This window comes from Amblyraja radiata, chromosome X, assembly GCF_010909765.2.
Source record: "Amblyraja radiata isolate CabotCenter1 chromosome X, sAmbRad1.1.pri, whole genome shotgun sequence".
NCBI classification, from domain to species: Eukaryota; Metazoa; Chordata; class Chondrichthyes; order Rajiformes; family Rajidae; genus Amblyraja; species Amblyraja radiata.
Window position 1 is genome coordinate 10,629,948 of NC_045999.1, and position 116,284 is coordinate 10,746,231.

Genomic DNA, 116,284 nt, shown 5'->3' on the forward strand with positions numbered 1-116,284 from the left:
TACACTTTTTTCCCCAAGCAGCTTTTTCCCTACTTGCCAATTTTCAAAGTAATTTTTAAAAAGTAGTTCTCTAGTTTCCAATCAAAATTGCCTTATAACCAATTTGGTACCCCTATTCATCTAGTGTTGTATTCAATTCACAGTATGGAAACCCCCTTTATAGCAGAATCACCTCAACCTCCATAAGGTCACCGCTCAGCCTCCTACGCTCCAGGGAAGAAAATCCTAGGCTAAACAGCCTCTCCTTATAATGCAAGTACTGGCAACGTCCTGGTGAATCTTTTCTGCATGCATTCCAGCTTGATGACATCCTTCCTCGAACAGGGCAACCAAAGGGTGTATGAATCTCAGGGTGCAAGGAATCTACCAGGGTTTAGGAATCTCTCAGAGTGCAGGGATCTTGGGGTTCAAGGACTTTGAGGTGCAAGTATCTCAGGGTGCGGTGATCTTGAGGTATCCATACGTTTAAGCCAGTGCAGTTAAGAGAACAGTTCACTCTCCAGAATCCCACAACCCTTTTGTCAGGAGCATTGAAGACAAATAATCACGGGTCGTGTCAGGGATTCGTATGACTGTGTGTAGCACACATATTTAATGTGCCCTTCCCAAAGTGGTCTGATTAAATCTCCCTCCAGTAGGGGTAAGAGTTTCTCTGAGACACGTAAACCTTGTTCAGCACTCCAGTTTTAAACTTTTAAGCTCAAAGGCCGGATAATGCATTTCTCCATCTCTAGAAATCTTCAAATCCTGAGTAAATGATGCAGTTTACAACTTGTTATTGAAGCTCAGCATTCCAGTCACACATCATTAACTGTGGCAGAATCAATCCACGAAGAAGTGTTTTGATATTTGGAACTGGTAAACAATAGTCCTGCAGCAAGTGAGGCTCACGGTTCAAAGTCAGCAGTGTGTCAAAGCCAAGCCTGTTTACAGTCCACACTACAGTTGTCTATTGGCATTACATTTTTGCAATGTTTTTCTGATCAGATTTGAAGATCGTGGGAACTGAACGTTCCTTGTGATGTGCTTGCAATTGGAATGAGGGAGCCAGTGGCTTCATGTATGTCAGCATTGTGTTTTATTTTGGATCTTGGCCACATTGTGTTTGAAGCGCCCGCATGACCAAGAGCCCAGCCCTGTTGTTGACAGGTAAAGTGCACAGAAACCAAGCCTGGGCTTGTGATCAGGCAACATAAAGGCATTGGTCTGGAAACAGATGAAATGGGGCTGAGATCTAACCAAAACTGGGAGAGAAATCCAGCAGGAGCAATTTTCATTCATTCTGGGAACTCACATTCTCAGCCTCCTTAAGTTGTGTGAACAGCTTAGACACACAGCCCCCACCATTAGCCACTGCACTGAGGCGGACAAGGTGTAGAGCTGGAGTGGGAAGAATGAGGCCATGTCGAAGACCAGGAGATGTGGGAAGGGGGGGATGCACCCACTAAGTGCTTCAACTTAAAGCCTCATGAAAAATAGATGCAGTGCCTGAGGAAAACACACAGCCTAGCTACTCTCCCGAACTCTACACCAGCTCCCCACTCAGTTAGAGTCTTAATTATGTCCAGGGGGCTTCTCGCACTGTTATGCCCCTGTCCCACTTAGGAAACCTGAACGGAAACCTCTGGAGACTTTGCGCCCCACCCAAGGTTTCCGTGCGGTTCCCGGAGGTTGCAGGTGGTTGCCGGAGGTTGCAGGTAGTGGAAGCAGGTAGGGAGACTGGCAAAAACCTCCGGGAACCGCACGGAAACCTTGGGTGGGGCGCAAAGTCTCCAGAGGTTTCCGTTCAGGTTTCCTAAGTGGGACAGGGGCACAGGTTTTCATTTTCACTCATTAACTGCCCTCAGTAACCAGATCATGACAACTTATCTCGAAAGCAACCCTGGCCTCACCCTATCCTTCACTTATCAATCCTCTCCCTTCCTTTCTGAGGTTGTTTTCTATCTTTTCCCATATTGAGAAAGAGCCTTAGCTCTGGTTCTCTCCATAGCTGCTGCTTGATTAGCGGAGTGATTCCAGCCTTGTCTGTTTTAAGCCGGGCCTTTGTTGATGCCAGGCTTCTTGGAGGGCCTGGACCACCTGCAAGGGTGTCTGTGGGAGAGAGGTACCAGTGTTGTAAAGAAGGAACCAAGTGGAGCACCAGGCCTTAATCTCAAACACCATTACTGAATTCATCACTTCTGGCTGTCTGCCTTCCACAGCCTCCAACGGTATCATTTCCCTGCCCCGCACAGCCCGTTTTTACCTTCTCCCCCAAATCCACAAACACAACTGCCCTGGCAGACCCAGTGTTTCTGCCTGCTCCTATCCCACGGAAATGATTTCCACGTACCTCGACTGCATCCTATTCTCCCCGGTCCAATCTCTCCCGACCTATGACCAAGATACCTCACATGCCCTTCGTCTCTTTAATGACTTTTGTTTTCCGTGCCCCCACTCCCTCATCTTTACTATCGATGTTCAGTTACTCAACACCTCCATCCCTCACCAGGAAGGCCTTAAAGCCCTCCATTTCTTCCTCGACCACAGAACCATCCAATTTCCCTCTACTAACAGTCTACTCTGCCTAGCAGAGCTGATCCTCCCCTCAATAACTTCTCCATTGACTCCTCCCACTTCCTCCAAGTCCAAGGCGTAGCTATGGGCACCCGCATGGGCCCCAGCTATGCCTGCCTCTTTGTACAGTACGTTGAACAATCCCTGTTCCAGGTGTACACTGGCCGAACAGAGGCGTCCCCGAACTTTATCCCCGTTACCTCCTGCACCCATGCAGAACTCATGGACTTCATCACCAATTTTTATGCTGCACTCAAATTTACTTGGACCATCTCTGACACCTTCCTTCCCTCTCTTGATCTCACAGTCTCCATTACAGGAAAAAGACTATTGACTGACGTCTATTACAAACCCACTGACTCACACAACTATTTCGACTACACTTCTTCCCACCCTGTTTCCTGCAAAGACTCAATCCCCTACTCCCAATTCCTCCATCTACGCCACATCTGCGCCCAAGATGAGGTGTTCCATATGAGAACATCCGTGATGTCCTCATTCTTTAGGGAACGTGGGCTTCCCCTCTCCCATCACAGATGAGGCCCTCACTCGTGTCTCCACGGTACCCCACAGCCTTGCTCTTGCTCCCCCTCCCCCTAGTTGCAACAGAGACAGAGTCCCCCTAGTCCTTACCTTCCACCCCGTCAGCCGTCGCATACAACAAATAATCCTCCGAAATTTCCGCCACCTCCAACGGATCCCACCACGAGTCATATTTTCCCATCTCTACCCCTATCCACCCGCGGAGACCGTTCCCTCCACAACTCCCTGGTTTACTCATCCCTTCCCACCCTTCCCACCCCCTCCCCAGGTACCTATCCCTGCAACCACAGATGATGCAACACCTGTCACTATACCTCCTCTCTCGACTCTGTCCAGGGACCCCGACAGTCCTTTCACGTTAGGCAGAGGTTCACTTGCACCTCCTCCAACCTCATCTACTGTATTCGTTGTTCAAGATGTGGACTCATACATCAGCGAGACCAAACGCAGACTGGGCAATCGTTTCGTGGAACACCTTTGCTCAGCCCGCCTGAACCAACCTGATCTCCCAGTTGCTGGACACTTTAATTCTCCTTCCCATTCCGACACAGACCTTTCTGTCCTCGGACTCCTCCATTGTCATAGTGAGGCTAAACCCAAATTGGTGGAACAGCATCTCATATTTCACTTGGGCAGCTTACAGCCCAGTGGTATGAATATTGATTTATCTCACTTCAGGTAGCCCCGCATTCCTTCTCCCTCTCTCCCTCCCCCACCCAAGTCGCACTAGCTTCTCATTTTCACCCAACAAACAGCTTACATTGGCCTGTTTCCTTTATCATCGTTACTTCTTTGCCTATCTTTCATTCATTGTTCTTTATCTCTCCACATCATCGTCTAAATCTCTTGTTTCCCTTATCCCTAACCAGTCTGAAGAAGGGTCTCGACCCAAAACGTTAACCCTTTCTTCTTTCCAGAGATGCTACCTGTCCCGCTGAGTTACTCCAGCTTTTTGTGTCTATCTTCAGTTCAATGGGATCTGGCTTCAGAATCCGGTCTATGGAAATCCCTCCCTTTCTCCCTTTGCCTGTTCCCATTGACCAGAAGATGTGTTCCACAGAGATGACACTGGGATAGGCTCCAGCTGGAACCCTGGAAACACCTCAGCAAACAACCTGTAAACAGACAATCGGAAATGTTGTTGCTCCATCCCTCTTCTCCTTTATTAGGACCCATGGGCAATTCCTTGTAGAACAATTGGGAGGCAGGAAATTACACAACAAAGAGCCAAGGGACAAATCAACCAACACCTCATCATCAACACACAGTATTCATTTATCTTCTCTTTCCATCAACATCATAGATACATAGCCATTATCCTTTCAAAACATATCTTACCCTCTCGAGGCTGCATCCAATCATCCTCGAGAAAGCGGTGCCAACTTTTATGAACAGCTTACATGACAGGAGTGCTACAGAGATTCCTACAGAGCCTAATTGTCACAGTCACACAGCACAGAAACGGGTCCTTTGGCCCACCAAGTCCCATGCCTAAGATTGAGCACGCTATGAACCCAATGTGCCTAATGATAGATGATCTCATGCCACAGCTAAAGCCCCAGATGGTTTCATTGTTCCTAATATAGAGAATGGAGGCAAAGGCAAAAATGTTGTACACTCTCTCTTAAATAAAGCAGCTTGATAGGTCATTTAAAACCTTATTATTGTATAATTGTTGAGTGGATAAAAAGAAATGGAATTAAAGCAGGTGAACATACGTGAGAAAGACAGGCAGAAACGGGGTACTGATTGGGGATGATCAGCCATGATCACATTGAATGGCGGAGCTGGCTCGAAGGACCAAATGGCCTACTCCTGCACCTATTGTCTATTGTCTAAGACATCGGCCCTGAACTCACCAAATTGTAAACAGGAATGAGGAACCAATTACCCTGCTCCTGATTCTATCTTCCTAATAGCTGATTTGTGTTGCATTTGAATTTAAACAAAGCACTCTGTGCAAGCATTCTTTTATGTATGAATGCAAATGCAAGGCATAGACAAATTTCTCTGCCAGTGGATTCACCACAGGTCATGTTTCAGAGTGGACCAGTGTCAAGTGAGATTGCACTATGCTTGATTTTAATCTTTCTCGATGCGATGGTGCTCTGCATCTCCAACAAACATCCTGATGGAGCGGTGCTAATCCACAGGGTAAGTAGGAAATTGTTCAACTGTAGCAACTCCCCTTCAGAATCACGATCAACCCAACCTCACTGTACCGGCTGTACATGGATGGGGTGTGGCTGAAGGATGGGGTGTAGCTAAAGACCATTCCCATATTTTGTAGCTACCTCTGGGCAAAAAGCAGACATCACCGATCAGAGATACTGAGAAATGTCAGAAATTTCAGTTGCTGAAATTATGAAAATTAGATGTGTATGAACCACTGGGTGTGACCCTCAGAATCAGAATCTGAATAAAACACAAACATTGAGCATGGTGGTTCAATCAAAAGAGTCTTTGGTATGACAAAGAAAGGTGCTGGAATATGACCAATTAACCTGTCTAAAGAATAGAGGGTGGGTGAAAAGGTTAGACTGTTCATTGAGGTGTCTAGCAGATTAACCAGATCAAACAAGAAGGTGCCATTATACCTGATTGATAAAATGGAGGGGTTGTTGTACCAACCTCTGGAGAAGGAAGTTGTTGTGTTCCAAATGGGTTGCAACCTGCCCAATTCCCAGTTCTTCACCTGCACTCAATGGCAGGGAGAATTATTTGATAGTTTCTTGAGAAATATGACTGAGATGTTGCTGGTTTGAAAGACTCACTAGTCAAAGATTGGGTGGTTTGCAAGATCCAGGAACCCAGGTTGGGGCAGGGGTGCTGTTTGAGACAGATGCCATTCCAGGAATGTGCACTCAGACATGCAGAGCTGTGGAACTCTTCAAAGCCAGGTTGGAAATGTTGCTGGTACGTGCGGTAAGGCAAGTGGCAGAACGGACTACAGGCAATGTAGCCTGAATGTAATCCGTATTTGGATAGCAGTTAAGACCTGAGGAAGAAATGCCCCATGTTGGAAAGTTTGGTTTGATGTGGATTGAAAGATCTTCCCTACAAACAGAACACAGTGAAGGAAGTATCAAAAAGTTCACAGAGAGTCTGAGCTGAGCTGTGCGGGACAGTTAGCAGCTCGGGTACAGAACACAACTTGAAGACAATGTACCTGGTACCAATCAAGGTTGACTTTGAGAAAGGAACACCTACTAACAGTAATTTCCACAATTAGTGACATTCCAACCTGATCCAGGAGTAACTCGCTAGAAACCAATGATCCATGTGTTATGGGTACACTAAGAGAGGGTGGGAAATGGTCTGTAAAAGTCGAGAACATCAGGCTTCAAGCGAGCAAGGGCATGGATATCATTGCTGGGACCACAACACATTGACATCATGATCAGATCACCAAGGTTGCTTCAACCCAAGTAATGACCTACCATCCAGCTCAAAGATGAATGTCCATATTATTTATGGAACAGGGAAGTACAAGAAGCAGGAGGGGAGGAGAAGTTGGAATCAGTTGAAGAAAGACAGGCACACCATTGGTTAAGGTTGGGCACTGTCAAACGTTGGAGACAATATGAGATTGAAGCCCAATTCCAACACTGGTATTGGATGGTAGTGAGAAAAGGTGGCGGTAATGTGACACAAAAATGAGTCCGACCTGCTTCCACAAGGGTAAATCTTGGAAATCAGCTAGCCCGGATGGAGTCCCTCTATAGGTTCTGAAATCATGCACCAATCAACTAGCCACAGTCTCCGCTGCATCTTTAACCTCTCATTTCAACAGTCTACTACCCCAATCCACTTGAAAGAAACCTCCATCATTCCAGTCGCCAAGAAAAGTAAAGTGATCTGTTTCAATGACTATCACCTAGTATCTCTAATATTGACCATGATGAAGTGCTTTGAAAAATTAGTACTGGCCCACATCTGCACAAGCCTCTTGGATAATCTAGACAACTTGCAATTTGCGCACAGGAAAAATAGGTCAATGTAGTACGTCATCTCCCTTGCACTACATTGAGCTTTGGATCACCTTGTTAATCTGAAAACCTGTCAGGATGCTATTCATTGAATGTAGCTGAGCCTTCAACAGCATAATATTGAATAAACACATGCCTAAACTTCTGGACCTTATCCTTGGGCATCCATCTGCATCTGGCTTTTTGACTTCCTGACTGATAGATCTCAGTTTGTTAGAATTGGTCATAACATTTCCTCCACTCTGACCCTCACCACTTGTGCACCTCAGTGTCGTGTGCTCAGTCTCCTGCTCACCCATGACTGCATGGCCAAGTGCAGCGCCACCACAAACTTTAAGTTTGCCAATGTTGTCAGCCGGATCAGCATCAATAATGAAACAAAGTACAGGAAAGAGAACGAGAGCCTTGTATCACGGTGTCAGAACAACGACCTAATCACTAACATCAGCAAGTTATAAGATTAGGTTGTTGACCTGAGAGAGTGAGGAGGTGAACACAATCCTGTCATCATCAACAGAGCTGCTGTAAGATTATCAACAGCTTCATGTTTCTAGGCATCCATATCACCAGCAACCTAATCCCATTCCCTCATACTAATGCAGTGATAAAGAAAATGATCAGCACATTTTATTTCTTCGGCATCTGAAAAGAATTGGCATATTCATGGGGATTCTCTCAAACGTCTACTGATGCGCCATAGAATCCGTTTTGATAGGATGCATCTCAGCATGGTATGGCAACTGCTCCACTCCTGAACTCCCAGAAACTACAGAGAGTGGTGAACTCAGCCCAGTCCATCACAAGCTCGGCACTTCCTTCCCTCCAGACCAGATTCACAGTGGATGTATCAGGAAGGTTGGATGTATCGTCAAGGATATCTGCCACCCTGGCCATTCCCTTTTTGTCCGTCTTCTACCTTCTGGGAGAAGATACAGGTGTTTGAATGCTAGGATGCCCAGATTTAAAAACAGCTTCTTCCCTACGGCTATCAGACTCCCTAACCAATCACCTCATTCACATTCCCTTCCCGATGGGGCAACCACGTGTATCAGGTATCTATACACTGTAAATGGCTCGATTGTAATCATGTATTGTCTTTCTGCTGACTGGATAGCACATGACAAAAGCTTTTCAATGTACCTGTGTACACGTGACCCTAAACTTAACTGAAACTACTCTTACTCATAATTCTACCACATATGGATATTCTGTACTTCAGTAATTTTACTTCGGAGTCACGTGAATGACTACATGAAGAAGGGCCGTCCGTCTGCGTGCGCGTCATCACGTCTGAACGCAACGCGCACGACGGACTGGCAGAGGCACTGCGTCCTCCCAGCCGTCGGGATGGGCAGGTAAGGGAAATTGAATTACTTACCTGCGTTCTTTCGGGCATGAAACTTTTTGTAGTTTCAGAGCCCAGATGTCCGCGGGGAAGTCGGCTGCCGAAGATCGCAGCATTCCCAGTAGCGGGCGACGGTCTTGTTCCCGACATTACCGCCGGTAGAACCGGCAGGAGAAGACTTGGTGCAGGAGGAGGAGCTCCGTGGTGGTCCTGCGGGACGTAAAAACCACCCGCAAGTCTGACAAACCCATTGACTCAGATGAGTCCGGGGAAGAGGGATACCCTCCCTCAACGGAAAGCGTCTGAGGAAGACTCTCCCACATGGAGCAACTTATGGAGAAGTTGCTCCAACAATGATCTGCTCCGAAGGAGGGAGCAGTATCAGCACGGGCCTCTACAGCAGGCCGTGCCGGGATACTCACACATGGGGCAGCCCAATGTCTTCCCCATTGGAGGGGGAAGTACATATGGAAGAAACCACTCTGAATCAGAGTACAAAAGCACAGGGGGGGGGGGGAACCTTCCCAGGGACAAGCAGAAGTAAGTAAGTAAATAAGTAAGTAAGTAAGTTTACTTACAGTATATAGCACGGTTTAAGTCAACTCGCATTGACACCAAAGTGCTTTACATAAAATGAATAATAAGCTTCCATACAAACAACGCAATCATCCAGGTTCCACTGGGTGCTTCCCTGGATGGAGATCTAGCTAATTGACAGCCCGGGTATTATGGAGAACCCGCAGGCAGCGGCACCTGTTTCAGGGCTGCACAAATGTCTCCTGCTCTGAGGAGAGGAGCATCCACGGTCAGTTTCAGTCTGACCCAAAGCAAGAACCTCATTTAGGTCCGCTGGAGGGGCCATGTCAGCGCAGGTATCCTCAGGAGCCTGCGGCAGCACCTGTTTTCAGGGCAGCCTACAAATCTCACTCTCAGTGGAGGGGAGTGCGAGTGATCAGTAGGTAACTGATCTCGAATTTAAAGTATGAACATACTGAAGCACATGCATATGGCCTCAAGAGCCAGCAGTTGGCAGAATATCCGCACGCTACAAGTGCCGGCAAGGGAACAGCGCTATCAGGGTGACTTTGGAGAAACCAGCCGCCGAATCCTCTCTTCAGGTAAGACCAGAAGAAGGAAGCAAAAGCTGTCGGACCAATCAAGGTACCAACGACAAGCAAAACTTCATCAGTAGGCGACAACACACCCCACACCTCCATAGGGGGTAAGCGGTTCACTGAAGCCGGTGGTAGCTTGAAAGCTGGGCACGGAAATATGATCAGAGTCGTCTTTCAAGGCAGACTCAGAATTATGGCCAGAATTGTCTTACAAGGTAGGCTCAGTATGATGAGGTTTTTCAGACCAAGACCCAAGCAGAGGTCAGGAGAAACATGGGATCCACACTCCCTACCAGTCCTACTCCCAATCAAGGAGAGAAAAGGAACCCGCGTCAGGGGCCTTTGGGCTTACCACAAGACCACCGGTAGCCATGGAGGTAGGTGGGTCTGGGTTTACCGAAACAAGGGATTGTGGACCAGTTACATGTTGGTAATTTTTACTCTTGTGTTTTTGTTCAAAATGACAATAACATGAATTTCAGATCTGGTTTTAAAAAACAGATAATAACATGTGATTAATTTTACTGCACAACATACATAGGTTCCAAGCAGACTTAGAACTCGGACCGGAGTTGTCTTCGAGGCAGGCCCAGTATTATGGGCAGGATTGTCTTTCAGGACAGGTGACAGATGGAGGATGTCACTTCATCCAGGTTTAACTCATATGTGCAGTACAGACTTTCAGAACAGTAAATTTTTGTTACGGTCTCACAACTGTTTATAGGAGCTTCCTATAAAATGGTCACATGGCGTGCATCGACCTCAAAGATGCATACTATTCGGTGTCTATTCACTAAGAACAGGAGATATTTGAAGTTTAACTGGATGGAAAAATAAATCTGCAGGCCCAGACAACATCAGCCCAGCAGTGCTTCATCGCTGTGCAGCAGAACTGGCCCCTGTATTCACCGGCATCTTCAACTCATCCCTCTGCCAATGTACAGTGCCCCAGTGCTTCAAACAATCCACCATCATCCCTGTGCCCAAGTCCAACACATCATCCTGCCTCAATTACTATAGACCGATTGCCCTTACATCTGTGGCCATGAAGTCATTCGAGCGCATTATTCTTGCTCACCTCAAAACCAGCACTTCTTCCAATTTGGACCCACACCAATTCGCATACAGAGCCAATAGGTCAGTGGAAGACACAGTCAATCTGGCCATTCATCACACTCTGCAACACCTGGAAACCGCCAACACGTACGCCCGCATCCTTTTCATGGACTTCAGTTCGGCATTTAACTCCATCAACCCGGTTAAACTCTTCCATAAATTAACGGACATGAACATCGACCCCTGCATCTGTCACTGGATCTACAGCTTCCTTTGGAACAGACAACAGAGGGTGAAGATACATAACACAATATCTCACCCCCTGCACCTCAGCACAGGAGCCCCTCAGGGCTGCGTCTTGTCCCCCTGGTTATTCTCACTCTACACAAACCAATTCACATCCCAGCATAGTTCAGTTAAAATTTATAAATATGCAGATGACACAACCATCATAGGTCTCATCTCGAACAATAATGAAACAGAATACCGCACTCAAACACACAAAGCAGTCACTTGGTGCACAGATAATAACCTCTCACTCAACACATTAAAAACACACGAACTCATCATTGATTTCAGACGTAAGGCACAACCCAAGACCCCCCTACTCATCTCAGGCGAACCCATATCCACCACTGACTCATACAAATTTCTAGGCACTCACATAAGCAATAACCTCAAATGGAAAATCAATTCAAATCACATCTACAAAAAAGCCAACCAGAGACTCTTCTTCCTCCGCCAGCTCAAGAAGTTTAGAGTAAGGAAACACCTCCTAATCAAATTCTGCACAGCCATCATCCAAAGCATGCTCACTTCATCAATTACAGTCTGGTTCAGCAGTTTAGACACTCACTCCCGTAACAAATTACAACGCATAGTTAACAAAGCATCCAAAATCATCAGCACTCCCCTTCCATCAATAGAATCACTCCATCACAAACGGTCTGTGTCAAGGGTGAAGAAAATCATCTCTGATCCCTCCCACCCAGCTCACCACATCTTCCACCTGCTGCCATCAGGAAGGCGCTACAGCTCACTGTCCGCCAAGACATCTCGATTTAAAAACAGTTTTTACCCACACGCAATCCGAATTCTGAACACACTATGATAACAGCACATATCCTCCCCATGCATGTACTGTATATTGTATGATGTTGTTTTTTATGTTATGTTTGACGGGAATCAGCCTACCTTGTAACATCCTGTACTGAACCTGAATTCCACCAGCTTGACTGTGTGGTCATTAAATAATCTAATCTAATCTAATCTAATGGCAGGGCTCTGCCAAATGGGTTGGCATCAGATCCTAGACTATTGACTAAACTACGGAAACCTATTCTGGGTCTACAAAGGTCTCAGAACCACATAGTAATGGCATATTTGGAGGACATTTTCATTTTGGAGTCACCAAGAATTGGCAGAAGCATCAGTCAAAGCAAACCAAAACCCTGTTTGTAAGACTTGGTTCCCACATCCATCCAGTTAAATCAAAATTGACACCTACAAGGGTAATTGATTACCTAGGATTTACTATCAAACACAGTAAATATGTTGGTGACTTTGCCTAGGGGCAAACAACAAGATTTAAGTAAGCCTGCTATGACCTGATAGTCAAATACTAGCCATCTATCAGGCAAACAGCAAGTGTAATTGGCTAATAGTAGCTGCATTTCCAGCAGTACGTCACGGGCCTTTGCATTACCAGAATTTACAGCGAGCAAACGAACGAACGAACACTCGGATTCCATGCAGGCCAAATTGGCAAAACTATGGATTGCCAGCACAGGCCATTCTTGAATAACTATGGTGGATAACGAACGTGAGACAGCTCAAGGGAAATCTTGCTCGAAAGCCATCGGTGGTTCTTCAGACCTATGCAAGCGCCTAAGGATGGGGAGCCACAAACACAGTCTAGAGCTGTGGGGGCAGATGGAATGAGCAGGAGTCTGTAATTCCCTAACACATGGAATCAATCACCCAGAATTGTTGGGGGCACAATATGGACTCAAGGTTTTCTGTAGCAACATGCAACCTGTGCTTGTTCAAATTCAGATTGATAACACCACTGCGGTGGCATATATCCATTAACAAGGGTGGTGTAAATCTGTATCTTGCGACAGATTGTCGAACCTCATTTGGCACTGGTGTATCGAGAGGAATATTTGGGTTACAGCGGTCTATCTACGAGGTAGATATAACACGGTGACAGATGCTGGATCACGAATGTTTAATAACAACACAGAATGGATGTTGAATCGAGCAGTATTTAACGAAATAACTACACGATTTGGCATACCAGATATTGATCTGTTTGCATCTAGACTAAACCATCAGTTACCCAGATATGTGTCCTGCGAGCTGGATCCAGGAGCAAAGGCAGTGGATGCTTTCTCCCTCAATTGGGGAGGAATGTTTATGTATGCTTTCCGCCAATTTGTCTCACAAACCGATGCTTGACCAAAATCAAGCAAGACTAAGCCACAGGCATATTGGTAGTGCCAGATTGGCTTACTCAAGCCTGGTTCCCAAAAAAATGTTGGGAATTATAGTCCAGCCAGCCAAGAGCAGGGACCTCCTAGTGAACCCAGTTACAGGGAGCAATCATCCACTACATGAACGTATTAACTTGTTGGTCTGCAGATTCTGAGGCCATTTCAAGGCATAGGACTGTCCGAACAAATACAACACAGTTCGGATAACGGATGTCTTGGAGTTCCTATCAACTCTGTACTATAACTATAAACAAAGTTATAGTGCAATCTATAGTGCCAGAGGCGCACTCTCCTCCTATCTGATGCTGGAAGCAGGGCACGGGTCGATAGGATTTACAACAAAATTCATGAAGGGAATTTACAATTTAATACCTCCAAGGCGAAGGTACACGGACACATGGGATGTGAGTATGGTACTAACCCTACTTTGACAGTGGGGACCGCCTATAACTAACCCTGAAGGTGGTATGCTGACAAAGAGTCCAGACACTGCAAAAGCTACGGTTGGACTACATGACCAACAATATGAACAACATAACATTCGTAATCAGGAACCTGATAAAACAGAGCAGGCCAGGAATGCCAGGGATGAAGATCCAGTTCTTGGCATATCCAGAGGACCAACGGTTGTGTGTGTGGTAACATACTAACACCACTATCTGAGAGTTACGGAGAACCTGAGGCTCAGAACAATCGGTCCTCATCAGCCATAAAAAACCACACCAGAATGTGTCAACTCCAACCATCTCCAGATGGTGAAAGGAGGTAATGGCGGTAGCAGGAGTAAACATTTATATCGTTAAATCTCAATCCACGAGGGCTGCATCTACGTCGGCAGCAAGAGCTATGGACGTGCCCCTTGACGACATCCTAGTGTATTGTATTGTATTGTATTGTATTCAAATTTATTGTCATTGTCTCAGTTAGAGACAACGAAATGAATTTCCCTTACAGGCAGTATCATAAAAATAAAAAATAAATAATAATAATAAATAATAAAACATATTAAAAATAAAATAGAATAAAAAAAAAAAAAAAAAGCACAAACACTGAAAGTCCACGACACAACATAACACAGTGGCACCAAGGTGAGGAAGGCACCATAGTCCAGCCAGCCTCCCCTCCGTTCTTCCCAGTTGTTCACTCGTGGTCGAGGCCTTCCTAGCACCCGCAGTCGCCGCCCCGGGTGGCCCGATGTTCAGGCCCTCACGCCGGGCTGGTGGAACGCCGACGCCGAACCCTGATGGTGAACATCCTCCTCAGCGGCCCGGACCTCCTGATCAGCCGCCTCCCGCAGCCGGAGTCCGCAGCTCCCGAGTCCGCAGGCCGAGCCGGGCAGAGTCGCAGGACCCCGCGCTGTCCATCAGCGCCGCCCGCGTTGGGAGCTCCGCAAACCACAGCTCCATGATGTCGGTGCCACAGGTCCAGCACTCCGGGCTCCAGACGGCGACCAGTAAGGCATCGCCAGCCTCGCGATGTTACAGCGCTGTCCCGCCGCTGCTCGAGCTCTGGTCGATCCCGGCAGGAAAGGCCGCGCTAATCCAGTAGGTAGGCCGCTGGGGGGGGGGGGGGGAGGACGCGACTCGAATAATAGTCGCGTCTTCACCAGGAAGCGGCTGAAGGACGGTATCCCCCGCACCGTACCCTCTTCCCCCACATAAAAACACAAAAAACCCACAAAAAAAACACACTTTTACATAACTAAATAAACAAAAAAACAAAAAGATACCGGGCTGTAGGTGGAGGCTGCTGGCACCAGCGCCACCGGAAGTACAACAGTGGCTGCAGGATGGACGAATGAAATAACGGTCCACCGGTTTTATAACAAAACCATAACCGGACTGGGGGTGTTTGCACGTACCATTTTAAGTTCTGTCCCCTAGTTTCCCCCCAAGGTTGGGAGGGATAACAATTTTTTTTTTAACTTTTCTTTCATTTAAAGCATCAGTGTCTTTACTTAACTACATAATGTCTGGATGCTTTAATGATTACACTCATCCATGGTCAATCCATTCAGTGTGTGACGCCTGGATTCGTAACCGGCGTAAAATCACAGAGCTTTGAAATCTTCACGTAGTCACTCACGTGACTCCGAAGTAAAATAGTAAGATTAAACGAAAACTTACCAGTTTGAAGTTTGATCTTGATTTTATGAGGAGTTACGATGACCGATTACGTGCCCACCGCTCCCACCCTCATACTATCAAGGTCATATGGAAGTTCTAGTTTCTTCACAATCTTACTATTCTCAGGTCTTCTTTTTATCTGTGATTTAACACCGCTGCTTTGAAGATTGACGCGCACGCAGACGGACGGCCCTTCTTCACGTAATCGCTCATCGTAACTCCTCATAAAATCAAGATCAAACTTCAAACTGGTAAGTTCTCGTTCAATCTTACTATTTTTTCGCACTACTTCTGATTGCACTACAATCTAAATACCATTCTACAGTTTAGAGATACAACATGGAAACAGGCCCTTCGGCCCATTGGGTCCATGCTGACCAATGATTGCCCGTATACTAGTTCTACCCTACGCACTAGGGACAATGATCAAAAGCCAATTAAGAGCTGGACCCAAAATGTCACCTATACCTTTCTCCAGAGATGCTGCCTGATCCACTGAGTTACTCCAGCATTTGGTGTCTATCTTCGGTGTAAATCAGCATCTGCAGTTCCTTTCTACACATTTAACCTACAAACCTGATCGTCTTTGGTATGTGGGAAGAAGCCGGAGCACCCTGAGAAAACCCACACGGTCACTAGGAGAATATACAAACTCCGTACAGACAGCACCTGTAGTCAGGATTGATCCCGGATCTCTGACACTGTAAGGAGGCAACTCTACCACTGTGCTACTTTTAGTTTAGTTTAGAGATAGAGTGCGGAAACAGACTCTTCGGCCCACCGAGTCCGCACCGACCAGCGATCCCCGGACATTAACACTGTCCTACACACACTAGGGACAATTTACACATACACCAAGCTCATTAACCTACATACCTATACATCTTTGGAGTGTGGGAGGAAACCGAAGTTCTCGGAGAAAACCCACGCGGTCACGGTGAGAACATACAAACATCGTACAGACAGCACCCGTAGTTGGGATCAAAATCAGGTCACTGACGCTGCAAGCACTGTAAGGCAGTAACTACACCACTGTGTCAACGTGGCCGGCCTTTTGCATTTATCCTATTTATAGTTGTATCTGTCTTCACTCTTGTATGCTATTTATCTATGAGCTTAGTGCAAACAAGAAATTTCAATGCTTCCTGCTGTACATGACAATAAACCAATCTGAATCTGAATCATACATGTCACAATGCAGGAATGTGCTTCATGCTGGAAGACCTCGTGAGGAATATTGGGATTAATGTAGGATTAAAGTCAAGACTTGGCACAGTCTTGGTGGGCTGAAGGGCATACTGCTATGCAGTGAGGCGCCATGACCTTTGTGCGAGTATCTGAATGAGTATGCAGAAATGAAGAATAGCTATAAATAGAAAAGGTCAGGAAAAAATTGGCAGGTCTGACAACAACTGTGCAAAGAGAAACAAAGTTAAGGTTTCAGATCAATGATCAGAAAAAAAAGTCATAACTCAATCATCTTTTCAAGTGCAGGGAGGTGTGGAGGGAATGTGTGTGACAGGGTGGAGACCAACAGACACTGAAAAACCTCAGAGGTGGTGGAGCGAGCTGAGATGGCAGATGTTAATCAGCTCGTTCTACTTACATCTCCCTGGGCAGGTCACCTGTGATTTATCCTTCCGATTATTAAAGGCGGAATGTTACATATAATATACAGTAATTGTACAACTTTAAGATTTAAGCAACCAACTGCTCCCAATGCAAATAGTGCAAGAATATTGAGGCAGAAGATTCTGGAAAGTCTGTCTGTAGAGAAAGTTCCAGTCTGCCTGGGTTTAGCATGCACACCCTAATAAATTACTGCTTGTCTTGGTAAGTTATTTTGTTTAATAGAGCACTTTGCTAGTTTAAACCTTGAGTTATCTTCTGAAGAAGGGTCTCGAACCGAAACATCACCCATTCCTTCTATCCAGAGATGCAGCCTGCCCCACTGAGTTACTCCAGCAATTTGTGTCTATCTTCCCCTACTTGAGTTTGGCTTGATTGTATTTTAGTACATATTATCTGATTTGATTGGATAACATGGAAAACAAAGTGTTTCACTGTACCTCAGCTCACGTGAGAATAATGTACCTTAACCTAAACATTTCACCTCTTATTCTGCTTTGATAGCTTACAACCCAATGTTATGAACATTAAATTCTCCAATTTCAGGAAATACCTCCCTATTCCCTCTTTCATTCCTTGCCCCCTTCACCACGTGCGCACCCATTTCTCCCACTGTCTCCAACCTCTGTAGTCACCCTGCTCCTTTGCCCTTCTTTGTAGAATCTTATCCCATCCCCAAGTCTCCCATTTCCCTTTTATCCCTTCACTCTCCTCTTCTCCCCCCATCCTCTGCCACCTATATCCCTTCCTCTGGCTTTAAATTTCCCTCCTCTCCTTATCTCACACCCTTTTGTCACTTCATCCATCTGTAAATCCAACCCCCCCCCCCCCCCCCTCACCTCTATCTCTTGCCATGCTTTGTCCAGTCCCCACCTCTTTTTGTTTTCTCCTCCCTACTACAGTCAGTCTGAAGAAGGCCCCTGACCCAAAACATCACCTGTGCATTCCTTGCCTGATCTGCTTACTTCCTCTGGCACTTTGTGTTTTGCTCAAGATTACAGCAGCTACAATTCCTTGTGTTCCCCTTTTCTCCTGTTCCCACGTGAAAGAGTTGGGGCTGATCTAGATTCTCGGTGTTTTACTCAGTGAAACTCTAGATGAAAATTACGAGCTTCTGTTAGTACTCTTGGTTAAGGAGCGGTAGACCTTATCTAATTTTTGCCCGTGGAATGTCTGGCTGGTTTACTGCTATGAAAACAATCAGCTTGCAAAACTGAGACCAACAGAGAGCTTTGTCTGAAGCAACATCACTCGGCAAACTTTCTGAGAAGCAGCAATATGCCCTTCTTGTAATTATTGTAATCTTACTTGTAGTGCAAAAACTTAAAAATGTATTAACAACCGTCCTGTTGCCAAACTATAGAGATGTCTCCCTTAGCGCCTGATCATGCACACTGATCATGTTGAAGAGTGGTGAGACCGAGAGAGCAGCAGGGCAAGTGGAAATGTTGTGATAGTCGGTATGCCAATACATTGGAGCCCCGAGGCACCCCGCTGGGTGCAGCCATTAACGACTCTGCCAGTGCCAAGGGCTATTGTTAGATGCCTCTAGAGTATCAGGACATGATTGGACGCGGGTGACAATTTGCTTTGTTATCCCTCTCTCCGAGAATAGAGGGATCCCTTGTCCTGAAGAGTTAATTTTGACCGGCTTCAAGGTCTACTCCCTCCATTTTGTTTAATCACCACCCTCAGCAAATCAGGGCTTTATCCCATGGGCAGGGGACGTGCCTGCTAAGAGGGGAGATGGTGAATGGGACAAGGGAATTCTCAAACCCTCACCTTAAGAATATAAGAAACAGGAGCAGGAGTTGGCCTTCCAGTCCGCCGAGCCTGCTCACCCTCCTTCAGGATCATGACTGATCTGCCAATACCCTGCACTGTTCCCATGTTCCTCGATTGTCTTCACATTCAGCCTCCACATCCCACTGGGTTTTACTGTTTTGTACATCTTAGTAGATGACCACACATCTTAGTAGATGTTCCCACCCACTTGGCTTGATCATATTTCCCTAAAACCTCTCTACATCCTCCTATTTGTATCACCAGCAAATATGCTAATATGACTCTTTCACATATGACATTTTGTACCCTCCACCAAATTGTTAATATAGATAATGATCATGCAGTGATTGCCTCCCTACAATCCATATGATCTCAGAGAAGATGTGTTCCTCTCGCTTCCAAAAGATGTTTGGGTTGGTGGGTTAATTGCTCCCAGTGTGTAAATGAATGGTACAATCTGGGGGAGTTGATGGCAATGTGGGAAGAATAAGATGGATAAGGAAGGATCAGTATAAATGGGTACTTAGAGTCATAGAGTGATACAGCATGGAAACAGGCCCCTCGGCCCAACTTGCCCACACCGGCCAACATGTCCCAGCTACACTAGTCCCACCTGCCTGTGTTTGGTGCATATCCCTCCAAACCCGTCCTATCCATGTACCTGTCTGTTTCTTAAACGTTGGAATAGTTCCTGCCGCAACTACCTCCTCTGGCAGCTTATTCCATGCATCAACCACTCTTTAAGTGAAAAACTTAGCCTTTGTGTGAAAAAGATTCCTATTCTTTTTATCCCCCTTCACCTTAAACCAATGTCCTCTGATCCTCGATTCACCTACTTTGGGCAATAGACTCTGTGCATCTACCCGATCTATTCCTCTCATGATTTTATACCCTTGATGGTTGGTAGCTGAAGCGCCTGTTTCTGTGTTGTATTGCTCGGTAGTTTTGGAAATTGGGTTGTTTCATAATTACTTTTATGAAGACTAATTAGTTAACGTGATTCCAAATTTTATTTAATTACTTTAATTTAAATTCCCAGCTGCCATGGTGGGATCTGATCTGGATAAGTTGTACAAATCACTGGCTGCTGAACCTGTGAGTTAATCACCTTGCTACCATATCCTTTCAGGTACAGGACATCTTACTGAATGCTAGAGTAGACTGGAGGACCAAGTGACATTCCCTGCCCCTTTTTTATATTTATTTTTCCAAAGAAACATTTGCAAATACACAATATAGTGCATTGATAAGTTGCCATTCATAAGATCTTGTGCAGCTGTGACAAGTTGGATGTGGAGAGCATGCTTTCTCCTGTGGGAGAATAACTAGGGAGTCAATGTTTAAAAATAAGTGTTCACCAATTTAAAATGGTGATGAGGCAATTTTTTTAACTCTCTTCCCCAAGTGGAAGCAGAGTGTGTGAATATTTTTAAATAGACAAATTCTTGATAGGCAATATGCTAAAAGGTTAGCATGGGTAGATGAGGAAGTGAAGTTAAAGTTGCAGTTCAATCAGTCATGATCTTACCGAATAGCAGAGGAGGGAGTGTGGGGCTGAATGACATATTCCTGCTTCTAATTCAGATAGTTGCATGTTTAAAACCAAAATCTGTTTACAAGATTTACATCACATTAGGATGATAGCAAATTTTCTATCACAATCAATTCCTGAGCATTTAATCTGCGTCCAACCCTTGGAGAAACCATGACCCTTTTTACTTTTTCATGTTTTAATATAATTGGAAATCCAAGGTGATCCAGTTTTAAAGTCAGCTGGCTTGCCAGAGTGAGGATCGACTTGCCCACCACCTCTCAGTCAGAGTGGAAAAAATGGCCAGGGGCCCCCCTCTTCTACTGGTTAACTTAGTTATTGCTAAAGATCACTGTGTGAAGCTGAGCGTGTGTCCAATGAGGAAAGGCACAGGATATCAGGAACCTGAAGCTTGACCACAAATAGGAGATCTATCAATGAAGGGCTCTCAGAAGACACGGAGCATTGTCCTTGCAGGGAGTCTGTGCCAATGGACATGAGGAGAAGAGAGAAGTAGAATCAGAGTTAAATGGTCAATGGTTATAAATACTGTCAGGTGAAACTGTTGGATCCCAGTGAAATATTGGTGCTCAAGGAAGTTGGAGGTATTTGTATCACACCTTGTATACTTTCAGACACTTCAAAATCCTTGAGGTTATGGAATGATGTATTATAAGGTGTAGGAGCAATCTGAAAGTTCAGTAAATAGCAGCCTGTTTGCACAAAGCAACCTAAATGTACTCATGGTCAGAAAGCTTGTTACAGAATTTACTTTCTACTTTTCTTGAGTTAAACCATTGGAACATTTCCATCCCATCTATGCGATTAGTTTAAGTCCCATTGGAGGGCAGGACAGTGCAGCAGGCCCTCGGTGCATAGTTTATGCAAGAGTTAGGTTGTACCTCTGCCATTTGGTTAGTGAGGCAGTAGGCACTTGTACCTTCAAGCATTGAAAGATCAAGCATTGTCCACACTAGTGACAGCTATCAAGAGGAAACTGGAAGCTGTGCCACAAACTTATTGCATGAATGGTGGAATAAACCTTCACTCCAAATTAGTCAAAGATTATGAACCATAAAAGAGGATGGCAAATTTTCCAGTCCTTAATGGGCTGATAATTAAGTGAGTTCCAGAGCAGTGGGTATTCCTGATGGTAGTCTTAGATGGTGAGCAGTTGGTAAAGCAAGAAAAGCAAGAGAAGTAGTCACAAGGCACACATGACTGGTCAGGACTGGAATGGCCACATACTGTATGTGTGATTGCTCAAAATTTGATGTGGAAAGCGAAACAGCCAGTTGCAGAAGTAGGAAGAAATGGTTTGTGTGAAAGTTTAGTTATCGAAAACTGAGACAGAATTAACTTTTTAACAATTACATCAAGGACACGGAAGCTTGTAAAGAGGTTGTGATTTCTGTGGAATGAGTGCCCATTGTTCTTGGCTAAGGAAAGTGAGCTCTTCTACCATTACATCTGACTCAAGAACAGCCCCACAGAGGTCAACCTAGAGTTTTGATGGAGACCAGACAATTAAGAGCCTGTCACGCATACACCTACCCACGAGTCTGGAGAAGGAAATAATGATGCCAGGACTCTAGCTCAAGGGAGGAAGAGGACAAACAAGCAAGTGGGTGGAAAATGAGAATTATTTTATGTTTCATTAAAAAAATGAACATCTTATCAAGGAAGTAATTAAGGTAAAACTGAACCAGTGTATAATTGAGAATGATGTAGCTGCGCTAAAATTAATGCTTCTCTTAAGAAGTTTTAATTAATAAATTTTATTAAATGTTATTAAACTTATAAAAACTGAAATCACACAACAGATGTTAGTGAGACTGCACCTGGAGATTTGCGTGCTGTTCTGGTTGCCGTACTATAGGAAGAATGTGATAAAGCCAAACAGGATGGAGAAAAGATTCCCGAGGATGTTGCCAGGACTGGAGAGCTTCAATTATAAGGAGAGACCAGATACAGTGGAACTGTTTTCCCTGGAGTGAAGGAGTCTGAGGTGTAACTTTATAAAGGTTTATAAAATCATGAGGGGCATAGATAAGACAAATGGTTACAGTCTCTTTTCCACATTAGAGGAGTTTATAACCAGACAGCATAGGTGTAAGGTGAGAGGTTAAAGATTTAAAGAGGATCTTGGAAGGATGTTTTTCACGCAGAGGAAAAGCAGGTATATGGAACAAGCAGCCAGAGGAAATGGTAGAGGTGGGTACAATTATGACATCTAAGAGACATTTGGATAAGAAAGTTTTAGTGAGATATGAGCCAATAGCAGGCATATGAAACCAGCTCTGGAAGACATCTTAGTCAGCATGTTTCCATGCTGTACATAGGAAGATCGTGAAATTCATGTTTGCTCTTGTTCCATCCATGTTTGACATGAACCAAAACTAGAAACTGAAAGACTTATCAAAGCTAGCATCCTTCCTTGACATGCTCGTCCAGCCAAGAGGCATTCTCAGCAGAGCAAAGTGCAAGAGATGAGCCCTGAGTTGGTTGACTGAAACTGAAGCAATCAAGAATCTGCACAAGAAAGCAGCAAGATGGGGGTCAGAAACAAAGGGGATGTCCAACGTGGTACTAGAGAGTGGTCCTGAGCTATCATCTATGTCATTGGAGACCCGCAGACTATCTTTAATCGACCTTTACTGGACTTGCACTAAACCCTATTACCTTTATCGTGCATCTGTTCACTGTGGACGGCTTGATTGTAATCATGTATAGTCTTTCTACTGACTGAATAGCACGCAACAAAAAAGATTTTCACTATACCTCGGTACACGTGATAATAAACTAAACTAGACCTCTCATATGCAAAGGGTGAATTGCCCGATCTTCCTACGTACCTCATTGCAGTCCATGCACTTTTTTATCTGCACTTTCTTTGTATCTGCAACATTATATTCTGCACTCTGTTAATTTTCTCTTTTTACTACCCGATGTACTCACGTAAGATATGATTTACCTGAATAACACATAAAACAAATTTTCATTGTAAATCAGTACACGTGACAATAATAAACCAATATCGATAACCTGTGATCCTCCGCGCCCTCTAAGCAGTGTTGAAGTCTCTCATGCCAGGAATCTTTTTTGGTAAATTCCTTCTGCGTCCTTTAAAAACCTTTCATTTATTTTATACAATCTGGCATCCAGAATGAGATGTTGCTGGACTAGTGTTTTATGAAGATTTATTGTGATTTCTTTGCTGTTGTACATTTTGCTTGCCAAAGGCCTGAGGTTCTATATCCTATCTCAACCTGCCCTGTCATTTTCAAGGACTAGTATACATTTACAAGCAGATGTCTGTTCTTGTACCTTTTTTCAGAATTCTGCTCTCTGGTTTATAATATCTCATTCCCTTATTCCCGCAAAAGTTAACACTTAAAGTTCCCAGCATTAAACTTCATCTGCAATCTATCTGACCCTTCCACGAGTCTCTATAACTCCATGACGTTTATTACTGTATTCATATAGTGCAAGTGGTACTCAAAATGGGTGATGCAGAGCACATAAAGTATTCTTCCAATTATGTACAGCATAATTTTTGTTTACGTGAGCTATTTGCTCACCAACCTTATCTATGTCTGTGTTTTCCCGTTTATCATGTGGCTGTTTTGCAGGTAGTAAAACAGTGACATGCTCTGAGATCCTGGGTCACAACCTGTGGTATTCTCCACCTTCCATTCTCTCTCATTATCCCAGCACCAGACAGCAGCCCGAACAGGAGCTGTCTGATAGGTATGTGAAAAAACTTGTAGTGGGGTAGGGCGGGCTGTGCTCTTGGCTGGATTGTTCATGTATAGAGCTAGCAGGGACCATCCCTCAATTCCGTGCCTGTTCACGAGTTTGTCTAAATACCTCTTAAAAATTACTTTAGTAAGAGGGAGAAGTTAGTATTAGATGCTTCAAAATGGGGCAGTTAACTTCTGCAAGCTGATCTCTCAATTGGGGCCGTTGAGAGTGACTCCCTGCATCCTGTTGAATTTCTCACTGCCCCTGGGATTAGCCACAAGTAGCTAAATCCAGCATCATAAACTCCCTGATCAATGCCGAATGTAATGGGCTTTGGTATGGTGCTCTTTCTACAGGGAATGGTCCTCGGGATACTCTCTTGAATCCCATTTAGTTTGGTATTCCCACTTCAACTCTCACAGTCTTTTAAAGATAGTAATTTCTCGTCAGACTGTCAGATGTGGTGCGAAAAGTCACGCAAGATTCTCCCTGGTGTGAGACGGATGTATATAGTGCTCTGGGGTTTATTCCTGTAGCTTTGTGGTTTGGTGTGGGAGGTGGTTTGAATATTTTCTCTTAACCACACCCTGCCATGGTGCGCTGCTGAACTCGGATCGGATTTCCTTCCATCTTTCTCCAGCTGCCACACCGGTTGGGCTGCGCTGCGCTGCGTGCGGAGGGGAAGGCCGGCGCTCTCGGAGGATGGAATGACTGCTCTTAGAAGTCGAGGCAAGATGAGCAGCCACAGGTGAGTGGCGGCCGCCTGTCCTGTCACCGACTGTCGCCCTGCGGCCGCTCGGCCGGCCGTGCGCCGGGTACATTCGCCCGCTCTCTCCTCATCCCTCCACCGCCGGAGTCCACCACCGAGGCCGCCAACCCGCAGTAAAACCCCGTTGTTGATTAGTTTTCCTTCGAAGGCTTCAGTCGAAACTTTGGCGGCGGGACCCAGGCTGAGGTAAAAGTGCGGGGATCGGTGGCAGCGTTGCTCTGAGGCTGACAGGCCCCCCCACTTCATGTGGTTGCTACGGGCAACGTACCCGGCTACGGCCACGATTAACTCTTTAACTCCTCGAAAACGCTGCGGCGCGACTGTCATCCCGTCATTTGAACTTTAGAATTTAAAAAGAAACCCGCAGATGTTGGGTGTTCCGAGTATGAGGAATAAAAGCCGGCGATGTTCATCTGGCCGGGCAGCGTCTCTGGAGGGAGAGCGACTGAGGTGACGTTGCGGGCCCCTGGAGGGGCGCCCGTGCGACCCCGTTGCCCCGGGACGGAGGGCAGACGGGCCCTGCCCCTTTAAGGGGCTTTTCTGTCGGCAGAACAAGAGCAGCCGCAGAGCACGTGACCACATGTCGACGGGGCTGATGGCGGGCCCCCCCTAGCAACGGGATGGAGAGTGAAGGGAGAGGGCAGGGTGGCTGATAGATTTAACGAGAGATGGAGGACAATGGGGATAGAGACCTGTATCAGCGGTCTGCCGGTAGCTGGGGGCTCCTGAATGAGCGGGGGGGCGGGGGAGGTTTGCCTGCAGTCAGGGCCCCACAGCTGTCTGCCTGTAACCTGGGGCCTCTTTGAAAGTCTTTGGTTGCCATGGGCTCCTGAATCGGCAAGGAATGTCTGCTGTAACCAAGGTCCCACGAAAGGGCAGCTAGAGACTCAGCGGGTCAGGTAGCATCTCTGGAGAAAAGGAATTGGTGACGTTTCGGATCAGAACAGTAGCTAGGAATCTCTGGCTGCCTGTAGTTGGGGCCCTCGAGGATCAGGATGTCTAACTAACTAATGATGTCTGGAGGCCCAGGACCGTTTGCCTGTTATGGTGTGACATGATAGGTGCTGTATCATCGCCTCCAAGAGCAGAGTGAAGTTATACAATAATTTATTTGATGGTTACAACACAGGAGACCATTCATCCCATCTTGCCTATGCCATTACTCTGCCACTTTGTAGTCCACCCCTGGCCGTGTAAATATCTTCCCATTATGTTTTTCCAGTTCCCTCCGAAAAGCCACAATGGAACCTGCCTTTGCAACATATGCAGGCAGATGCCAATCACACCGTGCGTATATATAAAAAGTGATTTATCCTCATGAAACTCTGAATTCTCCTTTCTATACCTGTGACGTCTGGTCTCAGAAGGGTTTATTCTGTCAGCTGATCGTGTTCCTACGAAGGTTAACGGTCGAAAGGTGCGTCACTATGGAAGGTCGCTGTGGGATCTTAGTGCATCATTCAGATGAGACAAAGCCCGAGTGCTTTATGTTGGAACACTGTACGCTAGATAGGATTACTGCTTACGGACAGCCACTTGGTTATATTCTGTTTCTCTCTCCCATCCCCCACAACTCTGTCTCTCTCATTGCGGCAGCAGTTCAATGCATTCCACTCTCGCCTCGGGTTAAGTTGTGGCTTCACGTCTGTCCAATAAGTTTCCATCAAACTGGTATTCCAGTGCAGGAGCTGGAGGAACACCACAATGTTGGAATTGTTCCCTTCATGATCTGATGCCACCCTGAAGGAAGTTATTCTCACAGCAATCATTTGAAAAGAGCAGGGCTGCTCTGGCTATTTCTGTACTACCGTAGATACAAGGAACTACTGTTGCTGGATTGCTAAAAACACACACAGTGCTATAGTAACTCATGGAGCCAGGCAGCATCTTTGGAGGATGTTTTGGATCAGGAACCATCTTCATAGAAGGATCCCGACCCGTTATGTTTTCCAGAAATTCTGCCTGACCCTCTGAGTTACACTAGCACTTTGTGTGTTTTTTTTTAAATCATACTGCTGTTTATGAAATCATTACTTGGTGGCTGTGTTGACAATTGTGGCCATACTTGAGGTGTGGTCCATAGAATCTAGGCCTTTTCTCCCTGCTAGTTGCCAGTGGATGTTTGCCAATCTTTTTGTTTTATACATTGATTGTGGGAGTATTAGGCTTGTTGGTTAATTGCCCCTAGTGTGCAGGGAGTGGATGCGAAAGTGGGCTAACATAGAACTAGTGTGAACGGGTGGTCGACGGTCAGTGTGGATTTGGCGGGACGAAGGGCCTGTTTCCATGCTGTATCTTTTGATCAAACAATCAATTAGCATCACTGGTGAGTTCCTGGTTTATTGCCTTTTTGCAGTGCTCATCTTCAAATGTAGTTTTTATGGATATATTGCTCTTCTAGTTATTTTGTCCTCTCTCCCTCCCTGCTCCTCAAGGTGCTCTCTTCACTTCTTCTCATATCTGCATGAAATTTAGTGTAACATTTTATTTGCAAAATGTCCTGTTGAAACACCTTTGGTCTTGGGTTGTTAAAGGTGTCATAAAATTCAGATCTTCATTCGTATCTTCATATTTTGTTTGGTACAATGTTATTGTGGTTAACCCAAACATGCGTCATTGTGATATATAGTTCACTTATGTAGGGCAGTGTGCGTCCAAAGAAAAACACACATCCTTGATAATGAATCAAGAAAAAGTCTAACCTCAGCACAGGCTGTGAGTGAAGAGTTAGCCTTGCACTTTATCTGTCATTTAGCCACCATTATAACAATGGATGTATCAGTTTATTACTAACGTTAACAGAGAGATAAGAGAAACGGTGCTTTATAACCAGGAAATGCATGCAAATGTAAGATTTATAGAATGATTTATTGGTTTACATAGTGTATTGATGGTTTCATACAAGCAGTTTAGTAGTTCCACAAAATACGGAGAATCAGCACGGGAGATGATTGGGTCCATTGTAGCTGTGTTGGCTTTTTAAGAGACCTGAGACCTAGAGTATTCGTGCCTACTATGTTCTGGTGTGCTAAAGCAAAGCAAGAATTTCATTGTCCTATCAGGGACACATGACAATAAAACTCTCTTGAACTCTTGAACTCTCTCTTAATCAATTTCACTGTTACCTGGTACCTTTGGAAATCTTTTGAAGTATTTACCTCATTCTTTTAGAAAAGGTTTACCGCTGTTGAAAGTTAAAAGTTTACGGAGGGTGCTGCAGGTTGTGCATCTGCCTCGCAACTCCAGTGACTTGGGTTTAACCATGACCTCGGGCGACCACACATTTCACTGTACCAATTGGTACATGTGACAAATAAATGTATCTTGTATCTTGTCTGTGTGGAGTTTGCATGCTCTCAGTGACAATGTGGGATTGCCCTTTCCTGCTGTCTTACGCACACCTCAAGATTGTAACATCTGTGTGCATATAAATAAAACTACTGGCTATTTCTTCCTCTGGCCAACTTACTCTCCTTCCAAAGCACTTAATAATTCTCAACATCTGTCTTAAATCTTCCCTAACCGGCTGTTGAAGTGTGAACACTCGCCCAACAGAATCCCCATATATTTTCACCAGACTAGTAAATCTTTTCAGCATCTCTCCAAGGACCCTATCCTTCCTAAAGCGTGTACTTAGAATCGTACGTATTCTTTGTAGGTGCAAATCGGAGATTATGCCATTTGCGCATAGGTTACTAGATTTCACGAGCTTCAGCACCTTAATGGTTACTAGACCAAGGGGGACCCGTTGGGTCCTGTCCCCTCAACTCGCAGTTGCAGGGGGGGGTGGCTGCGGCGTCACACACACACATTAACCACCCCCCACACCCCGGGGGGGGGGGGGGGGGAGAGGGGGAGGGGCTTCTAATGATAAATAAAGAAACGGTGGAGGAAGAAAGTGCAATAAAAGAGTCTGACGCATTAGAAAACTGGGGGTCTAGCGATAATAAAGAATGCAGTACTGATTGAAACTCATGGGAGAAGAGATGGCAACGTTAAAGCTGATAAATCTCAAGGTCCCAAAGTTCCACCCAAGACTTTTGTAAGAATTGACTTTGGAGGTAGTGAATGCCCTGGTGTCATCTTCCAAACTCTATAACTGCTGGAATTGTCCCTATGAATTAGAGTGTGTTGTGAATGTTAAAGAAAGGAGAGAGGAAGAGAAGATGGAGAAGTGTTGGCCTAATTTCAGTCATAAGAAAACTGCTGAAATTAATAATGAAGGATGTAATAACAGAACAACATGGGAGAGCAGAATCAGCTTGGGCAATTATGCCTGACTTAATCCTCTTTTGAAGGTGTGATAGGTCGAAAAGATAAGGGGGAACAAGCGGACATGTAGCATTTCTGAAAGCTTTCGAAAAGGTCTCACATAGAAGGTTGTTCAGCAAAGTTAGAGTACATGGAATGAGGGATCAATATATTAGCACATTGAGAATTAGTTATTGGAAAGGGAGAAAAATGAATGAAAGAAAGAAAAGATTGGGAATAAAGGACAAAGGGCATTTATTGTCACATACATGAGTTGCCATTGCAGCACACAAATAAAATAAACACAATATTATAGAATTTAACATTAAACATAAAAAACATCCCCCCACAGCGGGATCAACGTTTCCCACTGTGAGGGAAGGCAGCAAAGTTCAGTCCACATCCTCCATGTTCACCCGTGGTCGGGGCCTATTGAGGCCTTCACAGTCGACGCTACGGCGGCCCGATGTTTCAGGCCCTCTCGCCGGGATGCTGGAACTCCGGCGTCAGAAGAACGCTCTCAGCGCCTTGGAGTTTCGAAACTGTCTTTCTCAGGTTGACAAGCAAGATTTAGCTCTTGGGCCCCTGGCTATTCGTGATCCGTTTCAGCAATTTGGCAGAGGGATTTTTCACATGAGATGGTGAGTTGACCTGGCCTGTATTCTCTAGAGTTTAGAATGAGATGTGATCTTGAAGGACTCAACAGGATGGATGCGGGGATGGTGGCTGAAAAGTCTAGAAACCAGAAACACGGTTTGAGAACAAGGGGTAGATCAATTAGGACAGAGATGAGGGCAAATGTCTTCTCTTGGAGATGGTGAACCTGTGGAATTTTCTTCCCTGAGAAGTTGTGGTTAGTCATTGAATTCATTCAAAATGGAGATTCTTAGATCTCTAGATATGTAGGGAATCGAGGGATACAAGATAGTGCGGGGGAAATGACACAGAGATGGAAGATCAATGACGATCTTTATGAAGGGTGAATGGCCTACTCCTGTCCCTAATTATCTTTTAAAGCAGGCAATAATAAGAACTGTAAAAGCTCATATCTAACCAGAGAGCCACTGTATTTGCCGTGAGCCTGTGTTAACAAAGTCCCACACACAAGCAACACAAATCAAATGACAGAGGAGGTTTATTGTCCGAAAAGGCCCTGAAATCTTCACTTCGGGAAGGGTGGAGAATAATACAGTGTGATTCAGCTCAGAGGCGGTGCCATGAGCTCATCCACTGTGCGAAATAACAAGTTATGGTCTTGTTCGAACTGGCTGACAGAATCTGTGGCCAGATAAGCTATGGTGAAGTGTTGCCACACACAACCAACGTGTGGATTTCTAAATACTGTTTTTTTTACATTATATATCAACTGTACTGAAAGGCATTTTAACATGTCTATGTAGAATCAATGACTACTTCATTGACTGATTGTGTAAAGCACGAATTGCAGGAGAAACTTCGGATCAGGCAGCATCTGTGGAGAGAATGGACAGATAAACATTAAGGTCGGACCCTTCCGAAAAAGGCCCCCAACTGAAACGTCATCAATCCATTCTCTCCACAGATATTGCCAGGCGTTCCTCTAGCATTTTGTGTTTTGCTCATGATACCAGCACCAGCAGTTTCTTGTGTCTCTCTTAATTGTCTGTAATGTGTTCATTTGAAAGGTGATACACATGTTCATTCTGACCTCACAATGCTTTCTCCACATTGGAGAAGCCAGACACAGATTCAGTGACTGCTTTGTGGAGCATCCGCACTCAGTCCGCAGAGGTGTCCATGAGCTTTCTGTGACCGGCCACTTTAATTTTCCACCTAGCTCCCATTCTGAACTATTTGTGGTCTCTTGTACTGTTATTATTTCCATGGTAAATGTGAGGAACAACGTCACCGTTTTCAAATTGGAGTTGGAGTCTTCTAGACTCAGTATCAAACTCAACAACTTTAGGTTACTCAAGTTTTTCTGTCTCCATCAGAGTTCTAATCAGACTGAAAAGGTGATATGAAACATCACCTATCCATGTTCTCCAGAGATGCTGCCTGACCTGCTGAGTTACGCCAGTACTTTGTGTCTTTATTTGTAAACCAGCATCTGCAGTTCCTTGTATCTCCAACTTTCTCTGTTGTATGGAAATGCAGGAAGGGTAATCTTTGTTATCCGAGGTTTGAAGCATTACAATATTGGCCTAGGGTGTCTTATAATGTGCAAAATAGGTGAAATCGGGAAACAGACATAAAAGAGCATCTGCAAAAGCATGTGCCTGGCTCAGTCAGTGACCAGTCCACAGTACATGTGTTGTCCTGCAGACCGCACACTTTAAATTATTAAGAAAAGGCTTTATTCTTTGCAAACTTTTCAGAAGTTTAATCCAAGCAAGTGTGAGGCATTACACTTGGGAGGTTGGATGTAATGGGAGGGTATACTGTTAATGACAAGGCCCCCAACAGCATTGATGTGCAAAGGGATCTTGGAGTCCAAGTTCATAGCTCATTGAAGGTGGCAGCACCAGTAGATGGGGTGGTAAAGACGGCATATGGTATGCTAGCCTTCATTACGTATAAGATGTATAAGAGTATCAGAGTCAGGAAGTTATGATGCAGCTCTGTAAGACTTTGGTTAGGTCACATTTGGAGTATTGCATGCAGTTCTGGTCGCTCCATTACAGGAAGGATGTGGAGGTTTGGAGAGGATGCAGAGGTGGTTTACCAGAATGCTGCCTGGATTAGAGAGTTTCAGCTATAAGGGGACAAACTTGGATTTCTTCTCTGAAATATTGCAGGTTGAGGGGGAACCCTAAAGTATATAGAATTATGAGAAGCAATCGGCCTTTGTCGGAAGGTGGAAGTGGCTAGCACTAGAGGGCATAGTTATAAGGTAAGAGGGGCTCAGCGGGTGAGGCAGCATCTATAGTAGTTTACACCCCAGCGGTATGAACATTGACTTCTCCAATTTCAGGTAGTCCTTGCAAGAAAGTCCTTGCAAAGAAAGCAAGGACTACCTGAAACTGGCAAAGTCAATGTTCATACCACTGGGGGTGTAAACTATCCATAGATGCTGCCTGCTGAATTTCTCCAGCATTTTTGTCTACCTTCGATTTTTCCAGCTTTTGCAGTTCCTTCTGAAACATAAGGTAAGAGGGGGGACGTTTAATGCAGATGTACGGGGCAAGTGGTGAGGGCCTGGAACATATTGCCAGGGGGAGTGGTGTAGGCAGATAAAACAGGGACATTTAAGAGGCTTTTAGATAGCTTGGAAATGCAAGGAATAGAGGGATATAGATCATGTACAAGCCTGAGATGAGTTTAACTTGGCATCATAATTAACACAAAATTGTGCGCCGAGGGGCCCATTCCTGTGCTGTACTGTACTTTGTTCTAGAGGCTTGGGTCGTCTATGAGCTGCAATACAGCATTGTGTGATACAACATGAAATTAGATCTTGCAGCCCACTGAGTCCACACCGACCATGGTATGTGGGAGGAAACCAGAGCACCCAGAGGTAACCCATACAATCACAGTGGGAACATGCCATCTCCACACAGACAGCACCCGAGTTCCGGATCGAACCTGGGCCACTGGCGCATTGAGGCAACAGCTCTGTCAGCTGCGATGCATTGTTGTGGGAAACTTAGACGGTAACTCCCGGAACTCCTAAACTTACAGCAAACTCCCAGAAACAACAATGAGGTAAAATCCCCAATCTAGAGTCATACAGTGATACAGTGTGGAAACAGGCCCTTCAGCCCAACTTGCTCACACTGGCCAACATGTCCCAGCTACACTAGTCCCACCTGCCTGCGCTTGGTCCATATCCCTCCAAACCTGTCCTGTCCATGTACCTGTCTAACTGTTTCTTAAACATTGGGATGGTCCCAGTCCAAACTACCTAATCTGGTAGCTTTTTCCATACACCCACCATCTTTTCTGTGAAAAAGCTACCCCTCAGATTCCTATTAAATGTTTACCCTTCACCTTGAACCTATGTCCTCTGGTCCTTGATTCCTCTACTCTGGGCATCTATCTGATCTATTCCTCTCATGATTTTGTACACCTCTATAAGATTACCCCTCACCCTCCTGCGCTCCAAGGAACAGAGACCCAGCCTTCTCAACCTCTCCCTATAGCTCACACCCTCTAGTCCTGGCAACATCCTTGTAAATCATCTCTGAACCCTTTGAAGCTTGACAATATCTTTCCTATAACATGGTGCCCAGAACTGAACACAATATTCTAAATGCGGTCTCACCAACGTCTTATACAACTACAACATGATCTCCCAACTTCTATACCCTGACTGATGAAGGCCAATATGCCAAAAGCATTTTTGACCATCTTATCTACCTGTGACTCGACCTTCAAGGAACCATGCACCTGCACTCCTAGATCCCACCGCTCTACAACACTCCCCAGAGTCCTACCATTCACTGTGTAGGTCCTGCCCTTGTTAGACGTCCCAAAGTGCAACACCTCACACTTCTTTGTATTAAATTCCATCAACCATTCCTCAGCCCAACTGGACAATCGATCCAGATCCATGCATACATCATCTACAGCTCTACCCTCATCGACCTTTTTGGTCATGTCTTCAAAAACAGATTTGTATGTACAAAACCATGCTGATTATCCCTAATCAGCTCTTGCCTGTGCAAATGCCTGTATTTAAGGACGACTCGTAAATTTAGTGATTAACATCACCGAGTTTTTCCCGGTCCCCAAGTTGACACATATCCCAGCACTGTGGGATATGTGTCAACTTGGGGACCGGGATAAACTCCGCCTGGGAATGAAGCAGTCTGACTGGGAGGTGAGACCATTCCCAAACTGTGGGCGAGCCTGTCATTATTGTGCCTAATTGAAGGATGCTTAGAATACAAGTCAACCTCTTACCACTTTGTCCAGACCACACAACCTGGGAAACATTGAAGGCAAAGACACATTCTGCTGGAGGAGGGTGGGGTAGATTCACAAAGCACATCTTGATTTTGAATACCTGCCCATTGTCCGAGAATGAGCATGTATGTAAATTCTGGATATGATGTGGGAATGATCTGGTTTGGGGTGTGACTATTTGCTGTATTTATTAATGCTTTGGATGATCTAGAGGCACATGCTGTACACCATCTTGCAGAAGTGACAGTAACTTGAATTTCCTTCTGGCTTGCTGAAATGATCCATGTTGGTTTTCTTTGACCTCTGCCTCTTCCCCCTATGTATTGGAGCTGTCACCTCATCCATTTCCACATGAATAACCCTGCCAACTTCAGGCCCCACAAACTATCCCACTTTCTGGAACAGTTTCTTCCCACCCTGATATCAGCTTAGTCACTGAAAGTAAGGAATTCTGGCATTGGTACACAAATGTGTCACACTTGGTAGTTGGGAAACAGGGGCGAGAGTGTGTGAGAACATCATGGGGAGGGGCTGGAGCCTGACTAAGAGGTGGATGTTGCCCAAGGCTTGGAGAGAGAGTAAATGAGCAACTGATTCATAGAGTGGAACAGCATGGAAACGGGCTTTACTGCCTATCGAGTCTGTACTGGCCACCAACTACCCATTTACATTATTCCTTTTTATTCCCACATTCTCATTACCTCCCCACATTCTACCACAACCTTGCATGCCAGGGGCAAATGGCATTGGCCGATTAACCTACTAACCCACACATCCCTGGGAGGAAACTTGTCACTCCTGGGAAAACCCCTACAATCATAAGGAGAATGTGCAAACTTCAGACAGCAGCTGAGGTTGGGTCTCTGGCGCTGTGAGACGGCAGCTCTATCTGGTGTTAAGCTGGAGCTGAATTCATTCATGCAAGTGGGGACTATTCCTTCATGCTTCTGGTTTATAAATAGTGGAAAGGTTTTGGCTATCAGAGGCTGGTCATTTACCACAGGATAGCCAGCATCTAACCTGCTCTTGTCACCGTGATATTCATGTGACTGGTCCAGTTTTGTAAGTGGCGTTCCTGCTGTAATGTGGGAAGCAGAGCAACCAGTTTGCAGGCTGTGTAATCTCGTCTGTTTTGGGTGGAGACACAAGGAATTGCAGATGCTGGAACCTTGAGCAAAAAATAATGAACTAGAAGAATTCAGAGGATCTGGTAGCTTCTATGGAGGGAATTATTGCTCAATAGGAATGGATCCTAAAAGTCTGAAGAAATGTCCTGACCCAAAAGATCATCTGTCCATCTCTTTTAGATGTTGACAGAAGGACAAGCACTTGGACAGAGCCTCCCTGTTCTCTGCAGAATAGTCCCACTGGATCATTTATGTCCTTCTGAGAGAGTAGTTGGAGCCTCAAAATAATGCCTCATCCAAAAGATAGCACACCTACCTCACATTGTGGTGTACTCAGCCTCCCACTGAGACATAGCAGATGCTGACTGGTTGACAGTGGGACACTGAAGGCCGTGGGTTCACCCCTGTAGGACAAGAACCAGCTGGGTTGGTATCCCAGGTTTATAGATTTTATTTACTTTCATCTTTACTTTTCATCTATAGCAGGGGTCGGCAACCTTGTTCTGCATATGGGCCAGGACACATGTCTGTGAGCGGATTGCGGGCCACATCTATCACGTGTACACATGGATCCTGCCCCGGATGGCCGGCGTCAAATCACGTGTTCACATAAATCCCGCCCCTTCAAGGACGCCACCAGGAGCACTGGCCCCTAGTTAAGGGTGCTCACGAACATGGCGCACTTACGAACCATTGCCTTGGCTCTGTCCTGAAGGCAGTGGCTCAAATATCACACTCACTCATGCCTGGCCTTTTGACAACCCCGATCCCGACAGTGAAGTCCAGACACAGAAGGTGCGCGGCCGTGTCGGCGGCTTTGCGCAAGATGTGGTACAGCCAGAGCTTGGCGGCGCTCGACGCTCCACCGCGGCCTCGGGCCCGGGAGGAGGAGCCCAGCCTCAGGATTGACAGCAGGATTGAATGCGTCTTTTTCACAGTGTTTCACCCGACCCTCGGTCCGAAATCACCTTCCAGGTATCGGAGATGATGGAAGTCTGCGGGCCGGATGATTACGGGAGAAATAAAAACGCATGCGGACCGGATGATTTTGGGTTACGGGCCGCATTTGGCCTGTGGGCCGTAGGTTGCCGACCCCTGATCTATAGGAAGTGGTGCTATCGGCAAGGCCAGCATTTGTTGCATTTTGCCATTTGCCTCTGGAAGGTGTTGGCAATTTGTCACCTCAAACCAATACAGTTTGTCTGCTGAAGATACTCTTTAAGTTGCTGTGAAGTAGAAAGTACCAAGATTTAGTGTTGTTGGAAGCTGTGCTCACCAAATCAAGCAGGGAATATTCCATCACAGTCCTTGTCTGTTAGTTGTAAATGTTCAGCATCTTGGCACCTACCCTGTCAGGCCCTCTTAGGATCTTGAGCATAATGTTTTGTACAGAAAATGGAGGCTAATGTGAAATGCACCAAAAAAAGGCACAAAGTGCTGGATTAACTCAGCGAGTCAGGCAGGATCTGTGGAGGAAATGGATAGGCAACGTTTTAGGTTCGGATCCATTTTCAATCTGAAAATGGTTCCCGACCCGAAGTGCCGTTATCCATTTCTTCCAACAATGATGCCTCAGCTACTGAATTATTTCAGCACTTTGTGTTTTGCTCACGATTCCAGCATCTGCAATTCCGTGTGTTTCCATTGAGATTGTGTATGCTTCACTAACATCATCACTTATTCTTCTGAACTTCAAAATACACACATCATATATATTTTTATCCATTCTTACTGGTCAACATTTTTATCTCAGGAATTACCTCTGGAATATATCTCTTCCGGACTGCCTCCAATGCTAGTTTTTCCTTTTTTTAATATACTCACCAAAACAGTACACAGTGCCCCAGATGTGGTCTCACCCACACCTTGTTCAATTGTAACAATTTATTTTGAAATTATAAACTCTAGCATTAATAGCTAATGTGGTATTTGTCATCTTAGATACTTGCTGAATTTGTGTCCTAACTACATTGGATGGTCTCGCCTGGACTTTGAGGAAGTCACTTCCATTCATATTGCCATTGAAAAACATTAGGTTTAGGTTTATTATTGCCACGTGTACGGTGGTGCAGTGGAAAGCTTTGTGCTGCATGGTATCCAATTAGATCAGATAGTACTATACATTAGTAAAATCAAGTGAAACTCAAGTACAATAGGTAGAGCAAAGAGCAGGATACAGAGTGTAGAATGTTGTTCTCAGCATTGCAGCGCACCAGTTCCATAGACTAAGTCCAATGTCTGCAATGAGGTAGAAATAAAATGGATATTACCCTAGCTTATGGAAGGACGGTTCAGAAGCTTGATAGCAGGTTATGTGCAGGAGATTATGATGGGGGGGGGGGAAGGGTAAATAAGGTCAATTAGATCATATCCTGTGTTTTTGCTTACACCCATCCACAGGCCTGAGTGTGTAGTGTCGTTGATGGTGCTCCTCCTGCACCTCGAATGGATTCTATTTTCTTACAACTCTCACTTCTGATGGGATACTGATTTATCAGCTGGGGACGGCTGGTATAAGAAATGTAAATGCTGTAAACAGTAGGTCAGGCAGCATCTGCGGAGAAAACAACTGAATAAGCATTTCTGGTTGAGGCAGAAGAGATTAGTTTCACTTACCTTCATATTTGGCACAGACTTCGTGGGCCAAAGGGCTTGTTCCTGTGCTGTGTACTGTTCTACACTGGTGACCTTTCTGTTCTGGATGTGAAACATGAACTATGTTTCTTCCTCCGCAGATGCTGCCTGGGTACTGCCATCATTCCTTTGCAAAGAAGGCTGGCAGATGTAATTTGCAGTGGGTTTTCTTGGCTGTGTTCAATCTGATGCTATGAAAATAATAGGGTTCAAATTCTGACCTGTGACCTACCATTCTGTTGCTGTATCCAGTGAGTCTGTCCTGACAGTGGGCCAGAATATAACTATTCAGTGCGATGATCCTGACCCAAAAGGGTTTTTGTTTCGACAGATGCTGCCTAACTTGCTGGGATTTTTCCAGCATTTTCTGATTTTATTACAGTAGTTTTCATGCTGGGACATTCATTATCAAGGTACTTAGTTGAGTATTATTGGAGTTAGATTATGATCTGATCAGATGTTGATTGAGTTTTGCCAGTTATATGGGCATTGTTGTGTGAAGCCTTGTCTCATCTTGATAAGTCAATGCGATAATATTCAAATTGGAGAAAATGGAATGAATACTGATAATCATTCTCTTTGCATGGATTATCATCTTGATATAATCTTGATCATGGATTCAACCTTGAAAAGTTCAGCACAATCTTTTCTCATTCCCTGATTAAGAGATATCTAACCATAAACTATTATAAACAACTTTCTCCTCTGGTGCAGTGGAAATTTCCACTCCCCTCCCCTTGCAAGGGAGAGTTGTAGACTGTTCCACAGTGCGTACTCTGATTGGAGCCTTCCTTGCAGGCGTGTCTGAGCTCCAGTGAGTACACTGATCCCTTTGTATGTATGAGAGCTCGCTGTCAGCTGTGGTCAATGTCTCCCACCGTTACTCGCGGATACAGCGGAGAAGAAGAAACTTAAATACTTCATTTTGTGTTTCTCAGCTAGTATTTGGTGCTTTAGTGAGGCTATAGTTTAATTATTTTTAAAAATTATAGTTTAATGCTATTTAAAGGAGACCAGCACTTACAGAGAGGTTTGTGTCAGACACTGTGGTATGGTGCTGTGGTTTACGTACAATCTATCTGAATGTGTTTCTTTCATAGAGTCTCAGTCATACAGCACATGGCAGTGCTGCTGATCCTCCCAGTCTGCGCTGACCATGAACCACTCATTTAACACGCATCCCATTTTATTTTCTCCATTTTCCCCATCAACTCCTCCATATTCTACCACTTTGGGGCAGGTTATAGTGGCTAAGTAGTCTAACAACTATCACCTCTCTGAGATGTGGGTCCTCCTATTTGCTGAGTTGCTATGTTAATGTGTGGCATAGAGACGCATTAGACTGCAGATGCCCGAATCTTGAGCATAAAATGGATGCAATAGCAAATAAGCCTGTCAATGCCTCTGCATCAGAAGAATCAGGAGATTTGATGAATGCTCTCTTGAACTTTGATAGGTGTATGGTAGAGAGCATACTGGCTTGTTGCATTAAGGCCTAGTTCAGCAACTCGAACACCCAAAAACGAAGATTACAGAGAGTGGTAAACACGGCCTGAATTTTTGTTTATTACTGTATATATTATCTATGTGTATTGCGTTTCGGGGGAATGTGATCCTGCTGTAAGTAAGAATGTCATTATTCTGTTCTCAGTACATTTGACGGTTAAACACTCTTGACTTTTGAAAAACAAAGTACTAGGGATTGAGAGCAATGTGAAGAAGGGCCCCAATCCAAACCTTGTTTGGCCTCCACAGTAAATCCTCTTCTGGGACAGCACGCAAAGAGTCACCACATTCCGGTGCCATCGTGCAACTCTGAAGCCTCAAGTCTCTCAAATCAAGTCTGATCTTGCCCTAAGGAGGTATGCATTTCCTATTTATGTTCTGAGATCCAGCATAGTCCCCATGGACTGAATTACCACCTTCTATGTCATTAGGAAATGTGAAGTGAGAATAAAGTCCTCCATCCCTGGGAGGTCCTGTACCCGTGATATTCCTGTGACACTAAGCTTGACTTGCTGGAAAGTTCTGTTGAGGATATATAAAAGTTCCCTTGCTATTCCTATTATGCCCAGAGGAAATGGGGTTGGGGCCAGAGGGCTGCTACACTGGGAATAATGGAATGATCCTGTGATTCAGTGTGTCTTATTTTGCATTTGAATCGGAAGTTGTAGTTTCAATCCTCCCCAACATATAGGACAACAGTACTGAGGACTGCACCAGAGATTAAATTGAGACATTCAGTATCTCTCATTTGGCAGATTATCTGTTCTTTACCCAGTACTATTTGTTGGTTCTTGCTTTTTGCAAAGTGGCTGCCAAACTTTCTACATTAAAGCAACAACTGCTGCTCAACTGCAAACCTGTTTGTGAACATTCCGAAGATGTGATGATAAACAGCCTTCCCTTTCGTTCTGCGGCGTTGATCTTAAACAAACGCACGGTCTGGAAGACAGATATACAGGTAGAGCAAAGCACAAGGTCCCTAAACAAAGGTCTGTTATATAAGATTTGCAACACTGTCAGGCCATTCAGCCCTATGTCCATTTACCAACCAATATTGTCTGGTAGACACAGAAAGCTGGAGTAACTCAGCGGGTCAAGCAGTATCTCTGTGAAAGTTGAGTTACTCCAGCTTTTTGAGCCCATCTTTGGTTTAAACCAGCATCTGCAGTTCCTTTCTACACACTATATCTTCTGGTGCTTATGTTCCAAATGAACCTCCACATTCAGTTACGCTTTTGCAAACATGCTCTTTGGATGCCCTGAGGCTGTGAAAGATCTTGACACAATAGTAGCTCTTTGTCTATTTTTAAAATGGCAGAAGATTAGCTCCATTCAACTTGTGACTAACAGGAAGGAAAATGTATATTTTTACTCATTTGCTTCTTAGGATCTGGGCATCCCTGATGAAACCAGCATTTATTGCCCATCCTTATTTGCCATTGTGAAGGAAGTGGTTAAAACAGCTGCAATCCTTTGGTGATTTTTGGGAGGTAGTTACTAGGATTTAGACCCAGCAGTGATGAAGAGCCATGATATAGTTCCTCAACGTGCTGCACAAGGGGAAGAGAAACTTGTAGTTGGTGGTGTTCCCTTGCATCTGTTGCCTTGGCATCGTATATGGCTGCTGCGCCAACAGCCTGTCTTGTCTTTTTCTTCTCTTGTTACTGTGTTACTTGTATGTTTTTAGTGTATCTTTAGTTTATGTATTATGTGAGGGTGGGGGGGAGTTAGGGGAAACCTATTTTTATCTCTTACCTCGACAGAGATGCAACTTTTTCATCGTATCTCTGTCTGCATTGCGGCTTTAACATCGTGGAGCTGGCGGGATTCTTTGTTAGGGATCGACTGCGGGGGTTCCAACCGCAGGAGCTTCGACCACCCCGATCATGGGAGCTCCGATTGATCCAATGCGGGAGCTTTGATCGCCCCGATCATGAGAGCTTCGATTGCCCCCATCATGGGAGAAAAGGAGGAAAGATGGTATGTTATTTGCCTTCCATCACAGTGGGGAATGTGAAATCGCCGAAAAAAACAAGATGGACGTGCTGCCTGCGCTGGTGAGGACTCGGAGAATGTGCCGCGAGTGCAATGATCTCGGTGTTTGCCGGGACATGGCTCCATGAGGACATCCTGGAGTTTAGTGCGAGTGTGGACAGCTTTCTGACTATTTGGGCGGACAGGGATTGCACAGAGAGTGACAGTGGTCGTTACAACTGGTCATATCACGGTGAAGGAGCGTGTGTGTGGCCCGAACATTGAACTGATGGCTGTGGGTCTCCGCTTGTGCTGTGTGCCCTGGGAATTCTAACATGCTGTTGTGGCGGCTGTTTAAGTCTATGTTTAATTTTTATGTGGTTATGTATCTTGTTGTTTTATATGACTGTTGGCAACTCAAATTCCTTGTATGTTTACATACTTGGCTAATAAATTAATTACAATTACAATTTGTCCTTCATAGTGGCAGAGTGGCATGTTAAGGGTATTCTGTCAGAACAGACCTAATGTGATTTTATAGATATTACATACTGTGCCCCAGTGGTAAAGAGAATGAATGTTTGGGGTGTTGGATGGAGTAACAGTCTGGTGGGTTGCTTTATCCTGGTTGGTGTCAAATCTGTTGAATGCTGTTGATGTTTTACTCATCCATTCAAGTTGAGAATATTTACTTGGTTTGTGCATTAGAAATGGTAGGGTTTGGGGTTGTTGGAAGATGAGTCATTCACTCTGAAATACCCAGCCTCTGACTCTGGGATACCCAGCCACAGATGCTGCCTGACCCACTGAGTTCTTCCAGAAGTTTGTTTTTTACTTAATACTCCAGCATCTGCAGTCTTTGGTATTTCCATACTCAAACTTTGTCTGGGTGCTATGCAAGAGGATATTGTTTTGGTGACTGCTTATTTTTGTATGTTGGCTAAAATTATAAGAGTCAAGTCAAGAGTGTTTAATTGTCATAGGTATCAAAAATTGAACGATAAAATTATTACTTGCAGCACCACAATAGGCCTATAAACACAGTATTCATAGGTAACAGAATAAGCAAAAAAAAGTTCAATCATGTAAAAGAAAAAAAACAATATTAGTGCAACAAAAAGCCCAAAGTCCCTCGTGCAACAAAAACAGTTCACAGTTTGTAGTTAATTGCTGTTTGGAGTGTTCCTGATGGTTGTTGGGAAGAAGCTGTTCCTGATCCTGGAGGGCATAGTTTACAGATTTCTTCATTCCTTCTTTCTGTTGGCAGGAGTGAAATGAGCACGAGGCCAGGGTAGTGTGTGTCCTTGATGATTACCATTTTGAGGCAGCACCTCCTTTAAATTCCTTCGACAGTATCCATGACAGACTGGGCAGTGTCCACCACATTTAGTAATCTCCTGAGTTTCTGGGTGTTTGAGTTGCTGAACCAGGCTGTGACAAGTCAAGAGGTTTTTTTGATTTGAGAATTGCAGCAGGATCTCGATTAGTTGGGCAGGGGGTGATTGATGTAGTTTAATGCAGATAAGTGCGATTATGGGATTTTGGGAAGTCAAACGAGGGCAGGACTTTCGCAGTGAAAGGCAGGACCCAGGATAGTATCGTAGAGCACAGTGAAGTAGGAGTGCAAGTACATAGTTCCCTGAAAATGGCGTCACAGGTAGATAGGATGGCCAAGAAGGCTTCTGGTATATTGGCCCTCATCAGTCGGGATATTGAGTATAGAAATGGGAATGTTATATTACAGTTGTACAAGACGTTAGTGAAACTGAGAATTGTGTTCAGTTTTTGGCACCCTGCTAAAGGAAAGATGTCATTAAGTGGAAAGAGTGCAGAGAAGATTTACGAGGATGTTGCCAAGGTTTGAGTGCAGGAGGCTGAGGGGTGATCTTATAGAGGTGTATAAGGTCATGAGGGGAATAGATAGGGCGAATGACAGTCTAGTACCCAGTGTAGGGGAATTAAAAAAGCAGAGGACATAGGTTTAAGCTGAGGGGAAAAGATTTAATAGTAGCCTGAGGGCAACTTTTTCCACACAGAGTGTGGGTATATGGAACGAGCTGCCAGAGGAGGTAATTGAGGCAGGTACAATAACAACATTTAAAAGACATTTGGATAGGTACATGTGTAGGAAAGGTGTGGAAGGATATAGGACAAACGTGGGCAGGTGGGACTAAAGTAGATGGGCGTTCTTGATTGGCATGGGCAAGTTGGCCGAAGGACCTGTTTCCAACTCTAACTGGAAAATAAATAACATGTCAATAAAGAATGCACATCAATGAACTTGTTTTTCATTTGGGTGGAAAATCTTTAAACCTTCCTCGCCTATTTTCCTTTGTGACTTTGTGGATTAAAACCAACTTTGATCAACTGCATTCATGAAGAAAGTTATTTTTGACTTTGCAAATCAATTTCACAAAATGCCCTTCACTGTAACCATCGCCACCATGTGAGCTGCTGACTGATTAAATGAATTAGACAGAGTACAGTGACTTAGCTGAAAGCGCAGAATGGAATTGGACATTCCCAGAAGGATTTAATCTCTTGTCAAATGATTACTGTGTGGTCAAAAATCAAATGAAGCAGTGTAGGCCCAGGAGATTAATTGTGTGTTGTGAAATATTTGCTTGTTATTCCATTAACGTTGCTTTGACAGCCAGAAAAAGGCTGATCCACTGTGAAGCAGAGGGTCCTGAGGTCCTTGCCTCTATGCCCCATTTTGGCAGGGAGCTGGTCACATCATCATTTCTGAGAAATTTGACCAGAGGCTCGTTGTTCAGAGTCGGTAAAGATTTGCTGCTCATTTGGATTCTTCATTGTTTGTCTAGTTTGGATCAAAGAGTCACGCAGCACAGAAACAGACCCTTCGGCCCAACTTGTCTGTGTTGACCAAGATGCCCCATCTATGCTATTCCCATTTCCCCGAATTTAGCCCATATACCTCTAAACCTTTCCTATCCATGTACCTGTCCTAATTATTCTTAAATGTTGTTATTGTACCTGCCTCAGCTACTTCCTCTGGCCTCTGTGTGGAAAAAAATAACTCCTTAGGTTCCTATTAAACCTTTCCCCTCTCTCATTAAACCTATGGCCCCAAGTTCATGATTTTCCTACCCTGAGAAAAAGTGTGCATTCACCCTATCTATTCCCCTCATGATTTGATACACCGTTGTAAGATCACACCTCAATCCCCTGTGCTCCAAGGAATAAAGCCCTAGCCTGCCCAATCTCACCCTATATCTCAGGCCCTTGAGACCAAGTGACATCTTCATAAATCCTCTCTGCACCCTTTCCAGCTTAACAGCATCTTTCATCAGGGTGACCAAACTGAACGCAATACTTCAAGTGCAGCCTCAACAGTGTATTGTACAACTGTAACATAACGTCCCAACTTCTATACTCAATTCATTTAAATGCAATACTTTAGGTTCCTTTTTGTCTTTTAATTTAATCTTACTTGTAAAGTCATTTTAACTGTAAGTTTAAATCTGCTCATAACAATCAAGTGACTGCCATGTTACTGCATTTATCTTATTAACACCTCCATGTTCCTTGATTTTTTATACTCTTGCATCTTGGCCTGGCTCCATTTCTCCGCAACTGCCTTGTCTATTAGCTCTCTTTCCTCCTGCCACCTCTCCTTCCTTCACCCATCTCCCACTCCCGCTCTCTGTTCATTAAATTTTAAGAAGGTTCTGATTTGGTTTATTATTATTGTCATGCGTATTGGGATATAGTGAGAAGGTTCACATTAAATAAAACCATAAAATGATGGAAACACTCAGCAAGTTGGGCAGACACATAATTAATGTTTTGGGTTGAAGACATTTAAAACTTACCTTTTCAGTTAAGCTTTCAGTCATCTTGCCTAGAATCCAAGTGCCAAATGTTTTGGTATAGGAAGGAACTGCAGATTTGGAAGAATCTTTGCAAGAACTGCAGATGCTGGTTTACACTGAGGATAGACACAAAATGCTGGAGTAACTCAGCGGGTCAGGCAGCATCTCTGGAGAAACAGGATGGGTGACATTAAGGGTCGGAACCGTTCTTCAGACCCTTCTTCTTGACTGAAGAAGGGTCCTGACCTGAAACATCACCCACCTTTTTCTCCAGAGATGCTACCTGACCCACTGAGTTACTCCAGCATTTTGTGTCAACTATTTTTGTGTGATTACTCTCTCCCGAAGGACCTTGAAGTTTCCTACATTGGAGGTGCTACATACATACAATTCTTTGTTGGTGTACAAGTAACCCATTGCACATGGACAATTCCAACGCTTTCTTCTGTTATTATAGGCTGAAACCGCCATTGGAAATGGACCCTCTACAGAATGACCGCAGCCCCTCCCCAAACCTGGACGCTATTGAGACCTCCGTGGAAGAAGATAGCTTCGAATCACGTCCGCGTGGAAGGTACAGCTCTTCCTCTGATCTTCGTTGAAATAGAACGTTCAGATTTCATTATGATATTGGGGCTTAGCGGGAAGGTATGTGAACCAGTGGAATAGACTTGGCAATTAAGGAATGGGAGCTCTGGTTGAAGTGTTTTAAATGACAGGATTGAACGTATTTCCCGTGGATGGGACATTTAGAATCCATGATTTAGTTTCGAGATACAGCATGAAAACAGGCCATTCGGCCCACCAGATCCACGCCAATCATAGTACTAGTATGAACAGGTGATCAATGTTATCCCACATTCTCACCAACTTCCTACACACTGGGGGCACTTTACAGAGGCCAATTGACTTACAAATTCACACGTCTTTGGAATGTGGACAGAAACCAGAGCACCTGGAGGAAACCCACATGGTCACAGGGAGAACATGCAAACTCCACGCAGACAGCATCCGAGATCAGGGTCGAACCCAGATCTCTGGCGCTGTGACGCAGCAGCTGTGCGGCCTTCAATGAAGTCATTGAGTCATATAAGCATACAAGGAGACTCTTTGGGTTTTCCAAATCCATCAAGCACATTTACTCCACTTTGCATTTTATGATACTCTTCCTCCACTCCCATCAATTTCCTCAGATGCTATCTCTCACCTACACATTTGAGGCAATTTACCTTGATCTGTTGACGTATCAACCCGTGTGGATTTAGAATGTGGGAGGAGAATGGAGCACCCAGATAAGACCCATGTGCTAACGGCAGAAAGAAGTAAATAGCCACATAGATAGCACCCGGGGTAAGGATTGAACTCTTAAACTAGGCCTAAATGCTGCTCTAAATAATCAGGGTCTTTAAATTAGAACTGGACCATTTCTGGAGTGGAATCCATTTGTTTTTCCCCAAGTGTGAAGAGAAGATTTGGTTGACGTGTACAAAATGGTTCATGTTAGGTCAATAGAGGGGAAGCTTCAGCAGTTGGGTCAGGTATCAGGAGACGCTGGTGACAGGGCGGATGTGGAGATGAAGTTGAGTCCTTTATTTGAGAATCTAGAACTAGGGGTCGCTGTCTAAATCTATGTCCCATTCCCTTTTGATGGTTCTGAGTTTATTCTATCAGATGTTTGAGAGTCTTTGGAACGCTCTTCCTTAAAGGGGTATTGGAAGCAGAATCTTTAAGTACTTTTAACGCAGAGATAGATAGATTCTTGATAGGCAATGGGGCGAGAGGTTACCTGGAAATGTTGAATTGAAGTTACATTTGAATCAGTTATAATCTTATTTAATGGTGAAATAAGACTGGAGGTGCTGACTTTAGCTCCTAATTCATCTGTTTGTATGATTTAAAGTTTTGAACAATAGAAAGAATACATGTGAGGAAAGGCTTATTGAAGCTGTGATATCTGGAACCCATTACTGCAGGACAATGGATTCAAAAAAGAGACTTCAAAATGGACGTTATGGGCCACAAAATATAAGGACTAATAAAGATTTTCCATTAAGCCGGCATAGACTCAATGGACTGAATGGCCTCCTATTATGCTGTAATTCTATGAAATGTTAGTGCAACCTTTTAATTATCTCCCCAAAGATTGTTTAAGGATTTTTATCAACTCTCTCATAGTGAAAAAAGCTGACCCCAGTTAGTTTCTCAAATTGCTTGAGACCACTTTCTTGGTATCTTCCCTTAAGTATTTTGTTTGAACTACTTCCATTGTTTCTATAGCCATGTGTAACACAGCACCTGAGTGTTACTGGTGAAATCAGTATTTGATGCCTCTCCTAACTTGACCTTCCCAGCCAGCTCCCTCCTTGAGCTGCTGTGATCTATCTGAAGGTTCTCCCACAGTACATAGGAATTTACATAAGACCCAGTAAAGACAATATATTTCCAAATCAGGATAGAGTGAAACTTGGAGGAGAACCAATGTGTTGTGGTATTCTCATGCAACTGATGTCCTTGGCCTTCTAAGTGGCAAAGTTTCAGGTTCAGGAGGTGGTGTCCAAGAAGACATTGTGAGATCACAGTTGACCTTGCGGACTGTACACTCGGTCATCTTGGTGTGAATGTGGGGGAGAGGGCAAGTATTTAGCGGGATAGATGAGCTGTTTTGTTCTGGATGCTGTTGACATCCTTGGATGATGTTGGTGCAGGCAAACGGAGATGATTCTATCAGACTCTTGACCTGCGTCTTTTGAAGATGTCAGTCCTTTGAAGAGCCAGGGCACGGGACAGTTAAGAGTCAGGCAACTAAGGTTCGTACTGTAAATGCTTCACAGGCGAGAATCATAGAGTCAAACAGCACGGAAACAGGCCCTTTGGCCCTACTTGCCCATGATACCCCATCTATACTAGTCCCACCTGCCTTTGTCTGGCTCATAACCTCTAAACCTTTCCTATCCATTTACCTGTCCAAATGTCTTTTAAATGTTGTTATAGTAACTGCTTCAACTACCTCCTCTGGTAGCTCGCACAATATACCATCCACCCTCTGTGCGAAAAAGTTCCCCTTCAGGTTCCTATTAAATTTTTCCCATTCTCAACCTTAACCAAAATTGTACATAACTCTTAATATCTCTTTTTCTAAATGTGATTGCTTTAAAAAGGAGACCGGTACTTTTACTGGTTTTGTTATACTGCAACGATTTGTTCATTTCTATTTAGTTTAGTTTATTGTCACATGTACAGTGAAAAACATATGTTTGCGTGCTACCCAGTCAAAGAAAAGGCTATACATGATTACAATTAAGTCGTCCCCATTGCACAGATAAAGGGTACAATTAGTTCACTCCTTCCCACGCCCACCCCCCCCACCCCCCCCCCCCCCCCAGTTGCAACCGCAGAAGAAAGATGCAACACCTGTCGTTATACCTCCTCCCTCGACTCTGTCCAGGGACCCCGACAGTCCTTTCAGGTTAGATTCATTTGCACCTCCTCCAACCTCATTTTCACCCTACAAACTGCTGACAATGAACTGTTTCCTTTATTATCGTTACTTTTTTGCATATTTTTCATTCATTGTTCTTTATCTTTCCACATCACCGTCTATATTTCTCGTTTCCCTTATCCCTAACCAGCTGGAAGAAGGGTCTTGACCTGAAACGTCACCCAATCCTTCTCTCCAGAGATGCTGCCTGTCCCGCTGAGTTACACCAGCTTTTTGTGTCTATCTAGTTCAAGATAAAGTTTAATTAAAGATCCTGGTCATTTGCCTGATAACAGAGATAACACCTGATTCACGATCTTATTTACCTTTCACAGTGAGGCAACAATGCTAACAAGTCATCTTTCAGAAGGCAAACAGTACAAACCACAAGGCAAATAAAATGAATTGATTGGAGTTGCCATAGATTTGCAGACTAGATTAACAACCAATTTCCGGGGAAACCAATGCACAATGTTGGAGTAGAGGATGAGCTAGGGAGAGGGGGAGATGGGGTGGGGAAACAGGAATTAGAAAATTAGAAGCCCTGTGTACATCAGATGGGGGCTGAGTGGTCTGTATCAGAGATGCGTCAGAGGGGCTGTAGTTTGCAAATCCTGGAACACTGACAGTGATGGGACCTCGACTCTCATATAGTGTGTTAGCAAGTTCCTGCAGGACCTGTCAGAGAATCTTTTCTCAACTGCTCATTATAACTGAGGGTCCAGAACAACCATTAAAAATCCCATTAATTTACAAAAATTTACTAGCAAAGAGCAGTGGAAAGATTCAGGGGCTGGCTTTTGTCAGCAGTAACTGGTATGTTAAAACTGTCAATGTACATCTTGCCCTTATTCACTGCTAATTTGTTGAAATGGAGTTCTCAAACCCATCTCATGCAGCCACTGGATGGGAAAGATGAACCCATGGATTAATAATATTTCACACGGCGCGATGGAGGTAAAGTTCTATTATACAATCCATGGAGCACAATTCGCAAACTGTCCGTGATAACAGATATTTTCTCGTGACGTAGCTTGAGGCCATTTGGTCCATTGAGTCTGTGCTGGCTCTAATTCATATCTTGCGTGTTCTTACCCTTCGCTCTCACTTGAGGAATAGCACGGATTTCCTGACCATTTGCCAGTGTGCAGCACGGTTCCAGTGGGTCAGCACAGTGTCTCGTTGTGGGGGTTGTTTATTTCTGTTCCAATTCATCGTGCTAGCCCCATGTAGTTACTCAGCTGCAGGAAGACCACTCTGCACAGACTAGTTACGCTGAAGAGCCTGCTTCTGTACTGAATCGCTCTATGACTCTATATTGGATCTCACTAGTGGGCAGTGGCAGACATGTCCTGTCATTAACCTTTGATCAAGTCCTTGACCCTTGTCAACCATCACGACCAAAAAATGCTCTCCTCCGTTCTAAAGACTCCAACATCAGGGAGATGCTCAATTCCAAAGAAAGATCCCAAATAATCCACTGATCCTCCCCTGACAAACCATTGGTCATAAGATGAAGGCGACATGATGACCCAATGAAATGCTTTGTGCAGAGACAGAATGAGACAGCACAGTGTTGCAGTTGGCAGAGCGCAGCCCCAGAGACCCGGTTTAATCCTGTCCTTGGGTGCTGCCTGTGTGTTCTTCCTCCGGGGTGCACCGGTTTCCTCCCATATACCAAAGATATGTAGATAGGTTAACTGGGCACTGTAAATTGCCCCTGGTTTGTTGTTGAGTGATAAAATCTGGGGGAAGTTGATGAGAATGTGGGAAGAATAAAGTGGGATTAGTATACATTTGTGGATTAGAGAGTCAGAGTCCTAGATTCATACAGCATGGAAACAGACCGTTCAGTCCAACTCATCCATGCCGACCAATATGTCCCATCTAGGCTACTTCCATTATCCCGCACTTGGCACATAACCATTTAAACCTTTTCCATTCATGTACCTGTCTTTTAAAAGCTGATATAGGACCTGCCTCAACTACCTCCTCTAGCAGCTCATTCTATATGCCCATCTAAGTGAAAAAAGTTGCTCCTCATGTTCCCATTAAATCTTGCCACTCTCATCTTAAACCTATGTCCTTTGGTTTTTGATTCCTCTGTTCTGGGTAAAAGACTCTGCATTCACCCTATCTATTCCCCTCATGATTTTATGCACCTATATAAGATCACCGCCTAGACTCCTGTGCTCCAAGAAATAAAGTCTTAGTCTGCCCAATCTCTCCCAACAGGTCTGGCCCTCGAGTCCTGGCAACATCCTTATAAATCTTCTCTGCACTCTTTCCAGCTTAATTACATCTTTCATATATAGATGATTGTTAGAACTGATGGTGAGCTGAAGGGTTTGTATCTCTATCTGACTATAATGGATCTCAAGTAGGCAGTAGCCAATGTGCCACATCTCATGAGATGCCCTCCATGAGGCCTGTAACTCACCCATGGATCCACTGGGCTTTGTCTGTTTAATGTAACTCCACCATGAACTGAGGTTGATCTCTACCTTGTTGCACATAAACAAATCAACATATGAAAGAATGGATCGACTGGGCTTATATTCACTGGAATTTAGAAGGATGTGAGGGAATCTTATAGAAACATATACAATTCTTAAGGGATTGGACAGGCTAGATGCAGGAAAAATGTTCCCGATGTTGGGGGAGTCCAGAACCAGGGGTCGCAGCATAAGAATAAGGGTAGGCCATTTAGGACAGAGATAAGAGAAAACTTTTTCACCCAGAGAGTTGTGAATCTGTGGAATTCTCTGCCACAGAAGGCAGTGGAGGCCAATTCACTGGATCTTTTCAAGAGAGAATTAGATATAGCTCTTGGGGCTAATGAAATCAAGGGATATGGGGAGGAAGCAGGAACAGGGTACTGATTTTGGATGATCAGCCGTGATCATATTGAATGGCGGTGCTGGCTTGAAGGGCCGAATGGCCTACTCCTGCACCTATTTTCTATGTGTCTAACTGTGATGGGTTCATTGCAGTGAATATCTGGAGGTTGGGCAGATGAATCTGAGAAGGTGCTGACTGAGCAAGGAGAATTAGTCTCCAATTCATTCATGTACCACCTTTTACCTTCCTAAAAAGAGCAGCAGAGTGTTGCAGCTGGTAGAGCTACCGCCTCACAATGTCAGCGACCATGTGGCATCTGATCCTGACTTTGGTTGCTGACTGTGTGGAGTTTGCACTGGCCTAGATCTTTATCTACAGTTCCTCCTGGAACCAGTTTCTTCTGGCTAATCGTGGATCGGTGGGCTGAATGCCTGTTTCCATGCTGTATCTCTAAACTAAAACACCCTCTTCACCATCTGTCCAGAACACGGCCTCCCTGGACATCCGCACTGAGGATTATATTCTCAAACCTTGCAGCAAGCCTTAAACCCACAAAGTACAGACACTGACAGGCAGTATGTTAGCTACTGGCCACAGAAAGACAGGTTTTATCCCACTGAAGGCTGGCACGTACATCTGTACCAATTTACATAGAAATGAATACAGGGGCTGCTCACGTCACAAATAACCTTATGGAAATTCAACAATGCAAATTCTTCCATGTATTTATAGTGTTTTTCAAGTTAGTAATGAAGTGTTTCATGGTATTCATTAATGACTGGATCCAGTGTATATACCATTTGTTTAATTATGGGTGATGTCCAGGTGAAACTATTGAATGAATATAAATGAATTATAGTAAGTGTATATCACAGTGTTATGGCTTACAATAGGAAACTGACATTTATAACTAATGGAAAATTGGCATATCAATCGTTCTCGGGAACAAAACCCTTATGTAACCTGAGGACTGCCTGCATTGTAAATCAGTAATCTTGTGCAAAGAGCCAGACTCTTCTCACACGTGAGCTGAGAATATTAACCACCTTGTATGAGAACCTTCCAGCCTGGGACTGAAGTGATCCACGGTTTGTCAGCATTCTGCTCTGTTTTGTTTTAGAGATGTGAAGTTAACTGACTCGCTGAACTCCGACGACTTCAAGAAGTTTCACCGTGGATCCGTGAGTATCTTAAATCGAAGCAGAAAATGCTGTCAATACTCAGCGGGCCAAGCAGGGAGAAAAGCAGAGTTAAAGTTTCAGACCGTTGACCTGGTATCAGAGCTGGGCAAATGGAAAAAGCAAGAGTGCCTTAAATTGTGGAGGTGATGAGAGGGCAGAGCGGAGGAAGGGATGGTGATGGGTTGGAGACCAAAGTTTGTACAGGTGACACCAGGTGGTAGTTGGGGCAGGTAACATTGCAACGTTGAAGAAGCATTTAGAAAGGTACATGGATGGGATAGGTTTAGAGGGATATGGGCCAACGTAGGCAGGTGGGACTAGTGTAGATGGGAGATGTTGGTCGATGTGGGCAAGTTGGGCCAAAGGGTCTGTTTCCACACTGTATGACTCTAACTCTATGATGTGGATGATGTGAAAGGTTGAAGGAAGACAGGGTGATTAATGCTTGTTAATCACAGCTGACCTGTTGCTGGAAATGTGAAGAAAGGGGAATGGATGAGGGCAGAAGAGAAAAGAATAAGGAATGTTGTCAAGTGCGGGCTAAAGGAACTAGCCTGTTAAGAATAAAGAACTCATTGCTAGAAATATGACGAGAGAATGCTGAAGATACCCATCAGGTCAGACGGCATCTGTAGAGAGAGAAAAACCAGAGTCAATGTTACAGGTGGATGTGGGTGCATCAGAACTGGGAAATTTTGGCACAAACAGTGAAGGCAGATTATCTGAGATTGTTGAATACATTTCTGAGTCCTCAAGGTGGTAAAGTACCCAGATGGAAGATGGGATGTTGTTCCTTGAGCTTATGTTTCACTTTAATGAACACGAAGTGCCGGAGCAACTCAGCGGATCAGGCAACATCTCTGCAAAACACTGATAGGTGACAATTCGGGTCGGGACACTTCTTCAGACTGAAGAAGGGTTGCGACCCAAAACGTTACCTCTCCAGTCTGAAGAAAGGCCCCGATCTGAAACATCTCCTCTCCATTACCTCCAGATATGTTGCCTGATCCGCTGAGTTACTCCAGCACTGTGTGCTCTGCGCATGATTCTAGCATCAATTCCTTGTGTCTCCTTATGTTGGGACTGTGTAGGAGGGAGGGCTAAGTGGGAGTGGGATTTGAACTGATCGGTAACTAGGAGTTCAAGATTGTCTCTGTGAACTGAGCGTGGCTGCTCCCCAAAACAATTTCCTATCTGCATTTGATTTCTCTCGAGTCGTAGAGATCACACAATGAATGCAATAAGTCAAGTCAGATTTACTGTCATACACAGTGGTCCGTATACAATGGAGATCATGCTTGCAGCAGCATCACAGGCACATAAACTCAGACAACACACAAAAACATAAAATATACATAATCATAATCATAATAATACGTTATTAGCCAAGTATGTTTTGCAACATATGAAGAATTTCATTTGCCATACAGTCATCATACTAATAAAAAGCAACAGAACACACAAAATACATTTCAACATAAACATCCACCACAGTGACTCCTCCACATTCCTCACTGTGATGGAAGGTGAAAAAAAGTTCAATCTCTTCCCTTATTTGTTCTCCTGCGGTCGGGGGCCTCGAACCTTCCGTTGACGTGGCGATCTTGCCTCCCATAGCCGGCGGCATTTGGGCCCTCGCGTCGGTGCGATCAAGCTCCTGTATCGGGGGGGAATCTCAGCTCCCCCTCGCCGGGTGATTGGACCCCGGGTCAGGGCTGGTCGAAACCTTCTGTGTCATTTGGAGCTTCCCGACATCAGTCTCCACTAGGGTTGCCAACTTTCTCACTCCCAAATAAGGGACAAAAGGTAAAAATACGGGACAAATTCCACAGCAACTTGGCCGTGGCTGGGTGAACAATGAGTTGGCCTGGGTGCTGAACTGCAAACAAAGCCCAGCCGGTGGGCAAGCTGAGGAGTTTTGGCCCACGCGACATCGTGCGCAAATTCCGGCACCCCATCCAACTCATGAACCGATGATCGGCCATGAGAAGGAGGGGTGGTGGTGTCGGTGATAAGCGAAGGTCCAAAGATCAGACAGCTGGCCGGGCTGCCGACTAACGGTGCCTGGCTCCGATGGCAAGTCCACGTCCCGCGGTGGGGCTCAAAGTCACTCCCTAGCAGGGCCTCCAGCTCCATGATGTTAGGCTGCAGAGCGACCGGCGATACCATCCGGAAAACAATCGCTTCACTGGCAAGGTAAGAGATTGAAAAAAAAAATCCCCGACCCTCTCCCCCCACATAAAACAAACCAAAGAAAATTAACACACAATATTTAAACACACTAAAATTAACAAAAAAAGACAAAAAGACACAGACAGTTGGCGAGGCTGCCATCGTGCGGCGCCCCCTGGTGGTTATAAATTGTTTATCCTAAATAATATCCTCAATTGGAAGTTGAACACTGTCTGAAAGGACTCTTGTGGGTCCCTGGATGGTGGGGGGAAGAGGTAAAAGGGCAGTTGTTGCATCTCCTGTGGTTGCTGGGAAAAGTACAAAGGGAAGGGGAGTAGTTGATGGCGATGGAAGAGCGAATTGGGGAGTCTCAAGGATAAAGATCCTTTGGGATTGCTGAGAAAGGAGGGGAGGGCAGGGGAAACTGTTTTATGGTGGAATCTTGTTGAAGGTTGTGAAAACTCTGGAGGAGGATCTGTTGAATGTGGAGGCTCGTGGTGTGGAAGGTGAGGACCAAGAAATACTATTGTCGCTCTGGGAGAGGATCGGAGAAGTAGGGAATAGATCAGAATCCCTGTGACCTGCGTGGGTTTTCTCCAGGATCTCCGGTTTCCCTCACACTCCAAAGACATACAGGTTTGTAGGCTCATTGGCTTGGTAAAAATTGTAAATTAACCCTAGTGTGTGTAGGATAGTGTTAGTCTGTGGGGATTGGTGGTCGGTGCGGATCTGATGGGCCAAAGGGCCTGTTTCCGCTCTATCTCTAAACTAAGGTTAAAAAAAAATTAGTGGTGGAGTATAAATGCTGGCCTTATCACCCACATGCAGATCTGAATCATGAGTAACCTAAAGTTGTGCAATATGCTATACTGTGCTTGGTGACAAGAAAAGCATGCAAATGTTTGCAAGGCATTCGGAGGTTCTGCTGCCTACACAACTGAAAGTCTTTCTTTCTTTTCAGACAATTAAAAAGTACAACTCTCAGTATCACAAACTCTTCAAGGATGTCCCTGAGCAGGAGACGTTGAGGAAAGGTGTGTCTCTCATGTTGTGTTATTCTTTGGGACGTGGCAAAATAGATACTGACACTCGATCACCTCATAATTAATGTGCACATGCGGTCCCGGAACTAGAACTTTTGGTCATTGGTTAGACCTGGGAAATTCATGTCCCACTGTGCTAAACTGTCACGAGAGCATTCCACTTAGTGAGATCATGAAAAAAAGGCCAATGTTACATTAGTCTTGAGTTAAGAGTGTTTGATTGTCATATATACTAACAATAGAACCATGAAAATCTTACTTGCAGCAGCATAACAGGACTGTAGCACAATACACATAGGTAATATACAACAAAAATTGAATAAGTTAATAACCCCAATTCTAGTGCAAAAGAAATTCCAAAGTCCTTAGTGCAACACAAGATAGTTCATTGGTTAGTGTTGTTTAAATGTTTAAGAGTGGATGTTGGGAATAACCTGTGTTCCTGTACCTGGTGGTCACAGTTTTCAGATTCCTATCCATTCTTCTCGATGGGAAGCAAAATTAGAGCATGGCAAAGATGATGTTACATATTGTCTTGTCTATTAGCAAGGGGGTTATTACAGAAGGGTGCAATAACCAAGTGAGTCTCGCTTATACACGTACCTAGGTTATTGGTTAATACTGCTTTCTCTTACAAAGATCTATCTTCAATCTATGTGTGATCTATCAGCTCCATAGCTCCACAAAACAGATACAAAGTGCTGGAGTAATTCAGCGGGTCAGGCAGCAACTCTGGAGAATATGGATAGATGATGTTTCAGGTCAGGACCCTTCTTAAGTCTGAAGAAGGCTCCCGACCCAAAACGTCATCTATCCATGTTCTCCAGCAACGTTGTCTGACCCGCTACCTTACTCCAGCACTTTGTGTCTTTTGTTTTTGAAAACCAGCATCTGTGGTTTCTTGTTTCTCCATAGCTACACAATTTATGCCCTGTCCACTTTATGCTCCTGTGGCAGAAGATAAGGTGGGGAAAAATGCTATCACGTCACAAATTGAACCTCATTAATGTCCCGCTTTCAGTCTGCATGAAAGACAGATGTAATCTGTGGTTGTATGCAGGCAGCCAAGTGTTGATGGAGAAACATTCACAGGAACAAAGGGTAAGAATTGTTGCTGCGTAAATAACCTGAGAATGAGGAAGAGACTAACGGGTCCAGAAAAAAATGTTCTTGGATTGGATTCCAGTAAAAATACAAGCCTCATTTATTATTGCACATGTAACGAGGTACAGTGAAAAGCTTGGTTTGCATGCTGTCCAAACAGATCAGAAATATGAATCATGGGTACAATCAGTTCAAGCTCGAGTACAATAGGTGGAGCAAAGGGGAAGGTACAGAATGCAAAATATAAGCATTGTAGCACATCAATTCAATGGACAAAGTCCAATGTCCTCAATCGTGTAGAGGTGAACCGAAAGGTACCCTAGCTTCATAAAGTCATGGCGTTATGACCCTAGATGCTACAAAAGATCTTCTGTCTCTCCTGACCAGAGCTGGACTTCCATGTATAGTCCCATACTCTTGACTCCAGCATATGTTTCTGACCTGTCTCTCTAAAAGCTGCCTCTTCAGCCCAGCTGGTTCTGTGAACATTGTATTCTAAGAGGAAGAAGATTGGACTTTTTTGCCTCCCATCACAGTGAGGAATGTGGGGAATCCGCTGTGGTGGATGTTTATGTTAACTTTTATGTAGTTGTGTGTCTTGTTGCTTTTTTTTCGTATGGCTATATGGTAATTCGCATATCACTGTACCTTAATTGGTGCACGTGACAATAAAAGACCTTTGAACCTTTGATCCCTGAGGCCTTTGGGACAGGACCTTCTCCATGTAACAAAGCCGGATGAGCCATAGAATATGTTTAATGATATTTATGCTCTTTACAACGTAATTATCGGTTGGCGCCCAAGTCATCTAGAACCTGTGACTGAAGTTAAAGATTAATTTAACAGGGTTGAGTTTTTCTGTATGGACTGCATATTGGGAGGTGCGTTCAGCAGACAGAACCCTGGATCCCAGGAGCACATTTGTAGCATATTTTTGAATCTTTTTAAGGCAGCAGTGAGTAAAACGCTTGAAAAGCAAGCGGAGAAGTTTATTGGGATAAATGGTTGAGATTGCAGTTGGATTAGCCACAATCTTTTTTCAAAGGTTCAACATGTTCAAAGGGCCAAGTGGGCTCCTTCTGTTCCTCCTTCAAATGTTACAGAAAATATCCCCGGGAGTAATACTCCCACCCATTCTGCTGAGAAATTGGGTAAGAATTCATCGCTCAATTATGTAACAACTTGCATTCCTTTAATTTAAAAAAAACACCCAAGGAATTTGACAGGAACGTAATCAGACACTAATGCCAGCATCAATGGGGAAGTGAGGGCAGGTGGTCAGAGGAACAAGGACACAGGCAAGGTGATAGCAGTAGGGATCCTTGGGGTGATTCCCGGTCAGCGTGGACTCGGTGGGTCGACAGACCTGTTTCTGCTCTGTATCTCTAAAGTCTAAAGACAAACAGGACATTAAGGAGCACTGTTCGAGATGTGTGAGTGAGTTAACAACTCCAGTGGATATCTGCTTCCAGGATATGGGGAAACCTTCCAAAAGTGTTGGATTTTACCACGTAGATTGTTCTCGCCACAAGTCAAAAGCACAGGGCTGACCAAACAAGAATTGTTTCAAGGGATTATTCTGACCCTCTGTCTGTATCCCTTCTGTCTTGCCAGTCTACTCCTGTGCTCTCCAGAAAGACATCTTAATCCAGGGTCGTCTCTACATCTCCAGCAACTGGGTGTGCTTCCACGCTAACTTCTTCGGAAAAGACATCAAGGTGTGTGACCCATCTTGGTGATGTTCCTCTCATTTTATGTTTATTAGAACTTTACTAATATTAATGAAATGCAAAGAAGTTCGACGATTAAGTGTAGTTACCATTCATTTTAGTAACGATTTGTTCCTTATTTAAGATCATGGATTTGAAATTAATCCACACTAAATGTTTTAGCATTAAACAGCACTGCAGGCCACTCTAAAGCTGTTTGTGGAAGTCACATAAGGGGCAATAACTTTGAGATTCACCAAGAGATGAATGGTCATATGCACGGGGAATTGAACAATTAAATTCTTACTTCCTTGCAGCTTTATAGGCACAGTAACGTAACAACTCAACACATCAATATATGCAATAACCCAATAATGCAGTAAATTATCAGTAATGCTAGGGAACCAGACCACATTAGTACAAACTATAAAAATCTATAATAGATCATTGCTGAGGTGGGGCTTTGGTTAGAGTTGTGCAGTGTGGTTCAAGAGCCTATTGTTTAATGGGAAGAAGCAGCTTTTGAACCTGAAGTTCACGGTTCCAGTCTCCTGTACCTCCTTCCTAATGTTAACGGCAAAATGAGAGCATGATCAAAGTGGTGGGGAGATCATCACTCATGATGGAAAGGACAATGTCCAACATTTTCTGCACCAAACTGCATTGTTACATTTCCCTGTGTGATACTGTCCACCATCACAAAGTGCTTTGAGAGTCTGGTTATGGAACGCATTGAATCCAGTCAGCCAAGCAACTTTGACCCACTGCAGTTCGCCAACAGCCACAACATGTCCATGCCTGATGCCATCTCCTTGGCCCTACTCTCATCACTGGAACACCTGGATAAGAGAGGCACCAATATCAGACTTCTATTCACAGTCTACAGCTCTGCTTTCAATACCATTATTCCATGTCTAATATCAAGCTTGGTACATGACGCAGGGTGAACCCGACCTGTCAGCCCCATCCTTCTCACTGTGCGGTGCTGCCCTGAAACAGGCGGCAGACGGGGGAAAGGACTAACTGTTGTTGTTTCCCTTTCAGGTCATGGCTTCAATCACGTCAGTCGTGTTGGTCAAGAAGCATCGGACAGGAGGGCTGCTTCCGAATGGACTTGTGATCAGGACAAGTGCAAATGAGAAGGTGAGGCCAGGCCAGGCCTGCACGTGGTGGAAGGGGAATGTCATGTTGCAACTGTGGACATCGTTGGTGAGACCACACTAGGAGTATTATTTGCCGTTTTGGTTGTCTAGCTATAGGACACTGAAATGTACTGAAAGATTCATGCGGATTTTACCAAGGCTGGAGTGCTTGAGTTGTAAGGAGAGACTGGGATATGAGGAGAGACTGGCCATGTATTATTGAAGCAAGGCATCCTCTAAAACTTAAATCCTTTTCTAATAAGGACCATCCTCCTTCCTAAATCCTTTCAGTGATTTGTATACAAGGACACCCAGATCCATCTGAATACCAGGACTTTTCAATCCCCTGTCATTGGAAAACTCTTCTAGTTTTTCTGTCTTATGCTTTCCCACATTAACCCATATTCATCTGCATTCTCCACACCCATTCGCTCTGTGTCTTTCTCATAGCCCATACTTTGCAAATCGAGTCCAGTCTGTCTGCAGAAGGTTCTTGACCCAAAACCTCTTCTGTACATTCCCTCCACGAATGTTGCCTGACCCACTGAGTTCCTCCCACACTTCGTTTTTTGCTCAAGTTTATTATCCTCTACACATATATAGCTTTGTATCATCAACCATATTACTCTGGTCATCTCCTATTTCTGACCTTAGCTATCCCCTTGGTCTTTTAACCAGCCTCCCGATGTTTAAGGTTTCTCTGGTACATTATTGGTAAGGACACCAGGGACCAAGTGACCAACCTATATGATCCTTGCATGGGCTACAGAAGTTGTGTCGGGAGCTAATTCAGTGTAATGGGAACATGGCAGAGACATTTCAGAATTCAAAAAAGTACAAAAGGAAAAAAAAATACTCACATTTGAGCAAAGATGGAAATTATTTAGAGAATGGGGATCTCTTTTGTGGGGGTTTAAATATATAACATTATAACAGGAGAAGGAGTGCGAGGAAGAGCAAGTGGAAGATGGATGGAGAGGGGACAAGAGTTATGGAGAGAGAGAAGAAGTGGGAGAGGGGAAGATGGAGAGGGGCAGAGACACGGAAAAGGAGGTAGGGAAAGAAGACAAGAAGAATGATAGTGAAAGATGAGGGACGTTTTGTGAGGATGTGATGGAGTGACATGAGGAGAGAGTGAGGCAATGTGTTGTGCCCTCTTTCTGCATTAGAAGTTGAATATATGTATGAAGAGTGAGGGATTTAATTCAATGCGGTGCATCAGAGTGCAGGCTTTGCACTGTGGATTTGTCCCATCTTTAACAAGGCTCTCTGCTCTTCATTGCAGTACATCTTCGTCTCCTTCATCTCGAGAGACAGTGTCTACGACGTGTTGAAGCAGGTCTGCTCACATTTACAGGTAGGTTCTCAATCGTAGTCGGAGATGACCAGGTCCTACTCTCCACCACTGTTTAATAGTTTGCCAGAAATATCCCACAGTGATACTTTGAAGAATGGGGTATTCTCCCGTGGAATCCAACTCATTATTTATTCCTCATTAAAATAGATCAGCTGGTGGATGGCATCTTATATGGTGGGAGCTTCCTGTGGGTAAAATGGCAGTCTTCTACATTATTACAGTCTTTACAATTCAAAAGTAATTGTAATTGGGAACATTTTGAGATTGCAAATATGCTATTTAAAAACAAGTGTGCTTTCTCTTCATAACTTTAGAGATATAGTGTGGAAACAGGCCCGTCGACCCACAAAGTCCGCTCCAACCAATGATCATCCATACACTAGTTCTATGCTACACACTAGGGACAATTTACAGAGGTTAATTAACCTACAAACCTGCACGTCTTTGGAGTGTGGGAGCAAACCAGAGTACCTGGAGAAAACACACATGGTCACAGGGAGAACGTGCAAACTCTTTACAGACAGTACCCATAGTCAGGATCGAACCCAGGACTCTGGGGATGTAGGGCAGTAACTCTACCACTGTGCCACTGTGCCGCCCACTGTCCCTGTCCTGCACAGTGTGCACATCGGATAGAAATTGAACAAGAATGCCTTAATTATAGATGAACTGTGCTTGCCGCATACCTGAAATCCTCTTGCACGTGAATGTTTTAAAGAAAGTGTTCTTCTCTTTCCCTATTTATAATTGCCCCACCATTGGTGGCTCTGCCAACACCAGCTCAGGCCACAAATTCTGGCATTCCCCTCCTAAATGTCTCAACCTTTCTCCCTGTTTTCTTCCTTTAGAACACTCTCATGTCTGCCACGTTGCATCTGATCTTGTTGCTGTGACCTGCCTTTGGGCAATTCATGATTATATAAATATGCAATTCCTATATCATGTGCATGTTGACGGAATATTTGGAATTCCTCTGTGGTTTTAGATTATTTGCAAGAAAGGTTTCCTGTTACTATATGTTATCTTCCATGTTGGTGTAGCTGCCAAATGTTCCTGCCATGTTGGTCCATTATCGTCGGTCACTCGAAACAAGTATGACTGTCCTCTTTTGGGAGGACGCCTGTGTGTGACTTTGTTTAACGTGGGGGAGACTGGTGCACAGACAGCTACCGCATGGTTCTTTGACAGATCTGGGTCAAGATCCAGTGGCATGGAGTCCAAGACGACCGGAGACCCTTTTCTGCTGCAGCCTTCATCTGCCTTCCCAGCTGTTGTGACGCTCCACTAAAGTCAGCCATCAACCTCCGCTTGTTCCACCGTCGAGGTCTTGGTTGGATTGCTCTTTGTCAGGGACCTCCCCCTCGACCTTACCTCCATGGGTGGCCCCACCAGGAGCAAAGCTCCAGACGGCATCGCTCTCAGGACCACACAAGCTTCTCCACCACCACAACATATAAGATTGTTAAGGGTTTGGACACACGGGAGGCAGGAATCATGTTCCCGATGTTGGAGGAGTCCAGAGCCAGGGTCCACAGTTTAAGAATAAGGGGTAAGCCATTTAGAACAGAGACGAGGAAACACTTTTTCTCACAGAGAGTTGTGAGTGTGTGGAATTCTCTGCCGCAGAGGGCGGTGGAGGCAGGTTCTCTGGATGCTTTCAAGAGAGAGCTAGATTGGGCTCTTAAAAATAGCGGAGTCGGGGGAAAGGCAGGAACGGGGTACTGATTGGGGATGATCAGCCATGATCACATTGAATGGCGGTGCTGGCTCGAAGGGCTGAATGGCCTACTCCTGCACCTATTGTCTATTGACAAGGTGATAATCCACAGATCAATACATCACAGATGCTAAATCATTTAGATTTTTTTAATGGTTACCTGGATGCTGAGACAGTACATCCTCAGGCAATGGTACTCCATGAAACCATGCATTCTGATTGCTATACCAATAGCTGTACGAATGCTCAAAGATACTTTGTTGTAGAGGGCCCTTGGTCTGTACATCATTGCTTGTATATATCTCTGGTACACGTCTAAAGTCTGAATGGTATAACCGGTTTGGATAGTTCTGGTGATTCCAGCAAGTTTTTAAACATTAACCAGTTACCTTCTAAATTGATCCACTCAGGATAACAAGGAAGGTCTGAATTGGCTGGCAAAATTCAACATTCCCCACCACCTACTTATAAATGACCTGACTGACTACAATAGGGGACATCCGACAAGTTGCAAATGACCACTTATTGCCAGATAGTTTGCTAGCTCTGCTATTACTCAGCTGGATGCCTTCAGTCTCTGTGTGGTCTTCAAAATGTTGCTACATCTGTGTTTTTAGACTTCACACACAAAGTGTTCTACAAAAGCAGCCTTTTACATGTTCCTGCCATGTTGTTCAATAGTTCTGATCCAAACGGAACATCTAAAGTGTGATCTCACCCTACAAGTTTAGTTAAGTTTAGAGATACAGCGCGGAAACAGGCCCCTCGGCCCACCGAGTCCACTCCGACCAGCGATCCCCGCACATTATCACTATCCTACACACACAAGGGACACCTTACCCTTATACCAAGCCAATTAACCTACAAACCTGTACGTCTTTGGAGTGTGGGAGGAAACCAAAGATCTCGGAGAAAACCCACGTGGTCACGGGGAAAACGTACAAACTCCGTACAGACAGCGCCCGTAGTCAAGATCGAACCCGGGTCTCCGGCACTGCAAGCGCTGTACGGCAGCAACTCTACTGCTGCGCCACCGTTTGTAAAAATGTAAATCTGTAATATTTTTTATATTGCCCCCCTCACTGTCCTCATGCCCCCACTCAACAAGGGCAACAAACATCCTGGTGAATCTTTCTTGCACCTTCTTGAGTGACCAGACTACACACGGAAATCCATCTGTGAACCAATGTCAGTGCCAGTTACGATACAACTTTATAAAACACTATTACTCTGGAACAATAATAATGGATGGGATTTATATAGCGCCTTTCTAATACTCAAGGCGCTTTACATCGCATTATTCATTCACTCCTCAGTCACACTCAGTGGTGGTAAGCTACTTCTGTAGCCACAGCTGCCCTGGGGCAGACTGACGGAAGCGTGGCTGCCAATCTGCGCCTACGGCCCCTCCGACCACCACCAATCACTCACACACATTCACACACATTCACACACAGGCAAAGGTGGGTGAAGTGTCTTGCCCAAGGACACAACGACAGTATGCACTCCAAGCGGGATTCGAACCGGCTACCTTCCGGTTGCCAGCCGAACACTTAGCCCATTGTGCCATCTGTCGTCCCAGTGTCTTATAAAGTTGTATCGTAACTGGCACAGACATTGTGGGCTGAAGGGCCTGTTCTCGTGTTGTACTTTTCCCTGCTCTTATATTTTATGCCCCAGCTAATGAAAGCCAGTATCACAAATGTTATTTTACCCCACTGCTGCCACCTTCAGAGATCTTTGGACTTGTATACCAAGGTTTCTCTATTCCTCAATAGTTCCTTGCGTCCTATCATTCATTAATAATAATAATACATTTTAATTTGTATAGCGCTTTTCAAGGACTCAAAGTTGCTTAACATGGTGAGTCAAGAACAAAACAAAATAAAGCAGTAAGACAGAGATGCAAAGGGGAGGGGGACATGGGACTAAGGGTATGCAGAGGTGAAGAGATGGGTCTTGAGGCGGGACTGGAAGATGGTGAGGGACTCAACATTTCGGATCAAGTGGGAGGGAGTTCCAGAGCCTGGGAGCTGCCCTGGAGAAGGCTCTGTCTCCAAAAGAGCAGAGGTTGGATTTCAGAATGGAGAGGAGACCGGCTGAAATGGATCTGAGGGTCCGTGAGGGTTGGTAGGGGGAGAGGAGGTCAGTGAGATAAGGGGGGGCCAAGTGGTTGAGGGGACGCCTTGAGTGACAGTGGCTGTAGCAGAGGTGTGGTTATGGAGAGAGATGAAGTGGGATCGGTTCGAAAGGTAGGAACGGAGCCAGCTGAGTGCAGAACCTTCAATGCCAAGGTCTTTAAGTCTGGTAAGCAGGATGTTATGGTTCATTGTTGGGGAAGTCCAGGACAAGGGGTCACCGCTTAAGGATAAGGGGGAAATCCTTTAAAACCGAGATGAGAAAAACTTTTTTCACACAGAGTGGTGAATCTCTGGAACTCTCTGCCACAGAGGGTAGTTGAGGCCAGTTCATTGGCTATATTTAAGAGGGAGTTAGATGTGGCCCGTGACTAAAAGGATCAGAGGGTATGGAGAGAAGGCAGGTACGGGATACTGAGTTGGATGATCAGCCCTGATCATATTGAATGGCGGTGCAGGCTCGAAGGGCCGAATGGCCTACTCCTGCACCTAATTTCTATGTTTCTATTGTGCATCTCCTAGCCTTATTGGTCTTCCGGAAAGTCATCGTCTGATCTTTTTCAGGAATATGAGACAGATGGAAACCGTATTGAAGCACGCGGGGCACGCATCATATAGGCACTGTGTTTTATACACAAGGGACACTAGTGGCAGCGTGGTGCAGCTACGAACGCTGCTGCCTCATAACGGCAGAGGTGCAGGTTCAATTTTTACCTCGGGTGTGTGGAGTTTACATGTTCTCCCTGTGAACACGTAGGTATCCTCCAGGTGCTTCAGTTTCCTCCTAAATCCCAAAGACATGCAATTTTGTAAGTTAGTTGCCCCTAGTGTGTAGGGAGTGGATGATAAAGTGGTACAGTATGATAGCAATAGGGTTGTTGCATTTATAATCCAGGAAATGGAATAACAATCCGGAGATGAGGTTAAAACTGATGGAAAATGGTTTGGGTATTTAAATCTGGAATACAAAGTAACATCATGACACCACCAGATTGTCACTGAAAAACCTAGCTAGTTTTCGAATGACCTACAGAGAAAGGAATCTGATATTCTTCCCTGTTCTTGCCCCCACACAAATGCAGATTTTAGGTGGGTATTACCTTGGAGAATTGAGCGTTCATACCGTTGCTGCCCAAGTAGAATAAGAGGTGCTGTTCCTACAGTTTGTGTGTGACTACTCTCTGCCAGTAGAGAGGTTGCCTCTTAATTGGCTTTTTAAAACGTGTAAGGTTATGGATGGGGTGCTAGTCCAGTGGGAAGCTTTGTCCAGGATGGTATGAAACTTCCTGAGAGTTACTGAAGCTGCAAGCGGAGAGAATTCCACCTCGGTCCTGACTTGTAGATGGTGGAAATGCTCTTGGTTTCAAGCAGTGAGTTACTCATCTGTCCCGTGTACATCTCACGCTACAGCACTGTTAAACCAATAGCAAAACACAAAGAGCTGGAGGAACTCAACAGATAGGGCAGCATCTGGGGAGGGCATTCATTCAGGCTGATAAGAGTGGGGGGAGAAAGCTAAAAAAGAGAGGTGGCGCCAGGATGAAGCCTGGCGTGATAAGTGGGTTGCAGTCAGGATAGCACAAAGCACCATGCAATATAATATAATCACTGCAAAATATAATCACTATAGCTATGAAAAGTTCCACAAGGTGCCACTTCAGTCATAGGCATGTGAATATCTCTGTCCTGAAGTAACTTTGAAAGTATCTCCCCTAGTGCTTCACAGGAAGGTGCCTCCCTTACTCTAGCAGCTCATTCAATGGCCATTCTTTCTTTCAGGATAACAGTAAGAAGAGCTTGAGTGTGGGCCTGAGTGTGGACACATTGGATTCCCTTCCCTCAGTAAGTTGTTCTCCGGATGTTTAGATTTTTCACATTACATAATATTTGGAGGGATTTCCCCCTTCATTCCCAGAAATGAATGTGGAATGTGGCGGCTCGAACGTTACTGCACAGGAATGTTGGGCAGGGAACCTTGTGATGCCAGTCAGACTGGGATGTGCCAGAATCATAGACTAATGATGCCAATGAAAGAAGCCGTTGGGCCCATTTTGGTTGTGCTGGTCGAAATTAAATCTACCCAATATAATGCCACTGTCCAGCAGTGAACCCACAGGTCACAACTGATAACGTTCCCACCCAAGTACTGTTTAAAAACATCAAAGGTTTCTACTTCCCCCACCTTTTCAGACAAGGTTGTTCCTAACTCCACTTCCCTTTGGGTGAAGAAACCTTTCTTTATTTCCCCTCTAATCATCCTGCCAATTAGTTTAATTCATCCCCCTGGTTCATGACCCTTGAACTATTGGGGATAGGTTCTCCCTATTTAGTCTCTCCTGGCCCTCATAAACATAAACTTTGAAGTCTCAACCTCCACAGTTGCAGAGAAAACGACCCCAGCCTATCCAATCTTTCCTCAAAGCTACAACTTTCCGATCCAGGCAGCATCCTCACCAACCCCCTGCACCATGTCCAATGTAGTCATACCTTTCCTATAATGCAGTGACTAGACCTTGACGCATTCACTACCCAAGTTGTGGCTCAAGTACTCTTCACACAGAAGGAGACAGTTTGGCCCATTGAGTCTCTGCTGGTTCTCAGAGCAATCCAATCAGTTCCAATTCTTGCACTTTTTATCAACTCTCTCACATTCCCAATCAACTCCCCTCCCTGATCCTCCCATCACCCACCTACACTTGGGACAATTTACAGCAACCAAATTAATCTAACATCCTGCACGTATTTGGGAAGTGGGAGGAAAACGGAGCAGCCGGGAGAAGCCTGTGTGCCCAGAATGTGCACCCAGAGAGCAGCAGAGATCAGGATTGAAGTAACCCCCACATTACATAGAGTCATACAGCATGGAATCAGACCTTCAGCCCTACTTGTCCATGTCAACCTAGATGTCCCATCTACACTAGTCCCACCTGTCCACATTTGGCCATTTCCTTCTAAATCTAACCTATCCAAAAGGTATTCCTTTTGCCTATTTCTTTTTACCTTTTAAGGATCGCCTAACATGTTCTCCAAGGTCCCTCTGTACCTTCTCACCTCTTGTCATTCTTCTACTTAGTGAGTATTCCAAACAAATAACAAAAAATATATTACTCACACCCCCAAAGCAGACTGGGTTAAGGTATGGGCGCAAATGCTGCCCTTCATCCAATTGATTGGCAACCCCGGACAATCCTGACTTTGAATGTTAATTCTGTTTCTCTCTACACAGACCCCTCTCGACCCGCTGTGTATACCTGGCATTTTCTTTCTCATTTTAATTAGACCCACATTAATTTGATAAGTGGCAAACCCAAGGTGGGGAGTTATGTTATCATTATCAGTGCTATCATTGGCCTTGGTGAGGGACATTACCCAATGCCTGCAGTCTGTGGCGCTGTTACTGGGTGAGATCATTTTCTGTGCTGTTTCTCAGGAAGGCTGTAGGTTACATTTGGACTGGAAAAGAAAACTATCTAACGGCTCCTCATCCTCACAGCCCGAAACAGAACAGCAGTCCCTGTTGGGAAACTCCACCAGCAGCCTGAGTGCTCCAGAGATAGAGAGCTCCAGTTGCAGCAGTCAGACCTTCAGAGGTGAGTACGGACAGCGTGGGTGACGGCTCATCATTACGCAGACAGTCTAGGTCCCTGCACCTGGCTGAAGCTGGTGTGTATGGAGGGATCAATGTGTGCAGGGGGTGGTGCTGCCTCACAGCTCCAGTGTCCCAGCTTCAATCCTAACTTTGGGTGCCTAGTTTAGTTTAGAGATACAGCATGGTAAAAGGCCCTTTGACCCACAGAGTCCATGCTGACCATTGATCACCCGTACACTAGTTCTACGTTATCCCACTTTCGCATCCCACATACTAGAGGTAATTTGTTTAACCTACAAACCTGCACGTCTTTGGAATGTGGGAGGGGCCAGAGCACCCAGTGAAAACCCACGGGGTCACATGGGGAATGTGCACGCTCCACACAGACAGGATCGAACCCAGGCAAATCAGCAGCTGTGGGAACTGATCTACAGGCAATGTATTTGGCTGTGGTTGCTAGGTTGAGTTTAAAGGAAAGTAGTCTGATGATTAAGCAGAGGGATATGTTCCTCAGTTAAGAAGTTATGTAAGTGGGTTCCCTCTCATTCCTTTCTCTGTACGCTTCTACCATTCAGAAAGACTGGTGAAGAAAGAAAAAATACTTGAATTAGATTCAGTTGAAGGCATCAGCAAAGTGGAATATCGAATCCTCAGGATATTAATTATTATGTGAGTATTGAACAACAGATCAGTATGAAGTAACGCTGCCTCACTTGTTGCATGGTGTGAAAGGAGCGGGTACGTGGTGTAGTAATTACTGTACTAGTAATGCAGGGACTGCATTAACAATCCAGGCACAAGTTCAAATCCCACCATAGCAGCAGAGAGACTTAAATTCAGTTACAATGGATTGTTAAATCTGCAATTTGACAGAAAGTGACTGAATTGTACTTAAAAAACACAAAATAAATAACACAACAGGTCAGGCAGCATCCGTGGAAAGAGAAAGTAAATTAACATTTCAGGTGAATGACCCTTTGTCAGAACTCCCACCTAGTTCACTTACTTGCAGCAACAAAAATGCCTGACTACTCCTGACTAGAGCCCCCTATCACTATCGCTTGCCTGGACCTACTCCTTCCCTGCTGTTCAACAGCACCAGATGTGGTACTGCTGGTTTGGCTGCAGCTGCAGATCATCCATGAGAGCCTATCCCCTCAACAATAGTTTAGTCTAGAGATAAAGTGCAGAAACCGGCCCTTCGGCCCACTGAGTCCGTGCCGACCAACGATCGTCCATACACTAGCACTATCCTACACACTAGGGACAATTTACAATTTTACCAAAGCCGATTAACCCACAGACCTGCACGTCTTTGGAACGTGGGAGGGAACCAGAGCACCCAGAGAAAACCCACGCGATCACAGGGAGAACATACAAACTCTATATGGACAGTACCCGTAGTTGGGATTGATCCTGGGTCTTTGGCTCTGTAAGGCAGCAACTCTACTGCACACTGTGCCACCCCGCCCAACTAAATGCATTTAAAAATGCTGAATGGGAAGTTTCACTTCCATCGGTAGATCAGCGAACTGAGAAAACTTCTCTCTGCCCGCCAAGGTCTGTTGCTGATTCATTGCTGTTCTAAGGCTGCAGCCATTTGATGTAAGTTAGGTTGATGTACCATATTGGAAGGTAGTTAGTAAATTATTGTTAAATTACTTAATCCGTTGTTGTTATTGTTCCGGGCAATACATAACAGCTCCCGCCTCCTGAAGCTTTCCCATCTTGTCAAGGCTATGCCTGTTGCACCCACTATCTTCTTCGGTGGGCTGATGGGAGGGTTCTGTTGCTTGGTGGAGTTTAAAGGAAAGTAGAGGGATGTGTTCCTCAATTAACTAATCCTGGCCGTTCTGCTGCAGAGCTGTCATTTCAGTGAAAAGAACCTCCACTATGGGCACTTTGTCCTTCAACTGTTGGTCCTTCTCGTTCCCCTGAGGCACAGTGTGGACAATCTGTGGGTAGCCTTCTCAGACCCTCTCATCTCTGACTTTGTAGTTCTCCGACAGGGAAATGGCTCACTTTTATTTGAAATAACTCTGGCTGCAAACGTCAGAGGCTGATGAATCCCATTTGAGCTCAGGAGCAGAGTCTTGTGTGGTACAGACGTGCCTGCCTTGGAGGACTCTGTGAGATGTTGGACGGGGCCAGTGCCTGGGGTGAAACGTGGCGTGTTGCAGAGAGAGGGCTGATGGACAAGGTCAGCAGCACCGTGTTTACACGACCTTCAACAAGAAGAACATTGCAAACTAGTTTCCCCAGACATGAAGTCTGTGCAAACATAATTGCTTAGTATCTTGCAAATCTTGTTATTGTCACGGAAAGAAGCTGTTTCAGATAGACTTGTATTTCAGGTTTCATTTGTTTAAAACCCTGCGGTCTGACGAATTGGCTGGTGTATGTTTTTCCAGAGTCATTATCCTTTTGGCATCCTCCATTTACATGACGTTCCGAGTTTTCTCCCTGGAGCAGCAACTGGGACTCCTGGACGCAGCCTCTCAGTCACACACCCACAAAAGGTAAGATGGCATCCAAATATAACCATTCCCATGCACATTCTCACTCTGTGGAGTCTCGATGGACAGGGGTCTGGAAGTGGTTAGTCATCTTGCTCCATGTTGTAGCTCATTGGGGTACACTGAAACCCATACAGATGAAACTTTTGGACCCTTGAAGCTGCCTGGCCACCTTTGGACTTTATAGACACAGCGCGGAAACATGCCCTTCTGCGCCGACCAGCAATCACCCCGTACGCTAGCGCTATCCTACACACAGGAACATTTGTAATTTTACTGAAGCTCATTAACCTACAAACCTGTACGTCTTTGGAGTGTGTGAGGAAACCGGAGCACCTGGAGAAAACCCACGCAGTCACAGGGAGAACGTACAATTTTCGTGCGGACAGCACCCGTAGTCGGGATCGAACCCAGGTGTCTGGAGCTATAAGGCAGCAACTCTATCGCTGCGCCACCGTGTCACCCACCAGCTTCAGTTCTACTGAGTGGAGCCACATTTATAGAAATCAAGAAAGTGAAGCTGACATTCAACCCCTCTATTTACAAAGTTGTCCCCCTGTACGTTCTTCAAAGAAACATAGAAAAATAGGTGCAGGAGTAGACCAATCGGCTATTCAATATGATCACCATTCCTGATTTTTCCCCATATCCCTTGACGCCCTTAGCCCTAAGAGCTAAATCTAACTCTCTGTTGAAAACATGCAGTGAATTGGCCTCCACTGCCTTTTGTGGCAGAGAATTCTACAGATTCATAACTGTCCGAGTGAAGATGTTTTTCCTCATCTCAGTCCTAAATGGCCTACCCCTTATTCTTAAACTGACCCCTGGTTCTGGACTCCCCCAACATCGGGAACATTTTTCCTGCACCCGCCTGTCCAATCCTTTAAGAAATGTATATTTCTATAAGATCCCCTCTTATCCTTCTAAATTCCAGTGAATACAAGCCCAGTCGACCCATTCTTTCATCATGCACTTCAACACCTCATGCACATCTTCATTGATTTGTGAATATCCACCCACCTCAAAATAGTTCATCATACTACCTCTTCTTGCTGTTCCCCTTGTCTAACTTAAACTTTACTAGTCAACTATCTACCCTATGCTGCTGAAGTGGCCACCATCCCCCCCGCCCCCCCTCATTTACTACATTGATAAGTTTTCTATCACTCCTATAGCCAAATCATTTACCGGTATATTATTTTTAAAATAGTGGTCCTACTGTAAACTCACAGAGACAGGGTGAGCATTATTCCCTTTATTCTGTATCAGTACACGTTTGACGGCTTGATTGTGATCATGTGTAGTCTTTCCGCTGACTGGATAGCACGTGACAAAAAAGCTTTTCACTGTATCTTGATAAAGTGAAAATAAAAATATTTTGAAAATGAAAATAAACTAAACTAATGCATGGAGCAACACCCTTGTCCCACCACGTCCATGCCGACCAGTGGGCACCCATCCATTGTAATCCTATCTCCAAGCCAGTAGCCAGCGCCTAGAAGATTCAAGTGATGGCCCAGACTGTCAGTGACTCTGCTTCTTCCACCACGGTCTCCAGCAGCGGGCCATTCGGCTTGTGATTACCAGGTTCATCCCCACCTCCATTAACCAGGGTGCAGAAGGTGAAATCACCAGGGTCTCTGACACTCCCCAAAATGCAATAAGGCCTGGAGACCCCTGCATCAATCCCAGGATAAACATCAGCACTTCTTCCCTCGTATGGTGGAAGTACCCTCTTGCACTAAATGAATGGACAGCTCCCACAGAGTGCCTGTTTTTTGACACCTCTTCCAATCAACTGCTGAACACAATGCCATAGGGGAATGGCATCACGGTAATCCCTCCACATGGGGAGTACTAGGGGTGAGGGGGAGTGGTGGTGCCGGGGTCCACCAATTGCATCAGCACTCGCTCTGTGTGCAGGAGGAATCTGCCTGCTTCCTAATGCTGCTAGTTGTAACTTTGTGAAAAGACAACCAGTCACAGTGTGCAGTGAGACTGCAAGTGCTTCTTGGAGTCTGGTTTTGTGTCATTGTTAAACCTATGGTTTATTCCCAACTAACCTCAGAACAATTGGCGGAGTTTCACTTTCAATCTGCTCACTCCCTTGTCTTATGTTCCAGGTAAAGTAGGTTCCTGAGGCTTTGTTAAAGCTGTTGGCTCACAGTAGCTCAGCCATGGACCAGGCAACACAGAGACTCCAATACCTCTTGAACTCACTGGATGGGACTGTAATTGGAAGAAGCCATCTACTGCCTGTAAAAGACTAAGACCAGCTAACTTCTCCAGCGCACTGTGATATTACCACAACACCAAGCTTTCGATAAGTTGGAGCACTTCCACAAAACCCAATAAGTAGCCTAATTTTTAATTTATTTGTTGAATAAAATTCTACGGATCTTTCAATCTGGGATATAGCGGTCCATCAAAAGGGTAAAGTATTTCGGAGCTTGTTTCTGCTGTTCAGGTGCCAGATTATCCAGCATTGGCTAGCAATAGACTTGAGAGTTTTACTTGAATTGGGTATCGGTGCCGGTTAATAGGGGGTCTGTGACTCCGTTTGCTGTGCGAAGGAAAATCCAGCCCTCTCACGCAACAGAAGGCCCTCCACGGGACTAGGACACCGTATCCCAGGACAAACATCTGCTCTCAAAAGGTGGAAGTACCCTGTTCCACAATGAATCGTTCCACCGACCTAGCCCTGACACTGCCTCAATTTGTTTCAGGTCTTTGCTTTTCTAAATATTGATTGTCTGTTATTGTGCGCTCAACGTGTTGAGAAAGAAGCATTTGCGGCTGTTTACATTGTGAAAGGATCCGCCTTTGCATTTTATATAAACTGTGCTGAATGATACAATCAAGCAACATCTGTTCCTGGTGTGGGGACCGGTCTAAGGTGGAATGAAGAAAACGCCATCTCAGAGAGTAGCCATTAGGAGGGCAGTGGTCAGAGAGAGGGAAGTCAGTACGTGTAATGGATTGAGTGGGGAGCGGTCATCAGAGGATGAGGGTGGGGATGGTCAAGGTGGGTGGTTGAATATAACGGTGGGAAAACCATCAGTGGAGAGAAGCAAGCGAGGTTGTAATTGAAGGACAGTGACCATGAGGAGGGCAGTCGGTGCAGGTTGTAGATGGAGTGGGAAACAGTCGACAGAGGTGGGCGGGGGTGGGGGTGCAGTCAGGGTGGGTAGTCAACAGGGGGTGGTTGAATATAATGGACCATCAGTAGAGAGAAACAAGTATGGAGAGACCACCAATGGAGCACATGGAAAGGGAATCCACCAGAGATGGCATTGGAGGGAAGACGATTGATGGAGGAAAGGAACAAGAGCTGGAGAGAGTGGAGGAAGACAGTCAGTGAAGGGAGTGTCGTTGATTGTGGACTGTGGAGGGAAATTTGGGGAGTAGTCCGAGCAAAGAAGAAGCTTGCTTCAAGGTGTGGTGGGTGCACACAAGGCTGTGTTGGGAGGGCCGCTGTGGGAACATGTGATCATGGAGTGATTGAGCATTGAGATGTGAATGCTGAGCAGAAGAGAAGATGCAGCCCTGTGCTAGTGCTTGTGAAAAGGCAATAGAATTTGTTGAGAAGCCCAGGGAGATGGTTGGCAGTTTTGATGTACAGGATGCAATCTGTGATGGTCAGATCCCACAAGCTGTAACCAGGGTCTGGGCCCGAAATGGAGCGATCGTTACGTGGGTCCCATTCACGCCGGCTGCACTCTTGCTTGCTCAGCAGAAATGCTTGTCTGTTTTTTTTCATTATTCAGTTTAATAAATGTTTAACAATGACATGATTTTACTCAGTGTTTCGCTCTATCTTCACAGGCCTCAAGGTAGCTTTTTCTGATGTGTGGTAGGTTCATAGGAGCAGAATTAGGCCATTCGGCCCATCAAGTCTACTCCATTCAATAACGGCTGATCTATCTTTCCCTCTCAACCCCATTCTCTTGCCTTCTACCTATAACCCCATGTACCCCTACTAATTAAAAAATTATCATAAGGTCATGTGACAGGAGCAGAATTAGGCTATTCGGCCCATCAAGTCTACTCTGCCATTCAATCGTGGCTGATTTATTTCTCCCTCCTAACCTCATTCTCCTGCCTTCTCCCTATAATCTGCACTAATCAAGAATCTATCTCTGCCTTAAAAATATCCACTGATGGTCTCCACAGCTTTCTGTGGCAAAGAATTCCACAGATTCACCACCATCTGACTAAAGAAATTTCTCCTCATCTCCTTCCTAAAAGAACATCATTTAATTTTAAGGCTATGACCTTAGTTGCTAGACCCAACCAATAGTGGAAACATCATCTCCACATCCACTCTATCCAAGCCTTTCACTATTCTGTGTTTCAATGAGGTCCCTGTAGATCAGTCTCAGTCACTGTATTCTATGTCCATGTGTCGGGTATTTGTAGAGCTGTGGATCAGTCGCTGTATTCTGAGTCTATGTCGGGTGTTCGTGGAGACCGTTCCTGAAGCAGGGTTTGGCGGGCAGCACGGGGTCTGGAAGCAGGGGCATGATCTGCAGCTTGGTTACCTTGTGGTTATTAAAACTGATTTTGAAGTTAAACAACGTCGTTATTTTCACAACTTCATACCGTCCTCCCCTCATTCTTCTAAACTCCAGCGAGCATAGTGCTGACAAACGCTCATCATAGGTTAACCTGCTCATTTCTGGGATCATTCTTGCAAACCTCCACTGGGCCCTCTCCAGAGCCAGCACATCCTTCCTCAGATATGGTGCCCAAAATTGCTCAAATGTGGCCGTACCAGCGCCTTTTAGAGCCTCAGCATGACATCCCTGATTTTGTATACAAGCCCTCTTGAAATAAATGCTCGCATTGAGTTTGCTTTCTTTACTACTGATTCGACTTGCAGATTAACTTTTTGGGAATCCTGCACCACATTCCCAAGTCCTTTTGCATCTCTGATTTCTGGGTTCTCTCCCCATTTAGAAAATAGTCTACGCCTTTATTCCTACTATTTGCTACACTATATTCCATCTGCCCACTCTCTCAACCTGTCCAAGTCCTTCTGCAGAGTACCTGCTTTCTCTACACATTATTGCCCCCTTTATTGCCAGGACTTCTGCCATCCAGCCAACCAGCTAATTTGTTATCTCCACCTTAAAAATATCCGTTGACAACCTCCACAGCTGTTTGTGGCAATGAATTCCACAGATTCACCACCCTTTGACCAAAGAAATTCCTCCTCATCTCCTTTCTAAAGGCACATCCTTTTTTCAGGCTATGGCCTCTGGTCCTAGACTCTCCCACCAGTAGAAGCATACTCTCCACGTCCTCTCTATCCAGGCCTTTCATTATTTGGTAAGTTTCAATGAGGTTCCCTTCATTCTTCTAAACTCCAGCGAGTAGAGACCCAGAGCCATCAAATGCTCATCATACGTTAACCCAATCATTCCTGGGATTATTCGGGTAAACCTCCTCTGGACCCTTTCCAATGCCAGCAAATCCTTCCTCAGATATGGGGTCCAAAGCTGCTCACAGTAAGGTGAGATTCAGGTGAGTGGATGGTAGCAGATGAGCAGGTGGACACAGATGGAGGAGTGACTGTGTCAAGAGTGACGGGGGTGTGGGGAAAGTTCCGCCAGCAGTTAAGCTGATGCAGGAGAGTGAGTGATGGATGTAGCAGTCAGTGTTGGAGAGGTTTGGTGCTTGGAAGCTCGGTAAAAAAAAGAAACTAGTAAGGTACTGGAGTAACTCAGCAGGTCAGGCAGCATCTCTGGAGGACATGAATAGATGTTGTTTCGGGATGGACCCATCAGACTGATTGTAGTGGGGGCGAGAAAGCTAGAGGAGGGGGGGGGGGGACATGACCAAACCAGGCAAGATCGACACAAAAAGCTGGAGTAACTCAGCGGGAAAGGCAGCATCCGTGGAGAGATGAAACGGGTGACGTTTCGGGTCGAGACACTTCTTCAGAGGTGGAAACAGGTGAGGAACAGTGGTGTAGCGGTAGAGTTGCTGCCTTACAGCACCGGAGACCCGGGTTCGATCCTGACTACGGGTGCGGTCTGTACCGAGTTTGTACGTTCTCCCAGTGACCTGCGTGGGTTTTCTCTGAGTGCTCCAGTTTCCTCCCACACTCCAAAGACATACCAATTTGTAGGTTGATTGACTTCTGTAAATTGGCCCTGGTGTGTAGGATAGTGTTAATGCAAGGGGGTGATCGCTGGTCGGCACGGACTCGGTGGGCCGAAGGGCCTGTTTCCACGCTGTATCTCTAAAGTGGGGAGGGGCTTTATTTGGCAATGTGTTGGGTTGCCAATGGTCTGGTTCTAAGAAGAAGGTTAATCTTGCCACCTCTTCCACCCCCTCCTGCCCAGCTTTCCCTCTCTGCACTTCCTTCAACGCACTGCGTGGTCGGAAGTTCCACACTCTCGCTGTCCCTGTGGGAAGATAAATATTGCATGAGACCAACCCGGGATGGGTTTAGCCACAGTCTGTCCTCACAGCTGAAGGCTATGCTCCACCTGGCTCTGCACCAGAGGTGTTGTGTGTGTTGGGTCACCCTGCCCTCAGCTGACCACTCCCTCCACAGGTACTGGGATGATGCAGGAATGCAGCTCCTAGTCCAATCTTCCCTCTCCACCTGAACACGTGATTGTGTAATCTCACCATTAGTCACATCGTACTGAGCCCTCAGCTGCTCATCCAGGGATGTTTTAAACATTTCTGCCTCTGCTTTCCTCTTCAGAGGAGGCCCAGGATCCGATCACACCTAAGTCACATGATATTTAATTCAGTTCCTCTCTAGTCCCAACAACTAATTGAAATCCATGTCCTCTGCTTTGGTTGCAGCGGTCTCATTCGACCCGTCGCCTGCATGCTGGCTCCCTCCAGTCTATCATTCTCCCTGCAGCTTTTCAACTTTATTGTATATTAAGTAGAGAGACAGTCCCTTCGGCCCATCATGTCCATGCAATCCCTGTGCCATACTAATCACACTTACCAGCAATTGGTCCATAGACATGTTTGCATTGGCGAATCGAGAACATTACTTTAGAGATACAGCACGGAAACATGCCTATTGACCAGCGATCACCACCGATCACACTAGCACTATCCTACACACTAGTGACAATGTACAATTTTATCAAAGCCAATTAACCTGCAAAACCAGTACGTCTTTGGAGTGTGGGAGGAAACCGCAGCACCCGGAGAAAACCCACACGGTCACGGAGAGAACATACAAAACCCCGTAGAGACAGCACCTATAAATCAGGATCAAACCTGGGTCTCTGGCGCTGTGAGGCAGCAACTTTGCTGCTGTGCCACCAAGATATACTATTTAAATGTGAGAATCTCTGCTACCACCTCCCCCTCAGGTAATGTGTTCCACAATCCAACAATACTCTGGGTGAAAAGATTCTTCATCAGATCCCCTGCAAAATGCTCACCTGGTTTCAGACACCTCTGATACGGGGAAAAGCCACCTACTATCCCAACCATTTGTGTCCAAGCTATGTATTTGAGTTGGGTCCGATCTCTGTCTCCTCCACTCCAAAGAAAACAAACTCAAACTATCCAGTCTCTCCTTGTAACTGGAACCCTCTGGCCCAGGCAATATCTTTGTGAATCTCTACACCTTCTCCATAGCATTCACATCCTTCCTACAGTGTGGCACACAGCACTCCTGTGACCGGACCCATGTTTTACATGGATTTATCGTAATCTCTCTGCTCTTATATTCTATGTTCTGCCTAATGAAAGCAAGTATTGTGTATGCCTTCTTCACCACCTTGTCTATCTGTACTGCCACCTTCAGGGATACTTGGACTTGTACACCTCAGTATTCTTTATGGCCTCACCATTCATCGTCCTCATAAATTCTCCCAAGGCCACTGCCTCATTTTCTCAGGATTAAATTTTATTTTATCCATCTACTCAGCCAGTGACTAAAGACTATGCACCATGCCATCAACAGCATCGGCTGTTTTTTTGTCAGCTGCATATTTACTATCTTTCTCCTGTCTTCCATTCCAAACCATTAATGTATGTAGCAAACATTGAGGGTCCAACCTAATGTGGGCAGTTGGGAGTAGTGCAGATGGGCCAAAAGGACAGCATGGACTTGGTGGGCTGAAGGGCCCTTTAGCTGTACATCTCCCAGCTATCTCCCCCCTCCAGCCCTACAGTCTGAAGAAATGTCCCAACCTGAAACATCACCTATTCATGTTCTTCAGAGATGTTGCCCGACCAGCTGAGTTACTCATAAAATGCTGGTGTAACTCAGCGGGACAGGCAGCATCTCTAGATAGAAGGAAAGGCCCCTTCTCGACCTGAAACGTCACCCATTCCTTCTATCCAGAGATGCTGCCTGTCCTGCTGAGTTACTCTTGTATTTTGTGTCTATCTTCGGTGTAAACCTGCATCTGCAGTTCCTTCCTACACAGCAGAGTTACTCCATCAATTTGCATTCTGTTGTGTAAACCAGTATCTGCATCTCCTTATTTCTATAACTCCATGCCTCTGGCCACTGTCGCAGGCTTCCAATCACAGGAACAATCCTCCAAAGATCACCCTCTGCCTCGTGTTAACAAACACAATCTGGAAACCGTTTTGCCAAATTACATTGGAGTCCATGCACCTTTTTGACAGTCTTCCTTGTGGCACCTTATCAAAGGCCATCAACACATTTTGTTACTTCAACGGGCTGAGAAAGACAGGCCAGACTTTCAAAGACATTTCAAAGGCAGTCTTTGAGAAGGACTGGCCAAACAGCGAGAGAGCCTGGAGCCGACCACTGCAGATGCTGGATGTCCGAAACAGAGGCAAGGGATGCTGCAAACACTCAGGATGTCGGACAGTGTCCGTGGAGGGGGGAAACTGAGTCAATGTTGCGGGTTAGTGATCCATCGTCAGGACAGGTAAAGTGGGAAGACAAACATGTTCTAAGTTGTTAGAGAAAGTGAGGGAATGTCTGAGTTAGGTTGTCATGGTAACAATTAAATTCCAGCATTCTGTGACAGAAAACAAAATGTTTCTTCAGGTTGTTTCTTGCTTTCTTTCTTGTCTCTGAGCCGTTGTTAACGTGTTATCTTTGGTTGGCATCCTATCACACACATTCTCCCTCTCCCTCTCCCTCTCCCTCTCCCTCTCCCTCTCCCTCTCCCTCTCCCTCTCCCTCTCCCTCTCTGAAACAGTGTTGGGCTTGAAACGGTGCTCTGGTTCTCTCTCCACAGATGCTGCCAAACCTGCTGAGTGCATCCTTGTAAAGAGACCTTTCCTCGTCTTACCTGGACTGGGTTGTAGGTCGCTCTTGTCTGCCTGAGAGGGCAAACGGCTTCAGTTTAATGCTTCCACCCAAGAGACAGTGCAGCACTCCCTCATCAGTGTTAGCTTGTATCGGACACTCCACAATGGTGCCTGCATCTGCACTCTTCTGGCTCACAATAAAGAGTCAGGTCGGCACAGTGGTGCAGCGGTAGAGTTGCTGCCTTACAGCGCCAGAGACCCAGGTTTATATGTTCTCCCCATGACCTGTGTGAGTTTTCTCCGGGTGCTCCGGTTTCCTCCCACACTCCAAAGACGTGCAGGTTAGCAGGCTAATTGGCTTTGGTAAAATTGTAAATTTGTCGTAGCGTGTGTAGGATAGTGTTGGCGTGCGGGGATCGCTGGTCGGCGCGGACTGGGTGGGATGAAAGGCCTGTTTCCGTACTGTATCTCTAAATTAAACCAACGTAATCACTTTTCACGTTGCAGTAAATTAGGAAGCAAAAATCGAGAAATTGAAAGCGAAAACAAAAGCTGACAATGTTAGAGGCACTCAGTGGGTCAGACAGCATCTGTGGACAGAGAAGCAAAGATCAGAACAAATCATCAATCTGAAAAATCAGCTCTGTTTTATGTTCCACCGTAGCTGCCTGACTTGCTGAAGGCTTGTGACTTTTTCTGCTTTTATTGCAGTACATTATTAATTAGCTTCCAGCGCAATCTGAGTTAATAAATATAAACTTGCTAACTCTTCTCAGCTAATGCGTGAGCACATTATTAACTCACGCCTAATTCAATCCTCATCAATTAGCAAATAAACCCCCTTGACTCCATTCTAATATATTGCCAGCTAAACCCTCCTTGTGTGGCTCGTTATATGTGCAATGCATTATTAAATGCTCATAACTTACAACTAAGTCTTGCTTAAAGAAATAACCTTGCACATTGCAGATCAAATAGAGTACAATTTGCTCATTGTGCGAGAGGTTAAACTCTACACTGAGAGGGAATGCACCAACTCAGTTAGTAGCAATCTCCATTATATTTACCATTGAATTCCATAGAACAGTGTTGGGGAAAGGGCCAAGGGTTGCCCACAAAACCCACACCTACTAGTTACGTAGAAAATGGGCGCAGAAGTAGGCCATTCGGCCCTTCGAACCAAATTCACCATTCAATATGATCATGGCTGATCATCCAAAATCAGTACCCCGTTTGTGCTTTCTCCCTATATCCTTTGATTCCGTTAGCCCTAAGAGCTATATCTAACTCTCTCTTGAAAACATCCAGTGAATTGGCCTCCACTGCCTTCGGTGGCAGAGAATTCCACAGATTCACAACTCTCTGGGTGAAAAGGTCTTTCCTCATCTCAGTCCTAAATAGGCTTTACCCCTTATTCTTAAATTATCTTAAAGTGTGTATCATTTGCCTTTCGGATACCGGAGAATGGAATATAGTGAATTTGTTGCATTGTTGCTGGTGTGTGCAGGGGGAAACTCCACCCAGAGCCTCTCAGATCATCAACTGAGTTGAGATTATTGCTGAGTATTAATGCAGCTGACCATCCCAATGGTCCCAGTAATGATCTCAGCAGTCAGGATGGAACGTGGTTGTGACACCAGACTCTTCCACCTGTGACATTCAGTCCCATTCATCCCTTCACGGAGCTGTGAAATTGACACGTTCCTGAAGGCAGGAGAATGAGGTTGAGAGGCAAAAACTGATCAGCAATGACCAAATGTCGGAGCAGACTCGATGAGCCTATAATCATGAACCAGAGGATATAGGTTTAAGGTGAAGAGGGAAAGATTTAATAGGAACCTGAGGGAAACTTTATTTACACGAAGGGAGGTAGGTATATGGAACGAGCTGCTGGAGGAGGTAGTTGAGGCAGGTACATCACAACATTTAAACAACACATGGACAGGTACTTGGATAGGGTAGGTTTAAATGGATATGGGCCAAATGCAGGCAGGTGGGACTAATGTAAATGCGGCATGTTGGTCGGCGTGAGCAAGTTGGGCCAAAGGGCCTGTTTTCACGCACTATGAGTCTATGTCTTATCGTCTAACTCTCTAGGTAGCAAAGCGATTAGCATTCTTGTGCCCAATGTTCTTATCCAAATGTCCTTGGGCTGTCTAGTGCAGCTGGTACAACCAACACTAGGCAAATATCCCTGCCTCTCTGAGCTTCTAATGCTATCACTGTGGTCAACTATCCCAGAAACATTACCAGGTTATATCTAATACTTGTCACCTACTAACATCCACCAAAGTGGAAGGAAGCAATCATTGTGCCTATTAGGAAACCAGGGAAAGATGCAAGTAATCCAGTAAATTATAGACCTATAGCTTTAACAGCACACATGTGTAAACTGATGGAAAGAATGGTAAATGAAAGATTAATGCATCTAATGGAAAAAAACGGTATAATGGCTAATTATCAGAGTGGCTTTAGAAAAGGGAGAGGTACTAATGATCCAGTTCTGTGCTTGGAAGATGATATAAGGAAAGCACAAGTTAAAAAAGAATCTGTAATTACTGTATTTTTTGATGTAGAGAAGGCTTATGATATGTTGTGGAGAGAAGGTCTTCTAATAAAGCTGCATTTAATGGGAGTAGGAGGAAATATTTTTAACTGGATAATGGATTTTCTTAACGGTAGAAGTATCCAAGTTAAAATAGGGTCAGACATCTCTAGTAAATGTGTAGTCGAGAATGGAACTCCCCAAGGAAGTGCGATAAGCCCGATCCTATTCTCAATCATGATTAATGATATATTTGCAAACATTCAACCAGAGATGGGGCGATCGCTCTTTGCAGATGATGGCAGCCTATGGAGAAAGGGGAAGAATATAGATTTTATCGTGGGTAAAATGCAGCAAGGGATAGCCCAGGTGGAAGAGTGGGGAGTGAAATGGGGTTTTAAATTCTCTATAGAGAAGACAAAGACAATGGTTTTCACAAGGAAGAAAATTAAAGAGGATGTCCAGTTAAAACTATACGGCAACAATTTGGAAAGAGTAAAAGATTTCCGTTTCCTGGGAGTCCATTTTGACTTCAGATTAACATGGAGGGTCCACATTACAAAAATAATTGGAAAATGCAAAAAAGCCATCAATGTAATGAGATGCTTAGCAGGTTTAGAGTGGGGAGCAGATATATTATCTCTTAAACATATCTATGTATCACTGATCAGATCCAGACTAGAGTATGGCAGTATAGCTTATGGATCAGCATCTAAGTCAGTGTTGTCCGAGTTGGACAAAGTCCAAGCGGAAGCTCTAAGAATCTGTATAGGAGGTGTGCGGACGTCACCTGTATGTGCACTACAGGTGGAAACTGAGGAGATGCCGTTGAGACTGCGCCGCAGACAACTAATGGCTAATTACTGGCTAAGCCTTAAGGGTCATGGAGAGAACCACCCAACAAAACAGGTAGTACAGGAGTGCTGGGAGAGAGGGGTGGCTCAGTCTGGAAGCTTCGGCTGGGTTGGAGGAGGTGTGGCAAGGGACATGGAAGTAGAGGACAAAGAGTTCTGCCCTGCAGTATTGTGGCCATCTGTCCCAATATGGTTACTGAACATCCCAAAAGTTGATCTGGAGATATGGGAGGCAAAAAGGAGGGAAAAAAATTCGGACCTAAAAACAGAATACCATAACCATATATATAATAGATACAGGGAACACCTCTTAATCTTCACAGATGGATCAAAGGACCCAGTAGCTGAAACAACAGGGGCAGCTGTGGTAGTGCAAGGGATGAATGTTGAGATTTGCAAAAGAACAAATAACTATTTGGCAGTGTATACAGTGGAACTGTACGCTATTTTGATGGCAGTTCGGTGGATAGAACAGGTGCAACCATGCAAAGTATTAATATGTAGCGACTCATTGTCTGCAATCCAGAGTATTGGGTCTGGTGCATCCCATAGGCAGCCTGACCTAGTGTATGAAATTCTACTACTATTAAGCCAAGTAACAAGGAAGGGCAGTGACGTGACTTTGTTGTGGGTCCCAGCACACATTGGTGTGCTAGGAAATGAAAAAGTGGTTAAATTAGCAAAAGAGGGCGTTAAAAAAGAGAACATAGAGGTAAACTTACAATTATCCAAATCTGAAGGAAAACACATTGTGTGGAAGAAAATAAATAGGGAATGGCAACAATACTGGGAACAGGAGACAAAGGGGAGACACCTCTATTCGCTACAAAATAGAGTGGGCATTACAGCAAGAAGAGGGGGGAACAGGAGAGAACAGGTAGTATTAGCAAGATTGAGGATAGGACACACTCACCTGAACAGCACATTAAAAATGTTGGGAAAACACCCTACTGGGCTGTGTGAGGAATGCCATCAGCCGGAAACAGTTCAGCTTGCTCTAGTTGCATGTAGAAGATATGAAACAGAAAGAAGAGTTTTGATCAGTGAAATGAAGAAAATTGGAATGACAGATATATCAGAAAAGAACATTCTAGAGTATGGAGGGGAAGGAAAAGGAGTAAAGGTGGTGTTTAATTTCTTGAGGGCCTCTGGCCTTATAAAAAGGATATAATGTAAAGACATGAGGACTGTGGAGTGAAGCCAGAAGGTGGCAGCAATGCAACATTGTGGATGCCGGCTGCCGTAAAACTCCAAAGAAGAAGAAGAAGAAGAAGAACATCCACCAAAGAACTACACTTAAATGGAATGAAATACAGTATAACATGCTGGAAACAACTGTAGAGGGAGAAACAGGGCCAAGTATCAGGTTTTTTTTCAGAACTGGGCCTGTGATAAAACGAGTGTTGCAGAGAGAGAGGGGTTGTGGGGGGGGGGGGGGGGAGGAGGGGGGGGGGATGGAGAGTCCAGTGAAAGGGTGGACACCAAGGTTGTTCCAAAAATCTCACAACCTTCTGAGAGGAGCCCCAGTTCCATCCTTAAAGGGTCCCAACCTGAAACATCACCTATCCATGATTCATGCACCAATTGGGTGGGGAAACAACATTCAGGCCACAATTTTACCTGATCCTAGTTGATGTAAATGTTAACTAATGCAGGAGCTGTCCAATATCGGTCCGTTAAACTTCAGCCTTAGCTGGGCGATGGCTTCTTTTGAACAGACACAGTCTGGCATTTGGTTGCCATGGTGACCACAAGACACAATTACGTGCTATCCATAGATAAGAAGCCAGAGAACCAGCTTTACGAGCAGAGCTCCACATATTTCTATCAGTGTTGTTCTTCCAGTAAGTCCAGGTGTCACTACTCTTGTGTACAACTGACCTCTCCCTGGTCTTTCACTCACCTTTCCCCTCTCTCAGCCAAACCCCACCACTTGTGTCACCCCTCATCTCCCACCCCTCACCCTCTTCCCCTCCCCTCCCCCCCCCCCCCCCCCACCCACCCCCCCCCCCCCCCCCCCCCCCCCCCCCCCCCCACACACACAAATTTCTTTGCATCTTTGATCTTGTTTCAATTCCCAGTTTTGGTCAAAGGTCATCAACTCAAACAATTGTAAATTAAGCTGAATAATTTTGTTTAGTTCAGAGATACAGCATGGAAACAGGCCCTTCGGCCCACCGAGTCCATGCTAACCACCGATCACCCCGCACATTAACACTATCCTACAAAGCTCATTATTCATACATTTGTACATAGGGACAATTCTTACAATTTACATTTATACCAAGCCAATTGACCTACAAACCTGTACGTATTTGGAGTGTGAGGGAAAACCGAAGATCGCGGAGAAAACCCACACAAGTCATAAAAACATGGAAAATAGGTGCAGGAGTAGGCCATTCGGCCCTTCGAGCCTGCACCGCCATTCAATATGATCATGGCTGATCATCCAACTCAGTATCCTGTACCTGCCTTCTCTCCATACCCCCCGATCCCTTTAGCCACAAGGGCCACATCTAACTCCCTCTTAAATATAGCCAATGAACTGGCCTCAACTACCTTCTGTGGCAGAGAATTCCACAGATTCACCACTCTCTGTGAAAGAAATGATTTTCTCATCTCAGTCCTAAAAGACTTCCCCCTTATCCTTAAACTGGGACACCTTGTTCTGGACTTCCCCAACATCGGGAATAATCTTCCTGCATCTAGCCTGCCCAACCCTTTAAGAATTTTGTAAGTTTCTATAAGATCCCCCCTCAATCTTCAAAATTCTAGCGAGTACAAACCGAGTCTATCCAGTCTTTCTTCATATGCAAGTCCTGCCATCCCAGGAATCAGTCTGGTGAACCTTCTCTGTACTCCCTCTATGGCAAGAATGTCTTTCCTCAGATTAGGAGACTAAAACTGTACGCAATACTCCAGGTGCGATCTCACCAACACCTGGTCACGGGGAGAACGCACAATTGGATGAATAATGTTGGAAACACTCCACAAGTCAGGCAGCCTCTGTGGAGAGGAAAACAGAGGTAATGTTTCAGGTTAGTGGAATGGGAAAAGGAGGTGAAAAGGATCATTATAAGATGAAGAGAAAATGGCCGGAGAATTGGATAGGACAAAGAATACAGTACAGGTTTAGATTCATTATTGTCACGTGAAAAAATTTTTTTGGGTGCTATCTAATCAAATCAGATAACAACTGACATGAATGCAATCAAGTCAAACACAAGTACAACAGGTAGAGTGAAAGTTTTGCAGCAGAGGGGAAAAGAAGCTGTTCCTGAGTCTGGTGGTACATGCTTTCAAGATTCGGTATCTTCAGTCGGACAGGAGAGGGGAGAAACTGAGAGCAGGTCGAATGGGTAATATGGGCAGTTAGGGGATGATTGGTGTTTCTGTATTATTGTTGCGTGTACTGAGGTACAGTGAGAAACATTGTTTGTGTGCTTTGCAGGCAAATCGTACAACCATGCCATACTCAAGTAGTGCAAAGAGAAACAGGAAAGCAGAATATAGTGTTACGCCTGCGGAGAAAGTGCAGGTCAAAGTGCGAGGGCTGCAAAGAGGTAGGTTGGGAGACCGGAACTGTATCCTTAGTTTTTGAGAGGTCTGTTCAGTTGCCTGATAGCAGTCGGGAAGAGGCTGTTCCCAAAGCTGGTGGTACACTTCCTTATCCGTATGTGTTGCTAATGACAGGACTGTGGGGCATGTGCAGCAAGCCAGGAGCTGATGATGGGGATAGAGAGGTTGAGGCAATATCACCGGTGGATGATCTGCAACCAGAACAGCTGGTCCTGAGATAGAGCTAGAGAGAGAGAGAGTTACCTTCAGTTGGAGAATTTGGTGTCAAGTCTGGAGGCTGGTGTCTTTTCACCATCCCCGCCCATTTCCTTATTGTTTCTATCAATTTTAAATTTATACACAGCACTCCAACTATAACTAATAACACCTCCACTGCAAATATTAATTGTGCTCCCATCTCGCCAAACCATTTCTTTTTTAGAGCTAAGTAGGACAGAGATAACTTATAACTTCCCCCATCCGGCCAATCTCCATTTGATCGATCGGCTAGATTACCACAAAAATTTACCATACATTGGCCATCTCCATTCTTTGTTATTACCACATCTGCTGGTGATCCGGGTGGAACTATGGGATTTCTACCTTTTTCCCGGTGTCTTGTGGTTTTTTTTTTATCACCTTGGCAGTGTTCTCTCTTGTCTGCATCTTTCCCTCCTGGACCACTTGTTTCTTTTCCTCAGGCCTCCCTCAATCAGTAGGATCAGATTTCACCGATCGCCTACTGTTGTCTACCATATTCTTTTCACAAATCTGTAAAACAAAAGTTCGGTTTCCGCGGACAATTTCTTATTCTATTTTATTCGTAGTTTGCGCGCATCACTTTTACTCCGTCCGCAAACCTCAAAGTCACATTTCAAGTTCTATAGCACGCTTTACTGCATCTGCGTCAATTTATCTTCTCCGCTATTTCGCCTCACCCCACAGGCCTCTTGGCACAGCGTGAGTCACCAGCCAGATAAGCTCGGTCACCCGGGGGCTCTCCCTTCTCTCCGGGAAGCTCTCCTGTCCCCCTTTTGGTTAGGACTATTTTATCATTCCCTTTTATTTGGGATCCTGCCGACTACGCCAACTTCTGTGGAAGAAATTAATTTGTGGGGGACCACACTGACGAATCAAACATCCATCCCTGTTCCTCACAGCTGCTGCCTGACAGGTGTTCCCTGTTTATATATCAGATTTCCTGCACTATTGAATTCCGTATGTACAGGTGGAATTCTCTGCCACAGATGGCAGTGGAGGCCAATTCACTGGATATATTCAAGAGAGAGTTAAATATAGCTCTTAGGCCTAATGGAATCAATGGATATGGGGAGAAAACAGGAACGGGGTACTGATTTTGGATGATCAGCTGGCTCGAAGGGCCAAATGGCCTACTGCACCTTGTTTCGATGTTTCGATGTTTCTATTTCCTGCATGTTTCTGGGATCTAGTTCGAGGTGTCCTCTGGACCGAGCCTTGAGCCCACAGCCTGCAACCTGGTGCAGACGGCACAACCTGCCGCACCAAGGCTACCAGTCAAGACTCAGTCCTCAGCACCCATGCATTAGTCTAGTTTGGATGCCGATCTATTACAGACGCATATGACACAGAAAAGCCCTTCAGCCCAACTTGTCAATGACAACCAAGGTTCCCTATCTATGCAGGACACACCTGCCTGTGTTTGGCCCATATCCCTTTAAACCTTTCCTATCCATGTACCTGTCCAAATATCTTTTAAATGTTGCTATTATACCATCCTCCACTACCTCCTCTAGCAGCTCATTCCATACACCTTCAACCCTGAGTGAAAGGTTACCCCACAGGGTCCGATTAAATCTTCTCTGCGCTCTTTCCAGATTAAAACTGGACATGTCAGACTGTGAAGATCTCTGAGGGTTGGGAACATTTGTCTGCTCACCTGCTGCTTTAACCACTCACTCCTCTCCTCTCCCAAAGCCGACGTGGTTCTGTGAGGTCTCCCGCTGCCTGGCTAATCACTACTTTATCACCAGCTCGACAATTACTTTTCATTAAGCAGCTATGACTTTCCTGTCGATATTCATTCAGGAGCTCAGTCATCAGCCGACGTCACCTGAGCTGGCTGGTGACGAACAAGCTGAAGGGTCTCGACCCGAAACGCCACCCATTCCTTCTATCCAGAGTTATTCCAGCTTTTTGTGTCTATCGAGGCAAATATCTCCCCACCCTCAGCTTCAAATGCTATCACTGTGATCATCTATCCCAGAAACATTTTTAGGTTAGTTCAGTGTTTACGTTTAACAACAGCTCACGCAGTTGTACACACTGAAGTCATCCTACACAAATCCCATTAATAGGGAATGGCAGATTAGAAGCTGGTGTGCGGTCAGCAAGTATCTAATACCTGTCACCTATTAATGTCCACCAAAGAACTACACTTACACCAAACGAAATGTAACATGCTGGAAATCCCTGGAATGTCAGGCAGCATTGGTAGAGGGAGAAACAGGGCCAAGTCTCAGGTTGATGTGTCAGGCTTTCATTTTCAGATAAAAACAAGAGTGTTGCAGAGAGAGTTGGGGGTGGGGGTGGGGGAAGGGGGTTATGGAGGATCTAATGAAAGAGTAGAGACCAAGGTTGTTCCAAAACCTCACAACCTTCTGAGAGGAGACATTTTGCCTCCGTTCCATCCTTAAAGGGTCCTGACCTGAAACATCTCCTATCCATGACTCATACACCAATTGGGTGGGGAGACAGCAGACAGGCCACAATTTTATCCCGTCCTAGTTGTTGTAAACGTTGCCCAATATTTTTTTATTTCAAAATAGACTTTATTCAAGTAATAAATAAATACAATACAAGAACCGTGCAAAAGTTTTCATCCGGCATTTTCGGAGACTATACCAACAATTGTGTACAGTTTTGGTCTCCTAATCTGAGGAAAGACATTCTTGCCATAGAGGGAGTACAGAGAAGGTGAAGAAAGACTGGATAGACTCGGTTTGTACTCGCTAGAATTTAGAAGATTGAGGGCGGATCTTATAGAAACGTACAAAATTCTTAAGGGGTTGGACAGGCTAGATGCAGGAAGATTGTTCCCGATGTTGGGGAAGTCCAGAACAAGGGGTCACAGTTTAAGGATAAAGGGGAAATCTTTTAGGACCGAGATGAGGAAAACTTTTTTCACACAGAGAGTGGTGAATCTGTGGAATTATCTCCCGCAGAAGGTAGTTGAGGCCAGTTCATTGGCTATATTTAAGAGGGAGTTAGATGTGGCCCTTGTGGCTAAAGGGATCAGGGGGTATGGAGAGAAGGCAGGTACAGGATACTGAGTTGGATGATCAGCCATGATCATATTGAATGGCGGTGCAGGCTCGAAGGGCCGAATGGCCTACTCCTGCACCTATTTTCTATGTTTCTATTCAATACTGTTTACACAAATCACACACATTTATCCCCCACCCTTGCCCACTGGCGTAGAATCCCTTCCCTTATTTTAAGGGGCGTCTGCACCACACCCTGCCCCCCATGTCCAGCAGCGGAAGGATGCTAGACTGTGGTCCTCCCCCACCTAGCCTTGCCGTTGGCTGCACTGAGCTTCAGTGCGTCCCTCAGCACGTACCCGTGCAGTCTGCAGCGGGCCAGTCGGCTACATTCCCCGACGGACATCTCGCTCCGCTGGGTGGTGCACAACGCTCGGGCAGACCAAAGAGAGTCTTTCACTGAGTTGATGGCCTTCCAGCAGCACTCGTTGTCAGTCTCTGAATGCGTCCCAGGGAACAGTCCGTAAATTACAGAGTCCTCTGTGATGGAGCTGTTCGGAATAAACCGTGACGGGGACCCCTGCAGACCTTTCCAGACTCTCTTTGCTAATCCATACCCTGCAAAGAGGTGGGCAACCGTCTCCCCTCCATAGCCGGCGTCCCGAGGGCAGCGTGCGCTGGCAGTGAGGTTCCGACGGTGCAGGAAGGATCTGACTGGGAGGGCTCCCCTCACCGCCAGCCAAGCCAGGTCTTGGTGCTTGTTGGTGAGTTCTGGCAATGAGGCATTTTGCCAGACAAGCTGGGCAGTCTGCTCTGGCCACAGGATCCGTCGAGTCCTTTCCCTGCAGTGCCTGCAGGACGTTCTGTGCTGACCACTGCCCGATTGACTTGTGGTCAACGCCAGCCCTGCCGTGGACCTGTTGCGATCCTCTCCAATGACCCCATAGGAAATCCATCAACCTTCCTTTGGGGGAGTGTTACCTGTGTGAACAAGAGCCTCTCTAATAACTTCGAGGGATAACGATGTGACTTCATTGAAAATGAAGCTGGGCGATGGCTTCTTTTGAACAGACACAGCCCAGCATCTGGTTGTCATGGTGCGTTGCTAACACACAATTACAATGCAGAATGTGCTATCCATAGATAAGAAGCCAGAGAACCATCTTTTCCAGCCGAGCTCCACACATTTCTATCAGTGCTGTTCTTCCGTTAAGTCTTGTGTACAACTGACCTCTCCCTGTTCTTTCACTCACCTTTCCGCTCTCTCAGAAAAACACCCACCACTTGTGTCACCCCTCATCTCCCAGCCTGTCGCACCCCCTCGGGCAAGCTGACACCCTGGCCAGTCCGCCACTGTTTAGAGATACAGCGCGGAAACAGGCCCTTCGGCCCACCGAGTTTGCATTGACCAGCAATTTCTGCAGACTAACCCTATCCAACACACACTAGAGACAATTTTACATTAATACCAAACCGATAAACCGAAGATAGAGCTGTAGAGTCAGAGTGATACAGTGTGGAAACAGGCCTTTCTGCCCAACTTGCCCACACCGACCAACATGTCCCAGCGACACTAGTCCCACCTGCCTGCGTTTGGTCCATATCCCTCCAAACCTGTCCTATCCATGTTGCTGTCTAACTGTTTCTTAAACGTTGGGATAGTCCCAGCCTCAACTACCTCCTCTGGAAGTTGTTCCGCATACTCACCACCCTTGGTGTGAAAAGGTTACCTCTCAGCTTCCTATTAAATCTTTTCCCCTTCACCTTAAAAATCCCTGTCACCTTAAGATCTCGGAGAAAACCCACGCGGTCATGGGTAGAACATACAAACTCCGTACAGACAGCACCCGTAGTCGGGATCGAACCCGGGTCTCTCGCGATGTAAGCGCTGCAAGGCAGCAACTCAACAGCTGCGCCACCGTGGTTAGACACAAAATGCTGGAGTAACTCAGCGGGACAGGCAGCATCTCTGGAGAGAGGCATGGGTGACGTTTCGGGTCCAGCCCCTTCTTCCATTCCTTCTCTCCAGAGTTGCTGGTGTAACCCCGCTGGGTCACTCCAGCATTTTCTGTCTATCTTCGGTGTAAACCTTGGTGAGGAGAACTGGTGAAACCTTGGGTTCCCAAGTAGGAATGCCAATGCCTCCCTCTCTAGCTAAAGGCAATGGGCCCTTCCTGGCTGTTGTCCATAATGGAGACATCACAAGTAAGCTTTGGTGAGCGAGTGCCGTGTGACTGGTCTGATTTTGGACTGTACAGAGGATGTACAAAGTTCATAGTATTGTACAGCACATGAGGTCTTTCGACCCATCATGTCCATTCTGACCATTGTACTTACCCATAAGAGACCCATTCACTGCATTTGGTCCATAGTCCTCTATGTCTCTCCTGTGTTCGTCTGATGCTTCTTAAATGTTGCCCACCCTGTGTGGGTGTGTGGGTGTGTGGGTGTGAGGGTATGTGGCTATGTGAATCTGTGCATGTGTGAGTGGGTGTGTGAGTGTGTGGATGAGGGTGTGTGGGTGTGTGAGTGTGTGGCTGAGGCTGTGTGAGTGGTGAGTGTGTGTGTAAGTGTATGGGTCACCACACTCTCATGCACATGCACACCCTCTCCTCCGCCTCTGTCTCGGGTTTCATCAGCTAATATGGACGACCCCCCACCCCCAGTAGCCCCCCTCCCACCTCAACCTGCACCATCTTGTGCAAGCAGAAGTTTCCAGTCGTCAGTGTCAGTGTTAGCAGTTACATTCAAAAAAGGAGATTTTAAATAAGCAATGTTTAAGATATCTTTATTGTTGTTTTTTCTTTATTAATTGTTTTTCCTTTATTAATCAGTAAGGTAAAAAGATAATGGCAGTCATAAATGAACTATTTATTGTGTGATGTGGGCAGTTATATGACTTTTCCCGTAACCTGTACCATTTATATACATTCTTATGGTAAAAATGTTTAATTGACACATTTTTTAGATGCCCACTACTTTTCAAGAATGTAATCCCTGTGTGAAATGAAAGGTGGCTGTATAATATATTATATATTATCTGTGTGTGATTGTGTTTATGGGCCTGTTAAGATGCAGTAATAATTTTATTGCTCTATCGTTAATACGTATAACAACGAAATTCTCTTGCCATTGGATTTGCTTTCCTGTATTCCTTTAGATATTGGTAAATATATTGCAATAATATATGGTGGCACTGTGGCGCAGCGGTAGAGTTGCTGCCTTACAGCGCCAGAGACCCAGGTTCGATCCTGACTACGGGTGCTGTCTGTACGGAGTTTGACATTCTATCCGTGACCTGCGAGGGCTTTCTCCAGGCCCTCCAATTTTCTCCCACACTCCAAAGACGTACAGGTTTGTAGGTTAATTGGCTTCAGTAAAATTGGAAATTGTCCCCCCTGTGTGTCGGATAGTGTGAGTGGGAGGGTATTGCTGGTCGACGCAGACTAGGTGAGCCGAAGGGCCGTGCTGTATCTCTGAGCTAAACACTCTTTATGGTTTTCTCAAGAGATCAGTTTGGAAACTCCAAACTCCAAAGCAGTGGACTTTCGTCTGCATCAAGCATTCAGCTAGCCAGAAAGACCTTAATAGAGCCCTCAGGTAGCATCTCACCATAAAGAGAATTGATTGCCTGTCCTTGAGAAAATCAGGCAATCAGCCGAAACAAAGACAATTTAATAAAACCAGCAGCTGCCTCTTTATCTTCAGCAGCTTTTCAAATTTATTAAAGAGGCAAAGAAATTTAAATGATCTGAAGTTTATAAAAGTATTATAATAATTGAGATAGAAGTGTCCAAAAAATTATCGAAGATAGACACAAAATGCTGCAATAACTCAGCATCTCTGGATAGAAGGAATGGGTGACGTTTTGGGTTGAGACCCTGCTTCCTTCTGCCATTCTTTCACTCCAGGGAAAGGTCTCGTCCCGAAACGTCACCCATTCCTTCTCTCCAGAAGATGCTGCCTGTCCCGCTGAGTTACTCCTGCATTTTGTGTCTATCTTCGGTTTAAACCAGCATCTGCTGCTCCTTCCTACACGTTTCGTCCAATAAATTGTCCTTGTCTCCTTCTGATGGAAGTGGAATAATGCATGTTGTAGACATTGAAGTATTTCAACAAATGAAATGAAAGTGATTGAAAGAAGCTGAAATCCTTCAAGTTCTCATTTGGGACATTCTGGTCGACCCATACCAGCTGGGAGAAATCATCTCAAGGCAAATTTCCAATGAATAAATAGAAACAGGCTAGAACTGCAAAACCGCTGGCGTGATCTGGTGGGCGGCGCGACTCTCGTCAGCAGCGGCCTCTGCAGTACGTCTGTCTTTTTATTATTTTTGTCTTGTTTCTATGTAGTTTTTATTATTTTTCTTTGTCGGGGTATGTGTGTGGGGGTGGGGGGGGGGACTTTAAAATCTTTACCCTGCACGGGAGACCCGACCTTTTCTTTGTCGGGTGTCCGTTGTCGTTGGGGCTGCAACGTGGAGCGGCCTCCAACAGGAACGACCTGGGGTTCCAGCTGCGGAGCTGCCGACTACTCACCGTCGCGGAGCTGGCCGAGCCCGGAGCGGGTGGAGCTGTGGTGGAGCGCTGCTGCGACCCGACCCCTGGAGATTCGGTGGCTGCAACTGCGGGTCTGGCGGACGGCGGCACTGGGAGCCCGCGGGTCCCTGGAGGGAGACCGCTTTTCGGGGCTTCCGCAGCGGCGACTTCTCCCGCCCGAGTTGCGGGGTTGAAGAGCACCTGGAGCGGGGCCTACATCACCGCCCCGCGCGGCTTGGAATGGCCGCGGGACTTTGCGAGCGCACACCGGGGCTCTAACACCAAGACCCGGTGCGTGACCTTGCATCACCCGGCGTGGCTTTAATGGCCGCGGGACAATCACCATCGCCCGCCGGGGGCTTTGACTTTGACTCTGACATCGGGGGGGGGGGGGAGTGCAGTGGAGAGATAAGTTTTTTTGCCTTCCATCACAGCGCTGTGATGGATGTATGTGTAAATTGTGTTGTGTCTCGGGTCTTTTTCGTTTTGTAATGTATGGCTGCAGAAACGACATTTCGTTTGGACCTCAACGGGGTCCAAATGACAAATAAATTGAATTGTAATTGTATTGTATGTTTAAGACCAACTCTCACTATCTATGGATTCACTTCCATCCACTGGAATGGTTAAAATCTATTATGACTTTAGGTCAGATTACTGCACCATAATGTGTTAGACCAAGCACCCTTCAACAATGAACACTTTTCATAATTCCCAAATCCTCTGATCAGATTCCCATGAGAATTTGACCTGGACACTATTGAGCATAAAACCTATCAGAGAATATTTCCGACCTCTGGACTTGCCCGACTGACAGGACAGGACAGGACACCGAGGTGGAGTATTTCAGGCAAAATGTGAGAAAGTGGGCAACAACTGAGCAATGATTTAAACATACAACCTCCTGATGGAGGATGTGGAGAAGACATTACCGCTGATGGGAGAATGTAAGACTAGGAATTGTTATTTTAAAAAAAAAACATGTTGCGCATTTAAGATTGAGATGCGGTGAAGATTTTTCTTTCAGAGGCTTGTGTGTCACAGTTACACAGCACAGAAACAGGCCCCCCAGTCCAACTTATCCAAGCCAAACAGGTTGCCTATCTGAGCTGATCCCAATTTGCCTGCATTTGGCTCTTATCCCTCTAAACCTTTCCTATCCATGTATCTGTCCAAATCCGCTATCTTTAAGAGCTAGATAGGGCTCTTAAAGATAGCGGAGTCAGGGGATATGAGGAGAAGGCAGGAACGGGGTACTGATTGTGGATGATCACATTGAATGGTGGTGCTGGCTCAAAGGGCCAAATGGCCTACGCCTCCACCTATTGTCTATCACTTACCCGTTGTAATGATACCCACCTGTACCACTTTCTCTGGCAGCTCTTGGATGCACCAACCAATGTCTTGTATGTTGTTACATGATGTCCTTAATGCCCTGAACAGTGAAGGCAAGCATGCCATATGCCTTTATCTGTGTATGGTATATCTGATCTGTTTGGATAGCATGCAAAACAAAGCTTTTCACTGTACCTCAATACGTGATGTTTCAGTTCCTGTTTAGTAAGAATGCCAAAGGTTTAGGGGAGAAGGCAGGAGAATTGGGATTGAGAGGGAAAGATAAATCAGCCATGATTGAATGGTGGAGTAGACTTGATGGGCCAAATGGCCTAATACTGCTCCTATGTCTTACGGACTTAGAACCAAGTCATTCGGTCCACCATAACCATGTTGGAGGGATATGGACCAAGCGCAGGCAAGTGAAACACGTGTAGCTGGGACATTGATGGCCAGTGTGGGCAAGTTGGGCCGAAGGGCCTGTTTCCACACTGTATCACTCTATGACTCTAACAGCCAAATATCACCATCAGTCAAGTTAGAGAATGAGACCAGCAAGGAGAACATTGGAGTAAGTAAGTATTCAATTGACAAAATAGCAGAAAAGGGTTAAAGGACGTTGGCCATTATTGTGAGCTGCTGCCATTGACCTGGTACCTGCTGTTCTTTGTGGTTATTACATGTAAAATTACTCATCACATCCTGGCTCACTCTGTTTACAGCCGTTTTGGCAACACCTATAATAATATTTCCATCTATTTATGTTAATATAATCCTCTAAAGAAGCTGTGTATTCCGATAAAGTATTGCAATAAGTATTCGGTAAATGGCCTTTTAAATGGTGTTTAACAAAATGCCAAAAAAATTGTTTTGACGCGAAAATGAAATGACTGGCATGTTGTACAAAAGGGATATGACTTGTGTGTGTGCTTTTGCTCATTGCTATCTCTCCACTTCTCCCTCTTTCACCTCCACTATTGTTTTTTCTATCCTCTATCCATTTTCCATCCCTCTCTCCCACTCCACTCTCACTATCCTCCTGTTCTCTCACCCCTCTCTCTAAACTCCATGGGTTCTAGATAGGTTGGAGAATGGGTTAGTATTGAGACCATTCCACAATGTTCAGAAATAAATTTCATAGGATATATATTTCATAAGACAACTTGAAAATAGGGAGTGTAGAAAGGAACTGCAGATGCTGGTATATGCCAAAGATAGGCACAAAGTCCTGGAGTAACTCAGCAGGTCAGGTGGCACCTCTGGAGAAAATGGATGGGTGACGTTTCGGGTTGGGACCCTTCTGCAGACTCAAGACGTCATCCATCATTTTTCTCCAGAGATGCTGCCTGGCCCGCTGAGTTACTTCAGCGCTTTGTGTCTATCTTCAAAAATAAGAAGCCTGGTTAACTGTGAAGAGGATCAAATGAGTCACAGGCTAATTAACAGATTGGAATTAAATCCAGGGAAGTTCAAGATTCAAGATTCAAGAGAGTTTATTGTCATGTGTCCCAGATAGGGCAATGAAATTCTTGTTTTGCTTCAGCACAACAGAATATAGAAGGCATGAATACAGAACAGACCAGTGTGTCCATATACCATTGTATAAATATATACACACATGAATAAATAAAACAGATAAAGTGCAAATAAACAGTTAATGGGCTATTAATGTTCTGAGTTTTGTTTGAGTTGAGTGATGGCTGTGGGGAAGGAGCTGTTTCTGAACCTGGTTGTTGCAGCCTTCAGGCTCCTGTACCTTCTACCTGAAGATGAGTGTGTGGCCAGGATGGTGTGGGTCCTTGATGATGCTGCCAGCCTTTTTGAGGCAGCGACTGAAGTATGAAGTGATAGAGTTTTGGTGAGTAAAAACCTCAGAAACCGATAATGCACACATTTTGATGAGATTTCATGGATGATTCAAAATGAGGAGGAAAAATTAGGATTCATTGCCACAGAGGGCAGTGGAAGTGAAAGAGGGAGGTGTGGAGAGAGCGTTGAGCAAGAGCAGAAATACAGGCACTGGGCCTATAGTCGCTGAGGTTTAGAAGGATGAGGGGGTAATTTATTGAAACTTACCGGATAAAGGCCGGGATAGGATGGATGTGGAGAGGATGTTGCCGGGAGAGTCTAGGATCAGAGGGCACAGCCTTAGAATAAAAGAACATACTTTTAGAAAGGAGATTTAGAAATTTCTTTAGTCAGAGGGAGGTGAATCTGTTGAATTATTTGCCACAGATGTCTGTGGAGCCTAATAGGCCTTTCTCACGGGGTGACTTGACGCAAGAGGTAACCAGAGTTGAACATCGTGGGAACCTCGTACGATAACCGTACGGCATTCGTGGACCACCGTGGCGCTAACGGCAGGTACTCGTGTAACTTGTTGACTCGGGAGAAAATTCAAGCAAGCTTGAATTTCTCCAAGAGTGACTTGTACACTTGTGGTTGAACATTGAAACATTATATGGATGTAGTGGCCAGTGCGATATCCGTAATAACTCTTGCGTTTACCGTGGGAACTCCTGCGAACGGTGAACCCGGAAGCTGGACAGAGGGGACAGAAGGTGAGTAATCTGGAATGAACATGCTGGTCGTTCTCTGCCCACACGATCTCTACGGAGCTTCCAGACTGTTTATATATAAAAGAGCATTCCAAAAGTGTCTCACCAGCAATCTGCAGCCTTCAAGAGGTCTTTTTAAATGAAGTGTTTATTTCCAACGTCTGGTAAGTTTCGGTAGAATTGCCACCAGCGTTTAGAGAATATGTACCTGTGATTTTGTCCTATTTTTTTCTAATACTGATTAAATCAACGGGAGACTAAAAGTGGCATTTAGATAAACAAAGTTGCTGCCTTGGCGAATATCGATGCTATTATCTTTATGTAAACTGTGAGGGTTCGCAGCTGCCACAATGCGTCTGACGAGTTATACCAATGTAATTTGGCACAAGCTGGTTTAATTGTGGGAAAAACTCTTCAAAGCCCTTCCAAGACGGAGGAATTCCCCAGAAAGTAGCTCGTTTTCTTTTGTAGAACTTTCCCCTGTCAACACATCGATCTACAGTTAGGGAACCAACTGCCGGTACTGATGTATTTGAGTGTTTCAGGGAATTTCCTCTGATTATTTTCAAGCTTTGTCCATCTCTTTTGAACTCATTTGATTCGATACTATTTGATTTTGGAATGGTGGTTACTTATTATATAAATTATGTGACCTATTTTCTGTTCCTATGATTCTCTAAGTACTTTGTTTATAAATTCTGAACTCGTGAATTCGAGATTTCAGTGGTTTTCTGTATGCGGCTCACTCAGATACACTTGGCACAAACCGGCTTTTCCCATTTGGACCGTATAAGCCGTTTACAATCGCGTTCGACTCACTACATTTCTATGATCTGTAATCGTTTAACATTGAGTATAAACGATTATATTTAATACTCGGAATGCATATTGATTTTAGCGATGCCATATAACTTTCTCTGTATGTGAAGGGAACGATCGCTTCTAGTATGTTTACACCTCTCTGTAAAACATCCATTCTTAAAAAGGTGGTCTCAATATTGCCAATGGAACATGTGTCAATGTGTCAAAGCACTTGTAATGCTTGTCTAAAAAAAAGTGACATCATTTGTGCCATGTGATGATTTAACAACACTTCACAGTTCACAATGTTCATTCAAGATTTAACGGGAAAGCTTGGGAGACGGACAAGTCACTCGCACAAATAACAGAAATGCCGAGTACCCGTGGGAACTCTTTATCTACCCCCCGTTATATCTTGTGATATCGTGCTAGACCACGACCACTTCACTCTGGTTACATCTTGCGTCAAGTCGCCCCGTGAGAAAGGCCTATTAGTCAATGGATATTTCTGGCGGAGATTGACAGATTCTTGATTAGTATGGGTGTCAGGGGTTATCGGGAGAAGGGAGAAGGCAGAAGAAAGCATTTGGCACATTGCCTTCATCGGTCAGTGCTTTGAGTACAGGAGTTGGGACATCATGTTACAACATGGAGAACAAAGAACTGCAGATGCAATGTCCTCCGGAGATGCTACTTGACCTGCTGAGTTTATCCAGCACTTTGTGTTTTGTTACAACACCATGTTGTTATGGCCATATTTGGAGTACTGTATATTCTGCTGTAGGGGGGGAATGTCATTAAACTGGAAAAAGTGCAAAACATAATTTACCAGGATGTTACTAGGTCTGGAGAGTTTCAGCTACAATGGACAATAAACAATAGGTGCAGGAGTAGGCCATTCGGCCCTTCGTGCCAGCACCGCCATTCAATGTGATCATGGCTGATCATTCCCAATCAGTACCCCGTTCCTGCCTTCTCCCCATATCCCCTGACTCCGCTATTTTTAAGAGCCATTTCTAGCTCTCTCTTGAAAGTATCCAGAGAACCTGCCTCCACCGGTATTTTCCCCTGGAGCTTTAGGATGGGGGGAGACTTTATATTATAGAGGTATATAAAATCACCAGGGGCACAGAAAAGGTGAAGGAAGAACGAAAAGGGAGAGAATCGGGGGAGAGTGGAAAGACGGAAGGAGAGAGAATGAGAGAGGGAGAGTCGGGGGGGAGGGAGTGTAGGGGAGGGAGGGAGGGAGGGAACGTCGAGGAGGAGAGGAAGGGAGAGTAAAGGGGGCGAGTAGAGGAGGGGGAGGGGGGGAGGGGGTGCCGGCGCCGCCCCGGGTTACCTGCCCACGTGTGCGGCGGGAGGAAACATTGATACAAGCTGCAGACTCGAGTAAAGTGCAACAAGGAGGCGGCGGACGAGGCGCATTAGGTGCGGATACACCTCCCTCCCTCCCTCCCATCTCCCTTTCTTTCTCCCTCTCTCTCTCTCTCTCCCTCCCTCCCAAAGATCCTATAGCAGAGGACCACCTGCTATAAGATCTTTGCTCCCTCCCTCCCTCCCTCCCTCTCTCCACGGAGCTCGGCGGTCGCCGCGTTGCCCCAGCCGGGCTCGGCTCCGGAGACCGCGGGCGACGGACAAAGTTTGGCCCGAGTCGCCGCTCCGGAAGGTGGGTCCCCGGCCGGGAGAGAGGGATGGAGGGATGGATAGAGGGATGGATGGAGGGTGGGGATGGAAGGAGGGAGGGAAGGAGGGAGGGAGGGATGGATGGAGGGTGGGGATGGAAGGAGGGAGGGAGGGATGGATGGAGGGAGGGAGGGATGGAGGGTGGGGATGGAAGGAGGGAAGGAGGGAGGGAGGGAGGGATGGATAGAGGGATGGATGGAGGGTGGGGGTGGAAGGAGGGAGGGAGGGATAGAGGGATGGAGGGTGGGGATGGATGGAGGGAAGGAGGGAGGGAGGGAGGGATGGATAGAGGGATGGATGGAGGGTGGGGATGGAGGGAGGGAAGGAGGGAGGGATGGATGGAGGGTGGGAAGGGAGGGAGGGGAGCGGCCGCAAGGGCTGCAGCTGCAGCGGACATTGAGCCGCCGGCGCTGGGCGGGAGATGCGCAACAGGTCAGCGGAGCTGGACGCTGCTTCACGGCCGGAGATGAATCCGTGCTCGTCCCCCCGATCACCTTCCTCCTTCCCGATCTCTCCCTCCCCAATCCCCATATCTCTCTCGCACCACATCCCTCCCCCATCCAAATCACTCTCGCCCACTCCTCATCTCCCCCCCTCCTCCTCCCATCCCTTTCTCACCCCTTCTTTACCGTCACTCTCCCTCCCATCTCCCCCTATTTATGCTAGTTCTACAACCTATCCCCATCCTACCTATCTCCTTATATCCCTCTTCATCTCACCCCAACTCCCCCTCACTCTCTCCCCTAGAGTAAACCTACCTCAGACTCTTCCCACAACTTCCATTCTCTCAACATTCTATCACTTCCCATCCCGTTTCTTCCTGATCTGATCCCATGCTCCAACTGTCCTTTCCCGTACCATCCTATCTTTCCCCATCCTAACTCTCTCCCTTTCTACATCCTAACCTTTCCCTTGTCCCTTCGTCCACTCTGATCCCAAACCATCCTCTGCCATTTTCATTGCTATATAATGCCCCTCCACCATTTCATTTCATATCTTATTTCTTTCCTATCCCATGTATTTTCCCCATCCCATCCCAGTGTATCTCCTACCTCCTTATCCTATTTCCTTTTCCTCACTATTATTCTCATTCACTACCTCCCTATTCCAGCCATCCCAATATTTCTCTATCCTATCTCTTCCCATTCAGTCCTTCTCAATTATTTCCTTTGCCATTCCTCTCTCGTACCCTAATCGTTCCTATTCTCTGCCTTCAGATTATAATAATAATAATAATACTAATAATAATATCTTTTATTGTCATTGCACATAAGCGCAACGAGATTTGGTATGCAGCTTCCATCCGATGTCATAACTTAAACAGCTAATAACATTTAGATAAAATTTAGATACCCTAAGAAACATGATTTATAAAAAAGAACAGTAAAACAGTCTAAAGTGCAACTAGGTCTGTGCCGGGTCGATGTGCGACGTGACCATCCGAGGGAGACAGTTCATGGGAGGGGGGGGGGGGGGGGGGGGGGGGGAGGGGGCCACTCAGCAGGGCCGGTTCAGAGCCACTATAGCTCTGGGGATGAAGCTGTTCCTGAGTCTGGAGGTGCGGGCGTAGAAGGCCTTGTAACGTCTGCCAGAAGGTAGGAGTTCGAACAGACTATTACAAGGGTGTGAGGAGTCTTTGTGGATGCTGACGGCCTTCCTGAGGCACCGTGGATACCCTTCCATCCTTTCATTTCTGTACTTTCTTATATTCCCATCAGTTGACAATCTATCCCTCTTCACCCTAAACATCTATCCTACCTTCATCCCACTTTCTTCTTCCTTTCATCTTGTCCCTTCATTGTATGCCCTCCCCATCCCGTTCCTCTTGATCCTCTCCCTTCTTCACCACAAACCCTCGTACTGTCCCTGCCCATCCCATCGCCATCTTCTATCTCTCCCCATCCAGTCCCTCACTCTTCTGCCCATTCCCTGTCCTATCCATGTTCCTCCTCACTCTATCCATTCCTGATCCACTCCCACTTGCCATTTTCCATCCTGTCCCTAATTTCCCCATCCAATTCCAGTGGTCCCCCCCACTCTATCCCACTGCAGACTAACCTCCCCCTTCCCCATACTATCCCTCTCTGTGTCATCACATCCATTGCACCCTCGTCCCTCTCCCCTCCCCCGCCCTCTCCCTTTTCTTCACTGAACAGATCTGGTAAACTGCTGCTTAACTCACCAGTTTAACAACGAGTAACTAAAGTTTACCAGCTGTTTTAAACTTAACCAGGAGGGGGCGACCGCACTATGTTTTGCCTTTTCCTGATGTTGGTGTGACTGCTACCCAGCAAGGGTGTAGTTTGTGACAGAGTTCACGTCTTGTACGTTTTGAACGGGCAGTGTGTCTTCTGCATAATGATGTTAAACAGAGATGCTGGAGTACTGCGCCAATCAGCTGGCGTTGTGGAGAGGCAGGTTTGACGTTTCGGGTGGTAGTTCAACCTGCCAGTGTTCACTCTACATTTTCCAGCTGAAGAGGGTCTCAGCACGAAACGTCACCTACCCATGTTCTCCACAGATCCTGCCTGACATGCTGAGTTACTCCAGCACTCTGTGTCTTTTTGTGTATTAACTAACACCTGCAGTTCCTTGTTCCTACGTGTTTTTGCAGCTGAATTCTTTGTGCTAACAGAAATATTTTTAATTCTAATAGATTTCACCGTGATGCTGCCAGTTCCCACGAGGCTTTAACCCCGTAACAATGATCAACAATCACTACAACAGCTCCCTGGGTATCGGCACAAGCAGCTCGATCCACACTCACCCTCTCACCCTGGAGCAGAAAGCCGCCTTTGCCTTTGTCGGCATCTTGTTCCTTTTCCTGGGCCTGCTCATTGTGCGCTGTTTCCGAATCCTCTTGGACCCTTACAGCAGCATGCCCTCCTCCACCTGGGCCAATGGCATGGACGGGTTGGAGAAAGGCACCTTTGAGTATGTGTTGGCGTGAATTGGACCGATGGAGAGACAGACGTGCCGCGGTGCTCACACCACCTCCCGGAGCGAGGACGCTCCTCGTCCATCCGTCGAATCGCACCCGACTCTTAATGGGGGCACAGCGGGTTCAGCTGCTGCCTCACAGCGCCAGAGACCTGGGTTCAATCCTGACCTCGAGTGCTGTCTGTACGGAGTTTGTACGTTCTCCCTGTGACCATGTGGGTTTTCTCCAGTTTCCTCCCACATTCCAAAGACGTACAGGTTTGTAGGTGAATTGGCTTTGGTAAATTGTGATAAATTGTCCCTAGTGTGTGTAGGGTGGTGTATGTGGTGATCATTGGTTGCCGCGGTCTTGGTGGGCCGAGGGGCCTGTTTCTGCGCTACATCTCTAAAGCCTGACCCCGGATGCTATCCGTGTGGAGTTTGTATTGTTCTCTCTGTGACCACGTGGGTTTCCTCCAGATGCTCCGGCTTCCTCCCACACCGTAAATACCTGCAGGTTTGTTGGTTAACTGGCCTCTGTAAATTGCCCCCAGTGTGTAAGATACAAATTGGGATAACATAGAACTAGTGTGAATGGGCGATGGACGCTCGGCGTGGACTCATGGGCTGAAGGGCCTGTTTCCATGCTGTATCTCTAAACTATCTCTGTTTCCAAAATATCTCTAAACTAAACTAATCTGCCTTATAGAGCAGCCATCTATGGTCTGACTGATAGTATCTCTATTTGTGCATAGACTATTATTCAGTAAAGGGGTTAGAACCAGTTCAGTGTATGTTGTGGAGATAAGTTCAAAGTTATCAGTAACATATTTACTTGTATTTTAATGTTGCTGTTTTTACCTGCACTTTTTAACTATTCGTACTATTTTATCAGGGACTGGATTGTTTTTATTGTTTTTATTTTATGTGTGAAATGTTTAAGTTTTATGTGCGATGCTCCGGTATTCCCTGGGAAACGTCTTCTCATTTTGCACTGCACAACTGTTGCTTTGCAAGAATAAAGGTTGACAATAAAGGTTGATTGATTGATTGATATATGTGGTCTAGTATTACAACTGTTGCCGTCTAATGTCCAATAAATTAACATTATTGTTCATTTTCTGATATACAATCTTTTGAAAGACTGAACTGATGATATTGTCCATCCATCTCTGTCCGTTATGTTTTGCTTATATATTAATCATTTTGTACAGATTTGTAACTTTAAGTGTTAACAGGGTAAGCATGAGAGCAATATTAAAGTGGCTAAGCGTTGCTGATGACAGCGTGTGCTTTTCCATTGTATGTTTCTGAATGAGAGAAGGATATTGGCAATTAACATCATGCGAAGATCCAGCCAGATAAAACTGAGAATAAACCAAAGTCAGGGCAGTGTAAAATTGTGAAGGATTTTACCTACTATATATAAAAATCTTTAATGGGTTTTCTAGATTGTACACAAACCTTGCTCTGTAAAGGTCAGAGTTTTCTTCTTGCCTCTGGTGTCGTAAGATTTTTCAGAAGTTGGTCTTATTTTCAGTGGTTTCAATGTGACCTTGGTAACAACAACACAGGCAGGAGCCCTTGGTCTATCTTATTACTACACCTGAGATCCTGCTGTGTGCAAATTGGCTGCTGCTTTGGCCTAGAAAACAACAGGGATGCGTTTCCAAACTGCTTCCCCAGCTGTGAAATGCTCTGAGACGCTCTGACCGTGTGAAAGACAAGCTTTCTGTTCTGCCATTGTTTGGATTGTGTCCATTCTGAATCAAGGGGAGGGGGTTGTTTTCTCAACAGGTCCAGGAGCGAGCAGTAAATGAAGCAAACATCGTCCAACGAATCAAGAGACTATTCTGCTTCTTGAAAGGAGAGTGTTTTATTGTAATTTGTCTTGAAACAGAACCATAAAATTCTTACTTGCAGGAGCACAACAGATATGTAAACATATACAATCATTAGGCTACTAAACACTACAACCTCAAATAAGACCTGAACTACATAGACCATTATTGTTATTATTGTCTCTTTTTATGTGTACCCATGTGTACCTATATATGTGTGTAAATCTATATGTAACTAAAAGTCTCATCTTGTATGTATGTATGTTCCCGAAATACAACCAAATCGGTTCACGATAATGCAACAATTTTAGGGGCGCCTTACTCACCATTTACCTGGGGTGTGCAGTAGCAAGTATCGTTCGATCTTACAACGTTTTTCTCTTTATAAACTTGAATTTATTTTATACCGTGAGCGGCACTACGTTCCCACATGCCGGGCCCGCCGCCATTTTCAGATCGCCATTTTGACTGGCGTCACAACGGGGACCCAACATGGGTCCATCAAGTTTTGTTCTATTTTACAAAGTAATTCACCTAATAAACTCTAATTAACTTTATATTGTGAACTGGACAAGTCTTATACTTCTGTGTGTACTTGACTGACATCACAATGGGGACCCAAAGGGTGGCAGTCGCACATGCGCAGTGCACTCCCACTTTCCGGGCCTGTCAGTCGTGCCTGTGCAGTTGGGGGAGAGTTGCCGGGCCCAGTGCCATTTTGAGATCGCCATTTTGATCTAATACTTCCGTATTAGACTTGCGTCACAACGGGGACCCAAGGAGTCCATGGGTCGTCTACTATATCTATAAATATCTGTTTATATATATGTATATATACACACACTGAACTTATTTTTCTCATTTATTATATTGTTTACAGTACTATGTTTACATATTCTGCTGTGCTGCAGCAAGTAAGAATTTCATTGTTCTATCTGGGACATATGACAAAAAATATACATACCTAATGTATATCGTACCATGATAAACACCAGAATATCACACCATACCATAATATCACACCTTAATGTATATATATATATACAAACACACACACAGACACTAATAAAACCAAGACATAAACAATGCCTCCCAAGTTTGTAGTTTGGAGCTTACTTGGAGGTTGTAGAGTTTAATAGCCTGATGTTTGTTGGGAAGAAGCTGCTCCTGAACCTGGACGTTACAGTTTTCAGGCTCCTATACCTTCTTCCCGATGGCAGGAGTGAAATGAGAGTGTGGCCAGGGTGGTGTGGGTCCCTGATGATGCTGGCTTCCTTCTTGAGGAGGTGCCTCCTGTAGATCCCTTCGATGGTGGGGAGGTCATTACCCGTGTTGAGGCTGGAGCATTGAGAAACATGAGAAGATGCAGTTGAACTCAATATAGAGCACATAAGGAAATGCCAATGCTGGACTCCTGAGCAGTGTGAAGTGGGGTCTTGATCCGATACATTGCCTGTCCATTCCCTCCACAGATGATGCTAGCCTGTTGAGTTCCCAAGCACTTTGTGTTTTGCTCAAAGAGCTATTTGGGGCTAATTGGTTTTCTTCTCTTTAGTTTGCTTCCTTCAGTTTTCTCCCCCACGTACACCCCTGCAGGTTGCTTCATTACTGTTTCTTTCTTCACTGATGCTGCACAACTGGCTGAGTATTTTCAGCAAACTCGGCTGCTGCTCTGTCAGCTTCTTGGAATCCTCAATAGTTCATACTGTGGCGTTCAGTCCCCTGCCTCTGACAGGCCTCGCAGCGTCAGAGACCCAGGTTCGATTCTGACCTCGGGTGTTGTCTGTGTGGTGTTTGTACGTTTACCCTGTGACCACATGGGTTTCCTCCAGGTGCTCCGGTTTCCTCCCACATCTCAAAGATGTGCAGGTTTGTTAGTTAATTGGCCTCTGTAAATTGTCCCTAGTGTGCAGGGAGTGGATGTGAAAGTGGAATAACATTAGTATTAATGTGAACGGGTGATCGATGGTCAGTGTGGCTTCAAAGGGCTGAAGGGCCTATTTCCATGCTGTATCTCTAAACTTGCTGTATCAGCTGAGATGGGCAACTGGCAGCAATGACATACACGAAAACAGGCCCTTTGGCCCAACGTCCAATACCACCAAGATGCCCCAACTAAGCAAATCCCATTTGCCGGCGTTTGGACCATATAACTCCAAACCTTTCCTATCCATGTATCTGTCCAAGTTTCTTTTCAATGCTGTTGTAGTACCTGCCTTAACTAACTCCTCCAGCAGCTTGTTCCGTATACCCAACTTGTTCTGTGTAAAATAGTTGCCCCTCAGATTCCTATTAAATCTTTCCCCTCTCACCTTCAAACTATGTCCTTTAGTTTTTGTGTAAGAAGCAACTGCAGATGCTGGTTGAAACCGAAGATAGACACTGGAGTAACTCAGCGGGGCAGGCAGCATCTCTGGAGAGAAGGAATACAATAGATAACTAGACTAAGTGGGACCCGTTGGGTCCCATGTTCACACGGGAGGGCTGGTCCCCCGACGCAATATTCTACCTCGCCACCAATTCCCAATATTGGTGGCCAGTGGGGGGGCTTTTAGGAGTGCTGGTATGGGTTCTTGGGGTGGCAGCTCAGTCCCTCAAGCCTGATCTGCTGGCAGCTCACTCCCGGCTGGTGGGCTGGCAGTTGACTCATGACTACATTGCAAGCAGGGTGCAAGGCCACCAAATTCAAATCCATGTTCCTACCATTTCAAGCAGGGTGCAAGGCCACTGAATTCAAGTGCAGTTACCTACCACTTCAAGCAGGGTGCAAGGCCACCAAATTCAGTGCAGTTTCATACCACTTCAAGCAGGATGCAAGGCCACCAAATTCAAATGCAGCTTCATACCATTTAATGCAGGGTGAAACCACCATAAAACCACACAAAACACCAAACTCACAGTTCAGTAGACATTCAGTGTGTTCAGTTGATTCACAGCTCAGACAGTCGTGACCTCTCCCTCCCCCATCATGCAGAGACTGAGCCACACCCACACTTCTGGGTTTTATAACCCCTCCCCCTCCCACCGGAAAAGGTGTGGCTTTCATGGCGTGATTGACAGGAGAGAGATTCTCAACATTTTTTAAACACTAATAACACTTTTATTTTTCATTGATGGGAAGAATTCTCTGCACCTGCTCAGCGGACGGGGACTGAATAAGATGGCCAAAATTCACAGCCGTAAGTGGTAGCGTTTTATCTAAAATCAATTTAGAGTGCAAACAGGAAATAAGTGCATTTGCAGTAGTGCCTTTTAACTTCAAGCCAAAGCACCCAAGCCGCCATTTGCAGTAAGTAGTGCCTTTCAACTTCAAGCCAAAGCACCCAAGCCGCCATTTGCAGTAAGTAGTGCCTTTCAACTTCATGCCACCATTTGCAGTAAATAGTGACTTTCAACTTCAAGCCAAAGCACCCAAGCGACCATTTGCAGTAAGTAGTGCCTTTCAACTTCAAGCCAAAGCACCCGCCACCATTTGCAGTAAGAAGTGCCTTTCAACTTCAAGCCAAATCACCCGCCACCATTTGCAGTAAGTAGTGCCTTTCAACTTCAAACCAAAGCTCTCAAGCCACCGTTTGCAGTAAGTAGTGCCTTTCAACTTCAAGTCAAAGCACCCAAGCCACCATTTGCAGTAAGTAGTGCCTTTCAACTTCAAGCCAAAGCACCCAAACAACCATTTCAGGCAGTGCCTTTTTACTTCAAACAAACCATATTTTCATTTTCAAACCACATTAAGGGTACTCACAGTTGTGTAGACATTTGTTCAGTGTTATTCAGAGCTCAGAGAGACATGACCTTTGGCTTCATCCATCTTCCAGAGACTGGGTGAGGCACACCACTTCCTGGTTTTATAGTCCCTCCTCCTACCTCCAGCAGGGGCAGCAGAGAGAATGGTGAATATTTTAAACTTCAAGCCAAAGCTCCCAAGCCACCATTTGCAGTAAGTAGTGCCTTTCAACTTCATGCCACCATTTGCAGTAAGAAGTGCCTTTCAACTTCAAGACAAATCATCCGCCACCATTTGCAGTAAGTAGTGCCTTTCAACTTCAAGCCAAAGCACCCAAGCCACCATTTGCAGTAAGTAGTGCCTTTCAATTTCAAGCAAAGCACCCAAGCCACCATTTGCAGTAAGTAGTGCCTTTCAACCTCAAGCCAAAGCTCCCAAGCCACCATTTGCAGTAAGTAATGCCTTTCAACTTTAAGCCAAAGCACCCAAGCCACCATTTGCAGTAAGTAGTGCCTTTCAACTTCAAGCCAAAGCATCCAAGCCACCATTTGCAGTAAGTAGTGCCTTTCAACTTCAAGCCTAAGCACCCAAACAACCATTTCAAGCAGTACCTTTTTACTTCAAACAAATCATATTTCCATTTTCAAACCACATTAAGGGTACTCAGTTGTGTAGACATTTCTTCAGCGTTATTCAGAGCTCAGAGAGGCGTGACCCTTGGCTTCATCCACCTTCCAGAGACTGGGTGAGGCACACCACTTCCTGGTTTTATAGTCCCTCCCCCTACCTCCAGCAGGGGCAGCAGAGAGAATGGTGATTTTAAAAAAAACATTAATATCTCTCTGATTTGTCATCGATGGGAAATATCCTCCACACCCGTAAGGCGGGGGAGGGCTCTGAGCGAGGTGGCCAAAAATGACGGATGTGGGTGGCGGCGTTCTGTCGGAAATCGCAGCACAGTGGGCCAAAAGTGGTCAAGATCAGAGATTTAGTAATATAGATAGGTGCAGGAGTAGGCCATTCGGCCCTTTGAGCCAGCACCGCCATTCAATGTGATCATGACTGATCATCCACAATCAGTACCCCGTTCCTGCCTTCTCCCTATATCCCTTGACTCCGCTATCTTTAAGAGCTCTATCTAACTCTCTCTTGAAAGCATCCAGAGTACGGCCTCCACTGCCTTCTGAGGCAGAGAATTCCACAGATTCACAACTTTCTGGGTGATATTGTTTTTCCTCATCTCCGTTCTAAATGGCCTACCCTTTATTCTTAAACTGTGGCCCCTGGTTCTGGACTCTCCCAACATCGGGAACATGTTTCCTGCCTCTAGCGTGTCCAGTCCCTTAATAATCTTATATGTTTCAATAAGATACCCTCTCATCCTTCTAAATTCCAGAGTATACAAGCCCAGTCACTCCATTCTTTCAAGATATGACAGTCCCGCCATCCTGGGAATTAACCTCGTGAACCTACTCTGCTCTCCCTCAATAGCAAGAACGTCCTTCCTCAAATTTGGAGACCAAAACTGCACACAATACTCCAGGTGTGGTCTCACCGGGGCTCTGTACAACTGCAGAAGGACCTCGTTGCTCCTATACTCAACTCCTCTTGTTATGAAGACCAACATGCCATCAGCTTTCTTCACTGCCTGCTGTACCTGCATGCTTACTTTCAGTGACTGATGAACAAGGACACCCAGGTCTCGTTATACTTCCTTTTTTTTCCTAACTTGACACCATTCAGATAATAATCTGCCTTCCTGTTCTTGCCACCAAAATGGATAACCTCACATTTATCCACATTAAACTGCATCTGCCCACTTATCCAACCTGTCCAAATCACCCTGCATCCTCAAAGCATCCTCCTCACAGCCACCCAGCTTTGTGTCATCTGAAGATTAGTTAATGTTACTTTTAATCCCTTCATCTAAATCATTGATGTATATTGTAAATAGCTGCGGTCCCAGCACCGAGCCTTGCGGCACCCCACTAGTCACTGCCTGCCATTCCGAAAGGGACCCGTTTATCCCTACTCTTTGTTTCCTGTCTGCCAGCCAATTTTCTATCCGTCAGTACCTGACCCCCAATACCATGTGCTCTAATTTTGCCCACTAATCTCCTATGTGGGACCTTATCAAAAGCTTTCTGAAAGTCCAGGTATACTACATACACTGGCTCTCCCTTGTCCATTTTCTTAGTTACATCCAAAATGGGTGACTATTCGGGTCGAAACCCTTCTTCAGGCTGGTTAAGGATAAGGGAAATGAGAGATAAAGACGGTGATTTAAATCATTTGCTATGTCGCTCTTCCAGGGAGATGCTAAATGCATTTCGTTGTCTCTGTACTGTACACTGACAATGACAATTAAAATTGAATCTGAATCTGAATCTGAATCTGAATCTGATATAGACGGTGATGTGGAGAGATAAAAAAACAATGAATGAAAGATATACAAAAAAGTAACAATGATAAAGGAAACAGGCCATTGTAAACTGTTTGTAGGGTGAAAATGAGAAGCTGGTGCGACTTGGGTGAGGGAGGGATAGAGAGAGAGGGAATGCCGGGGCTACCTGAAGTGAGAGAAATCAAGATTGATATCACTGGGCTGTAAACTGACCAAGCGAAATATGAGATGCTGTTCCTCCAATTTGCATTTAGCCTCAATCTCACAATGGAGGAGACCGAGGACAGAAAGGTTTGTGTAGGAATGGAAAGGAGAATTAAAGTGTCCTTTAGTTTTTGATTCCCTTACCCTAAGTAAAAGACTCTGACCTCCCAAATCGTTATTTCATTACCTTAGGTTAATTTGAGACAATTATTAATATTTAACCTTTATTTCAGTGTTATGTTTAAAACTTGTGGCAAATTAATTGTTATTTAATGGCTCATCGGACGTCAGAGCCAGGAGACGTTGACAGTTTACAATGAAGGGTTTATAGTTTAAGTCAAACAGAATGGCCCACTGTTATGGGAAAACGCACACATTCCTTATTTTCTACTAACACAAGTGACAGTGATGGATTTGTCTATTAGGTTGCAACTGTTGCAATGTAATAATTTGCACTTGAACTGTTGCTTTGAAAACTCAATATTTAAATGCGATTTTTTTTATCCACCAAATATCTTTGTGGTGAAATGGCTGAATATTGTCAAAGTGTGACTTGGGAACGGACTGAAAGCCAATCTGCACATCGCACGTTGCCAAAGTTCACTGTCACAGATTGTACTTCCGAAGACCACAGACCAATGGAAGTGACAGCGCAGTGAGAATGAAAACTAATTAATTAAAAGGACACAGAGTGCCGAAGTAACGGCAGCATCTCTGGAGAATGTGGATAAGTAATGTTTCAGGTCAGGACCCTCCTTCAGACTGATTATTTACTGACCCACAGCTTCATCACAGACATAGAGCGACCGGCTCAGTGGCGCAGCGGTAGAATTGCTGTCTTACAGAGCCAGAGACCTGGGTTCGATCCTCATTATGGGTGCTGTCTGTATGGAGTTTGTAAGTTCTTCCTGTGAACTACTTGGGTTTTCTCTGGGAGCTCTGGTTTCCTCCCACTCTCCAAAGACGTACAGGTTTGTAGGCTAATTGGCTTGGTAAAATTATGAATAGTCCCTAGTGTGTGTAGGATAGTGCTAGAGTACAGGGAATCACTGGTTGGCACGAACTCGTTGGGCCAAAGAGCCTGTTTGTCCACTTTATCTCTAAACTAAACTAAACTAAAGATAGACTGAAAAAAGCTGGAGTAACTCAGCGGGTCAGGCAGCATCTCTGAAGAAAAGGTATAGGTGATGTTTCGGGTTGGGATCCTTCTTCAGGCTGAGAGTCAGGGGAAAGGGAACCTGATATAGACAGTGATATAGAACAAACTAATGAAAGATGCAAAAAGCAATGATGATCAAGGAAAGGAGGACATTGTGTGTTGGAAGACCTGTTCCTGTGCTGTCTGTGCTGTTCTATGTTCTGTAAACCGGCACAATTCTGTGTGTGTCGCAAACCCAACCAGACGTTTGATGATAATCTACTAATGAACTTTGGAAACCCTATTGACTGGGCACTCAGCTCGGGATGTTTTTCACCCCAACTTACCAGCGGTCCAGTCCCTGCGCTGTCACTCTCAGGTCCTGATCCCAATGCTCCCATTCGCTGCTCCCCTAGGCCACTGCTAAACCAATATTTACATTGGCTTAGTTCAGTTCAGTTTAGTTTATTGTCACGTGTACCGAGGTACAGTGAAAAGCTTTTTGTTGTGTGCTAACCAGTCAGCAGAAAGGCAATACATGATTACAATCTATCATTTACAGTGTCTCAATACATGATAAGGGAATAATATTTAAACTATCTCTAAACTAAACTAAACTATCTGTTCCTTCCAGTCTGCCTGCAGTTGTTACAGATGAGTGCTTTGCCCTTCAGTGCCCTGTGTCCCACAGGTTTGCCACCATTCCATCACAGCAGGACTGTTCTGTATTCACCATGCCACCGTGATTTCATTCAACTGCAGAAACAGAGAGTGGGTGGACAACAGATCCATCCTTGTTGACCTTCAGTGTGACTTTGAACAGGCGTCAGATTGTTCACAACCCACAATACTCATGAACATTGATGCAGTTTCCTACCACCTGGGCCTATCCAGACAGGAGCATTTAACAAGTGAAAGAGCTAACTAGGCTGATTCACTGGGCCTATCCAGACAGGAGCGTTTAACAAGTGAAAGAGCTAACTAGGCTGATTTTAAAGAGATTAACAGTCAAGCGCAAGGTGTAAGATTAGATTTACGGAAAGGCCAGATCAAGAAAAGAGAGGAGATTGTATCTGCATTCATATCGTGCCTTTCATCACAACTTAAAGAAGCCCCAAAACAAAAAGCACATAATTATTTAACAGTGCACTTACATACAGCAATGTACCTCAAACTGAAAAACAGGAAGATGAATGAGTTTGGCCAGGAGCCTTGATGAATACTGTGGTGTGTACTGGACTATTGGGTTCAGTTCTGGTCATCTCATTATATGAAAGGTGTGAGGGCTTTATAGAAGATCTACAAGGATGGTTCCTGGGATGAGAGACCACAATTACAGGGATAAATTGGAGAAACTGGGAATGTATTTTTTATATAGAAGTCGAAGCTGAGGGAGATTTGATAGAAGTGTAGCAAAGTGAGGAATGGACTGAGTGGATTAGAGTCATAGAGTGATACAGCATGGAAACAGGCCCTTCAGCCCAATGTGCACACCGGCCAACATGTCCCAGCTACACTAGTCCCACCTGCCTGCATTTGGTCCATATCCCTACAAACCTGTCCTATCCATGTACCTGTGTTCAAGAAGGAACTGCAGATGCTGGAAGATTGAAGGTACACAAAATTACTGGAGAAACTCAGCACAAAATTCTCCAGCAATTTTGTGTACCCTATCCATGTACCTGTCTAACTGCTTCTTAAATGTCCTCAACTACCTCCTCTGGCAGCTTGTTCTATACATCCACCACCCTTTGTGTGAAAAAGTTACCCCTCAGATTCCAATTAAATCTTTTCCCTTCGTCTTAAATTGTGGAGAGGTTGGTGGGTTGAGTGGGCCAGAGCAACTTAAAAGGTTGGAGAATTAAGAGTGCTGTGAGGAAAAGATTGTTTATATTTTGCATGTTGAAGGAATCTGGAGTCCACTGCTTGCAAACACTTCAGAGGCAGTTTCTACAGTGGAGGGAAGTGGATGAAAATATGGTGAGGGAAATGATCAAAGGCTGTGGAGAAAGAGCTATGGGTGGAACTAGAGTGCTGGTGCACATGTTTCTGTGCTGTCTGACGCTATGCCTCACCACTCACCCTCTTAAACAACGTTGTCGAATCCTTTATGCTCCTTAAGAGGGCAAAGCCCCAAGGTAACATTACAGCGAAGGGTCTCGGACTGAAAGATTAGCTCTGTTTCTCTCTCCACAGATGCTGTCTGACCTGTTGAGTGTTTCCAACATCTTCCTTGTTTTATTGTGGACAGCTTTAGTTTGGAGATTTTGTATTTCCTGATCCCTTTAAACTCATTAGTTTTATCAAAAATGTAAAATACTACCGTGTAGCTTGTTGTGGAGTATTAATAGGAGTAACATCCAATAATCCAGAAAGTCTGCTAGTGTAGTGCCAGCAATGTTCCGAGAATGCCGGATTATCAGAGTTTTACTGTCATGCCGATTTTAATTGACCACTAATTAAATGGTCAGTTTTTGGTCACTTGATAACAAAATATTGAAGATTAGAGGTGAAGACTGATTGGAACACCTTGTAGAATCACAAAATGGTCACAGCTTGGAAGGAGGCCATTCAGCCTACCAAGTTCATACTAGCTCTGTGCAAACCTAATCTTAAATCTATCTCCACCTTAAAAATACCCAGTGACCTGGCCTCCACAGCCGTATGTGAGAATAAATTCCACAGATTCACCACCCTCTTGACTAATGAAATTCATCCTCATCTCATTTCTAAAGGTACATCCTTCAAACGTTTGCATTTATGAAATTTGGTTTAAAACATTTTGTTGTTATGTCAAAGGTGACTGAAACTCTTGACTTACATCACTCTGCC

General features: G+C 45.1%; 2 protein-coding genes across 3 annotated transcripts; both read left to right on the forward strand.

Moving 5' to 3' along the window:
- Positions 1-24,196: 24,196 nt before the first annotated feature.
- On the forward strand, positions 24,197-73,291 carry gramd2a (GRAM domain containing 2A). Of its 2 annotated transcripts, none has more exons than XM_033015025.1 (12): positions 24,197-24,662; positions 45,356-45,472; positions 52,338-52,398; positions 55,532-55,604; positions 58,332-58,435; positions 59,471-59,569; positions 60,854-60,925; positions 66,560-66,622; positions 68,274-68,370; positions 68,945-69,038; positions 70,781-70,888; positions 73,009-73,291. In XM_033015025.1, the coding sequence occupies exons 1-12, from the start codon at positions 24,622-24,624 to the stop codon at positions 73,010-73,012; spliced, it is 933 nt and encodes a 310-aa protein (XP_032870916.1). In that variant the 5' UTR covers positions 24,197-24,621; the 3' UTR covers positions 73,013-73,291. The 2 variants fall into 2 exon arrangements, with proteins under 2 accessions (XP_032870916.1, XP_032870915.1); XM_033015024.1 differs by having other exon boundaries at positions 24,198-24,662; positions 68,211-68,370.
- A 27,807-nt stretch (positions 73,292-101,098) lies between these two features.
- Positions 101,099-104,354, forward strand: ctxn2 (cortexin 2). Its single transcript, XM_033014859.1, has 2 exons — positions 101,099-101,205; positions 103,879-104,354. The coding sequence occupies exon 2, from the start codon at positions 103,927-103,929 to the stop codon at positions 104,170-104,172; it is 246 nt and encodes an 81-aa protein (XP_032870750.1). The 5' UTR covers positions 101,099-101,205; positions 103,879-103,926; the 3' UTR covers positions 104,173-104,354.
- The last annotated feature ends 11,930 nt before the right edge of the window (positions 104,355-116,284 follow it).

Bases quoted from the DNA above. Each gene is read 5' to 3' on its own strand.
- gramd2a (XM_033015024.1), top strand. From the start codon at position 24,622: ATGACTGCTCTTAGAAGTCGAGGCAAGATGAGCAGCCACAG. The intron at 52,399-55,531 runs GTGAGTATCTTA...CTTTCTTTTCAG, and splicing joins AGAAGTTTCACCGTGGATCC to ACAATTAAAAAGTACAACTC. The intron at 69,039-70,780 runs GTGAGTATTGAA...ATGTTTTTCCAG, and splicing joins CTCAGGATATTAATTATTAT to AGTCATTATCCTTTTGGCAT.
- ctxn2 (XM_033014859.1), top strand. From the start codon at position 103,927: ATGATCAACAATCACTACAACAGCTCCCTGGGTATCGGCACAAGCAGC.